The sequence below is a fragment of the Pelobates fuscus genome, chromosome 9, assembly GCF_036172605.1.
Source record: "Pelobates fuscus isolate aPelFus1 chromosome 9, aPelFus1.pri, whole genome shotgun sequence".
Taxonomy (NCBI): Eukaryota; Metazoa; Chordata; class Amphibia; order Anura; family Pelobatidae; genus Pelobates; species Pelobates fuscus.
In genome coordinates, this window is record NC_086325.1 from 48,273,522 (window position 1) to 48,417,700 (window position 144,179).

The 144,179-nt window shown below is 41.6% G+C and overlaps 1 protein-coding gene across 1 annotated transcript; it reads right to left on the bottom strand.

Moving 5' to 3' along the window:
- Positions 1–40,899: 40,899 nt before the first annotated feature.
- Positions 40,900–102,464, bottom strand: IL13RA2 (interleukin 13 receptor subunit alpha 2). Its single transcript, XM_063433357.1, has 10 exons — positions 102,352–102,464; positions 93,999–94,154; positions 92,533–92,684; positions 90,745–90,898; positions 81,985–82,105; positions 79,296–79,480; positions 67,814–67,959; positions 59,138–59,276; positions 42,656–42,764; positions 40,900–41,220 (listed from the first exon to the last, which is right to left on the bottom strand). Exons 2-10 carry the CDS (start codon positions 94,135–94,137, stop codon positions 41,145–41,147), a joined length of 1,221 nt encoding a protein of 406 aa, XP_063289427.1. The 5' UTR covers positions 94,138–94,154; positions 102,352–102,464; the 3' UTR covers positions 40,900–41,144.
- Between the last annotated feature and the right edge of the window lie 41,715 nt (positions 102,465–144,179).

Sequence of the window (144,179 nt, forward strand, 5' to 3'; positions counted from 1 at the left end):
TCCTGAAAGGGCAGTAACGTTTGTTATGAACTTTACTCACCACCGAAATAGGCACTGCTGAAATGTTTTATTTTATTTTATATTCACCGCTAACTATGCATTACTAATCTGTTATAATGTTGCTCCACACAGACACACATTACAGTTGAACAGCCGCTTACGACCCTCGTGCACATAAAGTGCATAATAGACCCACGTGTCTCATGTGCCACATGTGTAGAACACCAGTTTATTTTCACTTTTATAATTCTCATTCACATAATCAACTGTTATATTGCACTATAGGATGTAGATGGCAGTCGCATTCTAGACTCACATATTTACTTAACACTGTCACACATCGCTGTACAGCACAGCCAGTTGTACATAGCCTGACCAGCATGCTTACAGCACATAAAAACTGAGACAGATCATCAGGAATTTAGTTACTGACCACATGTATCCAATCTTAGTATATGCAGTAATTCCTTTACCATTATTCTCATATATAAAATTTGTGCAGAACCCTCCACATGCCGACCAACTGTAAACAAATGCTTATGTATATGCTTGTCAAAGCTGTTGGGGCATGACGAGCCCACTTGTTATGTTTTCATGCACGCAAAAATAAAGAATTAAAAAAAAAAACACAATTTATTTACAAATTAAAAGCAGCTTACTGAGAGTCTTGATGGGTTCCCCAACTGTATCCCAAGCACATCACTTTTCTGGTAGTTAATGCAAATAAATCAGTAAAGTCTATCTATTGCCATTCAGAGGTTCATGAACTATGTTTTGTAAGTACCTGCATCTCTAATGCGAAGTCAGTCCTCCCAACATTCCCAATTTGACGGGACAGTACAGATTTTAGAGTCCTATCTTAACATCCCAACTCCCAAGTATGTCCTGCTTTTAGGAAAACAAGGAAACTATCCCAAAAAATGATGGCATAAGAGTGTCATTAGACTCATGGCACCAGGACCCTGCAGAGAGAAGAAAGCTGAAAACAAATTATTATTTTGTTATAATCACTAATTAACCATTTCTCAATGCAGACCGCACTGGGCTTTTATTAGTCTAATTCAGTGGTAGTCAACCTTTTTCTAACTACCGCCCACTAATGCATCTTTTTGGTTGAAAAAATTTCCTTACCGCCCACCAGTTTTCGCGCAAGTGCGGAATATTTTTTTCGAAAGGAGGGTGTTTTAAAAAAAATAAATGTACGTACATTTATCTTTTTATTTGCAATTAATGCATGTTTATAATGTTTTTAACTTTATAAAAAGTTTAATGAGAAAACAATAAAGTAAATTGAAATTACCTTTACTAGTGATTAATGAGATCCTTGAGGTTGTAAGGAACAAACGAAGGTCTCCTCTTTCGGTGATATTCAGACGACTTCTCTGTTTGCGCATAATATGATTTGTCATCTGTGCGTCAGCTCCCCTCTTCTCCCTCCTCAATTCCCCTCCCCACCATTTTCCCCCCTTTTTTTAACCTTCCTTATAGCAATGCCCAGTAGGAAGGCTGAGCTAGACACATGTATACAGACATACACACACACACAAGACACATACATAAGACACACACAGGACATACATACAAAGACAAGACACACACACACACACACACACACACAAGACACATACATAAGACACATACAGACACACACACAAGACATACATACAAACACAAGACACATGTATACAGACATACACACAAGACACATACATAAGACACACATACAGACACACACAAGACATACATACAAACACAAGACACATGTATACAGACATACACACAAGACACATACATAAGACACACACAAGACATACATACAAAGACAAGACACACATATATACAGACATACACACACACATAAGACACACACAAGACATACATACAAAGACAAGACACATGTATACAGACATACACACACAAGACACTTACATAAGACACACACAAGACATACATACAGACACACACAAGACATACATACAAAGACACATACACAAACAAACACACATTATATTTAAGTCACCCTCCTGTTTCCTACCTTTAAGGTGCAGGAGGGTGACTTTCCCTGGGGTCCAGTGGTGGCTCAGGTGCATGGGAGTCAGAGTTCCCACTCTGACTCCCTCCTCCTCCTTCCTCCCGCGCGGCTCTCTGTATGCTGGGAGGAGTGACCGGGGAATCACTTCCTCCCAGCAGATTTGATGTCATCACAGGGGGCCCGGTCGCGCTGTTAAAGCGCCCAGCGCTGACCGGGCCCCCTCACAATCCACATCCATCGGGTGGCCCTGACAGCATGGGCCACCCGATGGACCCCTCCATATGCGGCCCCGGCGGTTTGCCGCCGGGGCCGCAAGTGGTGATGGCGGTACCCAGTCACAGTGGTACCGCCGGCTCGCGCCCGCCCGCCTGCCCAATTTATAAAAAAAAAATTGAAAATCCCTACCGCCCACCTGGAATCCTGAAACGCCCACTAGTGGGCGGTAGGGACTAGGTTGACGACCCATGGTCTAATTAATGAGAAGAGTGATGCCAAAAACAAATACCCAAATATTGGTGTCCTGAGAAGTGGGGGGGGGGGGGTGTGTTGAGAGAGCAATTGTATTAAAGGGGGCAGACCCTTCCAAAGGTTTTAGGTCCACCCAAATTACTGGAAGGTCAGTCTGGCGTGAATGTATGACAGGCTACCTGCCAATCAAGCAGGCCATCCTACTGAGGGCAGAACATGCATGGTTCAGTGTCCTGAATGTAAAGCGGACACATCTAGTGATGTTCTTGTGCTACATTTTTGGGGGACAGTTGCCAGGTCTCCGCAACAGCATGAAAACACAAAACTCATAATGTATATCCCAGTCTCTACCAACACCCCGGTTAACAAAAAAAAAAAACGTGATATACAGAAAAAACAAGCGAAATGGGTGCGGTGTGCTGTACAAACATGTATTAAAATCACCAACTAAATAGTATACATACTGGTATTGAGTCCCCTGGAAATTGCTGGTATAACAATAATCCCAGTTAGGAACAGAAATTTTCCAGCTTGAATCACTTAAAACACATAAGAAACATAAGATAGCGTAAAAACTTACAGAATAACAATAGAAAAAGGAGGGTATTATTGCACTCACAAACACTCTGCCACTAAAAGTGGCTAAAGTAGATAGGTCCAATTGAAATCCAAAATGGGGCTCCAAGATGTTCCTAGTCTGATTATTCCTTCCACCTCACTCGGGTTCCGGATCCCTAGGAGTGTAGGAAAGGATGTTGCTGCTTTTGGATAGGAGGATGTCCCAACTGGAGTAGATAAAAATGCCACAGAATGCTCTAGAATGTCCAACTGCTTTCGTCCCCAGGACTTTCTCAAGGAAGAGCTCTACAAGAACATGTAGTGAGAATATGGAAGACAACAAAGCATGCTAATACATATATCTATAACATGCCTTCTGAGTGCCACAGGGTGCCACAGATATACCAAGCATAGGTTAACACCAGGTGTGCAACAAGTAATGGAGCAATCCCAACACAGCACAACAAAGAGTTTACATGCATAGGTGAATAATGTAGCAATAGCAAACATAGGGGACATTGTTACACCAAGTGTAGTTACCTCAACAATACCAGGTGTACATCATGTGACATAACAATGTTTTCCTGGCACTATAGTATCCCTCAAAGCTTGGGCAACATTTGACCTTCCAACAAGACTATGATCCCAAGCATATCTCAATTTTCACCAAAGCTTTGTTGCAGAAGAAGTTATGGAAAATTCTACAGTGACCACAATAGTCATCTGACTTGAACCCTATAGAAAATCTTTGGTGGGATTTGAAGAAGGCAGTTGCAGTATGCAAGCCCAAGAATATTACTGAACTGGAGGCCATTGCTTGTGAGCAATAGGCTTAGATGTCTCAGTAGCGCTGATGGAAGCTGGTATCTGGCTATACATCTCATTTGCAGCATGTCATAACAGGAAAAGGATGCTCTACTAAGGACTAAATATGCTTTCCATGAAAGGGTTGAATAATTCTGAGACTGACTACTACTACAACTATAAGTTGCATTTTTAGTTGAATTTAGGGAAACCACTTGAAGCATGTGTTGTGTTGAGCTATTTCAATTGCTTTTGTTTGATTTGTTCATTGCAAACATCTCAAAGTATGTAGATTTTGACAATATACCTTATTTTCAATGGGGGTTGAGTAGTTTTGATTGCAACTGTACACTCTGGGTTAGTGTAACAACCCACTGGGGTCATGTTCCGTCCTGGAGCTCAGATGCAGTAACAGCTCTCCTTTACAAGCACGATCCACAGACATCCTGAGAGTGAGAACAGGATTCTGTTGCGTCGGTGATGGCATGGGGGCTTTAATAAAAATAAGAGAAAAATCCAAGGCAAAGGTATCTGAAGAAGGGTCAGGCAGAAATCAGAGTTAGATGGTCCAGAGGTCAGGGCAGATGGCAATCAGCAAAAATCAGAGAGCAAGCAAACGTCAGGAAACCAGCAAGGACCGGAAACAGGGAAACAAAGGCTAGGAATTCTGAGGCAGTCAACAACCAAGCACTGTCTGAAAGGTGTGCTCTTCTTATCAAGGAGTGGCTCAATCACATAACCTGATCGCACCTGTAGGAGGGGTTACCTGAGGTCAATATGACTAATTGTGGGACTCAGACCCATCTTGGATACATCATCGTCCTGGCTCCATTACTCAACCATGCCACCTCCAAACTCTGACCTGCAGACCAGTCTGCTCATGCAGCGACCGACATTTGGAATACCAGATCAATTGCTGTGAGTCCTCTGGCTGCAAATCGAGGAACAGAGGATGCCGACTGGCGTGCAGAAGGTATAGGTATTATGACTGCTGCAGACTGACCTCCATTCAGGGACACGTGAGTATCGTCAGCAAATGTGACAGTCAAAAATCTCCATATTTTTTTCTATATCATCAGACCGACTAACTGTCAAATTTAAACACCGTCTGACCCCAAGGTGTATGTATATGGCTGAAGGATCCTATATATATTAAAGGTACTAAAGACCAGTTCTTTATTTAACGGAGAATCCATTTCCTTTCAGAATTATTAAAAATGGTTAATTAAGGTGACACTTGTCCATAAACCCTCCCTCCTCCAACTGTTAGAATGTAGAAAATACGTTTTTTATGCAAAATGGTTTGCTTTTGTATTTGTTTGTTTTTGCATGGGAGGAGGGAAGAGGAACATTCAATTTCCACTTTCTCTGCATGCATATACAGATACAAAATGATAAATTTGAGATATAATATTTTCAAGTTATTTCTAACAACTCCTTCATATAAATGTTATCATGGCCTGCTCCCTTTGTGCAATTTTCACTCAACGAAAAACCCAAACAGTGAGAAATTAAGAAAGATTAGCTATAGCTGTTTTTTTCATCCACAATTATAGCTTGGTGGATTCCAATGCAATCACACCTTGTGTTGGCTGCATCATTAACAGGTTAACTGCCAGCAAGGTTATTAGGCAACACTGATACATTCAATCAAGCAATTACTCTGAACCTTAGTCCACAGACATAGAAGACGACGGACTAAAGAAATTGTGTTTTCATATATATCAGCCAAACTATCTATTAATAAACAACCTCAATCTGCAATTATTTTGTGTTTCATGAATTCATTGCTACTCTTTTTCTTCGATTGGCAAAGAAGCTTGCCAAATTCTGAGTTAGCTAATCCAAAAATAATCAAAAGCAATGTTTGTGTCAAAATGGATACTGGGATTATGTATTAAGTAGTACTACTGCTTACGGTCCATTTTAAATAAAGACTTAGAGGTTAAATAGAAGTGTCTGATGCTTGGGTTACCTGCACACATCCTGCTTTGTTTCATTAATCATGCTATTAATTGCTTTTCTTTGGCACTACGGAGGGCTGGAGATGATCCAGATCTCATACTGGTGAAATAAATAATGTTTTTGTTAATCATACCTTTTTTTGCAATGGTATAGCATAACTATTGTTCCTCGAAAAGCTTTGTTCATGTAAGAAATCCATTTATTATTAGATATATGTTTTATGGCCCTGATGTAATATTTTTAGATACACTTTTACAATGACATAATATTTTTGGAAAAACTTTTAAAATTATTTAATTGTATAAACAATATTTTACTATTTAGATTTTTTTTTTAAAGATTGGGTATTTTTTATCAGTCTATTCAATCGAAAAAATATATATATATATTTTTTTTATTTTATATTTCATTAGAGTTTGCACACATACTCTACCAGTATATGAAATATGTAAATAAACACAAATTTTAAATAAAAAAAAAAAAGATTCAGCAATCCTGGGTGCAAAGCAGCAAACATAATACAATATTAGAGAGTAATATGAAAATAATACGTATGAAAAACGTTAAGGTTGAGGTAGTGAGTATATCCTATGGGAGAAAATACTAGGATGGAAGCTGTAAATTTAACCCAGAACCTATTTCAAGGCTCTATTATATAGCTATTCCGATTGCATGTGATGTATGTAATAAGGTGTTATATCTCGAAGTTCAGAGTATAAGTATTAAACTTAAGAGAGAGAAAGAAAAATAAGAGCAACATAAAGTAACAGCAGAGAAAAAGCAGTGTTTACATTGCTCCCTATGGACACCTCTAGTGACAGTCATTCAGACTGCCATTAGATGTGCTTCCTGGGTCAGTGCTGTATAATGTGCAGCTCTGAAGTTCAGCATCCCCACGCTCTGCATAGCATTTAGATTATTCTGCAAATTGTGCTATCTATATACAGTGTAGCATAAGGCAATTTACTAAATAAACACAAAATACAAAAATATACACATTTTCATGCCAGAATGTATAACATAAAATCGGTGTTTTTTTTTATATGCAGTTATACCAGCAAGGCATAATCAGGTATATATAAGGAAATACACTATTGTGTCAGCAATAACATTTCACACAAATAATGTCTCATAGTAATAGCAGTAAAGATTTGCACATGAGGAAATAAAGCACTGGTTAGTGGAAGAGAAGCCACTCTATGGTATTGTATGGTAATTTAAACAGGAGGTAGCTCCACAATGAAGCAAAGCAAAGAACAGAAAGAAAAACATGAATATGAACACAAGTGACATATACTCAAATAACATGGAGCTCATAGGTTAAACAGCTCCAGGACAACTCATAAACCCGTATGCACTGTCTACTGATTCAACCACTCCTGGTGCCCAAATCCGTGTCCCAGAGAACAGACAAGCAAAGCCATGAAAGTATGCATTCCAGCATGGACAAAGATAACCTCCAACAGTCCATGCATGAGGTGGGGGGAGGAGGGGGGGGGGGGTAAGCAAAGTCTTTGTGACAATAGGAACAGATCAAAATAAGAATTGACCACCTTCCCATGGAGATAATGTGTTGGCAACAATCTGAATCTGTTGAAACACCCAATGGCACCGGTGAAGCTCAGTGTAGGGTAAGGTCAGTGTGTTCACTAGACAATAGTCATTGAACATCTGCCCAGAAGTAAATAGCCCCATATAATGGAACAAATAGCACAATTAAGCAGAGGAGCTCCTTTAATTTGTCATTTAAGCTCTGTCCCCAAAACCGGTGCTTCTTACCTAATAGCAGAACACCTAAATTGTACTTGTTTACATTTTTAGCATTTTAGGAAAATCTACAAATCCATGTCATATTTTAGTGGTTGATCATTTAATTTTCAGAACTAAAGTATTGGAAAACAAAAACATTTCTGAAAATCAAGTAGTTTGTGGAAATACGTAAAAATATGCATGTGAGTGTAAAGGGGAGATTATAGTGCAAATGCCTTTAGTGGTGGATATGTATTGCTATTTCACAGTGCAATGTCCAGTTTCATTCAGTATACTAACATAATGTACAATTTTACAGTAAAAAAGTGTGTAGCTTCAAAGAGTTACCCACTCCACGGTATTCTCAGAGCACAGCACGAGGCTTCATTGAGATAGAACCAGTAACACAGAATTTTAAGAAAGAGATGCTATAGATCTGCTCTTACAGAAACTGGACAGCATCCAGGAAAGAAATAACTGGAGCTGGCAAATCAAGGCTTCAAAGACAGGATTTACTGTCAAACTCAGTACATGAGCTTTTCATTCTGTTACTTGGCTTTAACTCCTCTCTGGCTATGCTTCTCAAAGCTATATTAAAAGTTTAGAACTCTCTTTGAAAATCAGGGGAGTATCTGACAACACTAATATTATTCTATATTGATACATGCTTACCTAAAGGTGAAATAACTGTGTTTCCACATAGTTATATATTTAGGGTTAATCACTAAAGTGAGATTTAAGAGTGAATTCTAAGTGAATTTGAAATTTAAAGGGACACTATAGTCACCCAGACCAGGTCCCTCAGGTTTTAACCTTTTAAATGCAAACATAGCAGTTTCAGAGAAACTGCTATGTTTACATTTGGGGTTAAGCCAGCCTCTAGTGGCCGTCTTCCGGATATTATGCCTCCATCGTGCAGAGCGTCCTTAGGAAAGCATTGAGAAATGCTTTCCTATGGACACTTTGAATGCACGTGCGGCACTTGCACCGCATTCGGCTCCTGTGACGTCGGACGGGAGCTGACGTCGGAGTGGGAGGAGAGGTTACCAGCGCTGAGGGAACACGGCGCTGGAATAAGGTAAAAAAAAAAAAATGGTTTAATGGTTTAATGCTAAACGAGAGTCCCCAGCAGCCCTACCATCTCTGTGCTGCTTAATCTAATGAGAAATAATTAGCTTGTACAGTAATGCGCTGCTGTGATTGGCTGAAAGTGTCAGCTGACTTCTTTCAGGCTGTTAAAGCACCCATTAATGGTATGAATTGGTATGACTACAAGGAAGTGTGTAATGTCTACCACTAGGGACCGAGCTGAAGGTGGCCAGGGACCCTTGCTTAGTATTAAACTGCTTGAAAATGGTTTAACACTGAATGGAAGGACAGCACCAGAGAACACCAGCAACTATAACCAACTCGATGAAATGAAATGGTTATAGTGGATTTATTGTCCCTTTAAACATCTTTATCATTATCATTTTATTATTAACAGACTTATTTTTACAAGCATTGCACAACCTGCTTAAACTCAACTGAATATTTTATTTTGAAAGAAACCCAAGCTATAAAGCTTAATTTAAGCTAGACATCATTTATCTGTATTGCCGAAAGCAAGTAATTGAAATCTGTATTATGTACTAGTCACTCAACTCATTAATAGTTCAGTGATTTCTTAGAAATCTATCATTCTAGTACTCTAGGCATTGTACAGTGACTGATCTTTACCTTTCTGCTGAGATTTCTTGTTAATGCCTAAATATTATTCTGAGACTGCTAACATTCTAGAATTATTCTGTTCTTTAAGCATACCTAACCTTCAAAGGAAGAATCTCTGTAACACATGTTAACAACTGGCAAACACATCCTAATTCTAAAGTGTTAGAGAATCTATCAACAAACCTGTGAGACCCCAAGGTGGGAGTCACCATACATAGGTGGAGTTCCTCTGCATTGAAACACTTAGAGAAGACACTGAATATCCCTAGACGGGGATTGTACCGCCCAAGTGCATTCAGATAGAGCTACCTTGGCTCTACAAACTGCAAGTGCCAGTCTATTTGTTATATTCTTACTTTACGCAAGATATACTACACTGTATTCTGTTGTATCTTTCTGTTTGTACATATCCGACTACCTCTGAGACTACACCTTCCTCAAGAAATACATCAAGGCGTTACCCCCTCTACTTATTTTGTGTTAGGAGTGCCTTGTGTACCAGGAGTGCCTTGGTACACTGGTGTCCTCCCAAACTGTTAGCAAATGGTTTGGCAACATACCTGGAGTCAGCTGGGCACTGGTCACAGATTCCAGGAGAGGCAGAAGCTCTGCAGTGTTTATGGTACATGGAAAACTCCTTTAATCTTAGCCACTCCGAGGTCTGTAGTACACTTCTATACTGAGTTTTTAATCTTTAGGTAAGTAGGTTAAACCTAACATATAAATGTAATTGTGACATTATGGCAGGACCTTGGACCCCACAGGATTATGAATAAAGCACTGGCCTATGTTAATAAACTAGGAGAGAGAAATTAATTGGTAGCTTACAACTGTCCCAAGTTCATTACAGCCTTCAAATAGTGTTTTATAGTCCAGGAAGGAATAAATCTATTGTTGACGCTTTAATTAACTTAAAACAAGGTAGAGGCTCACCTGAGCCCTGAACCTAAAATTAAACTCAAATGTAATGGACAGGGCAGTGCCCAAAGCTCAATCCTCTCCAACGTCAAAATCAAGGAATAAAGTAGCTAGCTAAGGTACCTTTTAACCAACATAATGAGAACATATTGCAAGCAAGTATGCTCAAAGTTCCTGTATCATAGAACAGGTAGAAATTCCCATGGCAGTTCATTGGAACATACGATGGTTTTAACATGGTCACAACTCACCAGAAGAGGAAATATTGAATTGGCCAAAGTAGAACCTCAAGCTAAGTTTGCAAACGTCTCTCTGTTCCTCCAGCTTTGGAATGGAGAATGGGTGAATATCCAACATACTCCCAATAGAAACTGTAAGCATGGACAATAACATCTGAATGTTAGTCTCTGATCTGGAAACAGGGGCATTGCTCGGTCCAGAAACACTTGATAACCCCTACAATAACAGAGAGGTGGGGAAATAGCAAGACGTATCCCTTACTTTCTATCCATTAATACAATAAAGATGATGCTCTCCAGGATGTCAATGAGAGCATAATTGAAAATATGCACAGGTATTCAATGTGATCCCAAAATGCACCTAGATAATAAAAGAGGTATGAAGCAAAGTTCTATTCTCCAGCATTCTAACATTCCCCCTAAGTAGCCAGGCAGATCACTATACTATTGATCTTTCTTTTTATAACAGGTATCTGTTTTATATGTTTATACAAAAATACATTTAAAAAAACGCTAATATTCTCTGCACCCACCATTAACTGTAGAAATCCGCATCAGGGGCTTTAGCCCCTGCCCTAGTCCCCAGCAATCCATATATCTGAAAGGATTTATTTGGCAAACAATATTCCTGTTAAAGCGGTTGAGTTATATTATTATCATGGAAATGTAAAATCCACATGTTTCCTGGGTTTTTGTCAAACAGGTCACAAACTTTGTAACAAAAAATGGAGGATAAAAGCCACACACTCCTTGTGGCATCAGCTGTAATTATGTTGCTTAAAATGACCCATTAGCACCAATTTGTTTAACTTATTGCTATATTTCAGTTTCTAAATATTGTTAAAAGAAATGTAGTGTGAAAAGGAGGTAGCACTGGTGGGATGTGACTATTATGTGAATCAGATACAGCACCAGTAGACCTACTGCCTGCCCTAGTACTTTCTTGATCTGCTTCTTCCCTCAGTAACACAGTTACACAGTTCCCTCAGTCTTGTGATGTATTTGCAAATGTTGCTTCACCAACACTAGTGAGATGGCCCTTCATTCATCCACTATTTACTTATGTGCCAAAATATTAACCCTTTGCAAGAAGGCCTTCCGGAAGGCATTCAAAAGAGATCTCCAAGTTTGCTTCAATGGTGCAATACATTATCCTCAAGCCTTCGCCTTGTGCCTGCTAAAGATGCAGTTGGATTTGCAGAATGACAGTGGAAGCAATTGCAACACTAGCCTGTATACTAGCACCTGGTTGATTAATAATTGTGAAATTGTTTATGGTGCCAGTACAGGTGATGTTGATGGCAGTCGTATTGATGATGCTGGTAGTAGTTGTGGTGATAGTGGTGATGAATGAGCTAATTGTGTCACTGTCTCCATTGGATGAGGAGATTTTACAGCAGGTATAGATGGACTTGGAGATAGTGAACAAGATGCAGGAGGAGAGTGTACACTAGCTTCTGGAGAAAATACTGTGCTGCTGCCTGTCCTCTCCACACTCCTCTGGATCACCCAGGGCCAATGTAAGGAATATTGGCTAATCAGGAGAAGATGCATTTTTCTGTCCCCCCACTGCCCTCCAAAATAAAATGTATTATATGTGTGGTGGAGGTGTCAGGAGGTGTTTCGACTTTCAGAGGCCATGGCATGATTGCTGATGGTGAACTGGTGAACCGGACTCCTACCCCTACCTTCCCTCAATTTCGGCTTTGGAGTAGTACATAACATTAATGATGATTGACGGGTTTCTTTTTATTATTAGAATAAATTAGGTAAGGTACATGAATGGTTGTGCATTGTTTAAAGTAACACAACTGTCTGCATAATAAATAGGTGTTTGTGTTCCAAAATGGGTTAGTGATTGGTTAATTTACTACTGTAATGTTATTGTGTTTGATGTTTGATGTTAGGAAACACTACACAGCACTACACTTTCACAGCACATACTGGACTGCTGGACTGATCACACTAAAATAAAATAGTTTTTAAAATAGTTTACAATAAAAAAAGAACTTTTAACAACTGTATACTGGCAAGCTAGTCTCACATGAGTGTCAATGACCCAGGCTGGGAAAAAAGGATTGTTTTTCCTAACAAAATGCAGTCCACAATATTAGAATGTTATTACCCCCCCCCCTCCCCATCCCCCCCAAAAAAGAACTTTTAACAACTGTACATTGGTAAAATAGTCTCACACTAGGATCAATGACAAAATGCCTGCCAACTCAAGTGTCTCCCATTAAAAGTTTTCTCCAGTGCTCCTATCTGTACTATCTGCTAGACAGAGCACAAAGCTGAAGCTTGTCTCAGATTATAATCATTGACCTAGGCCAACGGTGGCACAGCAAGGATAAACACACTGAATTGCTGCTGGTCTGTCTCCCTCAATAACTGAGGTCTTCGGGCAATAGCATCAGGCCTCTAATTGTTTTCCAAATAAGTTTATCTCTACGTTATATGGATGAAGAGGACATCACCTCTCATTGAGATAGGGGTTGAGGACAGGAACCTGCATGAAAGATTTTGACTTCAGTTTGTCCTGGCAGTGGAGTCAGCAACACAATCTCTTAATTTACTGGCTGAAGGTGAGTTTAGTGCTGTCTTCATTGCTGTGATATACTGGTATCCAGGCCCAGACTCGCCATCTGGCAAACCGGGCAAATGCCCGGTGGGCCGCGATTGCCATGGACCAAAGCCGACAGGGGCGATCCTTTCATTTCCCCTCCTGGCCCATGCAAAGCCAGCCTTGCTGTGGGCCCTCTTAGGCCAGTAGGGAGATCAAACATCTCATTCACTTGTCTCATGGCACTTAGTCCCAGCAGGAGGGAACGAAGAGCCGGGAGGCAGATCGTTCCTCCCACAAGCAGACTGTGTGGATCGTTTCCGCATGTTACCATACATACCATGTTACTATACACAAAAACACATACTACATTTCCTAAACACACACTCTCTATAACCCCTACACATACTACATCCCCTATACACACACACATACACTACAGCGCCTATACACACAATCGCTTTATCCCCTATACACACATTATGCTCCCTATACACACACACATACTACAGCACCTATACAGACACACTCAATACGGCCCCAACTGAAACTAGATCACAAAAATACCACACCACAATAACCTCACTTAACGAGTCACCAGAGACAACTCACAAGTAAATGTGCGCATTGATGATAACAAAACACACCCTCTCTGGCCCTGCTCACTTGCCTATGGACCGCTGTGGTTACATTTTTTTTTTCCCAGTCCGGCCCTGTTGGTATCCTTCAGTTTGTTCAGCATAGTAAAATAATAAGTCTTGGGACAGTCATGTTCTAATTACATTTTAAACTGGACAAGCCCCCACTGCTAAAAAACATGTCTCTTGGGGAGAACATTGCATACACAATCTATGTTAAGATCATTTTATTAACTGAATTTAACAAAATATTCATTAAAATGATGATCATAGTCCCGATCACTGCAGCAAATACCAGCCTAATTAAAAGTAACATTATAGAAAAACGGTACTTTGCAAAACTGATGTGTAAGTGCTTTAAAGAATATTACAAGAAATCTTAATGAAAATCGCTGTTCTTTCCTATATATATATAAAAAAAGAAACTAAGCCGAGATTTAATTTGGTTACACATGTAAATTGTTATTGACTGTTCAATGATTTAGAAAAATAAAAGTAAAATAGCAAAACTGGATGACAAAACAAAATCTAATTTGGGTGAATACCAAAGCAAACTTTAACACAATTTTTCTTTTTTTTTATGTTTTGAATCGACTTGCAATTTGTCAGTTTAGGAAATGTAGAAGAAAAATAATCTCACAAAGGGATAATCACTTTGAATGGATAAAGGGCATTAATATGTTCGGCAGACGACTTGCACTTCACAAATTTCACATGATTAGGGATGAGAGAAAGGCCAAGGAATTGGGGTTCAATTCTAAGGAATACCAATGCCTTCAGGACCTGGTGTCCCTACTTGAAAGTAATGACAATGTCTCACTAAAACCCTATACAGATCTTCATCCTAGAAGTAAATTTACTCCAAATTTTCGGGATTTTAGGAAAATGTATCTGTTTGTTTAATCAACCTATAACATTATTCAAAAAATACCTACAGAATCATTACTCTTGAGACCACAAGGTTATCTTACAAAAAGTGAGAGGAGTGGCCTGCAGGACCTGCGTGACAATGAGGACGTCATCATTAAACCCGCCGATAAGGGGGCAATATAGTTCTCATGAATAGGCAACACTATGTCCAAATTGCAGAAACCATACTCAATGACAGACAATCTTATAGTCCACTTACTGGGGATCCAACAGTTAAGTTCCTTAGAGAATTTAAATCTCTCCTTGATAAAGATTATGATGACCGGGTTATCAACAGAGATGAGTATAGTTATATCTACGTGAATAAACCAACGGTATCCACCCTTTACAGCCTTCCGAAGGTCCATAAACAGTATGCCAACGTTACGGTAAGACCAATAGTCTCAGGTTCCAACAATATGACCAATAGAGGCAGTTTCATAATAGAGCTGAGACTGCTCTAAAAAGTGTGAGTGTGCACTTTTTCCCATTTGTACTCCCTTCACAAACATCTACTGTACTGCACCATAACCTGTTTCTTGCTTTATAGATTCATACACTAAGAATATCATCTGTATCGTATGTATATATAATCTTAAGCGCTGATCACCTCCTGTCTGTTATCTTTACTATCCACTTCACAAGGATGAAGAGAACCCCTTGTTGGTGATTTGCTGCTAATTATAGATATTGAGCACTTATACTCAACAGTTTTTCCATATCTTACTATTTTTCTTTATTTGATCACTTGACAGTTATTTTTAGCACAATGGTGATTTTTATGGTGATCTTATGTGGGAATATTAAGAATTCAATACAAATCGACGTGGCTGCTACATATCTCTTTAGTTTGGCTCTTTTTAATGTGTTTATGTTATATATTAGTGCCTCTATGTATTTCAATAAAGTGTATAATAATCAATTAATTTTATATTCATAAGGGATTCTTTTTGTGTCCGCTGGACTTTAAGCTCATTGGACATTTATGTGTTTTTTGTCTAGTTCAGGAAATGTGTTGGAGGATTCAATTTAAGGTCCTGTTTGGGCAGATAAATAATCCCACAATAAATACCTGTATTAACTTACTGGGTAGACAACACTAAAAGAGGAAATAACCTTAAAGTATGTAGAGTGAGCAAGAAGTAGATTCCTACAATTCTTTAAAAATGGTTCCGGGAGTATTTATTATATATTATTATAATTCATATAATGTATTATTATCATTATTATTATTATTATTATTATTAATAATTATACACTGTTAAGGAAATCATGTAAAATATATTCAAGTAATTATCTATATGCAGTGGACTTCTTATACACATATAAAGATTATCTTACAGGCAACACAAAACACTTTAAAAGGGTTATTCAATAAAGTGGTCCGATTGGAAACATTAAAGTCAGCTATGCAGCTAGTTTGACTAATGTATTATTCAACTCAAAATTCACTTTGAATTCCTAATAATTTTAACTTTTGTGAATAACCTTGCAAGTAACTCATACAAATAGTAAATACATTTAGGAAAAACACACAATTTTAAGATTTCAGCACCACGATAGATAAAAGAGGGGACAGGCTAAAAAGGGTTCTGCTTCTCCAAGCATTTTTTTCTTTATTGATCCTCTCATTCTAAATAAAATTTAATTTTAAGTGGACATTTTTTTTACTCTCTTTCTTGGATCTTTACATACATGCCCGATTTCCTATGTGCGGCTGCGATTTACCTGCTAATCCAGGTTAAATCTGGGTGAATTCGAGGATTATTCCAGTCAATTTAGGGTTGATTTTTTTATTTGTTTGTTTTTTTCCTTTAGTTACGTTGTTAGTAAGTATAGTACATTTAAGCTAAATTAATGGAATTAAATTGATCTAAGTTTGTTTAGTTACATTTTCTCTTAGTTAAACATCCAGAAATATTTTTTCTCTTCAAACTATATACTAGGGAAAAAAATACATTATTTTTATTCTTGAAAACATATGTAATTTTTTTTAAAATTATGTGGTATTAATTATACTAATTGTATGCTCTATTAATTGAGGTTTTATATATATATATATATATATATATATATATATATAGATACATTATTTTATTTTTTTATTCATTTGAGGATTTACATCCAATTCCAATCGATAGATAAACTACAGAATATCAATTGTAGAACTTTTCAAGCATTTCATCAACAAGCATATACTGCCATCTCGTGTCTTAAACAAAGTGTTGCAAACAAAACTAATTTTATGGAATAGCTATCGTGTTCATTTATCTTTCTATTTAATAAGATTATCTTTTACTTCATGAAAATTAATGCGCTATTAAAATGTAAATGTATTGCATTAAAATAAAGCTATATTCCCTCTTCAAATATTGAAAGGGATGTCCTATACAATGTCCTATGGGTTTTCACTGCGGTAAAGCCTTGATACAAAGGCCTCATAAATTCTACCCTTTCTAAATTTAAAATAAACAATATCTTGGTCATGCCACTTTACTTGTCCTTTATTCATTTGTAAATTGGCAATATTCACCGACAAGTCAACTCAAGAGCAGCACCAGTCCCATGGAATGCTGTAACTTATTATTATTGTTATTTATATAATGCCACTGTATTTCACCTGACTTGATATTTATACAATGGATATATACAATGTTAGACACAGATCTACATACACCAGTTAAGCCATAAGACTTGCTTTTCCCACAGAAATCTCACATTTGCAGTAATGTTACTACTGCAAGGGATTCTGGGTGGGCATATGCAAATGAGTTCAACAAAGAACCACCTTCTTGCCTCAATATTCCACTTTATATACGTATTAATTAGTTTATGTCTGCTGTATGTAACAGCTTTGAAACACAACTCAGGAATGGGTGCAAAGCCAGTGAACCACTCATGGACAGCTGTTTTGTTGTTAATGCAGCTCATCAGCTCATGCAACTCATGTATTTTTTTCTTCGTCAATTAAGCAAGTAAAAAATCTGTGTTGATTCCAGGTGTGGCATTAGTATTTGGAAGCTGTTGTTGTGCACCCACAATATGCAGTGAAAGGAGCTCTCAATGCATGTAAAAAAAAGGCCATCCTTAGGGTGGAAAAAATAATCTCTCAAAGAGATAGCAGGAACATTAGGAGAGGCCAAATTAAAGTTAGGTGGGTAGAGAACACAAAAGATTAGAAGTGACTCTGTCTCGTGAATAATACAATAATACAATAAAAATGCAAAAAAATAAGAATTAATAAAAAATAAAAATAAAAAGATAAATTATAAAAATATGTGAATATGTAAAAGAATTAGATAATAAGATCCTTACATCCAGCCTTATATATTCACAGCTATTACGCACATTCTTTCACCAATAAGCAAATTTGTAAAAGCACTTTAAAAGAGTTTAAAAGTATGTAAACTTATAACTATAAAGATACTGATCCAATATAGTTAAAAATACAATACTTTATTAGAAAAGATGAAAACAAAAATTGATAAAATTAAATAAAAATACTGCAAATCTTTCCAGTTAAGAAACACAGAAGGAGTACATAGTTACAATATGTATCTAGTACATGATTAGTCTGTTGCTCGTTGAAGAATGATACAAAACATCCTGTGACTCAGACTTGATAAGTATTCTCGATGTCCCGAGTGGTTTTGAAGCTGTTTGATGTCACACGATTGCTCGGAAGATTGATGTGCTGCTGTGTAAAGGTCCTGGATAAGAATGGTAAGGTGTCAGCTTCCAAACGCGTTTCTCCGCCCCTGCGGCTTTATCAATTGATATTGAGCTGACTCGTGGCTTGCTTCTTATAAGGGCTTTCCAGTTTTAATCACCAGCTGTTACGAGAACTTGCTTAACAATTCAAAACTAATTTAGCATTCGATACAGTCAGTATTCATACTCACAACTGTATTAATAAATAATCATATTTTAAAAAGGGATCATTAAACACAAAATAAATTTAAAGAGTACAGAAATGGGTTGCCATGGTTACTCCTGCGGGAAATTCAAAGACAGGCAATGGTTATTATGCAGTTTTTTTCTTGCATGTGATGATTACATCAATAAATACAAATGTACAGTCTTCCATTGCTTCATACCACCTTTCTTTCAATTCAGAATGTTCTATTTTTTTTTAGGAAAAACTCCTAGGGAAATTACATCATGATTTCATCCAGTGACACCGAGCAAAACCAAAAGAAAAGAACACAGCCTAGAAGAAATAGAAGAAGAAGAAGAAACACAAGCAACAAGAGAAAAGAACAATAGGAGAAGCCAATAGGCAATTTTAATCTAGCAGGGATTCCATTATCAAACTATCACATTTCAGCACTTAACAAAAGTCTTAAAAACTTGCCCCAACTACACACATCAACAAATTTAAAGCCAATATTTACATCAAAAGGTTCAGGAGAAAGCTGAGTATCAAGAAACATTTTGACCAAATTCAAGTTCTTCCACAAAGATATGAACAACCAGACCGTTATAAACAGAGTCAACTAAATGTCATAATGTCCCAAGAATACTACTCAAAGGAATCAACAAGGATATTGAGTGACAACGAAACCTATGAAGCACTCAAGCAGGATCCTATTTAGAAAATGAAAATCATATTAGAGAATATGCTTACAAAGGCCAAAGACACAGGAATATTGAAAGAATCAGAAGTTTTTAAACATCACTCTTTCAAAAACCCCGATATTTTATTTCCTGCCAGATTGACAAAAAAAGGTCCCCTATGGGTAGACCAATAATCTCAGGGATTACAGGGACACTCCAGGCACCCAGACCACTTCTGCCCATTGGAGTGGTCTGGGTGCCAACTCCCACTACTCTTAACCCTGCAAGTGTAATTATTGCAGTTTTTTATAAACTGCAATAATTACCTTGCAGGGTTAACTCCACCTCTAGTGGCTGTCTACTAGACAGCCACTAGAGGTCACTTCCTGATCTATAGCACAGGAAACCTGTGCTAGAGCGTCGCTGGACGTCCTCACGCTGTGTGAGGACCTCCAGCGTCGCTCAAATCCCCATAGGAAAGCATTGAAATTATTTTTCAATGCTTTCCTATGGGGAGCGCTAATGCGCATGTGCGACATTGCCGCGCATGCGGATTAGGTCTCCTCGGCCGGTGGGCGGGATCAGTCTCGCCCACCAGCTGACGCAATGGAGAGGAGGAGCGTCACGGAAGAGGAGACAGCGGCGAGGGACATCACCGCTGCCTCAGGTAAGTGACTGAAAGGGTTTTCACCCCTTCAGTACCTGGGGATTGGTGGATGGGAGGGAGAGGGACCATCCAGTGCCAGAAAAACGATGGAGATTCCCTTTAACTCAATCACTTCTAATCTTTACAGTATATCGACTTATTCCTCCAACCATATGTATCCAAAGTGAAATCGCACCTGAAAGACAGCACAAATGATGAAAGAACTGAAATCAGTAATGTGGCAAGATAACTACTCTCTTGTATCCACAGACGTCACATCACTTTACACTATTATAAATCACGAGCAAGGTTGCCACTCAATACTAACATCACTGAAGAACTCCGCAGAACTAGATGACTCCCAAATTTCATTTATAATAGAAGCAATAACCTTCATACTAAAAGATAATTATTTCTGGCATGAAGATAAGTTCTACTTACAAAAGACGGGCACAGCGATGAGGATGAAATTTTCACCTAGCTTTGCTAACATATTCATGGGAGACTGGGAAGACCATCACATCTGGAATGAGCATCTCTGGAATAAGAATATCCACCACTTCAAATGATATATAGATGACATCTTCTTCATTTGGGAAGGTAGCACAAATAATCTACAAAGTTTTCTGGAGTATGTTAATATGAACACCTGGGTAATAAAACTCAACACAACTTAGAGTAACACGTCAATAGAATTTTTAGCTTTTACCATATACGTAGACTCCAATACAATTAAAACCAAGACTCATTTCAAGAATGTAGATGTCAACAGTTTCATACTAAAAGACAGTTGTCATCTACCAACATGGTTAAACAATGTTCCCTGCAATGAATTTAGAAGGATAAGACGGAACTGCACAGACACTACAGTATACGCAGAACAAGCAGATGCTGCTGAAGAAAAATTCTTGGAAAAGTAGTATGAGATCTCAGAACAAAAAGATGCAAGACTAAGAGCAGAACAATTAAGCAGATCAGATCTTCTAAAAGAACAAGACAAAAAGATACTGCGCTGCACACTACTACCTTCCCAACTATTATCCTTGACTATAACAAAGAAAATATACAACTAAAGAAAATCATTAAGCACTGGCACCTTCTCAGTAAAGACACAACACTGGATAATAGTGTACCTAATAAGCCAAAGATAATTTTTAGAGGGGCAAAAATTCTGAGAAGAAAACTAACTCATTCTCATCTCAAATCCCCAAAGAAATCAACCGAAAGCAAGAAAAAAGGCTTCTTCTTTTCTTTATTTTCACACAAGTGCAGGGAACAGCCAACATACGCACCTTCCCTGTCATAAATCAAACGAATACTATGTTACAAAGGATAATCTGATTAAATACAGTGGGAGATTTATACTTTATATTTTACTGTTCTAAACTTTTGGTTAATTCTTTAGATACAATAATCCCTGGCACATCTGATTAGCTTATTCACCCTATATATGTGCGGGCTTTTATGCTATTTGAATGGAATTCACCCTTTTCCTTTCCCTTCCCACTGTTTTTTCATTATAGAATCGTTATACTTGTTTTGGATAAAGTTAAGTGTTACAATAAAAGCTATTTTTTATATCTTAATATTGGGGTGTTATACAAATCTTAATAGTTTATGTATATATATATGATGATGATGATGACTGGAATTATGTTTTAAGAATTTTGGAATAAAGAAGAAATATTTTACCGATACAGACCGTGAGTGCAAGCCTTTCTTCAGTATATTTTGTATTTTTTGGCTATGGCTGTAATGCACCCGGCGTTTTGACAACTCTGGAAAGTGTGTGTGCAGGGTACCAGTGGAACAAACATATATATATATATATATATATATATATATATATATATAGATGTAGATATATATAGGGGCAGTGGCGTACATACCAGGGTCGCAGGGGTCGCGGCTGCGACCGGGCCCGGCCCACCAGGTGTCCCGGCCGCCCCTGCGACCCGGTATGTAGCCACTTGGCCAGCCTCTTCTCCTGGGGGGCCCTAGAGCCGGCCACCTCCGGGCCCCCCGAGGCTGGCCCTGCTGTCACCCCACGGCCGGTCCTGCGGGCGCGCGAGGGAGCACTCTCCCCTAAGTGCTTCCTTTTCAGCTCCCTCGCGCACCGCACTGATACCGGAGCCAGAAGATGACGTCATCTTCCGGCGCCGGTATCAGTACGCGGCGCGCGAGGGAGCTGAAGAGGAAGCACTCAGGGGAGAGTGCTCCCTCGCGCGCGCGCCAGCCTGACTGACTGCCCGCCAGGTGACCGCCCCCCCCAGGAGCCCAGCAGCACCACTGGACCCCAGGGAATCCCCTCAGCACTCCTAAAGGTAAGGAGACTGGGGGGATTAAATAAAAAAAAAACGTGTGTGTGTGTGTGTGTTAGTGTTAGTGTGAGTGTGTGTGTGTAAGTGTTAGTGTGAGTGTGTGTGTGTGTGTGTGTGTGTGTGTGTGTGTGTGAGTGTGTGTGTTAGAGTGTTTGTGACTGCTAGTGAGTGTCAGTGAGTGTGTTACTGTGTGTGTCTGTTACTGAGTGTGTTTGTGTGTGTTAGTGAGTCTGTTTGATGTCTGTTAGTGAGTGTGTGTTTGTCAGTGAGAGTGTATGTTTTGTAAGTGAGTGTGTATGTATGTCTGTCGCTGAGTGTGTCTCTGTCAGTAAATGTGTGTGTCTGTTAGCTAGTGTGTATGCGTCTGTTCGTGAGTGTGTGTGTGTCTTCAGCACTTACCTTTCTCCAGCGCCGGACTCCCTTGGCGCAGGGGATCCCTCCGCCTCTCAGCTCCGAATGCGCATGCGCATCAAGAGCCGCGCACGCATTCAAACCGCCCATAGGAAAGCATTACTCAATGCTTTTCTATGGACGTTCAGTGTCTTAGAATCGCGGAAGCGCCTCTAGCGGCTGTCAGTGAGACAGCCACTAGAGGCTGGATTAACCCTCAGTGAAACATAGCAGTTTCTCTGAAACTGCTATGTTTTCAGCTGCAGGGTTAAAACTAGAGGGACCTGACACCCAGACCACTTAATTGAGCTGATGTGATCTGGGTGTCTGTAGTGGTCCTTTAACCCCTTAAGGACCAAACTTCTGGAATAAAAGGGAATCATGACATGTCACACACGTCATGTGTCCTTAAGGGGTTAAGTGTGTGTGCATCTGCATGCACTGGCGTACATACCGCGGTCGCAGGGGTCGCAGCCCTGCAACCCCTGCGACCAGGTGCCCGCCGCAATGTGTTGCGGCCCTGGCCCGCCAGAGTAAGCGCGGGGGGTTGGGGGGGCCGACGGATCAATTTTCGCACCGGGGCCCCATGGGTCATGTGTACGTCACTGTATAGGGGGAATGTGTGCTACATTTAGATGAATGTGTCTTGTGGTTTCTGACACCAAGCTATTAGTAGAAGATCCTTTAAGTCCTGCTATTGAAGCAAGTCTTGTGGTTTGACTGGTGTATGCAGATCTGTGTTAAAAATTGTATTGACTATCCACTGACTTCAAATAGAAGGGGTTTTTAATCATTTTTCCCCCACCATAACTTTTTCGGTTTGCACTCCACAAGTAACGTCAAATCTCAATAGCAAGTCAGTAACCAATCTCATGCTGATGAGTTGCATTAAGAATGAAATCACTTTCCATGAGTGGTTCACTGGCTTTGCACCTCTTCCAGAGTTGTGCTTCAAAGATGTTGTATACAGTAGACATAGACCAAGGAAAATGTATATAAAGTGTAATATTGAGGCAACAAGGTGGTTCTTTGTTGAACTTATTTGCATATGCCCACCCAGAATCCCTTGCAGTAGCAATAGCACTGCAAATGTGAGATTTCTCTGGGAAAACCAAGTTGTATGGCTTGACTGGTGTATGTAGATCTGTGTCTAGCTGTATATATATATATATCCACCGAAAATATAAAGTCCTGTGGAATAAGTTTTTCTGGACCTAACTAAAAATGAGGCACGGTGCCGCTTGGAAATACATGTTCTGTTTTCCTTCTATAAAATGGCCACTAGATGGCAATATAAGACCATCTTTATCGTCATAGCTACAAGGCTCACAATGGGAAGTGCCAAGATGTTTGACAGATCTAAAAGAAAAATGTTTGTTCTTTGATTCATTATTGACTTAATATATATATAGTGAGTACAGAATAGTTAATGGGAAATATTAATGTTAGGCACGATTGGAAAACAGAGTACTTCAACTAAAAACTATGTGTCAGTGTTTACATATGACAAAACTAGCTATCGCACTATAAACAGGATATTACTTCTCATCAGAAGGATTTGCATACGTTAGGAAACTGACAGACACGTGGCGGATGGGATTCAACTTAGATAAGTGCAAAGTGGTCTAATGCATGGCAGAGACTGCAGGGACAGTCTATTTGAACCACAACCACCACATTAAGCTGTGTTGGTTCTGGTGCTTAGTGTCCATTTAATGAGAAAGACTTGGGGATAATTATAGACAATAGACTGGTGTATTTTAAAGTCTGTAAACATTGCTCAAGGTATAAACTATGAGAAAACCAATAAACTGTTTTATCTTTACTTAGACAGCATTATCAATATTTCTTCTGTTTCATTACCCACACATCGATTATGCAAGTTTAAAAGCCAATGTTCACATAATATTTCAGTCTTTCCTTTATCCAAAGAAGTCTGCATATCATGTTACCAATAATTTGACACCTTAAATTAAATGGGGGGAAAAAAAGGGTGGATAGTCTGCCATTGTGCCATTTTCGTACAAAATAACCACAATTAACACTTTTCGACATGGTTGTGAATCCTATGTCACAATATAAGCACCATTAGGATTTACCAGTCATGATCTAACTGTTTCTGCACACGTTAGGAGCACAACGTTCAGATAGAGTCCAACATCAAATGCTGCTACTTCCCTCATAGTAATAATGTAGATACGATCACTCACAGAGGTTACATCAACCTGTTTCCCCCACACAGGCCATTTTAAACATTATCTGCAGGTAGCAGAGACATGCAGGCCAGATCTATACTGCTGGAAGGTTCTCTCAGTATATGATCAGCTGTGTAAGTAATGTCTACTCTAGACTTTTTCTAGATGCACTGTTACCTACCCACCCTGTAACATCAATCTCCATTGCAACTTGAACCCAATGGTTCTCAAACTGTGATTGTTTCAACATGTAACCATCAATAAGACAGAAATATGTCCTGATCAATAATTGGAATCTATAATTAGAATGGCAGCAAAGTGTTTCAACATTTATTGACAGATAATGTCACTGAAACACCACCTATGTTTTTTCTGAATGCTAAATATTGCATATAGTGCAACAAAGATTCTAATTTAGATTATGTTTCTTAAGATAAAGAGACTAGTCTTTTAACTTATTTAAGAGTTACTTCAACCAAAACGTAGTGTCTTAATAAAATGCTGTTTTTTGGTTAGAGTAACCTTTGCTAGCAAGAACCCCCTCCCACCACCTTTTTCAAAAGGAAAAACAAAGTAAAGGAAAAACTTACCTTTGATCGCACAAAAGGGATACGATACTCTTCCAGTGACATCACTCACCTCACTGGCTGAGGGGAGGACTAAGTCCACATGGAGGGAGAGGCCATACCACTATTGGTTGTCTGTCATCAGCATGGTATATGTGCTGTTGACAGTCTCCCAATATTCACAGATTTAACATTAGCCAACTGAGAACAAGATCAAAGTGATTGGAGAGGGAAACCAACAGACTGTGTTTATGCACTTTTACAGGGTCCTCTCTCACACTAAAGCACAGCCTGTCAGAGTATTGGCATGGCTTGACAACATACTGACACTGCCCAAACCCAGGAAGAGCTTATACCCGCCAGAGGTGGGTCCTCATATTACCACTGGACCACCAGAGGATTTGTAGGGCAGCTTTTACACCATACATTCCATGTCCCTCTCCCTGGACAAAGTTAAGAGGCAGGGAGGGGGAACTAATGTTCAATAAAGTTGAAGTACGATTAAATAAACATCATTGAATAAACATCCTCATTAAATAAAAATTATTAACTACATTACATAGAGCTAAAAAAATTAAAATAATGATGCCCTCAAAAACTGTTATGCAAAAGATAATGTAATGCACACAGCCATGTCCCAAGCGTGCAGCCCAGGTTACCAGCTGAGGATACCTCCGAATCTCTACACGAGTAACACAGGGATCCCCACTTCGGGGAATACCTATAACGCAATAAGACACGGTAGGATTCATCGCAACATTATCCAACAGAAACCTTTGCCAGGACAAACAATAACATCTATGGTAAAATCCAACCATTATTTTTCATTTTTTCATGTTGTCTTTTTTAATTGTTTTGAGTGGACTTTATATTTATTCACATTTTTGTGTGCTGGATTTTTTACTTTACTTTTTATTTTATTTTTTAGTAGCTTTTTTCTTATCACAATAATCTGGCTGTGGGACTATAGACATATTATAGCCATACACACGCAACTATCAGGTGTATCCCGCAGACTATATGGTGGTTATTGCCATAAGTTTGTCTCTTTTCTTTTTCTTTTGTTGAACTTACGTTGTTGATACACATTGTGATTATGTCACATGTATGACATGTAATCTACCATACCATTTGGGAACTTATAACACAGATAGATTTGATGGAACTGTGTTTTGCATATATATATGTGATGCCTATTTCTGCGCCCTTCTAAGTAATAGCATATACAGTTTTCATGGATACTTTTTCTGATTTATTAAATTATCTTTTGCATAGATTTTTTTTGAGTGCGATATTATTAGAAGGATTTTTTTAGCATACCTTGGAGGTTATATATTGGACGGTGATCTCAATACCTTCAGTATCTCAGTGTCTTTTAAAAATTAATAATGAAATATAAAGTTGCTCACCTTATCCCTGAATGATCACAGCCACTGTCCCACCCCACAAATGTGCACACCCAGACACTGCGTCCTCTAAACACACTGCACCCTATACACACACCGTTCCTCCTCCTAACTAAAACTCAAGCTGACCCAAACTCATAGAGATCTAAAAAGGAAGAAAATTTGGCTTTGACTGTTGGTTAAAGGGACACTGTAGGCACCCAGACCACTTCTGCTCATTGGAGTGGTCTGGGTGCCAACTCCCACTACTCCTAACCCTGTAAGTGTAATTATTGCAGTTTTTTATAAACTGCAATAATTACCTTGCAGGGTTAACTCCACCTCTAGTGGCTGTCTACTAGACAGCCACTAGAGGTCCATAGTACATAGCACAGGAAACCTGTGCTAGAGCGTCGCTGGACGTCCTCACGCTGTGTGAGGACCTCCAGCGTCGCTCAAATCCCCATAGGAAAGCATTGAAATTCGTTTTCAATGCTTTCCTATGGGGAGACCTAATGCGCATGCGCGGAATTGCCGCTCATGCGCATTAGGTCTCCTCGGCCGGTGGGTGGGATCAGTCTCGCCGGCCGGCCGACGGAGCCAGTAGGAGGAGCGGCGTGGAGGAGGAGACAGCGGCGAGGGGCATCGCCGCTGCCTCAGGTAAGTCACTGAAGGGGTTTTCACCCCTTCAGTAACTGGGGATTGGTGGGTGGGAGGGAGACGGACCCTCCAGTGCCAGGAAAACGGATCGTTTTCCTGGCACTGGAGTTTCCCTTTAAGAAACACTTTGAAAAATTAATTAACACAGCTTAAACTGGAAAGCAATATTTATATCTTACTTCCATGGAAAAACGCTTAGACAAATCAACACATGGAACATGCACATACTTTTCAAAACCTCTGTAGTTTAAGAGAAAAAACAGGTTATTAACGTTATTTACGAGTACAAAATGTAAATATTCTTCCAGTATTGCTGACATTACTTAAATGAGCAGTATAGGGCCAGGAATACAAACATGTATTCCTGACCCTATAGTGTTAAAACCACTATCTAGTCCCCTTGCCCCCCTTTGCCTCCCTAAAAATTGTTAAATCTTACTTGTATTCAAGTCTGAAGCTGCTGCCTCTGCCTGTGAACTTTCTGAACATCATCAGAAGTGGTGACCTGATCCAATACCAATGCTTCCCCATAGGATTGGCTGAGACTGACAAGGAGGCAAATCAGGGGCAGAGCCAACACAATTCAAACACAGCCCTGGCCAGTCATCATCTCCTCATAGAGATGAATTGAATCAATGAATCTCTATGAGGAAAGTTCAGTGTCTGCATGCAGAGAGAGGAGATACTGAATGTTTGGATGCATTTTAGGCAGCCATGACCCAGGAAGGATCTCTAATAGCCATCTGAGGAGTGGCCAGTGGAGTTATCACTAGGCTGTAATTTAAACACTGCATTTTCTCTGAAAGGACAGTGTTTACAGCAAAAAACCTGAAGGTAGTGATTCTACTCACCAAAACAAATTCATTAAGCTGTAGTTGTTCTGGTGACTATAGTGTCCCTTTAACAGTCTGCATTAAAATGAGTTTCATTTTTTAAATAATATTTGGCTGTAAAAAGGATGAGACACTATCATAGCGTAAGTGGCAGAAATAGCCTTGCTACTGGCTCCAAAGCTCCAAAGCTCCCTGGTGGTGCAGTAACACGAGTCTGGCTTCTACGGTGGTCAACATTAATTGGCTGAGAGACAAATACAATTTGCACAGAACTGATAGAGAGTCAATGTTAGTTGCATAGATTTGATATTTAACAGCCCGGAATTCTATTTCTAAGTTGGCTGATGACACTCTAATAACAATGCACGAGGTGGAGTTACACCTCCTGCAGCTAAAGTGTTTATATGCAGCATTTCAAAGCAAAACGCTGCACATACAAACCCCAGGCACTATGACCACTTCCAATCATTAAAGTGGTCATGATGCATCGAGGAACATTCTGTGTCTAAAGTAGGTGAAAAGGGTCTTCAAGACCCTGCCCCCTTACCCTACCCTAAATGGATTCATACCTACCCAGTACATATTCATTAATAATGATAAGAGGTAACCGGGGAGTGTCTAGGGGGAGGGTCAGCAAGAGAGCCTGAGGTGGTGGCTAGAAGCGGGAGAGCAAGAGAGAGTAGGGAGTGGGCAGGGAGGAGGAGGGTTGGGAAGGGAGAGTGGGGGGGGATGGAGGAGGGACCAGGTTGTGCTGCTCTCAGCTGTTGTAAGGTTCTGTGTCTTTTCGTTTTCTTGCCTAGTTGTTCTGTGATTGTTGTTTTTCTTTAATGTAGGGTTGGTCGTTGTCGCTTTAGCTAGTTTTTCCATTAGCAGTTTGGACGTTACGTTTCTGCCTCTTCTTCTCAGGAGTGTTGTAGGTGGTAGAATGTGTCTTTCGTGGAGCGCCTATGTCATTCCTGGGCATCCCATAGGTTCCAGGTCTTGTGGAATAAGTTGTAAGTGTTGTGTATTTGTGCTGTGAGCTCATCCAAGTCTCTTGTCTCTTTTATTTTGCGTATGACGGTCGTTATTTTTGGGGTGCGTTGATCTGCCCATAGCTCCGCGATCGTCCATCTTGCTGCTAGAGTGATCCTAGCAGTGAGCTTGTTTTCGCTCCTCGTGAAGGAGTCCAGAGGTTTGGTAAGTAGCATGGTCCAGGGGTGTGCTGTGAAAGGTTTGTCGATGATCGTTTCGATAAGTTGGTGTACTTCTGTCCACAAGGGTTTCAGTTTGGGGCAGTGCCACCAACAGTGGAGGTAGGAGCCTGTTTCAACGCATAGTTTCCAGCATTGGAGCCTGTTTCACCGCATAGTTTCCAGCATTGGTTGTTGGGCTTTTTTCCCATTTTGTGGAGTCGGTACGGAGTCAGATACCAACAGAATAAGGTTTTGTATGCTTGCTCCTTATGGGTGACACATACGGTTAGTGAGTTTGTCTCTTCCCATATGTCCGCCCAGTCGCCTGGTTCGTCCGGTGGTTCATGGTTGTGTTCCAATGCTGCTACATATGTGAGGTTGACTTGGGAGGCGTGTGTCGTTAGGGTGATTTAGATGTCGGAGATCTGTCCCGGGTGTAGGGGTGTATCAAAGCACTGTTTCTCAAACGTCGTTGGGGATGATATCCCTGCTTGTTTGATCCTAGGTTGTTGTGCCAGGTCTCTCAGTTGTAGGTATTTGAAGTAGACTGAGTTGAATAGGGTTTCTGCCTCTGGAAGGTTGTTGTAGGAGAACACTTCTCCTTGTTGTTACAGGTGAAGTAGCCTGGATATGTCCCTTCTATCAAAATGGAGAAAGTGTCTTGCTGTCAGTCCTGGGGGGAAGAGTTTGTTGTGGTAGATTGTCATGACTGGGAAGAGGAAGGAGGACAGGTTGTATTTGGGGTTCAGCTTATCCCACAGTGCCAATGTGTGGGTGATTGCTGGTGAGGTGGGCGGAGGGAGCGGTCTGTGTGTTCGGGGCACCCACATGTAGGAGGTTGCCCATATTTGTAGGTCTGTCAGGGCGTTTGTGAGTAGTGGTTTGTAGTTGAGGTCATAGAGGTCCTGTAGTTGGGGGGACAGTCTTATGCCCAAATACGTTATAGATGCTGTTGTTATTTGGAAAGGGAATTGGTTGCGGAGTCTGTTGAGTTGGCTTTGCTCCATCGCCAACTGCATGAAGACTGATTTAGTCAAATTGATCTTGTATCCCGATCAGAGTGAGTGTGGTGTGCAGGGATTGGATGGGGCTTGCTAACGTTAATAGGACATCGTCTGCATCCGCCGCTACCGTATACGTTTCTTGTCTGAGCTGGATGCCCTGGATGTCGGGATGGTTGCATATGGCCTGCAGTAGGGGTTCCAGTGAGATTGCAAAGAGTAGTGGGGAGAGGGGAAGCCCTGCCTGGTGCCGTTGGTAATTGTGAATGTTTGGGGAGTAGTAGTCGTCCTGTGGGGCAGTCGTATAGTGAAAGTTAGTATGTTGAGGAACTTGGTTGGAAAGCCAATGTGTCCGAGTACTTTGAACAGGTAGGGCCAGAGAAGGCAGTCAAATGTATTTTCTGCTTCCAGTGGGAGTTCTACCGACGGGAGGCTCCGGTGTTGGGAGTACTAGATTGTGTCGAAGGCTTTTCTAGTGTTATCCACTGCTTGACATCTGGGGATAAAGCCAACCTGGTCCGGGTGGATTAGTTTAGGGAGGTATGGGTTGATGCAGTTGGCTAGTGTCTTGGTGAGTATTTTCAGGTCGGTATTCAGGAGGGAGATCGGCCTGTAATGTCCTGGGTCCAGGTGTTCCTTACCTGGTTTTGGGAGGAGTCATATGTCTGCCGCTAGCATATCCAGTGGCAGAGGGTGACCTTATAGAAGGGTGTTAAAGGCCTTGCAGAGGTGGGGGATGAGCAGTGTCTGAAAGGTTTTATAGTAGAGGGCCGTAAAAAGCCATCCGGGCCAGGGATTTTCATGGGTTTCAGTGTCTTGAGTACCAATGTGATATCTTCTGCTGTGATGGGTGCCAGGCCGGATTAACATAGGGGCTGATGGATTATGGCCCAGGCCTATGGAATAGACCCATTGATTTACAAAACATTTTTTACACACTACTCTTAGGGTTGCCACCTGGCCGGTATGGGATAGGAAGTTACAGCATATATCTTCATCTCTCTACTCACTGACCAACAAAGGAGCAGCTACACAGCACAGAGAGTCCATACAGCAGTTCACAGCCTGTAGAGACAACCTATGGCTCAGGGAAGTGAGGAATGGGGTAAAGGCTGCAGGGGGATGTGGGGACACTGAGACACTAGGGGACACTGCGAGACATAGGAACACAGGGAGACCTCTGGGGATGCTGAGACACTTTGGGACACTTGGAGACATGGGGACACAGACACACATGGGGACACTGAGACATGGGGACACAGACACAAGGGGACACTGAGACACTAGGGTATGCTAGGGAATGCTGGGAGACATGGGGACACAGACACTTGGGGACACAGGCACACATGGGGACACTGAGACATGGGGACACAGACACACATGGGGACATTGAGACATGGGGACACTGAGACACTTGGGAACTCTGGGAGACATGGGGACACAAGTGTCTCAGTGTCCCCATGTCTCCCAGCCAGTGTCCCTGGTGTCTCAGTGTCCCTATTCCTCCCAGTGTCCCCTAGTGACATGGGAACACTTGGGGACACTGGGAGACATGGGGCACGGAGACAATGTGATACATAGAGAAACTGTGATACATAGTGTCGGTGTCTCCCAGCAGGGCCGCCATCAGGGGCTGACAACCATGACGGTTGTCACGGGCCCGGCGGCCCTGGGGGGCCCAGCCACCCGGGCCCCATGTGTAACCGTGGAACTGACGCTGGTTCAGTTGCACCGGGGCCCGCACGCTGTTGGGGCCACTCGATGGGCCCTATATCTTCAGGGGCACGACCGGGCCCCTTTAAAAAAATCACGGCCGCAAAGTACTGCTGGGAGGAAGTGGCCGACACTTCCTCCCAGCTCTCTCCTCTCCGCGCCGCGCGGGAGTGAAGAAAGCCAGGCCGTGTGAGCCACGCCGACTCCCATCAGCCACAGCCTTCCACCTGCAAAAAAGGTAAGCAAAATTTGCTGTATTTGAGTATGTATGTATGTCAGTATGAAAGTATGTATGTGTGTGTATGTATGTGTATATGTCAATTTGTATCTATGCATGTGTGTGTGTCAGTATGTCAGTATGTATGTGTGTCAGTATGTATGTATGTTAGTATGTGTGTATGTATTTATGTCAGTATGTGTGTCAGTATGTATGTGTGTCAGTATGCATGTATGTCGGTATGTATGTATGTCAGTATGTATGTATGTATGTCAGTATGTATGTATATACGTATGTATGTGTGTATGTTTGTGTGTCAGTATGTCAGTGTGTCTGTGTGTCTGTCAGTATGTATGTCAGCATGTATGTGTGTATGTCAGTATGTATCTATGTATCTATGTATGTGTGTCAGTATGTATGTTAGTATGTGTGTATGTATGTGTGTCAGTATGTCAGTATGTGTGTCAGTATGTATGTGTGTCAGTATGTATGTATGTCGGTATGTATGTATGTCAGTATGTATGTACGTATGTATGTGTGTATGTATGTCAGTATGTATGTTTGTGTGTCAGTATGTCAGTGTGTATGTGTGTCTGTGTGTCTGTCAGTATGTATGTCAGCATGTATGTGTGTGTGTATGTATGTATGTCAGTATGTATGTGTGTATGTATGTGTCAGTATGTATGTATGTCAGTATGTGTATGTATGCATGTCTGTCTGTGTGTATGTATCTGTATGTATTAGTTATGTATTAGATTTTTTTTCCAAGAAAGGTGGCAACCCTAACTACTCTTCACATATTCTTACTTAAGTATGGAAACTTAAGAGGGATATATGGAAACAAAACTTGTGTGGACTAGCTGAAATTAAATTAGTTAAGGTAATGCTAACTTTGGTCTCTCTAACACTGTGGCATGTTCCCTTTCTTCTACACTCACTACATCCCCCTTTTCTATGTCTCATACTGTATAACAGGAGCTTCTGCCTGCTAGTAAGAAGCGAATGAGACAAGTGGACATGTGAGTTCTAGGGGACAGTCCTTAGAAAGCATCGAGCGAGCGCATCATTAGACACATTTAATCCAAGCTCAGGATGCTGTTGGCCAGCATGCATGATTGACAGGCAGTCTGACATGCATTCATGCCAAACTAGCTTTCCAATTCTTTGGGCAGACACCCCTCCTGTTTGGGCATGTTAATCCCTTTCGGAGATTCTGGTTACATGATCCGCGTCAGTGGCCCACCCTTTTACACCGCCCATTGACTTCCTGCTTCACTGGACAGTGAGGTTAGGGGGGTATGGATTTACTTGAAAGATGAAACCATGAATTAGAGAAAGATTAGCATTTAAGAGAATCTGAGTTTTCTTATAGCTGCATCCTATGAGTTTCCCTCCAGCAAAATCTCCACCAGATATGTAACGATTGAGAGGTATGACTGTTTTAGTGTTTTTGGTCGATAAGATTCTGCCAGTTGGTCTCTTGCCTTGGTGGGAAGGGAGGGTAGCTTGAGGGGTTTTAGAAAGGCGGATATACGTGTCATGTGTTCCGCTGCTTCATTTGTAGGTGTTGAGGTGTGATTATATAGATTGGTGTAGTATTGTAGGAATTCTTGTGCTGTTTTGTTGGGTTGGAAGGCTGCATAAATTAGCCTGATCCGCAAATGCTAACCGAAAAGGACGTCAAACACCGAACTGAAAGACGCTGATTTATGCAGTGTATTTAAACAGGATGATTGGACTTTACATGAAGGCCAGTTTTAACTGGCAAAACGTGTTTCAGACACATTTTATATTTGTTTTTTTATAGAATATATAGTACATATGTTTACTTTCTTGATCTAATTAGAAGACATTCTATTTTACCTCTCACTTTTGCTGTGAGTTTTATTCTAAGATGGAGTCCTGCTTTTACCATTGGCAACCTGACCATTGTAATTTACACCACGGCAAAGGTTGATCTCCACACCAGATTATTGCGGCTTCTATTCTGGGAAGAAGTGCTACTCCAATCCTTGGTATCCAGGTTATATTCATATCGTCACTTCTGCAAAGGTCAAAAAAGCATCTAAAAGAGTGTTGTGGGCGCTATAAATGAGCCTAAATCCATCTAAGGCAGTCGTTCCAAACCCAGTCCTCAAGTACTACCTACCAGTCCATGATTTAGGGACTGTGTCTAAGGTGTTTTTTTAAAAAAAAAAAAAAACACCTTAGACACAACAAGGTAATCCCTAAACCCTGGACTGGTAGGGGGTACTTGAGGACTGGGTTGGGAACCACTGATCTAAGGCTCCAACTCTGGTGAGTTATGTAAAACGTTTTGCCAGTTGATTATATACTGCCCTATGAGTGCATAGGCCTCCTTTGTTGAGGATCAATCTATAGAGAAAAATTACTATATTTGGGTCTGAGGAACTATTTATGTTTTATGGAGGATCTGTGACTCCAATAGGAAGAGTAAAGGAATTTAAAAGATAAGTATTTTGTATCTTAGGACCTTGAACACAGGTGTGGTTTTGCATGGAAAAAGAAAATGTTTGCGCCTTTTTTGCTATTTTTCAGAAAGATTAATTGTTTTTTTTCTATCTGCCATAAAAATATGTTTGTTTCTATATTATTAAGAAAGAAAGAAAGAAAGAAAGAAAGAAAGAAAGAAAGAAAGAAAGAAAGAAAGAAAGAAAGAAAGAAAGAAAGAAAGAAAGAAAGAAAGAAAGAAAGAAAGAAAGAAAGAAAGAAAGAAAGAAAGAAAGAAAGAAAGAAAGAAAGAAAGAAAGACCCATGTGCCAGTATGAAAATGTATGAATCATAGATGATTCCAACATTGCTAATTGTTGAATCATGGTTCCGTACCAGTTTATTAAGAACAGCTAACTGAAATAGAATGTAAGATTGGATCTATTCTGTTCTAAATCATTCAATTACCATGCTGTGTAAACCACAAAGCTGGAGGAACATCTGTAGAAGATTAGATAAAACCATATTTCCAGTGGTTGTGAACTTGTAATTTTCTTCATAAAATCCAGGCATAAGTGGATATTTAAATATCCAAATGTAGTACATTTGTTACTTTTCCATGTAAAATAATTAAGTTTATTTAATTTCGTTCATATCAGTTTGTCTTCCAATTTTAGTCATTCAATACTGGGTCATTCTAAATTGACAATCATTATCTACATTTTTTCTATGCTGATCTATGCCAAATAAAATTATTAATATGTGGAGAATGGGGACGTTTTTAAATAGGTTTTTCTACGTATTTCCTAACATTTCTGCTAGCACAATTTATAGAATTGTATTTACTTTTTAATGAGCTAACATGTGTGTACCAAGACTGGCTTGATTTGATTTTATTTTTCAGACTTATTTGCCAAATATAGGGGGATAAGTAAACATAATAGTTATTTGTATTCTTAATCTGAATATTATAGGACAGCATTGCCTTATGAGGCATTCTGGAGTAATTGTGACATCTGAGGGATTGACACACTATCCAAGTTCTCAAATACATAATTGCTCAGATATCAACTAATGGTTATTATTAATATTACTTGAGGCAGCATCCCACAATCCTCAATATTCTAGTGGTCCTGGGAGGGGGCGATATTACCTTGCGGCCCCTTTGTCTGCCCTCTCCTGAATAACACTCAGGTGCTCTGTGGCATTTAAATAATGTCCAGCAGGTGCTTAATTTGTGACAATAAATATTCCCCATCACATTACTCCAGTCCCACCAGCACAAAGAAAGATGAATCTGTTGATTAAAGATATTTACTCAAAATCCTTACATTACCAATCCACACTCTGCAACAGAAAATATTATTCTGTTTTTCCAATCTCCTCTAAAGTGGTGGTGTGCCAGTACCCAGTGTAGCTACAGTTTTCTGTTCATGGATGGCACAAGTGGAGCCCAGTCTGCTGCAGCCTGTCCATTTCAAGATTTGATATGTTATGCTCAGGGGCGTAACTAGAAACCACGGGGCCCTGGTGCGAAACCAGCGGCATAACTAGAAACCACCAGGGCCCCGTGGTTTCTAGTTACACCCCTGAGCATAACATATCAAATCTTGAAATGTCTGACAGTTGCATTTGTGGGCATGTGGCTTGTGGCAAGATTACACAGTACTTTCTGCCTGTTGTGTCCTATTGGCCAGTAGTCTTCGGCCAGTTTACTTTTAGTTTATGATGGTTGTCACATAAAAGCTGTAGCCATTGCCCTTACCCAGAAATATGCTGTTCTTAGGAAACATTTTTGGACTATAAGAATGCTGGTGGAAATGATCACCTAAGCAGTCAACAGCATAGTCTAGCAAAAAGAGCAGACCACCGTAAGAAACACTGGTATACAAAAGCTTGACAGCAGCTGCAATATATTTGATGCTGTACCTAAAACGCAGAACTTATGATACACATGGGGTAGCGAAACATTGACATTAGAAAATGGGCAGCATTGAAATTTCGACGAAATACACACATGTTGCCCCTAGGGCATGTACACGATACTAGCGTAATTGTGTTGCTGTTAGGCATGTGCATGGGGAAAATTTTCGGTTCGGTTCGGCTCGGCATTCTGAAATTCGGGATTTTCGCAATTCGGGACTTCGGCAATTCGGCACTTCAACACTTCGGAACTTCGAACTTCGGCACTGCAGCACTTCGGAACTTCGGCAACTTCGGAACTTTGGAACTTGGGCACTTAGGGACTTCTATTGCAGCCGCTTAGTAGATAACTCCCTAATTCCCACGGTATTAGGGAGTTATCTACCAAAAGGCTGAAAGACCCAAATTGGTCTTTTAGACAAATTTACTAATACTAAGTAAAAATGACTTAGTATTAGTAAATTTTGCCCCTACTCGCTATACCGTGAGTAGGGGCATGTCTAGTAAACAGTGAGCAGCCTGTGGCTGCTCACTGTTTAAAAAAAAAAAAATAGGGTCCCCCCAACCGAGCCCCCACCGCTTTTAAACTAAAGGGGACCTATTGCCCCACCCAGGCCCCCACCCCTGAGCGGCGGGTGGGGACCCTAAAGTAAAATGATGGGGGCACCTATTGTCCTCCCCCCTGGCCCCCACCCCTGAGCGGCGGGTGGGGGCCCTAAATACTAATAAGGGGGGGACCTAATGTCCTCCCCCCTGGCCCCCATCTTTGAACGGCGGGTGGGGGCCCTAAATACTAAAAAGGTGGAGGACCTAAGGTCCTCCCCCCTGGCCCCCACCCCTGAGCAATGGGTGGGGGCCCTACAGTAAAATAAGGGGGGGGACCTAATGTCCTCCCCCCTGAGTGTGGGTGGGGGCCCTAAATACTAAAAAATGGGGGGACCTAATGTCCTCCCCCCTGAGCGGTGGGTGGGGGCCCTAAATACTAAAAAGTGGGGGGACCTAATGTCCACCCCCTTGGCCCCCACCCCTGAGCGGTATAGCGAGTAGGGGCATAATTTACTAATACTAATTAATTTTTAGTATTAGTAAATTTAGCTGAAAGACCAATTCAGGTCTTTCAGCCTTTTAGTAGATAGCTCCCTAATACCGTGGGAATTAGGGAGTTATCTACTTATTCATTCCTGTCATTACATTGACTGGCTAAGTAACTTACATTTTATATGAATGTATGTTACTTGATTGTTGTAAGTGTTGCAAATGTTTACAGGTGAATCCTGGCTATGTTTGTATACTTTTTATTTAAAATTGTATACAATGTAACATTCTTCTTCTTTCACTGGGTAAGTATATTAGTACTTAGGCAATACTGTGCTTCGTAACTTCGGAAATTCTGTAATTTCAGAACTTCGGGACCTGGGCACTTCGGCAATTCGGACATTCGGAAGTACCCGAATGTCCGAATTGCCCGAAATTCGTCCGAATTCATATTCGGACCGAAACGAATTGCACATGTCTAGTTGATGTATCATAATGTATACATTTTGCTACGCCGTGGCCAATTAATACTTAGAGGCAACTGTAATCAGAAAATTACATGTGGTTTTTCCCAACATAGAAAAATGTCATGGAATATGATTAAAGAAATAATAATTCTATTTAAATAGTGAATATGCCATGTACCATGAAAACCATTATGAGAAAAATGCTAACAATGATATTTCCCAATGGCGCGGTGGGCAGTTTAGCTTCAGGTCCCATCTGTTACATTCATAAACACTTGAGGAGCTCAACCAAATATTAATCAACTTTTTAAATATGACTTATGATATCACCACTACTCAAGGGGCAGAAGTCAATGCATCACAGCACTTCAAAATAATCACATAGGGTCATTATGAGAGAAGATTGGCATAGTGCAGTTGAATAGCTATGCCAGAAGACCCTCTCAGGAGGACATGTACAGTATTGACAAATTAAAATCTAGCAAAAACAATGGTACCATTTTCTACAGAACTCTAATGATGCCATATCTGTCCTTAATGGTTTAATGGTAAGAGATTGTTAACTGGTAACAGATTGTTAGAATGGTAACAGATTTGTCTGGATGTTAAAAGCTGTTAAGATTTGTAATAATCAACAATATCTGTCAGTTCAAGCCTATTCTTTGTTAAAGTATCAGAGTGTTTTTTAGGGGGAAAAAAATGACGTCAGTGTAGTTATCCCCTGCCCCTGCTCTGGGAACAATGGAAAATTGTAAAGATAATTGCAAATTTTACAGACAAATGGAAAAACACAGATGATTCTAAGTTTCTACAAATTGGCTGTAAATTTGCAATGCCCTTGTGACCCCTGATTCCTGGCTCTAAATATATGTTGACTTTATAGAACAGATTGGAGTATATTTGCTAAACAGCAAATTGCAGCAAACAAAATACTGAATTATTCATTTTAGGCAAAAATAACTGCCTATAGCAGAGTTGTAATTTTCTTTCCTAATCAGCATTATTCACCTACATTTTGCAATTTGTTTTATAATTCACCACAATTCATGTTCACTGAATAAAACCCTGTTAAATGTATAAACATTATGCTCTTGGTATATAGCTTTCTCATACTCATTGCCCAATATCATTATCTCCCACGTTCATGACTTACCATGTTCACCGAGGGGAAAGCAATCTATTTAGTGCCATGTATCACAAAATACAGAGAATAACTCCCAGCATTTAAAGAGCCATTTCAATTCTAGGCTGCCAGTCTAAATAATAACAAGAACGTATTTAACCAGAAAAGTATTAATACAGATTCCAAGTTTTTCCTGGGGATGTTACATTTGCCCAACTTGCAAGGGTTGTTACCATTACCCAATTTAATGGTACTCATTTAATGTACCTCAGAAGGATGAAGAGCTGAGTCAATCCTGCTGGGATGTGAACCCGTGACCCCCAAGGGTTGAACAGATTCTACTGATAACGGATTAGCCCACTGAGCTATCTCACTGGATCTCAAATCATTAAGGAGTTACAGTTTTACAGCTTGGGCAATAACGTTTTCAAGGAAGGGCAAACACATAACGAATACAGGCACGGTCATGCTAGACCCAATTTAAATCAAAAGAAAGGCGATTTCGGAGGGGTGCTTGCCTCATCTTGTCTCATGCTATGGACACCCATATTAGTTTGTGGTCTGCCATTTGGAAAACACCTATATTACAGCAAACAGATAATGGAAAACTGATCCTTTAATTTCAAAAAAAAAAAAGTATCAGTAATTAGCTGTATTTGAGTAAATTAAATGATATCTGCTTACATGCACGTACGGCTATTTGGCAGCTATGCAAAGGAACGTTATGTGAGTTCGTTGAACGTTATGTGAGCTTGCTGTAATAACATTATGCTCTTTGGCAATGTTATAAAAGAACAAACTAAGCGTTTAGGAAAAAGCATTATATTGGAGGAAAGTTTGTGTCCTGTTTGCCTCGTAATCTGTGTTTATTGTAGCATATAACTAAATCAACATTTAAATCTAGTGGCATTTCTAATTTTTAAAATTATTTATTTTTATTTTGTTTAATATTTTTTCCTGTTCTATTGATTCCATATTTTTTTTGTGTATTAATTAATTGATCCAATATCAGTTAGGTTTCTCTGATATATTGGGCCTTTCAGAGCAAATGTATTGTATTCAAAAAAATGTAAATGTTAATAAAAAATATTTTTCACTTTAGTTTTTCTGCAAAAGTAAATATCCCAGTTCACTGCAAGAAGGATTCTATGTTTTAAGCCTTTTTAGTGGTAAATAGGGGGACCGCAGAAGGTACAATGCATATTATAAATCAACTATCAACTTTCAGGCGAAGGAGAGAAGTATAATTCATGTGGGTAGGATTAGATAAAAAGTTGAAAGCTTATTCAGAAAGAAGTAGAGGCTACTGTGCCTTCAAGACTCTTACCCATAAATTCTACTCTCACACTAAGCAAAAATAGATACCCAGACCGCCCATAATTGATTAAATAAATAAGAGAAAATCAGTCCGTGCTAGGTAGCTATAATGTCAGTTGACGCGGCTAGATAAACGATCATGACATGCTGACATCTCTGGTATGAAGATTTTGCTACCCGAGCCCCTGACGTGCGCGTTTCGCCAGTTAGCTCATCTGATGATGTGCTGATCACACCTATTTGCCCAATAAAAAAAGTTTACAAAAAAGTTTACAAATTTACATGCATGCACACAAACCAGAACACATTCATTTTGTTTGATTTTTTTTCATTTTATTTGTTTCATTTATATCAAAAGAGGACACTGCAAAATTCCAGATATATTACATACAATATTAAATAGTTCTAATGCTAAGATTTCCAGACACATAAAATAATTTCATTCTGTACATTATATTTTGTAAATAGTTTTTCTTTCAAACAACAATTGTACAATAGCATAGTATGCATAAAAAAATAAAATAAAAACGTGGCACAAATCCTTCGACATTCACTATTCTCTGCCACGGCACAGCTTACTAGTAGTCTTTTAAATCGGAAATAAAAGGTTTCTAAGAAATCAATGTAACATATTGGAAGCATCCATTTCATAGACAAAATCCTTTGCCTTTTTCTGTAACTTGCTCGACCAATGTCTGAAATTATAGCAAAGATTTTGTGTTAGAGATTGCATTTAGTTTAAAATGTTCTGATGTATTTTATTATATTACAAGTGATATATGTAAGTAAATCCGATGTTTATCCATACATTTAAATGGGAGGACTTCTATAGTTACCAGAGTTAAGGTTTATTACTTCAACCATGTGTTCCTGAGCAAGCTGCTGTCCTGTGTTACCCTCAGTGTTCCAAGCAAGCTGCTGTCCTGTGTTACCATCAGTGTTCCAAGCAAGCTGCTGTCCTGTGTTACCCTCAGTGTTCCAAGCAAGCTGCTGTCCTGTGTTACCCTCAGTGTTCCAAGCAAGCTGCTGTCCTGTGTTACCCTCAGTGTTCCAAGCAAGCTGCTGTCCCGTGTTACCCTCAGTGTTCCAAGCAAGCTGCTGTCCTGTGTTACCCTCAGTGTTCCAAGCAAGCTGCTGTCCCGTGTTACCCTCAGTGTTCCAAGCAAGCCGCTGTCCCGTGTTACCCTCAGTGTTCCAAGCAAGCTGCTGTCCTGTGTTACCCTCAGTGTTCCAAGCAAGCTGCTGTCCTGTGTTACCCTCAGTGTTCCAAGCAAGCCGCTGTCCCGTGTTACCCTCAGTGTTCCAAGCAAGCTGCTGTCCTGTGTTACCCTCAGTGTTCCAAGCAAGCTGCTGTCCTGTGTTACCCTCAGTGTTCCAAGCAAGCTGCTGTTCTGCGTTACCCTCAGAGTTCCAAGCAAGCCGCTGTCCCGTGTTACCCTCAGTGTTCCAAGCAAGCCGCTGTCCTGTGTTACCCTCAGTGTTCCAAGCAAGCTGCTGTCCTGTGTTACCCTCAGTGTTCCAAGCAAGCTGCTGTCCTGCGTTACCCTCAGTGTTCCAAGCAAGCTGCTGTCCTGCGTTATCCTCATTCAAGGTGAATTCAAAGTGAATTTCATATTTAAAGTCAAAATAGCTGAAACTGAAAAGCTATACTTTCAGTTTGGATACTCTGGACTTAAATTAGAATTTCACTTTTAATTCTCGCCTCAGTAAATAACCCTGCTGGTGTTTAAGTTGACTGCGTTGTGGCGTAAAGCCCATTTTTAGTCCATGTGTCTCCCTGATAAAACGTGATATAATAGCACAGAGCTCTTACGAACACAGAAAAATTACGCCAAAAGCATGCATTGCCTTAGAAATTTTTTTGGGGGGATATCATAAATAAATTTTATGTGCTAAACATCTACTCTAATATAATTGTCAAGGTGATCTTTCTAGGCATTTAATTATTCTTATTATATATTATGCAATTAATCATCAAGTTATCACATTTGGGCTCGAAAAACATTAGTACTTCTGTTTAAAATTTCTTATCTCCAGCAGCTTAAAATATTAGCATGGAGTTTCATAAATTGCTAGCTTTGATATAAAAAAAAAAAAATTCATGCAATGATTATAGAAAAAAAAAAATACCTTTTAGTTCTGATTGCCACATATGCTGCAATGGCACATAGAAAAATCAATATTATAATGCTTCCTGCAACATAGTACATCTGCGAGTTTGGATATTTTGAAGGCGGTTCTAAAAAAAACAAAAAAACAAAACATAATTAAAAGATATTTAAATAATGTAAATTTTTTCCAATGGTATTATTAGCGATTCACAATTACATTTAGATACATAACTGCAAATAGCGGAATCGAAAATATGCCACAACTTTTTTTTATGCTCATTTATTTTCTTCTACATTAGCAATTACCTTGAATAATTTCTGGTGTAGTGAATATCTGCATTTTAAGTCGTGACAAAAAATTGTACATTGTATCAGCATGGAATTCTATTTGCTACTGTAGGGAAGAGCCAATGGTCATTGACACCTGGGTGCTGGAGTTTTCGGTGTCTTATGGAGATGTAGATACATTTCCATTCCCTTTCAATACCTTGTTCCCCTCCCTTTATTTGCCCATACATTCCAACACTTCAAATAGACAAAGAGGGACACTTTAAAGGAACACTAGTCACCTTTAGCTAAATAAAGCAGTTTTAGTGTATAGATCATTCCCCTGCAGTTTCACTGCACAATTCACTGCCATTTAGGAGTTAAATCACTTTGTTTCTGTTTATGCAGCCCTAGCCACACCTCCCCTGGGCATGATTGTCAGAGCCTGCATGAAAAAAAACTGGTTTCACTTTCAAACAGATGTAATTTACCTTAAATAATTGTATCTCAATCTCTAAATTGAACTTTAATCACACACAGGAGGCTCTTGCAGGGTTTAGCAAGCTATTAACATAGCAAGGGATAAGAAAATCTTAATTTAACAGAACTTGCAATAAAGAAAGCCTAAATAGGGCTCTCTTTACAGGAAGTGTTTATGGAAGGCAGTGCAAGTCACATGCAGGGAGGTGTGACTAGGGTTCATAAACAAAGGGATTTAACTCCTAAATGGCAGAGGATTGAGCAGTGAGGCTGCACGGGCATGTTCTATACACCAAAACTGCTTCATTAAGCTAAAGTTGTTAAGGTGACTATAGTGTCCCTTTAATTTTAGGGGTGTGGTGTGGTTAGGGACTAGGCGGTTCTGAGAAATTCTCAGTGACTTATTAATAATTTATTGTCACGACTAGTAATGTGGTCCAGCACGCAGAAACTATGTAAACATATACATAAGTAAGAAAAGGAAAATAATAGGAAAGAGCGTAAACCGGTCCTTAGAATGGCCGGACTAATACGCTAGAGACAGAGAATGGTCAAAGGGAAAGCCGAGGTCAAGGAAGCCAGAAAATACTCAATACCGATTAAACAAGCCAAGTCAGGGAAACCAGAGATCAGAATAACCAGGGAAACGCCAAGGATCAGGATACCAGGAAATCAGAAACACGAGAATAGCACTTTCAGGAAACCAGGAAACTGAAACCACGACATGGCAAAGTAATGGGGAAAGCTAGGGGTTTAAATACCCCTCTCTAGGCTATGATTGGTCAGAGGGCGACCTCTGACCCCAAAACGTGCGTGTGCGTTGACGTCGTGACGTCACGCACACGTTGGTATAATTCTCGGGGGCGGGGCTAGCAATAGACGCGACCACGCGGTCGGCGCCATCTTGGATCTGGGCGCGATGCCCGGAAGAACTATGTGCGCGGTTCCCGGCTCGCCGACGAGCAGGTAAGCTTGTGTAGTCGGAGCGGTCGTGCCGGTCGGGCACGACCGTGAGGCTCGGCGGGCCGGTGACCGCAACAGTACCCCCCACTCGAAGACCGCGCACCGGGCGGGAAGGACCCGGCTTAAGAGGAAAGCGGTTGTGAAACGACCGGATAAGACGGGGCGCATGGACCCGGTCAGCAGGAACCCAACAACGTTCCTCGGGACCATAACCCTTCCAGTCAACGAGATAGGACAAGACACCTCTGGATAATTTGGAGTCCATGATAGAATGGACTTCGTATTCTTCTTGATCACCCACTACCAAGGGCGGAGGAGGAGTGGATACCCTGGTGTAGCGATTGCAAGTAAGGGGCTTGAGCAGAGACACATGGAAAGTATTCGCTATTCTCATATGAGCCGGTAGTGCCAAAGAATAGGTCACTGGATTAATACGTTGGGTAACTCGAAAGGGACCAATGTACCGAGGGGCAAATTTCATGGATGGGACCTTAAGCTTGATATGTCTCGTGGAGAGCCACACCCTGTCACCTGGAAGATAGACAGGATTAGCGCCCCGTTTCTTGTCAGCTTGGACCTTTGCTCGGAATGAGGCTTTTTGCAGAGCTGAATGGACGGAATCCCAGGTATCATGAATCGATTCTAAACGGGTGTCCAAAGCGGGGATTTCTGTGTCTGAGAATGCAGAAGGTAAAACAGCGGGGTGATAACCCTGATTAACAAAGAATGGACTGTGATTAGAAGATTCATGAGTGGCGTTGTTTCTGGCGAACTCAGCCATGGGTAAGAGCTCATACCAGTTAGATTGATTGGCATTTATAAAGCAACGTAAATAGGCTTCTAAAGACTGATTCGCCCTCTCTGCTGCTCCATTTGTTTGAGGGTGATATGCTGATGAAAAGGAGAGTTCGACGCCCAATTGTTTGCAAAAGGAACGCCAAAACCTAGAAACAAACTGGGTACCTCTGTCAGATACTATGTTTTTGGGTACACCGTGCAACCGAAAGATCTCTCTCAAGAATATTTGAACAAGATCTTGAGCAGATGGTAATTTCTTAAGTGGGACGAAATGTGCCATCTTCGTGAATCTATCAATAACCATAAGGACTGTATTAAACCCGTTTGAACTGGGTAGATCCACAATGAAATCCATGGCCAAGTGGGTCCATGGAGCACTAGGTATGGGCAGTGGTTGTAACAGTCCCGGAGGTGACCTAGGAGGAACTTTAGAAACTGCACATATTTGACATGCCCCAACATAATCTTTGATATCGTTTCTAAGAGCAGGCCACCAAAATCTCCTGGAGACGGCTGAGAGAGTTTTATGGACTCCAGGATGGCCCGCTGTGAGGTTGTCATGGAACAAATCTAGTACCTTCTTTCGAAACTGAGGTGACACATACAGTTTGTCCGGAGGTTTTCCCACAGGTGCCTGAGTTTGATCTGCTATTATGGCACATAAGAGTGGAGAAGACACTTCGGAAACAGTAGTGGCAATGAGGCATTCAGGAGGTACAATAGGATATATCTCCTGTTCTGGTACTTCATCTGTCTTAAACTGCCGAGAAAGTGCATCTGCCTTGGTGTTTTTAGTACCAGGCCGGTACGTAATTACGAAATTGAATCGGGAGAGGAACAATGACCACCTAGCCTGACGAGAGGACAGTCTCTTAGCGTCCCCAATATAAGCCAAATTCTTATGATCAGTAAAGATCAAAAGTGGCTCTTTGGAACCTTCTAAGAGATGCCTCCATTCCTTAAGGGCAAGTACAATGGCCAAAAGTTCCCTATTCCCTATGTCGTAATTCCTCTCTGCAGGTGTGAGTTTGCGAGAGTAAAATCCACAGGGATGTAAAGGCGTATCAGGACTTTCTCTTTGAGACAGAATGGCTCCAACTCCTGTTTCTGATGCATCCACCTCTAGGATAAATGGTTTGGATGGATCAGGATGGGTCAGGACAGGTGCTGAGGAAAATAAAAATTTTAATTGTTCAAATGCCTCTCTTGCTTCTTTGGGCCAAGATATACAATTTGTTCCTTTTTTTGTTAAATTGGTTATAGGGGAAATCACGGAGGAAAATCCCCTTATGAATTTGCGGTAGTAATTTGCAAAACCTATAAAGCGTTGAGTAGCTTTAAGGCCCTTGGGTAATGGCCACTGTAAGACTGCCTCCAGTTTACGAGGATCCATCTGGAAACCAGACGGAGATATAACGTATCCAAGGAATTGTATCTCCGTTTGGTCAAACTGGCATTTCTCCAGTTTACAGTAAAGGCCGTTTTGTAACAGGGTTTTCAGTACAATTCTCACATGTTCGTGATGTGTCTCTAGGTCTGGGGAATAGATGAGAATGTCGTCCAAATACACTAGAACGAACATGTGAAGGTACTCTCTTAGGACATCGTTAATAAAATCCTGGAATACCGCTGGAGCGTTACATAATCCAAACGGCATAACCAGGTATTCGTAATGTCCCATTCTGGTGTTAAATGCGGTCTTCCATTCGTGACCGTCCTTAATCCTGACTAGATTGTATGCACTTCGGAGATCGAGCTTGGTAAAGACTCGAGCTCCCTTCAATCTGTCAAATAGCTCTGATATAAGGGGAATAGGGTAGGCGTTTTTAATGGTAATCCTATTCAAACCCCTATAATCAATACAAGGGCGTAGGTCTCCTTCTTTTTTAGAGACAAAGAAGAATCCAGCCCCGGCTGGTGAGGAGGACCTACGGATATGACCCTTTCTGAGAGCCTCCTTAATGTATTCCTCTAAACAAAGATTTTCCTGGGGGGACAAGGCATAGATTCCTCCCTTGGGAGGCATAGTCCCTGGTAATAAATTTATAGTACAGTCATAAGGTCTATGAGGAGGTAACCCTTCTGACTGGACCTTGTTAAATACCTCTTTCAAATCCATATACTGTTGTGGAATTTGTGTGGTCAAGGGAGGTGTAACAGGAACATTAATGGTGCCAATAGGTTGTGGGATTTGTTTAAAGCAGACACCTTTGCATCTCTCACCCCAACTCACAATCTCTCCTTCAATCCAATCCAAACGTGGATTGTGTTTAAGGAGCCAAGGGAAACCGAGTATTATCGGAACTGTAGGTGAAGAGATAATTTGAAAGGTCATTTCTTCAGAATGGAGAACACCCACTGAAACAGTGATTGGCAGAGTTTCGTGTGTGATGAAAGGCTGGGTAAGAGGCCTCCCATCAATGGCCTCGACTGCTATAGGTTTCTCTTTATGTCTTAAGGGCAGGAGATGTTTTGCAGAGAATTCTTTGTCTAGGAAATTCTCCGCTGCCCCAGAGTCAATCATAGCCTCACATTGAACAGTAGTGTTCTCGATAGATAAGGTTACTTTGATAAGGAAACGGTTCTTAGTCAATTTAGGGGACATATACATCACACCTAAGGTCGGTCCCCGTACGTGCCTTAGGTGTGCAAGTTTTCCGGCCGAACCGGGCATGACGACCTTAGATGCCCCTTCTTGCCACAATACATACATAACCCCTCGTTACGTCTGTGTTGTCTCTCTGCCTCAGTGAGTTTAGCACTACCCAATTGCATGGGTTCAGGTTCTGGAAGAGGCGTTTGGCTACTCACCACTGGGTTAGAGAAACGAGGGGCTATGGACAAATTAGAGCGTCTGTTACGTTGTTTGTTTTTCTCTCTCTCTCTGAGCCGGTTGTCAATGTCTATCATGTAGGCAATAAACTCGTTAAGACTAACCGGAAGGTCTCTAGCTGCAGTCTCATCGTGTATATTCTCAGCTAAACCTTCAGAGAAAGCAGCCACCAGACCGCTATTGGTCCAATCAACCTCAGACGCTAATGTCTTGAACTCTATAGCATAATCGGCTACAGAACGACTGCCTTGCTTGATTCGCATAAGGGCTTTGGCAGCGTTCTTCTCCCTGCCTTTAGGTTCAAATGTAGCTTTAAAGGCCGTAAGAAAAGTATTGTAATCACGGGCTACTGCGTCACCACTTTCCCATAAGGGGTTAGCCCAGGTCAAAGCTTTTCCAGTTAATTGGTTCATCAGATAGCCTATTTTTGATCTATCTGTTGGGAATGAACCTGGGGAGGCCTCAAAGTGGTATTCAATTTGGTTTAAAAAACCTCTGAATTCCTTAGAATCACCTCCATAGCGGGGGGGCGGTGACAAGGTTATGGACGGTGGTTTATGTGGTACGGGAACCACTACAGGTGGCGGAACCACAGGTGGTACCGGAGGGACCTCTAAATAGGCAGTCCTCTGGAGCAAGGTCTGAAATGCCTGGGCAAATTGGTCTAACCTGTGGTCCATATCCTCCACCCTACTCTCACATGCGATCATATGCTTGCATAGTTCTGCAGGATCCATGGCCATGTCGTAATGTCACGACTAGTAATGTGGTCCAGCACGCAGAAACTATGTAAACATATACATAAGTAAGAAAAGGAAAATAATAGGAAAGAGCGTAAACCGGTCCTTAGAATGGCCGGACTAATACGCTAGAGACAGAGAATGGTCAAAGGGAAAGCCGAGGTCAAGGAAGCCAGAAAATACTCAATACCGATTAAACAAGCCAAGTCAGGGAAACCAGAGATCAGAATAACCAGGGAAACGCCAAGGATCAGGATACCAGGAAATCAGAAACACGAGAATAGCACTTTCAGGAAACCAGGAAACTGAAACCACGACATGGCAAAGTAATGGGGAAAGCTAGGGGTTTAAATACCCCTCTCTAGGCTATGATTGATCAGAGGGCGACCTCTGACCCCAAAACGTGCGTGTGCGTTGACGTCGTGACGTCACGCACACGTTGGTATAATTCTCGGGGGCGGGGCTAGCAATAGACGCGACCACGCGGTCGGCGCCATCTTGGATCTGGGCGCTATGCCCGGAAGAACTATGTGCGCGGTTCCCGGCTCGCCGACGAGCAGGTAAGCTCGTGTAGTCGGAGCGGTCGTGCCGGTCGGGCACGACCGTGAGGCTCGGCGGGCCGGTGACCGCAACATTTATACAGCTATAATGCGATTTAGAATCATGTATCTTATATACACAGACTGATTGCTAAACACATTTATTTCATCTTAAACACACATTTCTGTGAGCTTTATTGCTGTGGAGTTCTGTTATATATTCAGACATATCAACAATATAGAGTTCTGAGAAAAGAGGGTCATAAGGACATAAAAAGGGACAGAGGGATTTGGCCCAACATAGGAACTGTCCCTCCTAAATAGAGACACCTGGTTGGTAGGTATGTATGCCTGCTGCTTTTATATGCCCATCTCCTTTTATAATAAGGGGCATCATGGGAAACACAGTCCTCAAAAATCTAGGAAAATGTGGTTCCCAATAATGCAGATGCTGTCCCATTCTCAGTATCCTTAACCAGACTAATGGTGCAGATTCATTAAAAATGTGTAGATATGACTGTGTAATATCTGATTGCCTGCATAATTTACAGTATGCAGGAAATAGATGTTGGGTGGGTAGGGGAATTTTGCCTGCTTTGATAGATAAACATTTTTGGGTGCAGGGAGCTCTAACTGGGTGAGTAGGTAGCTGTAGGAGACTTGTTGAATAGGAATATATGAAACGGGAGGTGGTTGAGTAAAATCGATTAGGGTGGATGAGTGTGACTGGGTTGGTACGTGTGACTAGGTAGGTGGCTGTATGTGACTAGCGGTATGTAACAGGGTGGGTAAATATGACTGGGTGACTTTACATAACCGGTTTAGAGTCTGTGGCAGGGTGCATAATCAGTGAATGTCAGTATATGGGAGCTTGAGAGAGACACAGGTGGGTTCATGTTACAACCATGCACACTGTTAAGTCAGTTGAGTAAGGATAATGCACAGGAGTTGCAATAAGTGTAAATGCACATTAAAAGGTGAGTAACCTAGGTGTACTACATTCCATGCACCCATCTCAGACATTGGTTAGTGCTGTAAGTTCTACAGATACTCTGATAGCCCTACATTAAAGGAACAATTTAGAGTTATGAATACAAATATGTACTCCTAACACTATAGTGCTGGAATACCTATTAAGGTCCCTGGTAATTTTCAAAATCGCCGCACTGGTCTCCTTGTGGCTGAGATCTTCATGGCTGAGATCATCCATTTTGAAGATCTCAGCCAATCCAATGCTTTTTTTTTTTTCCATAGGGAAGCATTAGGAGGCTTTTGTGCATTCACAGCAAAATGCCATGCGGCGCCTATCAGCATTTCCTCATAGACGGTCAGCGTGGAGCACTGACCCAGGAAGGACCCACTATACTAAGCTGTAGTTGTTCAGGTGACTGCAGTGTCCATTTTAAGAGGGACAAAGAGGGCACAGAACTGCTGGTCATTCTGATACTGAAACTTGAATGATATGGTGCCTTTCCATATTTTCCTTTTTTGTTTACCCTAACATTCACAAAATGAACATCAGAATTCCAGCTTTCAGTTTCTCATAGTATATAAACACAATTGATACATGGTGTCAAGAGGGTGATAAAATAGAGAGAAAGCAGTGAACTTGTCAGATGTACAAGAAATATTATACTTTTAAACATATTTCTATAAAAACATATGCAGCAATATGGCTTGACTACCCCGCATTATTATGTTTCTAGTTTACTTTTTTATCATTTCATTGGAACAAGTCTGGGGAAATGGTAATAGACCTCTAGCTGAATTGTTTATTGATCTGTGGTAAGAATGCTCTGCAAATCGTGATCTAAGTGTAACAAAATTCTATGATTAATGAGGATTTTACACAGCGGATACATATTTGTCATGAATATTCAATTTTATAACAAGACAGGAGGCTCATATTATACATGAACTTTCTTTACTAAACTCCGGCAGCAAAGAATATTTCAATAAAGTTTAGTGAAACAATATAAGAAAAAATAGTCAAGTAATTGCAATGGAATATCCAATAGTCAATCAGCATCCAACGTAGTTTATATATAGAGAATGAACCCCAATCCTCTTTCTTTGCTGCTCCAGTGAAGATAAGTATAATATACATACACGTTACAGTTATTCTATATTCTATTTAATCTTAATTTTGGCATATATAGATTATAATTTGTATTGGTTTATTTATCCCATATTTGTAAACACATATTTATTTTTGGATATTTTTCCAATTATATTTTTTAATTTTCTGAGGTATATATATTTCAGTTATTGCTACTGGCCAAAGTTAATTCGCTAGGCCGTTCGCAGCAAAACTCGCAAATAGTATTATTATACTCATTATTTTCGTTTGACAACGGTTTGGTCATTTTGTGTATCTTTCGTGCATTTCTAACCGAACACTATTCATGCTTCAATTACTTTCCCTTTCGCGGTTCGAAGCTATTTAGTTTGTTTCAATTCAGCGTTTTTTCCTCTCATTCACAGCGTGAACGGATTTAACAGTTCGGTTGTTTCATGCATTCAATTTACCTCAGATTCAATCTGACGTCATTTCACAGCTAGTTCGTTGACTGCCAGCTCTTTCCCACCCCTTTTTACCCGCCCATTATCTCCTACTTTACCTCAGCAGATTCCTTCAGCTGACATTGTTTCTTCTCTGAGAAAGATTACATTGACACAGTTTGTATCCAGTTCGGTTTATTTTACCAATTAATACTTTCCCTTGGTACCTTGTCCTGGGATTGGGGTGTTATACACAGTCTTTTCAGGCTTTAGAGACACTTCACACGCTGGATGAGGTAAAAGGACTTGCTCTTTTATTGTAGTTCCAAAATAAATGCACAGTAAGGTATAAAAGGTAACAAAATATATAAAACAAAATCTTTGCTCTTCTGAGCACTAACTAAACAAAATTATTAGCTAACTGGATTGAATGGCTTGTCCATTTCCCAACATAAACATAAACATAAACAACCTTACTGTTTCAGGGTTTTCAGCTCTCTGTTTCCACTCACAGAAATCAAACACAGTCTCCCTCCTCCCTTGGCAGGGGAGTACTTAATAGCACCTGCAATTAACAATCCTTTTCAGGTGAGTTAAATTAGGATTCAAACTCTGGAACTGGACTTCTCATCTGTAGGTTACAAGAAACTTCCAAAATGTGGAGTGGAGCACTGGCCCACCCTACTCTCCAAGTGCTCCACCCCAGGGCCCAAATATACACATATTTAAAGGGCAACATTCATTATAACATAACACATTTCCCTGGGGCTAATTACACAAAGTAGGAACCTTGCAAAATCTGGGGAGGTATATAGATTCCCTCCAGCACAATTCCTTGCTTTCAGTCACATATTGTAATTCTATTGCAATATATCTAGCAATATTGACTTTATTGCAGAATACAATAATTTGATTATTATTATGAATTCTAAAGAGTCTAATAAAACTGTTTCACAGTCACCAATTATTAATGCTAATGCTAAGTGTGACATCCTCACTGAGGACTCACTACAGAACATTCAGTATCATATGCAATATTTTCTGCCATATCCTCTATGCAAGAGGCAATTGCAAAATCTGTGGCTCAAGCTATCAGCCAATCTACAAAACCTATGCAACAGACTGAGGTAATTAATACTCCCTCTGACCAATTTTGGTCATCTGTAGAGTCTGAAAGGAATTTGGCGCAATGTTTCAGGAGGTCTGGGAAGGCCACCCAAAAGCTTATACATTGCTTTGACGGTCCTTATGATTCCCCTTCCTGCTCAAAAGCATCTAAAAAAAGGGAAGGATCAAGACCATAATGAAATGCATATATCACGCAAACTTGATGAGAGTATCTTACCCTCTGCTCATGAAGACAAACTAGCTCGGAAGGCCATTCACAAGAGCAAACCTGACTCTTATAAAATCTCCTATGATAATTCATCCTCATCTTCTGAAGATGAAGAATCTGATGTGGATTCTGATTAGTCTGCATAATCTGAGGTACCTGTATCAAAATCTGATCATGAAAACATTATTACGGATACTGCAGGAAATCCTTTACTTAATCCAGATAATATAAAACATCCAACCCCGTGGGTACTGATGGCTCATGTATGCAAATACCTTGAATATTAGCTAAGGAAACCCTTTGACCAGGCAGCTAGGAATAAGCTGCGGGCTGAATATCCTAGACCGACTTTAGCTAAAAAAAAGTTGCACAGACCCCTGACTTAGATCCTACTTTAATACAGTTTCTAACAAAATCAGGGAAGAATCCTAACAAAGGACTTGATAGGTGACTAAAATCCTGTCAGAGCAAGCTAATGGATATTTCTAGTCCGTGGCAAAAATACTTGAAGGCCTAGAACACGCTTCTGCTTCAGGGAGTTCCCCCAGTATTTGACATCCTCAGAGGATGGACACAATGAATTGTATGTTTTCTAGGAAATGCTAATACAGCTCTAACCACAGAAAGACGCAGGCCAATACTCAAAGATTGACCCACAATTAGCTAACCTAGCCACTACAGAACCAGGACCAGTGGCAGAAGGACTCCTGTTTGGAGATTAATTTTTAATGGCATTAATAAATATGTAAACCTATTTAGTTCCTTGGACAAAGTTTAAACTTCACTGAAGATAATTTTCAGTCATAAGGTTTTTGATAGGGCTGGAAGAGGACGGAACCGTTCTTCCAGCCGCTTCTCTCAAAACAGACAGGTTCCAAGAAGCTCAAACAGGCAAACAGATCCTCATTTAACACACAACAGACATCTCCATTTTTCCCACTTTGTTGCAGTCTCGTTTCAAAACATCGTCTGGTGAGTAGGACAATTCCCCTTTCTTCCCCCAAAAAATTGGGAGGCAGGCTCTCTCACTATTTCCATGTTTGGAGTCAGATTACAAACGATGCCTGGATCTAGAGTACAGTTCTGGGATACAAAATAGATTTTATAGAAAATCCCATTTAAAGACAGGTACCTTTCCATATAAAATTTTCAAGTCAAAACCAGACTCTGATATATCAAAAAATAGTAAAGTTGTTTACAAAAAATGCCTTTATCCCATGGACAGTCCACGTTTCATAAGCAATTTATTTCTGGTAAAAAAGAAAGATGCTGGTCACAGACCAGCCATAAATTTAAAATACCTTAACAATTTTGTCAGATACCAACATTTCAAGATGAAGGGTATTTATTATTTCAAAGATTTGTTAATACTCAACGACTGGTTGAAAAAAAAATAGACTTGAAAGATGAGTACCTCACAGTACCTATTTACCACTCTTGTCAGAGTTACTTACAATTCATATGGGAAGGGAAGAAATGGCAATTCAAATCATTGCCATTTAGTTTACTCCTGCACCTTGGTGTTTCACCAAATTGCTCAAACCAATAGTATCCCTTATTCGAAGCAGAGGCGTGAGAATAATAATATATGTAGACGATATTTTAATCATGTCACAGAGTTTACATACTCTTCCGATCCATTCTCAACGGACATTGAATCTATTAGCAAACCTCTGTTTCGTAATAAACTAAAGTCCATTTTAACCACCTTACAAGAGGGGTTTCTAGTCAACTCCAAATTGGCTACTCTGTCTTCCATTGAGGAAATTAAAGACAATACAGATTAATTTTGAACAAGGAATTGATTTCCATCAGATCTCTAGCACGGATTGTAGGCCTATTATCGGCTTCCATTCAAGTGATATTTCTGGAAGTAGATAAATGTCAGCGCTGTGCAATAGCCCCAAATAAGTGTTTGTGGGGAAGCTGGGTATTGAGGTAAATGTGTGTGATTTCCACCTCCACAGTGGTGGTTTAGGAAATTATGAGTATTCTGTGTAAACTTTGTATCCAACAGCAGTGATCACAGTAACGTATCTTCAAAGATACAAACCAAGCAGAAAAAGTGCAACACAGTTTATTAATATCATATAAAAATAAAACTCCAAATCCTTTAAAAAAAACTCATACACAGTAAAAAAGATGGTGTTTAAATCCTACTTTGCATCTAAGGATCCAAATAGAGTCCAGGATATGTAGCAGATAGGCAGTGTGTTGAAAGTATTACCACTCCCTTGGTGCAGTACAAATCCAGAAAATGTCCAAGGATCTAGCCGAAATCCTGCAAGTTCAAATGGAGGGATGACAAAGCACTTAACTGCCAAAGGTGTCTGCCTGGAAAGATACGATGAAAGGCTTCTAACTCATCCACATGTTCCACCCATACTCAGAGGGCTTTTTCAAGATAATGAGTCTGCCTTATCTTGTGATTTATATACCTTGTCAGATGTAGCAGAGAGCATTTTCTCTTAAAGACACAGGATTCCCTTCTGTGGCAGAGCTTTTCATGTCTAAAACATCTTGTTTGCAAACATTGCATTATAGGCTCCTCTTCATTACAGAGCCCTCTAAAGGCTAAAAAGAGAACACTTGCGCAATGGCCTGTGGTATTCGAAAATCGCCTTGACTCCAGATACAAGAACAGATCTGTTCTGGTGGCTAGATCATGTTGAAACATGGAACGGAAAAGACATTTTCACATTGTTCCCGGATCTAATAATAGAATCCGATGAGAGTCAGATGGGTTGGGGGGGGAGGAGAGGGGGGAATCTCTGACACGCATACATATTAATTGCCTGGAACTCATGGTAGAATTCTTCGCCTTACGCAGTTTTGCGGAAAAAAAATCCAATTGTTGCGTCCTTCTCAAGATGGACAATATTTCAGCAGTTTAATATGTTCGATTAGGAGGCACGAAATCCAAACAACTAGCAGACATTACCAAAGAATTTTGTCATTTTTGCATCGATCGCAACGTAGTTTCATGAGCAGAATCTCTTCCCAGCCTGTCCAATACGATAGCAGATTGGAATTCCCGTTTCCTAGTGCATTACAGTGACTGGATGTAGGACCCCAGCATTTTTCAATGCCTTTATTCCCTATGGAGCCCATTGCTCCTTTTTGCGTTATGTCTCAATCGCCAGTTAGAAAATTTTTCAGCTGGCATCCAGACCCAGAAGCATTAGATCAAGATGCGTTTCTTTAATTCTGGAACAACGGAGTCAATTATTCATTCCCTTCATTTGCGATGATATCTCCAAGATCAACTCTAGTGTTAGTGACTCCTCATTGGCCATCACAGCTGTGGTTCCCTCAACTTCTCAGCATGCTGATAGATTATCCGAGACTCGTACAAATGCATCTGGATTCTCTTTGCGATCCGGACGGGAACCTCCATCCCCTTGTGGTGTCAGACCAATTACCACTAAATGCATCATCACTTATCTCGGGTCATACGATCATTCTGATTCAACTAGAAACATTCTCTCAGAAGCATGGTCACCAGGTACCCATGCAAGTTATGGATCAGCCTGGAAAAGTTGGCTTAATTGGTGCATGGAATGGGCTGTGGATCCCATACATTATGATATAGCAAATGTACTTAATTGTTTGTCTTCCACTTTTTACTCAGGGAAAGCATACCGCACCATTAATGTGTATCTTTCAGCTTTATCAGCGTACCATAATCTGATTGAATCCTTTCCAGTGGGCAAACACCCCTTAGTCTGTAGACTTATGAAGGGCATTGGATTCAAACGTCCTCTTGCCCTCGATATAATTCTACATGGGATGTTATCTTGGTTCTCCAGTTACTATAATCTTGGGGTGATAATGACTCATTATCTTTAAAATCCCTGTCATTTAAACTTACCGTTTTACTTTGTCTAATTTCTCTCTTTTTTTTTAATTATATTTCAGACGAGTACCTGCCTTGTATAGTTTTACTAATACTTCTATGTTCCTATGTTTGTCTAATTTCTTTTAAAATAGTTTCTTATGTTAAGACTTTGGACCTCAATAGGCAATACACTCCATATGGGGTTCAATTTTCTATTGTTAGATGTGCTAGAACTAACCTTCACTCAGTTTTCTATCCGTCGTTTTACGATCACCCTCTATAATGTGTTAACTGTCTTCTCCCTGTCACTTCTACATCTTTAGCCAGATGGGTAAGATAAACTATGTCAATGGCAGGTATTGATATTTCTATATTTGGAGCACACTCCTCCAAAGCAGGAGGCTCTTTATCAGATTTATTAAAAGCTGCAGATTGGTCTTCGGAATCTACATTTAAAAAGTTTTACTTTAGACCTAACATGCATGTTTCAAAAGTAATGCTGTAATTTGTTTAGATATATATTATACATTATTAATCCCCCCTCTTATTTTTATTTCAGCTTGAACCAGTTTGGAGTTTTTCACCTGTTCTCTAAAGTTGCAACTGGAAAGAGGAAGAGGATTGGGGGTCTTTCCCTATATATAGACTATGCTGGATGCTGATTGGCTATTGGATATTCCATTGCAATTACTTGACTGTTTTTTAATGAAATCTATATTTTCTGACGTTAAGACTAGGAAAATCTTGAATTAAATAAAACATTCATTGGCTTGTTAGATCAATAAAATATTGTATTATGTGTTACTATAAAAATATGAATACTATAAAAATATGAATACTATAAAAATACTATAAAATATGAATACTATAAATACTATAAAAATATGAATACTTTTAGCCAATTTAAAACACTTGTAAGCATTATCTCAATGATTCTCTTAAAAAAAAATACACTTTCAGAATAATTTTATATTATTTGCATCTATAGAGCAAAATAGACAAGTAGCATAGATCTTAGGTGAATGTTTCAAATCCTGACATGTTCACCTTAAATTTTAAATTCACTTTGAATTTCTTAAAATTCTCACTTTAGTATTTTGCTCCATTTTATCTAATATTAACATTAAAGGGACGCTATAGTCACCAAAACAACTTTTGCATAATGAAGTGGTTTTGGTGAATAGATCATGCCCCTGCAGTCTCACTGCTCAATTCTATGCAATTTAGGAGTTAAATCACTTTGTTTATGCAGTCCTAGGCACACCTCTTCTGGCTGTGACTTACACAGCCTTCCTAAACACTTCCTGTAAAGAGTCATCTAATATTTACACTTCCTTTATTGCAAACTCTGTTTAATTTAAAATGTCTTATCTCCCGCTCTGTTAAAAGCTTGGTAGACCCTGCAGAAGCCTCCTGTGTATGATTAAAATAAAATTTATGGAGCAAGAGATAAAAACTTTTAAAGTAAGTAAGATCTGATTGAAAGTGAAACCAATTTTGTTTTCGTGCAGGCTGTGTCAGTCACAGTATATCTAGGGCTGCATAGACACGAACAAAAGTGATTTAACTCCTAAATGCCAGAGAATTAAGAAGTGAAACTGTAGGGGCATTATCTATACACTAAAGAGACCTCATTAAACTAAAGTTGTTTTCGTGACTATAGTGTTACTTTAACATATTGGTAATTTTCATCAAAATATTTTTTTAAAGATAAGATTAAAAGTATTTGAATGGATTATAAATGACAGCAACTGTGTTACCAGTCTATTTCCTATTGCTTATGAGTGGAAATTTTACCCTACGTAGGTCATTATTGAAGAAATTGTAAAAGTTCCACTACATTTGTTAAACCTGTGTTTAATTACATATGGGTTACCCCAAAATGGCCTTGATAATAATATAATTGTATAAGCTTTCAAATTGATTTGATACTTTCAGATAAACTTTTAAAATTATTTAAGGAAAAAAAATCTAAGACAAAATTCCTTCAATCCCAGAATGCAGTCAGATCTCTCCTTGGATCAAGTTGTTTATCAACTGATAGGGCATTTATGGATTTTTTAAACGAAAAGTTATCATACTCCAAAGTTTGTATTGCAATATTAATTCGCTTTTGGTTGTTTTTTGTAGCTGTATTTTTAAATGAACAAAATGTTCTTCAAAGACTGAGAACTGAAACTGTGCAGTCATCATTGAAATATGTACCTTTCCAGCATGTCTCAGGACTCCACTCACTCCAAAAACCATCATTTGCACAAAACATGTTGACCTTTGCTCTGATTCGAGTGCAAATTTCATTGCTAGAGTTCAATTTGATGATGGTTTCCCTTTGCTCTGTGTTAATCTAGTAAAAAAAAAAAAAAAGTAGTCAAGTTCCTTTTATGAAAAGAATCACATGTTGACAGTATAAAACTATTTATATTTTATAAAGGTTTGCTTGAATTTAATTTGGTTTGTTAGGAGTGCCTCAAATCTGATTTTATATTATCCGATTTACTGCAAAAGTTCTTTTTTTCAGGATAAAAAAAAACAACTGCAGACAGGAAGAAAAACGAAAAAGAAAACATATTGCTTCCTTGAACTTTATAACCAGGAATTACACCAAATATTAGATCCATGCACAGTTCAAGGTCCACTCCAAGGCAGGGACGTTTTAGCCGCGAGGCAAACAAGGCATTTGCCTTGGGCGGCATTTTCCAGGGGGCGGCAAAAAAAGCCGCCCCAAACGCCCAGGGCAAATGTCTTGTTAGCCTTGCGGCTAACTGACATGCCGGCCGGGCTGCTGGGCTGGTTGCAGGGCGGGCGGCACTGGTGGGCAGGCGGCTGGCGAGGGAGCTGTCTGCTCAGTTCCCTCGCGCGCCGCAGAGTGAGACTGGGAGCCGGAATATGACATCATATTCTGGCTCCGCCTCCCAGCCTCACTCTGTGGGCGGCGCGAGGGAGCTGAGCAGAAAGCTCAGGGGGAAGTGCTCCCTCGCCAGCCGCCCGCCAGTGCCGCCCAGCAGCCACTGGACCACCAGGGAATGGGAGAACCCCATTCCCTGGTTACATTTAAATAAAAAAATAAAAAAAAGTGTTAATATGAGTGAGTGTGTGTATGTCTGTTAGTGTGTGTGTGTCTGTTAGTGTGTGTGTCTGTGTGTGTCAGTAAGTGAGTGTGTCTGTTTGTGTGTGTGTGTCTGTTAGTGTGTGTGTGTGTGTCTGACTGTGTGTGTGTGTCTGTTAGTGTGAGTGTGTTTGCCTGTGAGTGTGTGTGTGTGTGTGTAAGTGAGTGTGTCTGTTAGTGTGTGTGTGTGTGTGTGTGTGTCTGTTAGTGTATGTGTGTTTGCCTGTGAGTGAGTGTGTGTGTCTGTTAGTGTGTGTGTGTCTTTGCCTGTGAGTGTGTGTGTCTGTTAGCTAGTGAGTGTGTGTCTGTTAGTGTGTGTCTGTGTGTGTCTGTTAGTGTGTGTGTGTTTTTGTTAGCGAGTGTGTGTTTCTGTTAGCTAGTGTATGCGTATCTGTCAGTGAATGTGTGTGTGTGTATTTAGAAGGTGGGGGGAAGGGTTGGGTGGGGGTGGAGCCTGAGTTTTGTCCAGCTTAGGGCCGCACAAAACCAGGAAACACCACTGCTCCAAGGACAATAGCCAAAGGCAGCTTGCTGGTGTGGTTATGGTACCAGGAGTGCCCTTTCACCCCTCATTGTTAGTAGACAGGAGATCCCTGCTTAGGACTTCATATCTCTCTGTTAGTGATGTACCGAACTGTTCGCCGGCGAATAGTTCCTGGCGAACATAGCATGTTCGCGTCCGCCACCGCGGGCGAACACATGCGGTGTTCGGTCCGCCCCCTATTCGTCATCATTGAGTAAACTTTGACCCTGTACCTCACAGTCAGCAGACACATTACAGCCAATCAGCAGCACACCCTCCCTAGCAGACCCTCCCACCTACTGGACAGCATCCATTTTAGATTAATTCGGAAGCTGCAACCATTTTTTATTTTTTTTTCAATTTTTTTTTTTTTTTAGTGCATATAAATGTTACAAGTAGATACTACCCCCAGACACTCTGTGTTACTGCAGATACTCCCTCCAGACACCCTGTGTTACTGCAGATACTCCCTCCAGACACCCTGTGTTACTGCAGATACTCCCCCCAGACACCCTGTGTTACTGCAGATACTCCCTCCAGACACTGACACAGAGCAGAATAGGGACTGTTCCCCCTACATAGGGTCACTTGGCAGATATGGATTGACACCTATCCTAAGGATCCCTGATAAACACTGACACGGAGCCCTCCATGGGTGAAGATGGATTAATTTTTTTTTGTGCTCGGGTTTTTTATTTTATTTTTAAGTTCGACGGGTATGATGGCTTTTTATTTGGCCTTTTTTGGGGCTAAAAAAAATGAAGATTTTAGAAGAAGAATAGTAAGTTGAATTTTACTTTACAGGGTAGTAATTTTATTCCCCCTTCACTATTTTTTAGGGTGAGGGGGGTAGGTAGGGGCTTTTTGATTTGGTTGTGTGACTAGGGGCTTGGGGACACACACTGCATACACACTATACACACACTGCACACACTATACACACACACTGTACACACTATACACACACTGTACACACTATGCACACACACACTACACACTGCATACACTATACACACTCTACACACACTGCATACACTATACACACACTGCACTAACTATACACACACTGCACTAACTATACACACACTGCACTAACTATACACACACTGCACACACACTATACACACACTGCATACACACTGCACACACACTATACACACACTGCACACACACTGTACACACTATGCACACACACTGTACACACTATGCACACACTGCACACACTATACACACACACTACATACACACTACACACACACAATATACACACACACTGTACACACTATGCACACACTGCACACACTATGCACACACACTACACACACTGCATACACACACTGCACACACTATACACACACACTATACACACTCACTATACACACTCACTATACACACAATATACACACAATATACACACTATACACACACAATATACACACACACTATACACACACTGCAAAAACATACATTTAAAAAAAAATTGCAGCTGTTTTTTACATTTCAAAGTTGGGGAGGGGGGTGCCAAATAAAGGATCCGCCCCGGGTGCCAAATGCTCCAGGTACACCCCTGTATAGAGGGGAGCCATGTTACTCTGTATATAGAGAGGAGCCATGTTTACACTGTATATATAGAGGGGAGCCATGTTACTCTGTATATAGAGGGGAGCCATGTTACTCTGTATATAGAGAGGAGCCATGTTTACACTGTATATAGAGGGGAGCCATGTTACTCTGTATATAGAGGGGAGCCATGTTACACTATATACAGTGGAAACATGGCTCCCTCTATATACAGAGGGGAGCCATGTTTACACGGTATATAGAGGGAAGCCATGTTATTCTGTATATAGAGGGAGCCATGTTTACACGGTATATAGAGGGAAGCCATGTTACTCTGTATATAGAGAGGAGCCATGTTTACACTGTATATAGAGGGAAGCCATGTTATTCTGTATATAGAGGGAACCATGTTTACACTGTATATAGAGGGGAGCCATGTTACTCTGTATATAGAGGGGAGCCATGTTACTCTGTATATAGAGGGGAGCCATGTTTACACTGTATATAGAGGGGAGCCATGTTACTCTGTATATAGAGGGGAGCCATGTTACTCTGTATATAGAGGGGAGCCATGTTACACTATATACAGTGGAAACATGGCTCCCTCTATATACAGAGTAACATGGCTCCCTCTATATACAGAGGGGAGCCATGTTTACACGGTATATAGAGGGAAGCCATGTTATTCTGTATATAGAGGGAGCCATGTTTACACGGTATATAGAGGGAAGCCATGTTACTCTGTATATAGAGAGGAGCCATGTTTACACTGTATATAGAGGGAAGCCATGTTATTCTGTATATAGAGGGAACCATGTTTACTCTGTATATAGAGGGGAGCCATGTTACTCTGTATATAGAGGGGAGCCATGTTACTCTGTATATAGAGGGGAGCCATGTTACTCTGTATATAGAGGGGAGCCATGTTACTCTGTATATAGAGGGGAGCCATGTTACTCTGTATATAGAGGGGAGCCATGTTACACTGTATATAGAGGGGAGCCATGTTTACACTGTATATAGAGGGGAGCCATGTTACTCTGTATACAGAGGGGAGCCATGTTACACTGTATATAGAGGGAGCCATGTTACTCTGTATACAGAGGGAGCCATGTTACTCTGTATATAGAGGGAGCCATGTTTACTCTGTATATAGAGGACTGTTTGCGGTGCGTTAAACGGGGAGTTTGGTCTGTCACTGTGAAGCGGGCGTAACCCTTACACTACCTGATCGATACAACATCATACCCAGGCCCGGACTGGCCATCGGGCATACCGGGCAAATGCCGGTGGGCCGCGATAGCCGTGGGGCCGAGGCCGGCAGGGGAGATCACAGGATCTCCCCTGCCAGCCCCTGCAGGGCCAGCGCTACCCGAGCGCCGGCCCTGCTCTGTGCCTCCATGGGCCGGTGGGGAGATCAAAGATCTCCCTCACCGGCCCACAGGCATTGAGATGCGGCCGCCGGCAGGGGAGGAAGGGAGGCAGGAGAGAGGACCGGCGGAGCTCTGTCCAGCAGCTCTGCCGGGTCCTCTCGCGAGGTCTGAGCGTTGCCGCGGTTACCGGTTACCGCGGCAACGCTCAGATCTCGCGAGAGTGAACTCTAGCCGGCAGGTTAGAGTTCACTCTCACCACTGGACCACCAGGGAAGGATTGCAGCACCCTCCATGGCAGCATGGCACCCCACCCACAAGCAGAATGGATCCCCCCTCCCAGGATTAAGGTAAGAAGGGAGGGGGGGATATAACTTTTTTTTTTTTTAATTATTAATAAAAAAAATATATATTGAAATTTAAATAAAAAATCACACTAACAGCCCCCTCACACACACACACACACACACACACACACATCACCCCCAGACACACACAGCACCCAAACACACACAGCACCCCCAGACACACACAGCACCCCCAGACACACATCACACACAGCACCCCCAGACACACACAGCACCCCCAGACACACACAGCACCCCCAGACACACACAGCACCCCCAGACACACACGGCACCCCCAGACACACACGGCACCCCCAGACACACACGGCACCCAGACACACACAGCACCACCAGACACACACAGCACCCAGACACACACAGCACCCAGACACACACAGCACCCAGACACACACAGCACCCAGACACACACAGCACCCAGACACACACAGCACCCCCAGACACACACAGCACCCACAGACACACACAGCACCCAGACACACAGCACCACCAGACACACACAGCACCCTGACACACACAGCACCCTGACACACACAGCACCCTGACACACACAGCACCCTGACACACACAGCACCCTGACACACACAGCACCCCCAGACACACACAGCGCCCCCAGACACACACAGCGCCCCCAGACACACACAGCGCCCCCAGACACACACAGCGCCCCCAGACACACACAGCGCCCCCAGACACACACAGCGCCCCCAGACACACACAGCACCCAAACACTCACAGCGCCCCCAGACACACACAGCACCCCCAGACACACACAGCACCCAGACACACACAGTACCCAGACACACACAGCACCCAGACACACACAGCACCCCCAGACACACACAGCACCCCCAGACACACATCACACACAGCACCCCCAGACACACACAGCACCCAAACACTCACAGCGCACCCAGACACACAGCGCACCCAGACACACACAGTGTCCCCAGACACACACAGCGCCCCGAGACACACACAGCACCCAAACACTCACAGCGCCCCCAGACACACACAGCACCCCCAGACACACGCAGCACCCAGACACACACAGCACCCAGACACACACAGCACTCAGACACACACAGCACCCCCAGACACACACAGCACCCCCAGACACACATCACACACAGCACCCCCAGACACACACAGCACCCAAACACTCACAGCGCACCCAGACACACAGCGCACCCAGACACACACAGCACCCTCACTCACACACAGCACCCTCAGACAGACAGCACCCTCGCTCACACACACACATATATATATATATATATATATATATATATATATATATAAATATATAAAATAACCCTCAGTGAGTTAACAGACAAAGAAAATTAGAAACCTAGAATGTGACGGCAGATAAAAACACCCTCACACACAGCACCCCTCTTACATACACACACACTGCACCCCTCACACATACAATACGTCCAAACATATATATATATATATATATACATATGGAACATGGGGGGGTGGCTGCACTCACCTGAACATGCTTAAATGGGGTGCTGCTGGGGGCCATATTATACAATAAACAATACACAAGATCCAGCGCACTCTCCTATCTACTAAACAGCAACTTCAATGTTGACAGATTTTATTAGTTTTTAAAAGGTTTTTTTTAAAAACACCTTATCTAGGCAAAAAATAATGGGGATTTAGTTACATTATATGATCATACATTGCATAAGCCTGCCACAACGTCAATGTACCCCATCTTTGGCAGGTCCTACTCTCACAGTCTAATGTCTGCTCTTATGAGATTAACCCACTTACTTGGGAAAAAAATTCCATCTGAGGCTCTGAGGTTTTTCCCAAGTAAGTGGGTTAATCTCATAAGAGCAGACATTAGACTGTGAGAGTAGGACCTGCCAAAGATGGGGTACATTGACGTTGTGGCAGGCTTATGCAATGTATGATCATATAATGTAACTAAATCCCCATTATTTTTTGCCTAGATAAGGTGTTTTTAAAAAAAACCTTTTAAAAACTAATAAAATCTGTCAACATTGAAGTTGCTGTTTAGTAGATAGGAGAGTGCGCTGGATCTTGTGTATTGTTTATTGTATAATATGGCCCCCAGCAGCACCCCATTTAAGCATGTTCAGGTGAGTGCAGCCACCCCCCCATGTTCCATATGTATATATTTGGGAGTCTAGCCAACTCCTTGGTTTTGCACCCCTCCCTGTCACAGGTGCCTCATCTCAGGTCCCTATTTAGCCTTGTACTGCAGAGAGCTTCAGATGGAATTTTTTTCCCAAGTAAGTGGGTTAATCTCATAAGAGCAGACATTAGACTGTGAGAGTAGGACCTGCCAAAGATGGGGTACATTGACGTTGTGGCAGGCTTATGCAATGTATGATCATATAATGTAACTAAATCCCCATTATTTTTTGCCTAGATAAGGTGTTTTTAAAAAAAACCTTTTAAAAACTAATAAAATCTGTCAACATTGAAGTTGCTGTTTAGTAGATAGGAGAGTGCGCTGGATCTTGTGTATTGTTTATTATATATATATATATATATATATATATATATATATATATATATATATATATATATATATACACACACTACAGCACCCCTCACACTGCACCACTACACACATTACGCTCCAGATACACGCTAGATCCCTTACCCTATATGCACTCTTAATCCTCTATACACACACACACACACACACACACACACACACACACACAATCTCCTATACACACTAGATCTCCTACACACCCTCTCTACAACCCCTACACACACTACGTCACCTATACACACACACACTACAGCCCGTAGGCACACACTCGCTACATCCCCTATAACACTATGCCCCCTATACACACACTCTCAACAGCCCCTAGCCACACATATTACATCACAATCACAAATTAAATTGACCTATTTACACAATACCACACCACACTCTACACACACGCAATCCCACAAGCAGGCTCCAAACACATGCACCATACACTTTCCTGGCCCTTTTGTCCTCTGGTATCCCACTTGTGGAGACACCAGAGACAATTTGAAAGCAAACACAGCGCAAGCATGTTATTAAATTTGCTTGCGCTGCGCAGAACAAATACAGGGCCTTTTTCTAATGCCAGACCTCTTCAGCGGGGCTCTGCGCATTGAACCAACTTGCTCACTTTGAGAGGGGGCGTGCTTGTCATTAGTGATGACAAAACACACCCTCTCTGGCCCCGCCCCCTTCTTAGGGGGCCGCTCTGATTGAAAAATGCCCGGGCCTAATTTTGTTCCCAGTCCGGCCCTGATCATACCTGATGTTTTAAAGCACGTTATTCCAAACAATTTAGGAATGTTAGGTGATTTATGCCCTTTATGGATTAAAACCAGACTCTCCATCAACTATGTAATTTTTCCATGGGAGTTTTGCCATGGATCCCCCTCCGGCATGCCACAGTCCAGGTGTTCGTCCCCTTGAAACAACTTTACCATCACTATTGTGGCCAGAAAGAGTCCCTGTGTGTTTTAAAATTCGCCTGTCCATTGAAGTCTATGGCGGTTCGCACGGTTCGCCCGTTCGCGAACATTTGCGGAAGTTCGCGTTCGCCGTTCGCGAACCGAAAATTTCGGGTTCGCGACAACACTACTCTCTGTCATTCAAAACAGGTTTGACTTCTTAGATTGGGGAAAGTGCTAGGGCACTCCTGGAACCATAATCACTACAGTGAGCTGTAGTGAACATGGTGCTCGGAGTATTCCTTTAAGCTACAAAATATGTTGTACATTATTTGTTGGTCCAGAAAAATGTGCTAACAATGGCTTAGTATTAGCTAATCAAGCTAATCAAGTGTATACAAGTGAACTACACAAAAATGTTTGTGTTTAGGTCTATCAACATGTTGGAACTTGCAAGAATCAATTCAATCTGTAGTTTTTGTAATATACAATCCATCTCTGGTGTGAAAAGGTAAAACAAACCTTCCAAATGTCGTCTTTGTCTTTAGAATGGATCTCATATACCAAACATTGTACGGGGACTCTGCCTCTGGGGGGTTCCCATTCCAATATTAATTCATTAGCTTTAATCATACGGATAGTCACTTCTTCTGGAGATCCAGGCTTAACTATTAGGGAAATTAGAAGATAAGAATTCAAAATACTTTAATACAGTGAAGTAGAGTCTCAAACTGTCATTAGGCTATACCTGCAATGTTAGCAAATACATATAATGATTATAACAGAATGTAATAACACTGGTAAGTGATGTACAAACTAGTTTTATTCAAATATTATACATACAGAACCACTGGAACACTTTATTTCTTAAAGGGACACTATAGTCACCAGAACAACTACAGCTTAACGTAGTTGTTCTGGTGTGCATAGTCTTTCCCTGCAGGTATTTTAAAGAAATCACTGCCTTTTCAGTGAAAAGGCAGTGTTTGTATTGCTGCCTAGGAACAACTCTAGGTGGCCAATAGAGGTGCTTCCTGGGTCAGTGCACGTCTCCACACTTTGCATGCAGAAACTGAACTTTTCTCATAGAGATGCACTGATTCAATGCATCTCTATGAGGAGATACGGATTGGTGCAGCATGGCATTTTGCTATGAGAAAGCACTGGATTGCCTAAGATATCCGATTTTGATTATTTCCACCAAGGAGGCCTGGCGCAGTGCTGGAATAACGGTGAGTAAAATCAACTTTCCCTTAGATAACAGGGGGGCTGTGGACCGAAACTGGGTTTTCACAGCTATTGTGACAGGAAAACATATTTGTCAACTGTTACCAACATTACACTAACTTTGTAACACCCTTTACAAAGGAAATATTTAATCAGTTTATCAGACACTATTATGGCTTTAAACCATTTAGTTAGATAGTTACACTGAGGGAAAAAAGTATTTGATCCTCTGCTGATTTCGAACGTTTGCCCACAGACAAAGAAATTATCAGTCTATAATTTTAATGGTAGGTGTATTTTAACAGTGCGAGACAATAACAAAAGAAAAATCCAGAAAAACGCACATCAAAAAAGTTATAAATTGATTTGCATGTCAATGAGTGAAATAAGTATTTGATCCCTTATCAATCAGCAAGATTTCTGGCTCCCAGGTGTCTTTTGTACAGGTAACGGGTTGAGATTAGGAGCACTCTCTTAAAGGGAGTGCTCCTAATCTCAGCTTGTTACCTGTATAAAAGACACTTGTCAACAGAAGCAATCAGTCAATCAGATTCCAAACTCTCCACCATGGCCAAGACCAAAGAGCTGTCCAAGGATATCAGGGACAAGATTGTAGATTTTGTGTAGAAACGAGACCAGACCATCGCCAAGCAGCTTGGTGAGAAGGTGACAACAGTTGGTGTGATTATTTGCAAATGGAAGAAACACAAAATAACTGTCAGTCGCCCTCGGTCTGGTGCTGTCAGGATTACAGTATGACCCAGCACGTAGAATTGTGTAACACAGAGGACTGGTAGGTAACGTATACCTCACCTTAGAATGGCCGGACTAACGTACCAAAGAATAGTCAGAAATAGCCGAGGTCAAGGGACACAGAAAGAGACAGAATGATAAGGAAAAGCCAGGGGTCAGGAATGCCAGAAAACAGGGAAGTCAAAATCAATGCCAAAGTCAAATAACCAGAATAACCAGAATCAATAACGTGCTCTCGGACAACCACAAGAAAACCACGACAGGGCACAGAGCAAGAGTAGAACTGGGCTTAAATACCCCGCCTGTGGATCTGCTTGGTTGTAACCGGCCTTTGACCCCAAAGGCAGTTAGCAGGTTCCTATTTGCATGATTGCTGCTCAGCACAAACCCTCCTGTGGATTGATTGCTGCTCGGCACAACTTTTCCTGTCAGGACAGTAAAGTTGCTCGGCACAAATTTTCCTGTCAGGACAGTAAATGCAATTAATCACATTTTTATGTGCAGATAATATGTGACAGGTGCTCCATCCAAGATCTTATGATCATTGAAACTCCACGAGGTGAGGTGAGAACAGTGAGGATTCAGCCCAGAACTACATGGAAGGATATTGTTAATGATCTCAAGGCAGCTGGGACCATAGTCACCAAGTAAACATTTGGTAACACACTACGCCATGAAGGACTGAAATGCTGCAGCACCCGCAAGGTCCCCCTGCTCAAGAAAGCACGTGTACAGGCCTGTTTGAAGTTTGCCAATGAACAACTTCATAGGCGTGCGCAGCCTATTGCATTAGGGTGTGCACCCTAAAGCACAAGCACACACCGCGTATATATATGTATGTATGTATGTATGTATGTGTATATATACATATACACATATATACACATACACACATACACTGCTGTGTGTGTGTGTGTGTGTGTGTGCGGTTAGTGTGATGTGTGTGTAAGGGTGCTGGTAGTGTACTATGTGGGTGAGGGTGTTTGTGTGTGCGCGCTTGTGAGGGTGCTGTTAATGTACTGTGTGTGAGGGTGCTGTTTGTGTGTGTGTGTGCAGTTGTGAGGGTGCTGTTAATGTACTGTGTGTGAGGGTACTGGTAGTGTGCTGTGTGTTTGTTAGGGTCCTGTTTGTGTTTGTGAGGGTACTGTTTGTGTGCTGTGTGTTAGGGTGCTGTTTGTGTAATGTGTGTAAGGGTGTTGTGTGTTTTTGTGAGGGTGCTGTATGTGTGGGTGCTGTGTATGTCTGTGGGTGCTGTGTATGTCTGTGGGTGCTGTGTATGTCTGTGGGTGCTGTGTATGTCTGTGGGTGCTGTGTATGTCTGTGGGTGCTGTATGTGTGTATGTGCTGTGTATGTCTGTGGGTGCTGTATGTGTGTTGGTGCTGTGTATGTGTGTTGGTGCTGTGTATGTGTGTTGGTGCTGTGTATGTGTGTAGGTGCTGTGTATGTCTGTGGGTGCTGTGTATGTCTGTGGGTGCTGTTTGTGTGTGCTGTGTATGTCTGTGGGTGCTGTGTGTCTGTGGGTGCTGTGTATGTCTGTGGGTGCTGTGTATGTCTGTGGGTGCTGTCTGTGGGTGCTGTGTATGTCTGTGGGTGCTGTGTATGTCTGTGGGTGCTGTGTATGTCTGTGGGTGCTGTGTATGTCTGTGGGTGTTGTATGTGTGTGGGTGCTGTATGTGTGTGTGTGTGTGTGTGCTGTATGTGTGTAGGTGCTTTATGTGTGTGGGTGCTGTGTGTGTGTGGGTGATTGTGGGGGGGTGGAGGTGGGGGTACATTACTCAATATCCCCCCTCCCTTCTTACTTTATGTGGGGAGGGGGGATTCTTGTTCCTTGCTACATTCCCTGGTGGTCCAGTGGAGATGGGGGCAGATCAGTTAATATCCCCCCTCCCTTGTTACCTTATGCCTGGGAGGGGGATCCTTGTTCTGCCATCCTTCCCTGGTGGTCCAGTGGTGAGTGAACTCTAGCCTGCGGGGCTAGAGTTCACTCTCGCGAGATCTGAGCGTTGCCGCGGCAACGCTCAGATCTCGCGAGAGGAACCCGGTGGAGCTGCTGGCAAGAGCTCCGCCGGTCCTCTCCTGCCTCCCTCACTGCCTGTGGGCCGGTGGGGAGGGAGGCTGAGAGCAGAGCCGGCGTTTGGATAGCGCCGGCTCTGCATGAGCCGACAGGGGGGATCCTGAGATCTCCCCTGCCGGTCTCAATACATAGGCGTGCCGCGGGGATTAGGGTGTGCCCAGGCACACCCGGCACACCCCGTGCACACGCCTATGAACATCTTAATGATTCAGAGGAGAACTGGGTGAAAGTGTTGTGGTCAGATGAGACCAAAATCGAGCTCTTTGGCATCAACTCAACGTGTTTGGAGGAGGAGGAACGCTGCCTATGATACCAATAACACCATCCCCACCATCAAACATGGAGGTAGAAACAGGGGTCAAGTCCTGGGGAATAAAGTGTGGGAACTCACTCGAGTTCCACCCTCACCCCACCACCAGAAAAAAAAAACTTGCATGCATATATAAACATGTACACACACTCACAGACACACACACAGACTCACAGACAGACACACACACAGACACACACACACACACAGACAGACACACACACAGACAGACACACACACAGACAGACACACACACTCCCAGACACACACACTCCCAGACACACACACTCCCAGACACACACACTCCCAGACACACACACTCCCAGACACACACACTCCCAGACACACACACTCCCAGACACACACACTCCCAGACACACACACTCCCAGACACACACACTCCCAGACACACACACAGACACTCCCAGACACTCCCAGACACTCCCAGACACTCCCAGACACACACACATCCACTCACACACACACACATCCACTCACACACACACATCCACTCACACACACACATCCACTCACAGACACACACTCACAGACACATACACACACTCACAGACACATACACACACTCACAGACACATACACACGCTCACAGACACATACACACACTCACAGACACATACACACACTCACAGACACACAGACACATACACAGACACACACAAACACTCCCAGACACATACACACACACACTCCCAGACACAAACACACACACACACACACTCACAGCCACACACAAACACACACACACACACACTCACAGCCACACACACACTCACAGACACACACACATACACTCACAGACACACACACATACACTCACAGACACACACACATACACTCACAGACACTCACACATACACTCACAGACACATACACACACACACTCATAGACATACACACACACTCACACAGACACACTCCCAGACACATACACAGACACATACACACACTCACAGACACACACACATACACTCACAGACACACACACATACACTCACAGACACACACACATACACTCACAGACACACACACATACACTCACAGACACACACACTCACACTCACATACACAAAAATTATTTGTATATATTTTTTTTTATTTAAAAATGTCCACCCAGCCTCCCTACCTGGAGAGCTGGCGTGGACCTGTCCCTGGGGTCCAGTGGGGCTTCAGTGCTGCGGCTCTTGTCTCGCTGTCAGACACGGCAAGGGAGCTGTGTTCTCTCTGCTCCCTCTCGCCGCGCGGGCTGTCTGCTGATGCCGGGAGCCAGAAATTACATCATATTCCGGCTCCCAGCATCAGCAAACGGCGCGAAGAGAGGGAGCAGAGAGAACACAGCTCCCTCGCCGCGTCTGACAGCGAGACAAGAGCCGGCCGGGGGGTTCCTTCAGGTGGCCATTAGGCCACCTCTTGGACCCCCCATGACAGGGGGAACACAGGGACATTTGGGGGCGGCATTTTTTGCCGCCCCCCGAGTGCCTGCAGGACCATAAACGGGAACTAAAAAAAAGTGCAGGAACGCCGGTCCCACGTGTTCCTGCAGGACTCGAGACCTGGGTAGAAACATTAATCTTTGGAGGTGTTTTTGGTCAGGGCATTGAAAAAATGGGTCGTAGATGGGTATTCCAGCAAGACAATGGCCCAAAACAGCCAAACCAACAAAGGAGTGGCTCAAGAAGAAGCACATTAAGGTCCTGGAGTGGCCTAGCCAGTCTCCAGACCTTAATCCCAAAGAAAATCTGTGGAGGGAGCTGAAGGTTCGAGTTGTCAAACGTCAGTCTCGAAGCCTTAATGACTTGGAGAGGATCTGCAAAGAGGATTGGGACAAAATCCCAACAAAGGAGTGGCTCAAGAAGAAGCACATTAAGGTCCTGGAGTGGCCTAGCCAGTCTCCAGACCTTAATCCCAAAGAAAATCTGTGGAGGGAGCTGAAGGTTCGAGTTGTCAAACGTCAGTCTCGAAGCCTTAATGACTTGGAGAGGATCTGCAAAGAGGATTGGGACAAAATCCCTTCTGAGATGTGTGCAAACCTGGTGGCCAACTACAAGAAATGTCTGAACTCTGTGATTGCCAACAAGGGTTTTGCCAAGTACTAAGTCGAAGGGGTCAAATACGTATTTCACTCATTGACATGCCAATGAATTTCTAACTTTTCTTACATGCGTTTTTCTGGAATTATTTTTTGTTGTTGTTATTTTGTCTCTCACTGTTAAAATAAACCCACCATTAAAATTATAGACAGAGCATTTCTTTGATAGTGGGCAAACATTCAAAATCAGCAGGGGATCAAATACTTTTTTCCCTCACTGTAGATAGATTTCTTCATTGTTTTTGACTAGATTTGAGGAACCCTCAGTAATTAGTGGTGACTAGAGATGTCGCAAACATCAAATTTTCCGTTCGCGAACGGCAAACGCGAATTTCCGCAAATGTTCGCGAACGGGCGAACCGGGCGAACCGCCATAGACTTCAATGGGCAGGCGAATTTTAAAACCCACAGGGACTCTTTCTGGCCACAATAGTGATTGAAAAGTTGTTTCAAAGGGACTAACACCTGGACTGTGGCATGCCGGAGGGGGATCCATGGCAAAACTCCCATGGAAAAATTACATAGTTGATGGAGAGTCTGGTTTTAATCCATAAAGGGCATAAATCACCTAACATTCCTAAATTGTTTGGAATAACGTGCTTTAAAACATCAGGTATGATGTTGTATCGATCAGGTAGTGTAAGGGTTACGCCCGCTTCACATTGACAGACCAAACTCCCCGTTTAACGCACCGCAAACACCGCAAACTGTTGTCAGAGGCAGACACACCAAAAAAATGCCACACTGCTGAGCTCTGCAATGACGGCATTCTGGTGGTGGCAACAGCATGCGTTGATTGGCGTGCTGTCTGGCTGACCCCGGGTGCCGATGCATGCTGTCTGACTGTGCCACTAGCTCCTTGCGACGACCTCCCCCTGCTTCCAACTCATCTCCTCCTCCTCTCTGTCTCCCCATCTGAACTTTCCCCCTGTTCTTCTTCTCTTCTAGCGGGCACCCACGTGACATCCACAGACGCATCGTCATCATCAACCGCTTCACTTGTATCTGACAACTCAAAGGAAGCAGCAGCGGGTACAACATCATCATCACCACACCGTACGTCCATGTGTGTAATGTTGCCTGACTGAGACATATCCCTGTTATCTACATCCTCTGGCAATAATGGTTGCGCATCACTCATTTCTTCCAACTGATGTGTAAATAACTCCTCTGACAGATCAAGTGAAGCGGCTGTGGTGCTAGTCTTGGTGGTGGGGGCAGGCGCGCGAGTGGTAACTTGAGAGGTGCCCGAAGCTAAGCTGGAGGAGGATGGTGCGTCAAGGTTCCGAGCGGAAGCTGTAGAAGATTGGGTGTCCTGTGTTAGCCAGTCAACTATGTCCTCAGAACTTTTCGAGTTCAGGGTACGTGGCCTCTGAACACTGGGCATTATTCTAGGGCCAAAGGGAATCACAGCACCACGACCACGACGGCCCCTGCGGGGTGGTCTGCCTCTGCCTGTCATTTTTTTTTTTTATTAGTGGTACTATGCGTGCAAGCTACTGTGACAACAGATATGAGTGGCACTGTGCACTGGCAGAAGTTGGCAGAGTAGACGCTGTAGGCCTGACACACACGCTTGCAGACAACTAACTGCTATTCAATCTAGAACAGTCAAAATTGCATTTTTTTTTTTAAATGTACACTACTGTTACACCAGATATGAGTTGCACTGGTGTGACACTGTGCCCTGGGAGGCCCTGAAACGCACATGTGTGAAGGAAACTGACTGCTATTATATTACAGTCAAAAAAGTTTTTTTTTTTTTTAATGCAAGCTATTGTGACACCAGATATGAGTGGTGGCACTGGGCAAGTGGGCACAGTATGCGCTGTGAGCCTGACAGACACGCTGGCAGGCAGGCAACTGCAATTAGATTACACACAAAAAAAAAGCAGACTGATGTTCTAGCCCTAAAAAAGGCTTTTTGGGGTGCTGTCCTTACAGCAGAGATCAGATGAGTCCTTCAGGACTGTAGTGGACACTAAATACACTAGCCTAGCTATCAATTTCCCTATTAAATAAGCAGCAGCTACACTGTCCCTCCTCTCACTAAGAATGCAGCTTCCGGGGGACGGGGCCTAGCTGTCATGGAGGAAAGACGCACTCCGTGTGAGCTCCATCAATATCTCACTTTAAGCAGCTATCAACAAGCGAATTTCACCCCAGAAGGGGATGACCCAGCAGTGTTGCTCCTACCTGACCGACCCGACATGCTTAATAGCGGTCAGCAACTCGACAGAGTCTTACTTACCTCCGCGTGGCAAGATGAGGTGGCCGCTCTCCCGATCCTGGGATGCCCAGGAGCAGCTACTTCCCGGCAGGAGCTCCGTTCCCCCCCCCCCCCCGGACCGGTGGGGGTTATCCCGGTCCCAACAAGCTCCACCACAGCCCCAACAAGCTCCACCACAGCTAAGCGAAGCAGTCCCCATTAAAATCCACCAACGCAAAAGGCGTCGAAGACGGGACCGGAGGCACAAACAGAAAGGCAGAGCCTGCCCCACGTCAAGCACTCGCCTCCACCTTAAGCCACCACAATCCCACACCGGACGTGAAGCACCACCGGGACAGATCCGACCACACGACAAAACAAGCTTCCACCACCTCAAGCCGCAAACCCGGCACTCAGCCAGAGACTTTCCTTTGTTGTTCCAGGTATCAGGGACTCCCAGGGTCTGCACCTGGCGCCCAGAAGGGATCGGATGAGCACAAGCAGTAAAGGAGCAGCCTGCCAATCATGTCCCACTATAGCCGATCCTCCACACCATGCCTTTGATCACATGAACTGCTCTCTGCACATTAACTAATCGTAAAGTAGCAAGCGTTTAAACATGTCATTATTTCACCTCCTAAAGAGTTTATTGTCGTAGTTCCTTACATTCCTTTACCTTAACAGTTCATGTATTATGTTATTCACTAGTCTCATCTCATGGGGCGACTCACACTTGATTTATAACTAGTGGTGGAGCTGCTGATATAAATACACAGTTGATAACGTGCAAGCTACACCCTAAACATGACAGCCAGCTTTCACAACAATGTACTGCTATATACTCATACCCTCAGTGCAACTAGCCATGATATACGCACGTTCAGCCTAGCATGCTCAAATATAACACACTTCTGTCTAAAAAAAATTTTTTTTTTTAAATACAAAAAAAAAAAAAAAAAAAGAATGCAGCTTCCGAATTAATCTAAAATGGATGCTGTCCAGGAGGTGGGAGGATCTGGGAGGGAGGGTCTGGTGCTGATTGGCTGTAATGTGTCTGCTGACTGTGAGGTACAGGGTCAAAGTTTACTCAATGATGACGAATAGGGGGCGGACCGAACATCGCATATGTTCGCCATCCATGGCGAACGCGAACGCGAACAAGCTATGTTCGCCAGGAACTATTCACCAGCGAACTATTCGGGACATCTCTAGTGGTAACTCTACTTTGGATGAGTCTCAGTGGTAGCTAATGATGGCGGAATAAAAAAAAAGATTTTCCATTCCTACCATTGACACCTGAATGAGTCATTCACTTGCATTCACATATATCTGACTCGGATTTATTAAGTGTCTTTAAAATGCCAAGCACAAATGTATAAAATAAACCCTAGATCGTTTGGCATGTTGATTTATGGATCTCAGAGCCTTTATTGTACCTTTGACTGGTACAAGAAGAAGCCATGGTTCTACCCAGTTAATGTTCTGCGACAAGAATCTTGAAGCCTTCTAGAAGACTGCTGAGCCTAGGATTTTATGCCCTCTCCTCATTCATTTTACTTTACTCACCCTAGGTTTTAAAATCCAGTCTATTATTGTTGGACATATTGTACATGCTTTGTTTCCCCATTTATATAATAAATAAAAACATAAAATAAAAAAAACACATAAATAAAAACAATTCAACAGTGCAAATCAAGACCAATAGCATTTAACTAGTATAATGCAAAATATCCAGGGATCAAACTAAAGTCCAGATTTAGCATATTTATGTAATGACCGAAAATGTCCAGTTGCATGCCACTTTTGTTTGGCACATAACTGATCCCTCCTTCGTTTCAGTTACGGGAATTGAGTAAATAATGAAACAAAAATAAAGAGTGCTTTGATTACTGCAGAATCCAACTGAACACTTACGTTGATTACACTCAACCCCCATGGCCTAAATGAATAGATAGATATTGCATATATGTGAATTGTAAACACTTTGTTCATTTTTTGTAATATGGGCAATCCAGGTTATCTTAAAATAATGTGATTATATATATATATATATATATATGTTTAATAATTATTCACATGTAATTATTCAACTAATTAATTGGAAATGTTATATGAAAATATATAAATATATTTTATATATATTTATAAATAAATATATAAATATATTATATTTTCATAGATATAATAGTATTTTATTTTTACTTTCACTAGTATTCTGATTATTTCCAATTATGTCATGATTGGAAAAGATTTAGAATATAGTAAATAGTCAAACTTTAGTTTTTTACTTTTTTTTAACCTCTGTTCTTGTCTATGGGGTATACAAGACAGTCTAGAGTGATATACACACGACTTGATAAAGTCTCTTGAGGAGACAAAACACGTAGACTGTGTGCGTATCATGTTTTCCCTACAATTCTTTGATGGACTTTTGAAATTCACTGCACACGCCATAGATCATGCTGTTCAAGTATAACTGCAGATTCTAAAGACCACACTGTTCTGGTATTTTTATATTGATGGAGTTGATTTTGGTGGATTTTGCAGCTGATTTCTATTTTACAGCAGGGGGTCCATGTTTACTGGTAGTTGCTCACTATATACATAATTTTTATTTATTAAAAATCTTACGTTTTTATTTTTTCATCTTTTGCATTTCTCTCTTTTTTGAAATTTCTCATTGCCCATTTTAGAGTGCTTTATTTTGGAGTGCTTAGTTTGATCCCTGAATAAATTGCCTTATACTAGTTAAATGCTATTGGTCATGAATTGCATTGTTTTAATATTATTATTAATACAATTATTGGTATTTATATAGCACCAATGTATTCCACAGTGCTATAAAAGGGGGGATTTTAACAATAAATGAGACAATTATAAAATGTTATAGGAATAATAGGTCAATGAAGACCCTACTCAAACAAGTTTACAGTCTAGAGGTGACTCGAGTTGTTTTTATTTGGTTATTTAACTGTTACTTTTGCTATATAATTGTATAACTAATCTGTCTGGTATTACTATTGTTTGCATTGTATTGTGGATATTTAGAGGTTACTTTTTATATAATGATATTGCATCCAGGTTATTTAACCAGCTTTACAGTATATTGCGTCTTTGCTCGATATTTACATTTGCAATTTTATATTTATGCTTTGCATATGAGAATTGCCCTAATTGCGTGTGGTTTTTATAAAAAAAAAAAAAAAAAAGAAATTTCAAGTTTATTGTTTTTACTTTTTATGTGTATAAAAAAAAAAAAAAATATATATATATATGTCTCTTTTGGAGCACCGCCCTTTATTTTTAATAAATAGATATATTACCTAGGTCCTGCAGTTGAAGTATAAAATAAGACGATCTGATTGGATTTAAATCTGATGTTCCAGTAACATGTACAAAAAATTCTGTATGAAGTCCCAGTTTATTTTTTTGAAAAACACATCCGAGATTTATTCCATCTACGGCAAGGTACGAATCACAGGACTTCTTCTCAGCCAACCCTTTATACCTATGGAAGCCAAATAAAAATAAATAGAGCCTCATATAACAATTTAGTAAAATTGTCAACAATTGAAAAAAGTCTGCAAAGAAAAACTAGCTTATGGTATGAAATAAATTGCTGGGGCGTTATAATCAGAGGTATAATTTAATGATGCATAGTACAGGATAAGTTATTAGTAGTTTGAAAATATTTTCTTCCTTGCTAACATGCATTATACAGTCTGTAATAACCAACGTCTCAACTATTGTTACATATATTTATTTTTATAAACTTTTAAAATGATCTAATATTTTTTTTTAAAAAAAGCATTATTTAAATATTTTGATATTTTTCTGATATACGGATAATTATTTTTATGTATGATACATTTTTGATAATTTCATAATTTGAACAAAATAATTTTAAAATATTGCCAAAAATATTAAATTAAGGCAGTGGCAGGGGAAAAACATGCATGCATAGCTGGGTAATATGAAAATGGAGACAATATATTTCATAGGTTATTATTTAGCACATTATTGTCAGATACTTTGCATGGTTGGCATAGGCAGGGGTTTTTATTATTTTTATTATTATTTTATTTCAAAATTTCAGAGAATTCACTTGTGAACGTTAAACATGCAAATAATTATTATAACGTGTAGCATGTCATTTTTAGATATATTTATTTTAAATGGATTCCTTTATTTGCATACACTTGTTCCTTAAAACCAACTTGTCGCATGGCATGCGATGAAAGAAAATGAGTCAGAATATCCTTCCTACAAACATCCTGTTTTATGCTCTTAATGCGGTCATATTAATTACACTGCTTTACACTGATCAGTCACAATATTAAAACCACTGACTGGTGACATGAACAACATTTCATGTGTTGGAAGCAGGATAAATTAACAAGCAAAAAAAGATCTGAGTGACTTTGACAATGGGCAAATAGACATGGCTAGGTGATTGGGTCAGCACATTTCCAAAAAAAGCAAGTCTTGTGGGGTGTGCCCTGTATGCAGTGGTTAGTACCAATCAAAAGTGCTGCAAGGAATGGCAACCATTGAACCGGCATCAGGGTTAATGATGAATATAAGGAATGAAGACTAACCCATCTGGTCTAATCACACAGAAGAGTTATTGTAGATCAAATTGCTGAAAAATGGAATGCTGGTCATGATAGAAAGGTGTCAGAACACACAGTGCATTGCAGTTTCCCAAGTATGGGGCTGCATAGCTGGAAACTGGTCAGAGTGCCAATGGTGTGAGCATCAGACATGTACCATGAAGCAATGGAAGGAGGTTGTCTGGTCTGATGAATCACATTTTCTTTTAGATCAGGTTGATGGCTGTGTGTGAGTGTGAATCATATACCTGGGGAAGAGATGGCAACACAATTCACTATGGGAAGAAGGCAGGCTGGCAGAGGCAGTGTTATGCTCTGGGCAATGTTCTGCTGGGAAACTTTGGATTCTGGCATTCATGTGGATGTTACTTTGACATTTACCGCATACCTACAGATGGTTGCAGATCACATACATCCCTTAATGGAAATGTTGTTCCCTGATGAAAAATTCTATATTTGTGCAGTTGAAAAATGGTTTGCTCCACTACCGTGCAAAAAGGCTACGGTACTCCTCACATAACAACTATAGTGGCTGTAGTGGTTCTGATGCTTGTAGTTACCCTTTAATACTACACTACACTTGTTATTTTGTCCAGTTAATGTCCTCTACACGGCATTACATCATTTTTTATCATATAATGAACTTACAATTATCCAATAGTTATATCATTATTTTCATAATCATATTTAAAATGGGAAGTACAAAACAATACTGATGGTTTTTCTTTTCCTTCTAAATATAACTGAGTGATTTTCTTATCTTTAGTGAGTATTGTTCTTTTCTATGCATATCAGTGTTCGATTATTTGACTGTCACTGCATTGTAGGTTCCATGTAACCACTGTGTAGGAGTTTATTTTGTATTTGTTTATCTTGTTTAATGATCAGTTCAGTATGTATGCATAAAGGAAACAAATATGTTAAATTAGTTTTGTTTGACTCCCAGTGTGTGATAATAAATTACAAATAAGCAAATTACAGCTGCTAACATGTAACTACTAGCAACACCATTACTTACATGCAAATAAAGTTGCGTAAACATTAGAAACAAAATTTTTATTGTTTTTAAAAAGGAAATTCTGTGGAATAGAATCCGTAGTTTAAACAAATGTTCTCTCTCGGCTTAAAGGGACACTCTAAGCATTATACCAGCTTGTTATAGTGGTTATAAGGACTTAAGTGTTCTGGGATCATCCCCAATTTTAACATCTTGGTGGCACAGTGCTCACCATTTTCCTTGGCCATATTTATAATGTACAATAAACACTTTAGCAGTTTATGTCCTATGACATTGAATCTGGAAAATTCACTGAATAAAAAGAATTAAAAAAAAAAAATCCCATTACAATATATATACAGAAAAATTTAGGTATGCTCCAGTAAAACTAAGTGTACATACCAATAAAGAAACTCATAAGTCACATCTGGTCGTATTTGTTTTCCATGACGCCAAGTGCAGTTCAAGGTCTCCCAGTCATAATAGATGCATTGGAAATCCTCAATTTTGGAGTCAGGGCTTCCTTTTAAAAAAAAAAAGAGAGAGAAAAAGATTTACACAGGGTCTATTAATGGATCGCCATTATGTGACGTGTTGATTTCTCAATGGTTAATATACTTTGCATCACATAATAAAAATTAAATATCTACCCATCAGGCCTGCAAGAGATTATTGTAATTATTTGAATTATCTATTGGAATAATCTGTAGGTTTATGGTAATTAGCAAGTAGTTTAATTGTTGAGATCAAACTACAAATCCCATGATCAATCATTTATTGCTATAGCCTTTAAGCCTGGGGTAATCAGCAGTAGACTCCCCATCTGTGGTGAAATCCAATGCTACTCAGGAATCACTTTAAAGGTAAAAGCAACACGTGTCTTTGGCTGGCTAAGCATCATGGGAGCTGTAGTTTCAAAACAATTGCAGAGTTGATTGCAATCTATATTGCTGATCTGCAGATTAATCTCCGATTTACAAGACAGTATATCTTGAACAATGAACAAAAAACTCTCTCTCTCTCTCTCTGCAGACCAAGGACTTCTGGAAAAATAATTGCATGGTTCCCAAATGCAAAAAAATAAAAATAAAAGCTCCGTACAGCGTTCTTCAATAGTGATGTCCCGAAATGTTCGCCAGCAAATAGTTCCTGGCGAACATCGCTTGTTCGCGTTCGCCACGGAGGGCGAACACATGCGCTGTTCGGTCTGCCCCCTATTCGTCATCATTGAGTAAACTTTGACCCTGCCTGTACCTCACAGTCAGCAGACACATTCCAGCCAATCAGCAACAGACCCTCCCTCCCAGACCCTCCCACCTCCTGGACAGCATCCCTTTTACATTCATTGTGAAGCTGCATTCTTAGTGAGACTAGGGACGGTGTAGCTGCTGCTGATTTGATAGGGAAATTGATAGCTAGGCTAGTGTATTCAGTGTCCACTACAGTCCTGAAGGACTCATCTGATCTCTGCTGTAAGGACAGCACCCCAAAAAGCCCTTTTTAGGGCTAGAACATCAGTCTGCTTTTTTTTTCTGTGAAATGTAATTGCAGTTGCCTGCCTGCCAGCCTGTGTGTCAGGCTCACAGCATATACTGTGCCCACTTGCCCAGTGCCGCCACTCACTCACTGGTGTCACAATAGCTTGCATTTAAAAAAAAACTGTAATATAATAGCAGTCAGTTTCCTTCACTAGTGTGCGTTTCAGGGCCTGCCAGGGCAAGTGTCACACCAGTGCAACTCATATCTGGTGTAACAGTAGTGTAAATTTTTTTTTAAAAAAATACAATTTTGACTGTAATAGATTGAATAGCAGTTAGTTGTCTGCCAGCGTGTGTGTCAGGCTCACAGCGTATACTGCGCCCACTCGTCCAGTGCCACCACTCATATCTGGTGTCACAATAGCTTGCATTTAACATAAAAAAAACTTTGGACTGTAATATAATAGCAGTCAGTTTCCTTCACGAGTGTGCGTTTCAGGGCCTGCCAGGGCACAGTGTCACACCAGTGCCACTCATATCTGTTGTCACAGTAGCTTGCACGCATAATACCACTAATCGAAAAAAAAATTACAGGCAGAGGCAGGGGCCTTCATGGTCGTGGTGCTGTAATTCCCTTTGGCCCTAGAATAATGCCAAGTGTTCAGAGGCCACGTACCCTGAACTTGAAAAGTTCTGAGGACGTAGTTGACTGGCTAACACAGGACACCCAATCTTCTACAGCTTCCGCTCGGAACCTCGACGCACCATCCTCCTCCAGCTTAGCTTCGGGCACCTCTCAAGTTACCACTCACCCGCCTGCCGCCACCACCAACACTAGCACCACAGCCGCTTCACTTGGTATGTCAGAGGAGTTATTTACACATCAGTTGGAAGAAATGAGTGATGCGCAACCATTATTGCCAGAGGATGTAGATAACAGGGATATGTCTCAGTCAGGCAGCATTACACACGTACGGTGTGATGATGATGATGTTGTACCCACTGCTGCTTCCTTTGCTGAGTTGTCAGATACAAGTGAAGCGGTTGATAATGACGATGCGTCCGTAGATGTCACGTGGGTGCCCGCTAGAAGAGAAGAAGAACAGGGGGAAAGTTCAGATGGGGAGACAGAGAGGAGGAGGAGCAGATGAGTTGGAAGCAGGGGGAGGTCGTCGCAAGGAGCTAGTGGCACAGTCAGACAGCATGCATCGGCACCCGGGGTCAGCCACACAGCACGCCAATCAACGCATGCTGTTGCCACCACCAGAATGCCGTCATTGCAGAGCTCAGCAGTGTGGCATTTTTTTTGTGTGTCTGCCTCTGACAACAGCGATGCCATTTGCAACCTGTGCCAAAAGAAACTGAGTCGTGGGAAGTCCAACACCCACCTAGGTACAACTGCTTTGCGAAGGCACATGATTGCAAATCACAAACACCTATGGGATCAACACATGAGTACAAGCAGCACACAAACTCAAAGCCGCCATCCTCCTCCTGGTCCAGTATCTTCAGCCACGTTAACCACTGCTGTCCTCCTTGCCCCCTCTCAACCATCCGCCCCTCCGTCTCTCGCCTTGAGCAGTTCCTGCTCATCTGCCCACAGTCAGGTGTCTGTCAAGGACATGTTTGAGCGTAAGAAGCCAATGTCACAAAGTCACCCCCTTGCCCGGTGTCTGACAGCTGGCTTGACTGAACTCTTAGCCCTTTACAGCTTTTACCATACAAGCTGGTGGAGTCTGAGGCGTTCCAAATTTTTTTAGCTATTGGGACAACGCAGTGGATGGTACCCGGACGAAATTTCTTTGCACAAAAGGCAATCCCCAACCTGTACTCGATTGTGCAAAAGGAAGAAATGGCATGTCTGGCACACAGTGTTGGGGCAAGGGTCCATCTGACCACTGATACATGGTCTGCAAAGCATGGTCAGGGCAGGTATATCACCTACACTGCGCATTGGGTAAACCTGCTGACGGCTGCCAAGCATGGAATGCGTGGCTCTGCAGAGGAGTTGGTGACACCGCCACGACTTGCAGGCAGGCCTGCTGCCACCTCCTCTACTCCTCCTACTCCATCCTCTTCCATAACCTCCTCGGCTGAATCCTCTTCTGCTGCTGCGTCTTGTTCCACATCAACGGCACCCCCCCAGCTCCCCAGGTACTGTTCCACATCCCGGATACGGCAGTGTCTCGCCGTCTTGGGGTTGACTTGCTGAAAGCAGAGAGTCACATGGGACCAGCACTCCTGTCCGTCCTGAACGCACAGATGGATGAGTGGCTGACTCCGCACCAACTGGAGATTGGCAAAATGGTTTGTGACAACGGAAGAAATTTGTTGGCGGCATTGCATTTGGGCAAGTTGACACATGTGCCGTGCATGGCACATGTGTGTAATCTGATCGTACAACGCTTTGTGCATAAGTACCCGGGCTTACAGGACGTCCTTAAGCAGGCCAGGAAGGTGTGTGGCCATTTCAGGCATTCCTACACGGCCATGGCGCACTTTTCCGATATCCAGCGGCGAAACAACATGCAAGTGAGGTGCTTGATTTGCGACAGCCCGACACGTTGGAATTCAACACTCCTAATGTTCGACCGCCTGCTCCAACAAGAAAAAGCCGTTACCGAGTATTTGTATGACTGGGGTGCTAGGACAGCCTCTGCGAAGCTGCAAATTTTTTTGCCACGTTACTGGACGCTCATGTGCAATGCCTGTAGGCTCATGCGTCCTTTTGAGGAGTTGACAAACCTAGTCAGTCGCACCGAAGCAACCATCAGCGACATCATACCATTTGTTTTCTTCCTGGAGCGTGCCCTGCGAAGAGTGCTGGATCAGGCCGTAGATGAGCGTGAAGAGGAAGAGTTGTGGTCACCATCACCACCAGAAACAGCCTTATCAGCATCGCTTGCTGGACCTGCGGCAACGCTGGAAGAGGATTGTGAGGAAGAGGAGTCAGAGGAGGAATGTGGCTTTGAGGAGGAGGAGGAAGACCAACCACAACAGGCATCCCAGGGTGCTCGTTGTCACCTATCTGGTACCCGTGGTGTTGTACGTGGCTGGGGGGAAGAACATACCTTCAGAGAGACCACTGAGGACGAGGAACAGGACATGAGTAGCTCGTCATCCAACCTTGTGCAAATGGGGTCTTTCATGCTGTCGTGCCTGTTGAGGGACCCTCGTATAAAAAGGCTGAAGGAGAACGACCTGTACTGGGTGTCCACGCTACTAGACCCCCGGTATAAGCAGAAAGTGCCTGAAATGTTACCGAATTACGGCAAGTTGGAAGGGATGCAGCAGTTCCAAAATCAATTAAAAAGTATGCTTTACACAGCGTATAAGGGTGATGTCACAGCACAACGGGAATCTAACAGGGGAAGAGGTGAAAGTAATACTCCTCCGACCACGACCACGCCGGCAAGGACAGGACACTTTACAGACGTGTTGTTGATGGAGGACATGCAGAGCTTTTTAAGTCCTACGCATCGCCACAGCCCTTCGGGGTCCACCCTCAGAGAACGACTCGACCGACTGGTAGCAGACTACCTTGCCTTAACTGCAGATATCGACACTATGAGGAGCGATGAACCCTTGACTACTGGGTGTGCAGGCTTGACCTGTGGCCTGAGCTATCCCAATTTGCGATAGAACTTCTGGCCTGCCCTGCTTCAAGTGTCCTGTCAGAAAGGACCTTCAGTGCAGCAGGAGGTATTGTCACTGAGAAGAGAAGTCGCCTAGGTCAAAAAAGTCTAGATTACCTCACCATTATTAAGATGAATGAGGGATGGATTTCGAAGGGACTGACAGTGGGCGATACATTCGACTAAAAAAGGCCTGATGAGGGAGACTACTTAACACACCACTCCTATCTGGTGGCACATAAGATTGCACGCGCAGTGCCCCAAATTTGAAGTAGGAGGACCGACCAAGCATCTTTTTCCATCTCCCGCTTCCTAAAATCGATGCCTTATATACACGTCCCCTTATAGGGGACGTAACAAGGATTAAACTGATAGGAATAGTACTACTTAGCACACCACTCCTATCTGATGGCACATTAGATTGTACGCGCAGTGCCCAAAATTTGAAGTAGGAGCATAGGCGTGCGCAGCCTATTGCATTAGGGTGTGCACCCTCAAGCACAAGCGGCGTGTATATATATATATATATATATATATATATATATGTATGTATATATATATACACATATATACACACACACACAAAGCTGTGTGTGTGCTGTGTGAGGGTGCTGTTAGTGTGATGTGTGTGTGCTGGTAGTGTACTATGTGGGTGAGGGTGTTTGTGTGTGCGTGCTTGTGAGGGTGCTGTGAATGTACTGTGTGTCAGGGTGCTGTTTGTGTGTGTGTGTGCACTTGTGAGGGTGCTGTAAATGTACTGTGTGTCAGGGTGCTGTTTGTGTGTGAGGGTACTGGTAGTGTTTTGTGTGTGTATGTTAGGGTCCTGTTTGTGTTTGTGAGGGTGCTGTGTGTGTGGGTGCTGTATGTGTGTGTGGGTGCTGTATGTGTGTGTGGGTGCTGTATGTGTGTCTGTGGGTGCTGTGTGTCTGTGGGTGCTGTGTGTCTGTGGGTGCTGTGTGTCTGTCGGTGCTGTGTGTCTGTCGGTGCTGTGTGTCTGTCGGTGCTGTGTGTCTGTCGGTGCTGTATGTGTGTAGGTGCTGTATGTGTGTAGGTGCTGTATGTGTGTGGGTGCTGTATGTCTGTGGGTGCTGTGTATGTCTGTGGGTGCTGTGTATGTCTGTGGGTGCTGTGTATGTCTGTGGGTGCTGTGTATGTGTGTGGGTGTGCTGTGTATGTGTGTGGGTGTGCTGTGTATGTCTGTGGGTGTGCTGTGTATGTCTGTGGGTGTGCTGTGTATGTCTGTGGGTGTGCTGTGTATGTGTGTGGGTGCTGTGTATGTCTGTGGGTGCTGTGTGTGGGTGCTGTGTATGTCTGTGGGTGCTGTGTATGTCTGTGGGTGCTGTGGGTGCTGTGTATGTGTGTGTGTGTGCGCTGTGTATGTGTGTGGGTGATTGTGGGGGGTGGAGGTGGGGGTACATTATTTAATATCCCCCCTCCCTTCTTACTTTATGTGGGGAGGGGGGATTCTTGTTCCTTGTCCCTGGTGGTCCAGTGGAGGTGGGGGCAGATCAGTTATCCCCCCTCCCTTGTTACCTTATGCCTGGGAGGGGGGATCCTGCTGCCATCCTTCCCTGGTGGTCCAGAGGAGAGTGAACTCTAGCCCCGCAGGGCTAGAGTTCACTCACGCGAGATCTGAGCGTTGCCGCGGCAACGCTCAGATCTCGCGAGAGGAACCCGGCGGAGCTGCAGGCAATAGCTCCGCCGGTCCTCTCCTGCCTCCCTCCCTGCATGTGAGCCGGGGAGGGGAGGCTGAGAGCAGAGCCGGCGCTCGGATAGCGCCGGCTCTGCATGAGCCGGCAGGGGGGATCCTGAGATCTCCCCTGCCGGTCTCAATACATAGGCGTGCCGCGGGGATTAGGGTGTGCCCAGGCACACCCGGCACACCCCATGCGCACGCCTATGAGTAGGAGTACCGACCAAGCATCTTTTTCCATCTCCTGCTTCCTGGGTGGAGGAAGAGAGACCTTCAATGACATCAGTGAGGACAAGGAACGGGACATGGCTAGCTTGGTATCCAACCTTGTGCAAATGGGGAGTTTGCGGTTGTGCAAATGGACTGTTTGCGGTTGTTTACGGTGCGTTAAACGGGGAGTTTGGTCTGTCACTGTGAAGCGGGCATAACCCTTACACTACCTGATCGATACAACATCATACCTGATGTTTTAAAGCACGTTATTCCAAACAATTTAGGAATGTTAGGTGATTTATGCCCTTTATGGATTAAAACCAGACTCTGCATCAACTATGTAATTTTCCATGGGAGTTTTGCCATGGATCCCCCTCCGGCATGCCACAGTCCAGGTGTTAGTCCCCTTGAAACAAATTTTCCATCACTATTGTGGCCAGAAAGAGTCCCTGTGGGTTTTAAAATTCGCCTGCCCATTGAAGTCTATGGTGGTTCGCCTGGTTCGCCCGTTCACGAACATTTGCGGAAGTTCGCGTGCGCCGTTCTCGAACCGAAAATTTTATGTTCGCGACATCACCATTCTTCAATTTAAAATGAATGTTTTCCAGACAATTACATTCAATTCACAGTCTTTTTTCTTCTTTATTTACTGCCCTTCTTTCTAAACTCTTTTATTTGAAAGGGGAAACCATCCCCAAGTTGTGTGTTGCCATAATTTATTAAAACAAAAAAATATTTAATAAGCTTATCCTCCTTACAATGTGCTCCGGGAGTTCTTGACAGATTTCTGGAGCAGAATGGGAAGAGATATTTGCGGTGTGACATGGGCACATTAGGCCTTCCTCATGTCCAGCGCCATCTCATGTAGTCAAACTCCACTAGAGGCAGTCTTAGTACTGCAACGTAAACATTGCAGTTTCTCTAAAATTGCAATGTTTTAAATGTCAGGACTAAAGGAGCAGAGACAGTGCACTCAGACCACTTCAATAAGACAAAATGCTCTGGGTGCCTACAGTGTCCCTTTGAGAATGGCCTTTGTACATATAACAACTCCCCTAAGAATCCTGTCATTGGCAATGCTGTTTTCTATTGCCACTGCAGGAGAAGGGACAATGGTTTCTCATGGTGGAGTAATCACTCTCTGACTACAGTGGGAGACTTTAAATGGTGAGGTCACCTCTTGAGAGTTGAGAATTTCTTGAGAATTTGACATGGAAAAGCCATGACAAAACGTGCCATCTTTGGAAGGAGTACTTTGCCTTGTTGCCTCTTGGCTAGCCCGTTCTGCTTCAAGATGATCTTGGGTTTCCTAGATTGGTTAAATACCAAAATTATGAACTATACAACTATTTTACTGTTTGTTATGCTCCAATCCTCATTATCCACTTTCCACACTTTAATTTTCTCCCATTTTCTTCTTACTCAGAAATGTAAGATTTTACTATGAGTCAAGTACTATGGCCAGTAAGAGAGCTCAGCAAGTAGATGACATTTTGATAACTGTTATTTTAAATATAAAAATATCATGTCATGTTCTGTCATGATCTAATTTTTACGTGTTATTTCCAACTATCCTTTGGCAAGTCATAAAGTACATAAATTACACTCATAAACCTCTAATTGGTTCAATTAAAAGGGAGTTACATATTTAATATGGCTAGATCCCAGTCCATTTTTTTTAGATTTGATCTAGCTCTTACAACAGCATTAGATGTCTTAATCGGACATTTAAAAGTAAAAAATAAATTCGGTAAATTTCGACACTGCTTGTTTTATGTTTAAGTTTGCATTTAAATAATTTAACAAATAACTTCACAACTTTGTTCCAGATGCTGTAGTCTAAAATAGTATGAAAACTCTTCCCTAGAGAATTCGGCAGTATATTTTATGCATTATGATAACTTTTTCCTCTTTGGGAATAATTGAGAAGGTGGGCCAAATCGAGATTCAGCAATGTCTCCAAAGTTTAATGATGTTTCGAACAAATCTTAATTGTTTCTGAAACCTAGATTTAAAAAATTTACTTTTTTAAAAAAAAGGCCTATACACTGTGCAATCCTAAAATAAATGCATATTTTAATCATTTCTGTACATTTGAAGGCAGAATTAAAACGTTCGCAATATCATTTTCTATTGTGTCTACCTTTTAGGGGAATGGAAAAATTAGCTTCTATCCATTCACTCCATGCTTGCAAATCATTTACGCATGAGCCTTTCAAATAGGTTCTTATTTTCACAATGATCTCTTTGTTGAAGTTGAACGCTGCTCTGTAGTCTAGTTGTCGTGTTCTAATTGACTGTAAAAAAAAAAGTGTAGAGAAAGAGCAATTACTGAAATTTGAGAAAATGTTTTCTTGAAGAGCTATATATGCATGCATTTTTGTAAATATTATGTACTAAAATAGACAATGTGTTTCTAATAACTGTAGGACTCAGAAGAGCACAACAAAACATAGTCTTCATCTCAAAGTTCCAATTTGTCTCTCTCAACCTGAATTTTACTTAAATAGTTCTAACAATTTTGAGCTTTTTACAAAGGTAAAATCTTTAGAAAAGGCTATTTTTGGCTGTGTTGGAATAGCTTTGAAGTTCCAACGCAATGAAAAGATCTACATGAAGTGATATAAGGCGGACTTAGACTCACGTAACTGCTAATCTTTGGCAAAAGGTAAAGTTGACATTTCCCATCAGTAATTGGTTGTGATGCATATGGCACCAGTTATCACAGAAGATCCTGGGGGATCCACCATAGACCTTGTTGCATGGGAGAGAGATATTTTTATACATAGAAACATACAGTAGAATGTGATGGCAGATAAGAACCATTCAGCCCATCTAGTCTGCACACTTTTCTAAATACTTTCATTAGTCCCTGACCTTATCTTATAGTTAGGATAGCCTTATGCCTATCCCACGCATGCTTAAACTCCTTTACTGTGTTAACCTCTACCACTTCAGCTGGAAGGCTACTCCATGCGTCCACCACCCTCTCAGTAAAGTAATACTTCCTGATATTATTTTTAAACCTTTGTCCCTCTAATTTAAGACTGTCCTCTTGTTGTGGTAGTTTTTCTTCTTTTAAATAGAGTCTCCTCCTTTACTGTGTTGATTCCCTTTATGTATTTAACCCCTTAAGGACACATGACATGTCTGACACGTCATGATTCCCTTTTATTCCAGAAGTTTGGTCCTTAAGGGGTTAAATGTGTCTATCATATCACTGTTGTCTTGTCTTTCCTCCAAGCTATACATGTTAAGATCCTTTAACCTTTCTTTCCTTGTAAAATACAAATTTTGATAATTTATGCACGTGACCTAAAAAATATAGGCCATTCTTCCAGTGCATCCATTGTCTAATCTCTGGTATTCATATTTCAGATGTTTTCTGTAGTCTGTTTGGAGAAACACAGATGTCTTCAATAGTTGGGAAAGGTTTTTTTTTATTATTTATTTGGCATTTCCATATCAGGGGTTCTTCAGTCCCCGGTAATCATTGCAGCAACAATATACCTTAACTGATTAATCAACATAGTAGTGATAAGGGTTTGGAAAAACAAGGTGGATCTGTCCATCCTATGGTTAAGTGTAAACATAACAAGGCACTAACCAAAAGGTCCTGTGCTTCTATTGTAGGACAGTTTGTATGAAAACTTTTTCTTTTGCTTTTAGAACTGATGAAAACTAACACATTTTTTTTTCAATATAGGCCTTTTTCCTGCTTATGTAAAAAAAATAATGTGTACACATGGATTATCAGATTTTAATGATAAGAACTTTGAAGTGCACACACAATAAATCCTTGAGCATGGGTATCAACCAATAACAAATAGGTTAAACTAGACTTTTTTTAAGCATTGTTCATTGACAAGAAACATTTTACTGAATCTCTGAACATGACCAAGCACAGCATAATCAGAATGACTAATCTTACCCTCCATAAACCACCATCGGCGCTTGGAAAATTTAATTCATACAGAACTCTACATTGGCTGTAAAGATTTACTGTAACAGGAGGCTTCCAGTGTATATCCAACATTCCTAAATATCCTGGATCATCAATCTGTATACTAGACGGTGGCTCAACTGAAAAAGAGTAAGAACATCCACTAAAAGATAAAGGCAGACTTCACTGAATTTCTCCAGGAGGTGATAAGTTATCTCTTCCAATTTTTACTTTAGGATGTTAAATTTTATCAATTCCATTCAGAGTGAATACAGAAGTGATTTTTAACTTTGAGCTAAAATATCCTTATATTATCGATATTGTGTGGGTACCAGTTATATAATTATTTATACCATTGTTTCCTCATCCCTGGGTGAAGACCAAAATTATAGTCCCCATTCTATCTCCGTGGGTCCCCAATGGGTGTGGCAAGTACATCATAAACTCATCAGGTGGCGAGAAACTGTAAATGCCCCAAACTAATGCCATATATGTTGTCTGAGGTTACAGGTAAACTGTCACTTGTCTAGAACCTACAACAATTAATAGAAAACTCAATAACTTGTGTTAACTTTTATTATATGATGCTCTGATTTCTTTTACATTCATATATATATTTTCTTTTTAAAATTTATATAAAAAAATTGAACAAATTACATCTAGTTCTGCCCAGGCACCATAAGGGCACACCGTAAAAGAGGTGTAAAAACTGACAGATGGCTTCACATTTCCTTCCATCTCTCCACTGCTGTTTCAATTGTGACTGACTTGTGCAAAGGACAAAACTTAAAGCAGTCATTGCAAGGAGCTAGAATGGTGGCGCCCCGTTGCACGAAAAACAGTGTTGATTTCATTTAAATATTTATTTTTACTACTTACATGCATATAATTGTTAAAGGGATTCTATAGTGTAAAAAATACAAAGCTGTATTCCTTACACTATATTTGCTTCTGTTTCATCCCCTTCCTCGCGCCACTGGCCAATAAAGGGTTAAAACCCCTTTATTTACTTGCTCCGCACTCAGTCTCCTCAGACGTCACCAGAAGGGGAGCTAATGTGCTTTTCTGGCAAGCATTGCAGCAATGATTTCCTATGGGGATTTTACTGGTGCTGGATGTCCAAATGCAGAGCATGAGGACGTCCAGCGTCAGTTGGGTGACCAAAAATCACGATAGCAAGCAGGAAGAGGGACAGGGACACTGCAACCAGACCACTTCAATGAGCTGAAGTGGTGTGAGTGTCTATAGTTTCCCTTTATATGAGGGCAATACAACATACTGTCTCCTCTTTAAAAAACATTAATTTGTGCCAATAAAACTTTTTCACATGTAGAAATCATAGAAATATGCATAATCCTTAAATATATATAAAAAAAGTTATCTATGGTTACAAACATTTAATCTATGCATTATATCTCTGCAAAGAACAATACACAAATGCAAACAATATTTACCCTTTAATTGCTGTGCCGTTGACATGTGTTTAACACATATTGTTGTATAAATAATTAATCTGGACACCCACTGCAATCTAATACATTTTCGGGTGTAAGTTGAATGTATCCAGGATAATTGACTCATTTTTCTATTCATGAAAATAAATGTTTTCCCTAAAAAAAATAAAAAAGGTACAGATCAATACATTTAAAACATATAGAAAAGTGATATATAGGCTCTTATAAATTTGTGAGGTGTAGTAGCTGCTAAACTCTCAATTGGGCACTCCACAAGTCCAATACAATCCATACAATGAAATACACACAGAACAAAACTCAGTGTTTAGGTGATATGCCCACCACCTAAACTAACCAAGTGGGAGTGTAGCGCTATTACATTGAATCGAGGCTTACCCTACAATAGATGCAGGGGGATCGAATAGCATATGAAAAATAAGAGAGGAAAAAAAGACACTAATAGTGTAACTCTGTTGGTGAGGTAACTTGATATAATTAGTGTATAATCCAAACTCTCATTTTTCAGAGTCTTTTCAGATATAGGCTCTAAACATCACACTTTGGTGCACTTACCAGGTGGCAACCAGACCTTAAATCTCTCCGATATTTCAGCACAAGTTTCCAGGTTTTGGTATCTTTTACAGAGCCCGTTACCTGGCTCTGAGTGTAAATGTATTGTTTCTACTTATGGGGTGATACCTCCCCTTTTGACTCCGGGAACCACAGGGAGAAACAAAGAATTCCAAAACCTGGAAACTTGTGCTGAAATATCGGAGAGATTTAATGTCTGGTTTCCACCTGGGAAGTGCACCCAAGTGTGAGGTTTAGAGCCTATATCTGAAAAGGCTCTGAAAAATGTGAGTTTAGATTACACACTAATTATATCAAGTAACCTCACCAACAGAGTTACAATATTAGTGTATTTTTGCTCTCTTATTTGTCATATGCTATTAGATCCCCCTGCATCTATTGTGGGGTAAGCCTCGATTCAATTTAATAGCGCTACACTCCACTTGGTTAGATTAGGTGGTGGGCATATCACCTAAACAAGGAGTTTTGTTCTGTGTGTATTTCACAGCTCAATAACTTGTGTGTACATTGGGTACCATTTCATCATACAATAGTTGCATATTTAAGTGAATTTGTAGGAAACCATAATTAAACACAGTTTCAACAAATTAACTACAACCGAAAAAAAAGTACAAATGAGAAAAAATGCAGAGCTTCACTATTGTTTTTTCTGTGAGTGTGAGATGAGACCTGAAAAACAGAGATGGAGATGGAACATTTGTATGAAGGTATTTACAGCCAGGAGGAGCAAAGGAGAGAGGGGGAGGAGGAGGGTAGAGTAACCATGTGTTGTATACAAATGGAAAGTTTAGCAACCAAATTCTAATCATCCAAAATATTAATAACTGTGTACATGAAATATTGGTCAAAAACATTAAATTACAATGATAAAAACAAACAAACAAAAAAACACATTCTGGGAGACCCACACTTGATATGCCAACCTTAATTAAACTTAGCTCTAGATGGTGAAAGCATAGACAGTTTTGACACCTGCTCATAAATAATAGGGTCCTATTGCTGCACCCTTCTTGGCTGGAAGGTTGCTGCTTAGTTTTTATCTCTCCCCCATACTACCATGAATGGTGATGGCTAATGGACTATAAGCACCAAGTATTATCATGAAGGATCACAGAAACATTTCTCTTTTATTCAAAACATGTAAATCATGCTTGGAGTAAAATAAATAAATAAATAAATAAATAAAAAATATCAAAAACACACACACACATCCTAGCTGCTTTTCGACATATGGGTGACTCTGCATATGATGTCAGTTCTGTGTTTTGACTTATGTACAGTGAATGGCACAAACACGTGTGAATGTAAGGATGCTTGTTAGTATAGAATACAGTATGAGCAAGTGTATAGTGCAAGAACGTGACTGCAAGTGTAAATTAGTATACTGTGTCAGTGTGCATTGCTAGTGTGAATGCAATATCAATTGTATATGCATACTGTGTCAGTGTGCAATAGTAGTGTAAATGCTAAATTATTTATCCATTACAATTTACACCATTAGCCTATCAGACTGGTCCCAACCACAGAAGATGCTCAGAAGCATAGTGGCAATATACAAAGTCAACCTCCGCAGGGACACTGGATCCCCATGCGTTATGTATTTTTTAACTACTTGCCCCTGATAGTTCAATGTTTCCAGCAATTTTTATTGCACCATAATGGCAAGGCATTTAAAGGAATCCTCTGGGTATAATAACTACTATAGCCCACTATAGTGGTATGTTTCCAAGAGTCCTCTGGTGCCCAATGTAATTTGTCAAATATTTTAGAACAATTTGGCAATTTATCTGGGTTGCTTGGGCACCTGCTGCACATCCCCTATAGAAGAAGCTGGATGTCTCTCTGTAGCCTAAGCACGGCTGAAATAGGATCTAAGGGCTTGGGCTAAGATCACTGAGGTGGAGCATGACCCAGCTTTACTGAAAAGATCTATTCCAATTTTCCTGCAGAAGAATCCGGCAGTAGGGGCTGTGGTTGCTTTGACCCCATTAAGCCAGGTAAGTTGTCAAACCCCACTATTTTTTATTTTTTTTTACAAATTATACAAGGATGGTGTCAGGGCACTATTGACACCATAACCACTACAGTGGACAGTAGTGGTTATGGTACTTAGAGTGACCTTTAATATCAATGACTTGCACAACCGTCTTGGCTCAGTTTCAGTAACCAGTTACCATTTGGTTTATAGTGTTTAGTCAACTTTCAATTCCAGTAATAATAAGTTAACAATAGAGATGTCCCGAATAGTTCGCTGGCGAATAGTTACTGGCGAACATAGCTTGTTCGCGTTCACCACGGCAGGCGAACATATGCGATGTTCGGTCCGCCCCCTATTCGTCATCATTGAGTAAACTTTGACCCTGTACCTCACAGTCAGCAGACACATTCCAGCCAATCAGCAGCAGACCCTCCCTCCCAGACCCTCCCACCTCCTGGACAGCATCCATTTTAGATGCATTCTTAGTGAGAAGAAGGACAGTGTAGCTGCTGCTGATTTAATAGGGAAATCAATAGCTAGGCTAGTGTATTCAGTGTCCACTACAGTCCTGAAGGACTCATCTGATCTCTGCTGTAAGGACAGCACCCCAAAAAGCCCTTTTTAGGGCTAGAACATCAGTCTGCTTTTGTTTTTTTTGTGTAATCTAATTGCAGTTGCCTGCCTGCCAGCGTGTGTGTCAGGCTCACAGCGTATATTGTGCCCACTTGCCCAGTGCCACCACTCATACCTGGTGTCACAATAGCTTGCATTTAAAAAAAACAAAAACCTTTTTTGACTGTGAAATAATAGCAGTCAGTTTCCTTCACACGTGTGCGTTTCAGGGTCTGCCAGGGCACAGTGTCACACCAGTGCAACTCGTATCTGGTGTAACAGTAGTGTACATTTAAAAAAAAAAATAGAAATTTGACTGTGAAATAATAGCAGTCAGTTTCCTTCACTAGTGTGTGTTTCAGGGCCTGCCAGGGCACAGTGTCACACCAGTGCAACTCATATCTGGTGTAACAGTAGTGTACATTTAAAAAAAAATAAAAAAAAATTGACTGTAATAGATTGAATAACAGTTAGTTGTCTGCAAGCGTGTGTGTCAGGCCTACAGCGTCTACTCTGCCAACTTCTGCCAGTGCACAGTGCCACTCATATCTGTTGTCACAGTAGCTTGCACGCATAGTACCACTAATCGAAAAAAAAATGACAGGCAGAGGCAGGCCACCCCGCAGGGGCCGTCGTGGTCATGGTGCTGTGATTCCCTTTGGCCCTAGAATAATGCCAGTGTTCAGAGGCCACGTACCCTGAACTCGAAAAGTTCTGAGGACATAGTTGACTGGCTAACACAGGACACCCAATCTTCTACAGCTTCCGCTCGGAACCTTGATGCACCATCCTCCTCCAGCTTAGCTTTGGGCACCTCTCAAGTTAACACTTGCCCACCTGCCGCCACCACCAACACTAGCACCACAGCCGCTTCACTTGATCTGTCAGAGGAGTTATTTACACATCAGTTGGAAGAAATGAGTGATGCACAACCATTATTTCCAGAGGATATAGATAACAGGGATATGTCTCAGTCAGGCAGCATTACACACATGGACGTACGGTGTGATGATGATGATGATGTTGTACCGGCTGCTGCTTCATTTGCTGAGTTGTCAGATACAAGTGAAGCAGTTGATGATGACGATGCGTCCGTGGATGTCACGTGGGTGCCCGCTAGAAGAGAAGAAGAACAGGAGAAAGTTCAGATGGGGAGACAGAGAGGAGGAGGAGACGAGTTGGAAGCAGGGGGAGGTCGTCGCAAGGAGCTAGTGGCACAGTCAGACAGCATGCATCGGCACCCGGGGTCAGCCAGACAGCACGCCAATCAACGCATGCTGTTGCCACCACCAGAATGCCATCATTGCAGAGCTCAGCAGTGTGGCATTTATTTTGTGTGTCTGCCTCTGATAACAGCGATGCCATTTGCAACCTGTGCCAAAAGAAACTGAGTCGTGGGAAGTCCAACACCCACCTAGGTACAACTGCTTTGCGAAGGCACATGATCGCACATCACAAACGCTTATGGGATCAACACATGAGTACAAGCAGCACACAAACTCAAAGCCGCCATCAATGTTGGCGGCATTGAATTTGGGCAAGTTGACACATGTGCCGTGCATGGCACATGTGTGTAATCTGATCGTACAACGCTTTGTGCATAAGTACCCAGGCTTACAGGACGTCCTGAAGCAGGCCAGGAAGGTGTGTGGCTATTTCAGGCGTTCCTACACGGCCATGGCACACTTTTCAGATATCCAGCGGCGAAACAACATGCCAGTGAGGTGCTTGATTTGCGACAGCCCGACACGTTGGAATTCAACACTCCTAATGTTCGACCGCCTGCTTCAACAAGAAAAAGCCGTTAACGACTATTTGTATGACTGGGCTGCTAGGACAGCCTCTGCGGAGCTGGGAATTTTTTTGCCACGTTACTGGACGCTCATGTGCAATGCCTGTAGGCTCATGCGTCCTTTTGTAGAGGTGACAAACCTAGTCAGTCGCACCGAAGGCACCATCAGCGACATCATACCATTTGTTTTCTTCCTGGAGCGTGCCCTGCGAAGAGTGCTGGATCAGGCCATAGATGAGCGTGAAGAGGAAGGGGAAGAGTTGTGGTCACCATCACCACCAGAAACAGCCTTATCAGCATCGCTTGCTGGACCTGCGGCAACGCTGGAAGAGGATTGTGAGGAAGAGGAGTCAGAGGAGGAATGTGGCTTTGAGGAGGAGGAGGAAGACCAACCACAAGAGGCATCCCAGGGTGCTCGTTGTCACCTATCTGGTACCCGTGGTGTTGTATGTGGCTGGGGGGAAGAACATACCTTCAGTGAGATCACTGAGGACGAGGAACGTAACATGAGTAGCTCGGCATCCAACCTTGTGCAAATGGGGTCTTTCATGCTGTCATGCCTGTTGAGGGACCCTTGTATAAAAAGGCTGAAGGAGAACGACCTGTACTGGGTGTCCACGCTACTAGACCCCTGGTCTCATTAGCCAAGTATAAGACACTGCCTCTCCCAGAGGGCCGTGACAGTTCAGTGACTCTGGTTCCCATATTGCTGTTTGTGTTTCAGTGTTCTCTAGTTGGCTCCTTACCTTGGCTTGTTGACTCCATGTATCCTGACTTCTGGTATCCTCTGACCTTGGCTTTCTACCCGTTTATCCTGACCTTTGGCACCCTCTGACCTTTGGCTTACACACGACGATTCTCCTGCCTATGTCCGTATCTTTACTGCGACTTGGAGCATTATCCAGCACAGCCCCCGTGAACAGACTCACAGACCAGGTGAATTCTTACCTGACCACCTTGGCCTGTGTTTAATTGTAAGGGTGAGCACATATCTGCACTACAGACTCCCAACTAAGGTAAGTCGTGACACCACTCACATTAGAAAGCTCTCATCTTTAAAGCTCTCATCTTTAAAGCTTCTGTACCGAAAGACAGTACACTACCTTTTCACCAGACTCCTTGACATGCAATCTCGAGTAAATGAGAGGGGGAAATACACCTACAATAGTGTAATATTTTTACAGCAAATAGATAATATAAATGTAAACGTTGCTTACTTTATTTGGAGCTCCACTTAAAACACAGACATGCCAAAAGGGTGGCATTTCCCTATAGATGTGCAGGCATATAACTTTCTATCATGATAGAGCTGTCTGCACTTCAATTAGTTTATTCTCGCTAAATAAAATAAATGTTTAGATATTTCTAATTTGCAGAAAATGCAATGTTTCCATTGTAGGGTTAGACACTCCTCTAGTAGCTGTCTTCCTAAAAGCCACTAGAGGCTCTTCCACTGTGAGAGCCAAGTCAGACTCAGTTCTCAACCAAATGCTGCTCTTAGAAAGCATTTGATCGGTGCAGCGCTTGTGATTTGCCGCACATGACACTGGCCACTGAATCCTTTTCTATGAGGAAGCATTGAATTGCCTGGGATCATCAATCTTGATGTGGCAGTAAAGGTAGAATAGGTAAGTAAATCTCACCTCTTAAACCCTCACGGGGTGGGGAGGTAGCAGCAACCAAAATAAGTAGGGTAAAAATATAGCATTAGCAATAAAGGAACACTATAGTGTTAGAAATACATGAATTACAATACAGAAGTTAGGGGTTCCTAATGCTATAGCGTTCATTTAGGAGTGTCCAAATCCTGTTTACCAATAAAAAGTATACTCCTATAATTGAGACTTGGGAACAGTGTATATGCTACATCACCTTCTCAAAAGTAAAAGTCACCATGGTGCGTAATCTTTCATATTCTAATAATGTTTATCAAACATCCAGTAATATTATCTGTATAATTACTGCACTGTACTTATTCTCTACAGTGATATAACCTGAGTCTTTAAAGTGCAAAGTATGCCTTTCAGAGCAGTATAATTCAAATATACAGATTAAAAAACAGCCGAGAAATACAAACTTGACATAAACACATTAGCAAAACAAATGCTGATAAATACTATCCAACATACTGGCTCTCCGCCAAAGAGACACTTCACAACTTCTGCAAATTCAACAAGAGAAAAACCAATCCAGGGAAAAAGATACTTCACTATTATAGTTATCTTCATCTACACACACCACCTAAATCCCCCTTCCCCTTCCTTTGTTTTTTGTTTTTTAGGAAACTGAGATGACAGAAAGGAGAGACTGTAAGTAACATTCTTGTTAAAAACTTGCAGTACAAAGTCAAATAGGATTTTGAGCAGTAAAATACATATTGTATAAAACCTGTACAAGTCACGCCGTTCCTGGCTATAGCCCCCCCTTCCGCAATGCGGGGCACTGTGATAGACAAGAATAGGTTAGGCTGGCCAAATGGACTTTATGCACTAAGCACCAAATTAAAGCAAATCAAAACCACATTGAGTTGAAGATTTTTCAAATACAGCTATTTTTGTTTAAATGTTACAATTCCATTTTCAACTCAAATGTTTTTGCCCTGATACATTCCCCACAATGACCTATAAATGAGTGTACGCTCGACTTACAAGTTATTGCTGCCAGAAAGGAGTTAAGAAGCATTTCAGAGGTCTGATTATTCTAGATATGAACATCTGTAACATTAAACATGTGTTCAAAAAGATAATTCCCGAGACCGGAATAAGCTTCAGAAGTTAATTTACTAAACAGAGAATTGTGGCAAACTGACAAGAGGATTGCATAATTGAGGATATAGTTGTTGAAATAGAAAAACCAAAATTAAACTGGAAACATGTTTCTAACAAAGTAATGCCTTCCTTAAAATTGGCAACTCGTTATTGAACTCACTGTAATGAGCAATTAAACCTTTACATATTGACATAAAAAGCACACATATAACTTAATAATAAATAGATGTAGATATCTTTGGTTCAGATATTTCTTAAGCTGTTAAAATTATTTATTATTGCACTTTTAAATATCAAAAAGCATTTTTTTTTTTAATTCATTGAGAGAAGGTAGGAGACGAAGAGAAGAAACGTGTGTGACACAGAAAGAGAAACGGATGAAATAGAAGAGAGGTTTACGTCCAATATAAAATGTTCATCCTATAAACTCTAATATAATGTCAAACAAAACATAAATACATTTGCACCGAATCTCTGTGTTCATTATAAAGTACTCATTGCTAAAATATGTGCCTTTCCAAATTATTAGCTATTTCTCATTTTTTAAAATTTATTTTTCAGTAGTGTAAAAGTTATGCAAAGCATTAGGATGAGTAGCAGAATGTCACATACCTTACTATTGCAGAAACCTGAGTTTATGAATCTAGCAGTGGTCGTGATGGTGCTGACTATAAATGAGAAGAGGAGGGTGTGGCTTTGAAGTCATGCTGCATATTAGCATACATATTCCTAGTAGGTTTAAAAAAATATACACTAGACTAAGTTTACATTTATTAGACGTCATTAGCAATAATGTTCGTATTAACCCCTTCGGGATCAAAGATGAAACAATAAAGAAAAACAAAAAAAATATTGTGAAATTCAACTCCCAGAATTCTTTGAATGCAATAGATGGCTAGGCAGTTGTAGTTAATTATTAGAATTGTAGTTGATAAACATCTGGAGGGGGCGGGGGGGGGGGTTATAATTTGAGATGTCTGCACTAGGGCTACGATATGATGAGGGCACAAATCGTCAAAGATGCTGTGCGCATAGTAAGAACATCTCACAAGGGAACGAGCAATAATTTGTCAATATTCTATGCTTTTTTTTTTGTCACACCAGCAAGTAATTTTAATACTTGTCACACAAGTTATTTTTACTCATTCACTGCTGAGGAAATGATCACCTATACTCCCTCATATCAGTATTCCCTATGACCTCAAAAAGTATTTGCTGCACTCAGTCCCTCGCTAGTGGTTAGTCTAAAATCACTTGGCATCTTTAAAGGGACTGGCAGGGGCTGCCGTGGAGGAAAATAAAAAAATTTGAAGTTCAATCTCCTGACCCTATCATAGCTGCTCCACCACTCTGTCTATCTGCAAGCCCAATTAAAGTGATTCAACCCAGAAGCTACAAAAACCACACTAGTAAATCAAGGAAACCTCTTTGTGTGATCCCCATTAAAAGACACACTGTTTCCAAAGTACAGAGCAAGACCTCAAAATACCAAGACTGTCCTATCAGATCAATCTTGTGCAATGCCAGATCAATAAGGAACAAAACGGCTATTATTGCCGGCCGTATGGAAACATGTGAAGTAGTGTGCATTACAGAATCATGGCTAGATGAAAATGCTGGGCCTATTCTAGAGGCAGCTATTCCAGGCAATAACACGGTGTTCCACCACCCAAGACAAGATCACAAGTGAGGTGGAGTAATGATTTGTGGCAAGTCATCCTTAAATGTCAGACCAATTCCACATACACCAATCTTTTGAATACTTTGCTGCCAGCTTTTCAATAGATAGTGGATTCTGGAATCTGTTAATATACAGCCCCCCAGGAGATGGAAAGAGATTTTTTCAGGAACATTTGACTGGTTTGATCCTTGAACACCCCATATGGCTTATATTGAGAGACTTCAACACTCGGATTGATGACACCCTATCCCTTCTTGGGCAGGACCTCATCAGCTTGATAAGTGCAATCGAATTCACACAAATTGCCGCAACGTTCACCCACAGAAAAGATCATACACTTGATCTAGTGTTCCAGTCTGGACTAGAAGTGTCACCAGTAACTGTAAATCCAGCAGTTTTGTCAGACCACCACTCCATTCACTTCTCCATTGTATCACATTTAGCCAGACCACCAGCCTCAGAACCTGGTCAAACACCGCTCATTAAAAAGGGGGATGCTATTGGATGTAACATCACATATTTATCCAAGTAAACTAACGGGCACCTGTGAAGACCCCAGCTCCTTAGTTCGACTCTACAACAAAACCATGAGAGACACCCTAGAAAGCATTGCACCAACACGCATATGCACTGTCAGAACCCACAACAATGCACCATGGTTTGATAGCACCATCAGAGAAATGAAGAGAACAGGCTGTAAACTCGAGAGAAGGTGGTGAAGGACACATGATCCAGAGGATAAAGCCGCTCTTACGAAACATCTCAATGAATATCAATTGAAGATAACTCAGGAAAAATCTCAGTAGAAAGGCTCTGCAAACCAGCATGCATGCATATCCCCACTAAATTTTCTCAGGATAAGTGTAAAGAATTTGCAATCTCCTTCACAGACAAGATTTCCTCCATCTGAGCCTCTATTACAGCAGGCCAACCAATTACACACCAGAACCACGACAATGGAATGCCAGATTGACCCAGTTTATGGTCCACTTTTACAAAAGTTGATATAGAGGGTGTTAAAAGAACCACACAAAAGTTACATCCTGACTTGGACCCTGCTCCAACTCAGCTTTTATACACATGCATTGAAACAATCGCCCCAGCCCTCACAAAAATAGTGCATTGTTCACTAAAAACTGGCGACTTTTCAGATCCTCTAAGCGAAGCTGTGGCAAAATCCCTCCTAAAAAAACCTTTACTAGATCCAGACGGCCTGGCTTATTAGAGACCAGTATCCAACCTTCCATTTCTGGGGAAAATAATTGAAAACGTAGTGACAACTCAACTGGAGGGCAATCTATCAAGCTTGAGCATCTTTGATCCTTCCAGTCAGGCTTCAGATGCCACCACAGAATGGAAAGTGCTAGTCTAAGTGCTAAATGATCTCCTTATGGCAAGATACAAAGGTGATTACTCCATCCTTATCCTTCTAGATCTCTCAGCTGCATTTGACACCATTGACTATATGATTTTAATAAAGCACTTGCAGCACTTCTATGGTCTAGGAGGCACAGTCCTTAACTGGTTTAAATCTTTCCACACTGGTAGATCAGAGAGTAACATTAGGATCTAGCTCACCGGCCCTAACGGAATTGGCCTGAGGAGTACCACAAGGATATGTCTTGTCTCCCATGCTACTTGCAATTTATTTGCTACCACTGGGAGACATCAGGCAAAATGACCCAAAGTATCATTGGTGCACAACTCTACTTGTCCTTTGCTCCAGATACTACAGATCAAACATGCCACATCATTTGCTCATACCTCATAGAATGGATGAATGCTACTTGGCTAAAAATTAACCTGGACAAAACAGAGTTACTTTGGGTGGGTGGACCCCAGGCAACAAAAATATTCCATGCTCATTCAACTGGCCTGGAGCTTGGAGGCTCTGAACGCATTAGTTCTTTAGAAACCTCAGTGGGGCCGATATATATGGGGAGCTACTTCTACTTTAAATTTTTGTGTAAATCAAAAATAACAGGTGGTTAAAATGTTTTTTTTTGGCATTTGACCCTGATGCAATTATTTAAAATTCACAAAATAACAGTGGACGTAATGCATGGTAACAATGTGGATCTAGGGGTACGTACATCCATCTTTGGTGGCATTGCCCTCAAACAACTATAGAAGGAAGTGGCCAACCTGGTGTCACATATTGTTCAAACACCAGTCTCATTGGGCCAATGGGTTTGGTTTTCTGTCCAAGCCCTTAAGCAACCTCACCAGAGCTCAGAATACAATTTTAGCTAAGATTATCATGGCTACAAGAAGGGTCATAGCAGAAAAGTGGGAAATAGCCCAAATTTCAACTATGGCAGTGGTCAATGGGACGGTGAGGGATGTGTTGGAAATGGACAAACGTACTGCCCTTATTCATGCAACATCCAAACACTTTCACAAAGTGTGGAATCCTTGGTTATCAGATTTGAGCCTAGGTGTAGCGTGAACTACACCTTTTTTCTTTAAAAACTGTTTCACCTTTACACTCCTATATCTATCTTCCTTTGTTTCTTAAACTGTGGATGGTTCTTGTACATCCTATCTCTCTTCCCCCTTCCTTACCCTTTATTTCTTTTATTTTTTTCATTTTTTTCATAAAAATACCAGTTGGCCCATTCCCTGGTTTATCCCATCATGGCAGATTGTATAGCAACTTCTCAGTTTGAGGTGCCAGAGGACTCTACTTAGGTTAAAGGAACACTATAGTCACCTAAATTACTTTAGCTAAATAAAGCAGTTTTAGTGTATAGATCATTCCCCTGCAATTTCACTGCTCAATTCACTGTCATTTAGGAGTTAAATCACTTTGTTTCTGTTTATGCAGCCCTAGCCACACCTCCCCTGGCTATGATTGACAGAGCCTGCATGAAAGAAAAACTGGTTTCACTTTCAAACAGATGTAATTTACCTTAAATAATTGTATCTCAATCTCTAAATTTAACTTTAATCACATACAGGAGGCTCTTGCAGGGTCTAGCACGCTATTAACATAGCAGGAGATAAGAACATCTTAATTAAACAGAACTTGCAATAAAGAAAGCCTAAATAGGGCTCTCTTTACAGGAAGGGTTTATGGAAGGCCGTGCAAGTCTCATTCAGGGAGGTGTGACTAGGGTTCATAAACAAAGGGATTTAACTCCTAAATGGCAGAGGATTGAGCAGTGAGGCTGCAGGGGCATGTTCTATACACCAAAACGGCTTCATTAAGCTAAAGTTGTTCAGGTGACTATAGTGTCCCTTTAATAAGAGCAGAATATTCCATAAAACACACACAGTGTTAATTCAACCAAGTTTAATATATTGCATGTTGACATTTTTGTCTTTTAAATGTGTACCTGATTAAAATGTATTAATGTCTAATCAACCATATGAAACAATGTATACTTATAAACACAAAAAACATACATCTATTACCTCTAACATTGAGCACTTGAATTTAGGAATACCACTGGGTATTATATTCCTATGATTAAAGGACCACTCTAGTGCCAGGAAAACACTCGTTTTCCTGGCACTAGAGTGCCCTGAGGGTGCCCCACCCTCAGGGACCCCCTCCCGCCCGGCTCTGGAAAGGGGAAAAGGGTTAAAACGTACCTTTTTCCAGCGCTGGGCGGGGAGCTCTCCTCCTCCTCTCCGCCTCTTCTCCGCCCCGTCGGCTGAATGCGCACGCGCGGCAAGAGCTGCGCGCGCATTCAGCCGGTCGCATAGGAAAGCATTTACAATGCTTTCCTATGGACGCTTGCGTGCTCTCACTGTGATTTTCACAGTGAGAATCACGCAAGCGCCTCTAGCGGCTGTCAATGAGACAGCCACTAGAGGATTAGGGGGAAGGCTTAACCCATTTCTAAAAATGGGTTAACCCTAGCTGGACCTGGCACCCAGACCACTTCATTAAGCTGAAGTGGTCTGGGTGCCTAGAGTGGTCCTTTAATGGTTTGGTACGGATCTCTTTTATATGAAATATGCCTGAAATTATAGTAACAGCTTATCTAATATACATTCACTTTATATTATGGGTTTTTTTTGTTTCTCCTTTTTTTTCATTACATATATCATTGTAACTGCAGACAAACCATTATCTGATGATATGAAATGTTATAAAATCCATAAATAAAGAATAATTTTTTTTAAAAATAAAATTAAAATAGAGACAGGAAATGAAAACCATTAAAATGAGTAAGACATATTATACAGTATTACCTGAGCAGACACAGCTGATCTCCCAAGATATTTGTAGTAACTGGAAGATTAAATGTAATAAGATGTAGTGATTTAAGTAAATTAAACATACATATAATGACACATGCAAGGTTTTTGAAACTGTGAATTCAGCAATGTTTGCATAAATTTTGCCACTCAGATATAAATCCACTACAATTTCGACTGTAATAAAGGTAAATAACATTTGGGTATTTCTAAATTTTACCCTCCAATTTTATCTAAAACTGCACTGTTTTCAGCTGCTGGGTTAAGGGGACTGTGAAAAAATTAAATAAAGTCGTCTGGCTAGCTATAGTAAAAATGAAAATCCAGCGCACTCCCTTATCTACTAAACAGCTACTTTGGTACTAACCAGTTTTGTACATTTTATTAAAAACACCTAATCTAGGCAAAAAATAATGGGGGTAGCTATAGTGTCCATTTAAATGTGAAGTGGTCTGGGTGCCAGGTCCCTCAGGTTTTAACCCTGCAGATGCAAACATAGCAGTTTCAGAGAAACTGCTATGTTTACTTTTGGGGTTAAGCCAGCCTCTAGTGGCTGTCTTCCGGACAGCCACTAGAGGCGCATCTCAACGCTGGAGGCATATTATGGCTCAATCGCACAGAGCGTCCATGGACACTTTGAATGCACGCGCGGCACTTGCTGCGCATGCGCATTCGTCTCCGCTGATGTCGGCAGAGGGAGCTGACGTCGGCGGGGGAGGAGAGGCCACCAGCACCGAGGGAGCCCGGCTCTGGATTAAGGTAAGTGGCTGAAGGGGTTTTAATCCCTGCAGCGCCACGGGAGGGGGACCCTGAGGGTGGGGCACCCTCAGGGCACTATAGTGTCAGGAAAATCGCTATGTTTTCCTGTTACTCTAGTGATCCTTTAAAGAGAAGGGTGGGTGTAATCTGGGCTCTTGGTATTTCATATAAAATAATAAAAAAAAAAGAAAGATAATGACTTGGATATGGTAATGGTATTTGGAGTGTTTTAAAGGAATACTATTGCATTAAGAACACAGATTAAGGAACAGCATATCTGTATCTGTGAGAACCTCATTCAGGACCTAGTAACGTACCAGAGGACATAGTATCAGTGGAATGGAATGCTCCATATTTATGAACAATAAGGTTGCCATCATCTTCATTATGTCTTGTATTGGGCAGTTCCTTAAAGGCACACTCCACACACATAAATTGTGGATTTATGAAAGTGCCAATTAAAATAGAAATCTTCACTTTTCTAGTTGGGAGCAGGAACACCTACCTGGTTGTAAAACAGAAAGCCAGGGAGGTTTTCCTCCTCTTGTGTTTACCCACAGAGCTCACAGAATTGGCAGGCGCCTTGTGCTAGCACGCACATGCCTTCCCCCTTTGTGAATGAGCTGTAATACAGTTTATTGACAAGTATTGGAAAGGGGCATGCGCACTCGTGGCTCTAGCACACAGGCTTCTCAGTGAGAAGGTTCTGAGAAGGGAACAGCTTGCAAAGGCTCAGACAGTAGGCCTGTAGCTTCCGCAAACTGTTTTCAAATACCCCCAAAGAAAACATACATCATGTTTTCTTTGGTTACTTTATTTTAATGAGATAAATTTAATTTCAGCCTTAATCCCCTCTCTCAGAACCCATCTCCTTACACTTCCCAAACGTACAAACTCTAATTCTGTATATTTGTGGTCTGTATTTCTATGTATTTGCCAATAGAATGAGTGGAAGAGGGTAGTGGAAGTAGCATTGTGATAAGCAGGTTTACTGCGTGAAACCTATCCCTCTAGCTGTTTATGGAATTCCCTTACCTGCAATATCTGCATTTTGCATTTTGTTATCTAGCCATCCCCCTGTGTACTTTTGTGTTCCCTAACTTCTCTTTTGTGTTTCTTTGCTGCACCTATTCCCTATGGTATTCCAACAATCACCCATCTGTGTTTTCTTATGTTATCTGTCCTTCTATTCACCTCATCGCTGCTGAAATTAATTGCCTATTATGTCTCATTTGTGTTCCTCATTTGCTGTGTCCCCCCTGTTCTCTCCCTTTAAAATCAGCCTTCATTTTGTGACCTCTCAGTCAATTGTTTTATTTTCTTCTTCGCTGGACTCATCTTTGACATCTACTCTGGGTTTTCCTCTCATTCACTGCATTTCTCTGGTCGTCCTTTTTACTCCTGAGCATCTTTTCCTTGCCCATGTGTCTCTAAAATAATTGATATCTGTGGCTTTTAGTTGGTCACACATAAACACCTGGAGACAAACGTCCAAACAGGAGATCAATGGAATAGCTCTGTTTACGTGCCATGGTGGAGGGAGAGTATATCTGCTTCCATACTTTATGTGTATGAGGCAACCTTTTAATGGAATAAGAATGGCAATAACATCCTATGTCTGACCCATCTTTTAATAAGACTTTGAGGAGTCAGGCAAGGCCTGGGCAGAACAGGGACATGTGAGTGTGAGGGGGAGTGTATAGATAGAATGATAAGGAGGTCTTTGAATGGTGGGAGGAGTATTAAGTAGCAAAGAGGTGGGTTAGTATAAATAGGTAGGCAGCTTACAAGATAGCATCCATCTTAATTATCAGTTGGTAACAGCTTTCCTGCCCTCCCTCCCCTTGTTTGTTTCTTATTTATGTTTGTTTGCATTGTTTCTTGTCACAGCATGGCGGTATAAGGCCCTTGACAACCATGAGTTGGACCAGCGGTCTGTGGAAAGTGGATGGGTAGGGCTGTCCCTCCCCTAACCTCAGGTACAGTTTTGGATAACGGACGTTCCCACTGAGCCAATAATCGGCTGGTGGTTAGCATTACGAGATTGGAAGACTAGGAAAATGTCCTGTGCTGGTTGGAACGAGGGTGGTGTGCAGCTGCCCTAAGTTATGTTTTTTGGTTGGCAAGGTGGTACTCAGTGACTGATATTTATTTACTGAGTAAATTATATATATATAGAATATTTTATGTTATAAAGTTGAAGTTTAAAGAAAGATTTATATATTTATATTTCAATAAAGCTGTGGCCTATTTTCTCCAAAAGCAAGTTTGTGGTTATTTTTGTGCGGGCAATAAGTGGTTGGGGGTTTATCGGTGGGTGAGGGTTATACACAGGGCCGCCATCAGGGGCTGACATCCATGATCAGCAATAGCACGACCGGGTCCCTTCAGAAAATTGCAGCTGCACCACAAGTGCTGCTGGGAGGAAGTGATGGCCAGTCACTTCCTCCCAGCTCCTTCCATGCAGGAAGGAAGAGAGACAGGCCGCGCGGACAGGAGAGCCAGCCGACTACCATCAGCCACAGCCAACCTACTGCAATGAAAAGGTAAGAATAATTAGCTATGTATGTATGTAGGTCTGTCTGTCAGTATGTCCTTATATGTGTGTGTGTCTGTTTCAGTATGTGTCTGTTAGTATGTTTGTATGTGTGTATCTGTGTCCTTTTTGTGTCAGTGCGTATGTTTGTGTCTGTGGGTCGAGTTTGGAGGTGGGATTTGGGGGCAGGCCCCCAGACCTTGAGCAAAATTCCTGATGGTGGCCCTGCCCATACACATTTACCCTCTACCTACGCACAAGACAGGAGCTTGACATATGTAATCAACACAGGAAGTGGTAACAGAAAAAGGCACAGACAACCACAGTGTTTTCTTACTAATTAATGCAATTTAAAGAAGAAAAAAAATCATCTGATATATGTCTGGTTTTCCTGTTATTGTAAATGCATGTCTATTAATGTAAATAATAAAATGAAATTAGTTTATTTTATTTTCTTTCAGTTATTATTTCTTTGTTTCTACTTAAAAAAATGCAGTTTTAAAAATCAGGTTAGAATCTTTGAAAACAAATATTGCAGTTGCAATAATAAATCAATATAAAAAAGAGCCGTCCTCTCTCTGGAAATGCCAGTTACTCGTTCCGTCAAAACAGGTAAACATATTTGAAGAACGTATTCAGGTAAATAGTGTGATGGTGGGGGTGGAGGGAGGGAGTGCCTCCAAAGAGGGGCACCGGGCTATGCTGGGGGCACCGGCTAGGCTATCAAGCTCCAGGTATGCTTGAGTGTGCTCCAACATCTGCAGAGAAGGCCCATTATTATTTTGATCATAGTTATTGAAGTGTATTAAAAGTGTTTTAAAAACAAAATTATTGCATTCTACATAGTAAATCCCACCAGGTGTCTCAGAAATTTCCATTTCAAAAGACTGCCAAGTTTAGAAAGGTGGAAAAAAATAAGTGAAACAGAACGCTGCCAGAAAAGATGGTGGGAGAATTAAAATCTGTAACGTAAAAAATGGAATATACACTGATCAGCCACAATATTAAAGCCATCTGCCTAATTTCGCATAGCTTCCCCTTCTGTTGCCAAAACAGCTTTCATGTATCGAGGCATGGATTCCACAAGACTTTTGGACAGAAAACATTAAAACATTAAAACATTAAAAAGAAAACTGGGAATCACATTAAAAAAAAAAACTGTTAACACAAATTATAGGTGATTTTCTAAAGTTACAGTTCCCTTTAATGTGTATGGCATAATCTGGTTGTGTCTGGTCAGCCAGACCTGAAATGTAAATTAAAAGATAAAAAACACTGAGAATATTGAAAAAGGACATCATCAGCAGATTGTTTAAGTCCTGCAAATTGCAAGGTGGATCAAATCAGATGTTTTGTTCCAGCACATCCCAGAGATGCTCATCTTGAACTCTTTGTCATCTTTCACTAATCATATCTGAAAAATTCTTGCTGTGTGGCATGGAGCAGTATTCTGTTGAAAGAGGCCACTGCCATCAGAAAACTCCATTGCCTTGAAGGGGTTTAAATGGTCTGCAACAATCTCTATCTAGGTGGTACATGTCAAAGTAACAGCTACATGAATGTCAAGATTTCCTAGCAAAACAATGCCCACAGAGTAACACTTTCTTTGATGGCCTGCCTTCTTCCCATAGTGCACCCTGCTACCATCTCTTCTACAGGTAGATGGCACACATGCACCCGGCCATTTACCTGATGTTAAAGAAAACGTGATTCATCAGATCAGACCTTCAACTGTTGCATGGTCCAGTTGTAATGATCATGTCCTCACTGAAGATGCTTTTGGCAGTGGACCGAGGTCATCAAGGGCATTCTAACTGATCCACAGAAACCTGTTGATGATGCACTGTGTGTTCTGATACCTTTCCATCATGGCCTCCATGAAATTTTTCAGCATTTGAGATGGAAACATAGAAACATAGAATGTGACGGCAGAAAATAACCATTTGTCCCATCTAGTCTGCTCAATTTTCTAAATACTTTCATTAGTCCCTGGCCTTATCTTAGAGCTAAGATAGCCTGATGCCTATCCAATGCATGCTTAAACTCATTTACTGTGTTAACCTCTACCACTTCAGCTACAGTAGCTGTTCTGTGTGATCCGATCAGCATGGCAAGCCTTTGCTCCCCACGTGCATCAATGAGCTTTGTGCGCACATTGCCCTGACGCCAGTTCACTGGTTGTCCTTGCACCACTTTTCGTAGGTACTAAAAACTGCCTATTGGGAACACCCCACAAGACATGCCGTTTTGGAGATACTCTGACTAAGACGTCTAGCCATCATTATGTGGCGCTTGTCAAAATCACTAAAATCTTTTTGCTTACCCATTGTTTTTTGCTTCCAACACATGGAATTCAAGAACACATGCTGCCTTATATATTCCAAACCTTGACAATTACCATTGTAACAGTATAATCAATGTTATTCACCTCACCTGTCAGTGGTTTTAATCTTGTGGCTGATAAGAATATTTTCAAATGACGGTTGGGGTGCAATAGAAGCAGTAGATGAGAAAACTGGTATATTTAATAAAGTGAAAATATCTAGCACAACTTATTTGTTCAGAGATGAAATATAAGATCAGGATTTGGTGGGACATCTTGTGGTTAAAAGAACACTTCAAGCACCATAACCACCTACTGGGTACTGCAGTAGATATGATGCTAAGAGTACCTTGGCATCCCTCAAAGTCAGGCTTCACCAAACTCCAGCCCTCCAGATGTTGCTGAACTACAACTCACATGATTATATGAATGAAATAGATAGGCTGAGAATCATGGGAGTTGTAGTTCGGCAACATCTGATCTGGAGGGCCGGAGTTTAAGGAAGTCTGCTCTAAGTGGTCAAACAATTTACCAACAGTTTGACTTCTTTACTTGAGGTCCACCAGGCATCAGTCACTTCCATCCCAGAGAACTAACAGCTCTTGCATGGTGCTTCTATTGAGCTAAATGGAATGAGCTAAATGGAATGAGTGTCACTCGCAACGAACGAATTAAACACAATACAGAGATCTTCAGGTTCTAACAGAGGCAATGACTTGCACCTAGTGGACCCCAGGTAAGTTGTTGAACTATTAGCAAATTGTTACATTGGGGGATTACCACGGCACTCCTGACATTACAGCGCACTGTAGTGGTTATGTTGGTTGGACATTTAACTTTCCTTTAACATTATTTTGTTCTTATCTCAATCTGGTCCCTAAATACCTTAATCTGCTGCTTTGCTAAATAAATGAGACATTGCATTTTGGAAAATGATCATTAACCCCTTAAGGACCAAACTTCTGGAATAAAAGGGAATCATGACATGTCACACATGTCATGTGTCCTTAAGGGGTTAAAGAACATATATGTATCACTGAGTGATAGAACATAAATGGCATCAGTTTACACATGTAAAACTCCTTAGTAAGAAATTATCCATGTTTACATTATTAAGGCTGTTTGATTTTGTTCAAGAAATCTATTCAGTATTATTTTAAATACCAAGCATTTTATCTATTAAACAATCACTTTCTAAACGAAAACGATTGTTGCGAATGTCAGCAATGTTTCAGCACGTACTGCTTGGTGACATTTTAATGAATTGTTAATAAATACTGTATTCCTTACACTATAGTGTCATTTTCCGTCTAGTGTCCCTTACACGTGGCATGCCTCCCCCAGCAAATAAACGGTTAAAAAAAATTAAACACTTACCCAGTTTCAGCACCTAAATCCATTGCTGCTGGGTCGATCTGCTCCTCCAGCGAATTCACACCAATGGGGCAACTTAATGTGCATGTAGACAGCCACTAGAGGTTGTTTTAACCCTGCAATTCTCTACAACTGCAATGCTTTACATTGCAGGGTTAAGGGGACAGGAACACTGTACTGCACTCATAGTGTCACTTTAATAAATATTAACGTGGTCATATATGATGTTTTTCTTTGTAAACACATACGTACATACATGATTTCTCCATAATTTCAATTGGCTGATCATGTTTTAGATCATACTGTAGAACCCTGCAGTGCACAGGTGGTGACATCATATACAGTCGACCTCTTTCCAGTTTAAAACTCGGAGCAAAATACATGTGCCGGTACACCTGAGAGTAGCGGACATTGCACTAAGTAGCCGCTTCTGCCATTTACAAAAATAGCTGCAGCCACAAATGTATGTCCCAGTGTTACCTTAAAAGGAAAATTGTTAACAAATTACATAAATGTTCACCATTATTAAAAGTAAAATATTACACGTATGATAGTATCAATGTGTGTTATTTTGTAAGGTTCACATATACAGTAAGTAAATATCTCTTACTTACAATGGGCAGCACCAGCACATATATGTGCTTCCCTAAGATTATACACCTCTACTTTTCACTATACTACCCTAACACTAACAACAAGCACAACACACTAATCGCACTTAGAATTAGGGCCGTCTTTAGCGCGGGGCAAACGCGGTAGCTGCCCCGGGCCCAGTTGCTCCTGGGGGGGCCCCAGAGCAGCTGCCCCGTGGGCCCCGCGATTTGAGCAGCCCCTATGTACCCGGCGGTGCGGCTGCACAGAGCCGCACCGGCCCACCAACTAAGGAGGCCCCCCCCGGGTGGCCCATGCACTAAGGGCCACCCGGTAAGCATGTGGGAACAGGTGCCCAGTCGGGCGCTGTGACGCTTAAACAGCGCGACCGGGCCCCTTCCTGTACCGGCTGGGAGGAAGTAAGTGCCACGCGTCACTTCCTCCCACCGGAGATAATAGCCGCACGGGAGGAGAAAGGCAGGAGGAGGGGAGTTCCAGAGGAGAACTCCCATCTGCCTCAGCCTGCCACTGGACCCCAGGGAAACCTCCCTCCATAAAAAGGTAAGAACCTGGAGGGTGGCTAAATGTGTCTGTGTGTGTCAGTAGGTCTATGTGTGTGTGTGTCAGTATGTGTGTGTCAGTATGTCTATGTGTGTGTGTGTCAGTATGTCTATGTGTGTGTGTCAGTGTGTGTGTGTGTGTATGTCAGTATGTCTGTGTGTGTCAGTATGTTTGTGTGTGTGTGTGTATGTCAGTATGTTTGTGTGTGTGTGTGTATGTCAGTATATATGTGTGTGTGTATGTCAGTGTGTGTGCATATGTCAGTATGTCTGTGTGTGTGTCAGTATGTTTGTGCGTGTGTGTGTATGTCAGTATGTCTGTGTGTATGTCAGCGTGTGTGTGTGTGTGTCAGCATGCCTGTCGGTGTGTATGTTAGTATGCCTGTGTGTGTCAGTATGTCTGTGTGTGTCAGTATGTCTGTGTGTGTGTCAGAATGTCTGTGTGTGTCAATACATCTGTCAGTGTATGTGTCTGTGTGTGTTTCAGTATATCTGTCAGTGTATGTGTCTGTGTGTGTTTGTTTGTATGTATGTATGTGTGTGTGTCAGTATGTCTGAATGTATATAAGTATATATTTGTGTGTCAGTGTATGTGTGTCAGTATGTATCTGCGAATGTTTTAATATATCTGTCTGTGTGTGTATGTGTCAGAAGGTCTGTCAGTGTGATTGGGGGTTGGGCGTAATTGGGGGGGGGAATGGCAGGGCCTAGGGGGCCCAAGAAAATGCTTTGCACAGGGTCCTATTCATATTATAGACGGCCCTGCTTAGAATGGGAGGATGGTTGTTTTGAAAATAGGTCATCTCCAACCTAGGAGTCCCAAGTGTCTGTTCTGTCCCGTTAATAGATAGTAGACCTTTAACTTGGGTCTTCAACTCTCTGCAGGACTTGAGATAAAACCAAGTAAATATAATAAGTGCACGTTTTCAAGATAAGCACATGGTTTCAACTGGAAGTCATAGTGTTACTAGAAATTAAAGTAAAATAAAAACAGATTTATTGCCTGGAAGAGATCCTCGGAAATGTTGTGCATTTAACAGTAAAAGCTGGTTTCTGGAGTTGTTGTTTTTTCCCCAAAGTATTTTGTTCCTTTGACATGAATAATACCTTAGGGTCTATTCATGAAACTATGAATTATATAATTTGAAACCAAACTGACAAAATTCAGGCTATAAAACTGTAGTCAGTGCTTGGTTATTTAAGCCTATATTTCACAATTTGGATTTTATTTTGCTACAGTTTTGAGTATATATTATCCATAATACTTTAAGAATGAAGGGAATTGTCTAGGTCCTGGTCGAAAAGAAAACCTTGAAATTATACAGTACATTTGTTCCACTGTAATTTATAGGAACACTATAGGCACTATAACAACTTAATCTTATCATCTTGCTATAATGCCTTTAGTTCTACCCACCAAACTGTAATTTGCTATTAGTGGGAAAGTTTGGAAACATGGCTTCAAGCCACACTTCCAAGCGCTCTCGATAGGAAAGCCAGTATTGTTATTCTCAGTTCTCATACCCAGGCATACGGTGATGTCACGCATGCACACTGCAGTCATGGTATGACGTAGAGAGACTCCATGCATGCAATTATTTAATATGGCAGAATCATAGGCGCATTAGGTCGAATGCTGAGTATGCGCCTTTGGTTGATGTTTCTTGGACAGTCACACCTCCAGGCACACGTTGCATCTTGTGGGGAGGAGCATGTGGCAGCACAAAAAGGGTGTACATTTGGGAGGCCCAAAAACTAACATTAGGAGCAATAATGATTTGTAATGCTATAGTTTCTCTTCAAGTACACTCATACATGTTATCAAGTTGGGTTTTAAAATGACTGAAACAGGTTTCTTTTAGTATCCTGCATGTATACTAGACACAACAGTAAATATAGGTAATTTGTTACAAGCATTTCTGCTTATGATAATCATTGTACATTAAGTGCAATTAAAGGAAAATAATTTAAAATAAATTAATGTGTCATGTTTTTTCTTTAACAAATGCCAAACAAAAAAATAAGAACCACCCACTTTTTATTTTGAGGCAGTTTCAGCACGGCAGACTGATGTGGCAGCAAAGCAGAGAGATAAACTGACAGTCCTTGAAAATAGAAGAAGTTTAGGTGATGTGTACAGGGTTAGACCATAAGCAATGTCCTTTATCCAGTCCAAAGTCGTTCAATAAGAGAGATCAAGCAGTATTGAAGGAAATTCCAAAAGCAGAGTCAAGGCCAGTCCAATGATGGAACACACGGTCTCGCTAGGAGTGATCCAAATGATTAGCAAGGAAGTTGATGCAATCAGTCAGATTAACGCATTAATTGTGCACTGAGGTATTGGAGATTGGAGTTTAAATAACCAAAGGGGTGTGTACTTTCATGCCATCTTAAAGGGCCAGTAATAAACAAATAAAATTCCTGACATAATGTATCAGCCCCGTTTGTTAAATGTCTAGGATCTAAATTAAATTTTGGTAGTTAATGCTAACCCTCTACCAAACTCCCCAACACTATACCAACCCTACCCTTATGCTAACACTAACTCTAACTGTAAACATGCCCCTTACACTAGCACTAACCCTACCCCTTATGGATTTACTCTGCAAATATTAGTACTGATATCAGCAGAGTGATCTCCAAGCTAAAATAGTTGAGAGTGGTCTGTGACTGCTATCTACTGGTTATTTTTAGCATAACATAGAGATATCCCTGTAATGCTGAAGCTCTGGCCTGCTTCCTCTACACAGTGTTGAGTGCAGGACAGCTGGAAAAGCCAAGCCATGATCACAACTGGCAGTGGGCATAAAGGGAGGCCCTGTCAGGGTCTTTTTAGAACCTGGATGTGTCCCTCTGACTGTGGACAAAGTGAGTGTTGCATGCAGCTCATCTGTCACTCTGGGGACACTAAACATGACCCAAGCTGACAGAGGGGTCTCCGTGTCTGGGGGCACTAAATATGACCCAAGCTGACAGAGAGGTCCCTTATTTAACAGACCAAGATCCTTCTGATCTAATTAAAAAATGTATATATGTAAAACCACCCAGCATCGTCCAAAAATTTAGATATTGCCAAATTAAATTTTCTACACACTGTCTCCAGCACCTTTAAAACTTGGTTTACTAATCCTAACAAGCGAGGGACCATCTCTGATCAAACTAAAATGGTTCAAGGAAATAACTCTCAAAGTGAACATTCAAAAATTCTTTCCAACATTCTATGTAATAAATTAACAGATTTATCAACACCTATATCGCCAGTGGTGTAACCTGGTTTTGTGCTGCCCTAGGCAGGACAAAACTCAGGCGCCCCCCCTCCCCCCGCGCCCACCCTCCTCCCGCGCCACCCCCACCCAACCTTTCCCCCCGCCCCGCATACTAAATACACACACACACACATTCACTGACAGATACGCATACACTAGCTAACAGAAACACACACACACACTAACAGACACACTCACACTCAGTAACAGACAAACACACTCACTAACAGACACACACTCACTCACTAGCAGACACACACACTCACTAACATACACACTCACTAACATACACACTCACTAACATACACACACAGTCAGACACAGACACACACACTAACAGACACAGACACAAACACTAACAGACAGAAACACTAACAGACACACACACTAACAGACACACACACTCACTAACAGACACACACAGTCAGACACACACACTAACAGACACAGACTCACACTCACCCACCCACATTAACACATTTTTTTTTAATGTATTTTTAACACTTTTTTTAATGTATTTTTAACACTTTTGTTTTATTTATTTTTAACACATTTTTTTTTAATTTATTTTTAACACATTTTTTTTTTAAATTTATTTTTAACACTTTTTTTTATATTTATTTTTAACACGTTTTTTTTTTATTAACCCCCCCCCCCAGCCTCCTTACCTTTGGGAATGCTGGGGAGGGGGGGTGTCTCTTCGTCCCTGGTGGTCCAGTGGCTGCTGGGCGATCGGGCGGCACTGCATGGCGGCCGGCCGGCTGGCGAGGGAGCACTTCCCCTGAGCTGTCTGCTCAGCTCCCTCGCGCGCCTCAGAGTGAGGCTGGGAGCCGGAATATGACGTCATATTCCGGCTCCGCCTCCCAGCCTCACTCTGCGGCTGGCGAGGGAGCTGAGCAGACAGCTCAGGGGAAGTGCTCCCTCGCCGGCCGGCCGCCCGATCGCCCAGCAGCCCGCCGGCATGTCTGTTAGCCGCAAGGCTAACAAGACATTTGCCTTGGGCATTTGGGGGCGGCTTTTTTTGCCGCCCCCTGGAAAATGCCGCCCAAGGCAAATGCCTTGTTTGCCTCGCGGCTAATACGCCCCTGTATATCGCTACACCCTATGTGAACTATTAAAATAGCTGTTGATGGCCAACTTGATGCCCAATCTAATATGATCTCCATTAACTGAGGAATTTGTAGACCACGAACACCTTTCCAATACATGGAGCTATCATCACGAATGAAGTCCAAATTATATTCTTGCTCCTGCTCTTTGTATGACCCATTTGACAAAGGAAGAATGACCTATAATGTAAACATTTGTTAAGGTACCTGAAGAAAACAAGAAAAACAACATTAGATCATGTCATCATTTAATTTAAAGCAATCTGATTCCCATCTTCCAACTGTATTGATAACATCTGCTTCAAAACCTAATGTACCTACTTCAGTTGCTGCCCCAGTCATAAACGAATGTGACATAAATTTACATCTATAACCAAGTATTTCAAAGAATAACTGCAAAATCCTCTGAAATGTTAGTGGAGAGCCCAAAATATGCACCAACATAGGACCATGTATGGCAGGGAGGACATCTAAATAAGCTTGCAATGTTTCTACTGGGCAAGCTTTACGTTCTTTAATACTTGAAAAATCATTTGTTCGGTTTTTGATATCTACTTGAGAATCTCTAAAGAAAAAAAAAACTTAAACATGATAATCTAAATCTACTAAATGAAAACAACTTGCCGATCCTAAATACTGAAAAGAAGGCTAAAGAAAAAGCTGCTGAAAACAAAAAAATACTTTGAACTGAGAATAACATACAACATTCAAAACATCAAGTAAATCTCCTAATACTTAATAAATAATAGGATGCCTAACATGAGGAACGTCAATTAATACTTTTGAAATAACCTTTCAACAATTGTTTGATTACAAACACATTAAGCATTCCTTTTTTCCTAGCAAAAGTATGCTGCACCCACTAAGCACCTGGAGATAGAACAGAGAGTTCTTACATATACCATTGTTTATACATGTAATAACGATAGAAAAGGCAGCATCTATGTTACCACCTACTGGATCAACCTTGATTCATTTACATAATTTATACCATTTATCCCTTGCTGACACATAAGCACTCCACATGCCCTGTGCAAGTGCTTTCATGAAAATTGGACCTCCAAAGATGAATTGACATTAATTGACAAACTCATTTTGGCAATTCTGTGCTCTGCATCCAGAACTAAACTTCTGAAAGTGTTGAGTTTAAAAATAGCTTCAGCAATCTTATTCTCAAAACTGAGAATATGCACAGCCTCCAACCAAATATTGTGTTTTAAACATAACAATATTTGGTTTTGCAGCAAACTAATAACAAAGAAAATGTTTGAATGCATTGAATTGATGTCATGTACCACAGATTTCTTTGTCACAGTAAAACAAAATCCTTTTAAACTGGACCTTACCCCAGAAAAAAATTACTGATACAATCCATAACAGTTCTAGCAGGGTTAAATTCTTGGTTAATCCATGCTCCACAAAATCATTTGGCCACCAGGCAAAGACCCATTTTCTGTTCCAAAATATGCCCAAACCAACTAACCATGCAGCAACCTCAAAAAATTCTAATGTTTCATTATCCTGAAATTCTGTTTGAAGTAATGATCAGCCATTACAATCTTCTCTTAAATCCTAACAAAGCAGTAACTTGATTTATTTTTTGCACCAGCCAATAGTGATGTCCCGAACGGTTTGCAGGCGAATAGTTCCTGGCGAACATAGCATGTTCGCGTTCGCCACGGATGGCGAACATATGCGATGTTCGATCCGCCCGCTATTCGTCATCATTGAGTAAACTTTGACCCTGTACCTCACAGTCAGCAGACACATTCCAGCCAACCAGCAGCAGACCCTCCCTCCCAGACCCTTCCAGCTCCTAGACAGCATACAGTGTTTATTATACATTATCCCCCCATAGCCAGTAACCTGTGTTTATTATACATTATCCTCCCCATAGCCAGTAACCTGTGTTTATTATACATTATCCTCCCCATAGCCAGTAACCTGTGTTTATTATTCATTATCCCTCCCATAGCCAGTAACCTGTGTTAATTATACATTAAATAAAGATAGGGGGGGGACCTACTGTCCTCCCCCCGGCCCCCACCCCTGAGCAGTGGGTGGGGGCCCTAAATAAAGAGAGGGGGGACCTACCGTCCTCCGCCCGGCCCCCACCCCTGAGCGGTGGGTGGGGGCCCTTAAAAACCAATAAGGGGGGACCTACTGTCCCCCCCGGCCCCCACCCCTGAGCAGTGGGTGGGGGCCCTAAATAAAAAGAGGGGGGACCTACTGTCCTCCCCCCGGCCCCTATCCCTGAGCAGTGGGTGGGTGCCCTAGATAATAATGGTGGGGGGGGACCTACCATCCTCCCCCCGGCCCCCACCCCGAGCGGTGGGTGGGGGCCCTAAAAAAAGAATAAGTGGGACCTGCTGTCCCCCCCGGCCCCCACCTCTGAGCGGTGGGAGAGGGCCCTAAATAAAAAGAGGGGGGACCTACTGTCCTCCCCCTGGCCCCCACCCCTGAGCAGTGGGTGGGGGCCCTAGATAATAATGGTGGGGGGGACCTACCATCCTCCCCCCGGCCCCCACCCCTGAACGGTGGGTGGGGGCCCTAAAAAACAAGAAGGGGGGACCTACTGTCCCCCCTGGCCCCCACCCCTGAGCGGCGGGTGGGTAGCCCTAAATGAACCCCCCCCCACCCAATCAAGGTGACTACGGGTCCCAAGCCCCTAGTCACCCCCCCACCCAAATCAAGCTATCCCCTACCTACCCCCCCTCACCCTAAAAATAGTGAGGGGGGAATCAAATAACTAACCTGTAAAAAAAAATTAAACTTACCATTTGACGTCTTCTTTTTTCTAAAATCTTCTTTTTTCAGCCCCAAAAACGGCCAAATAAAAAGCCATCATATCCGACGAACTTAAAATAAAATAAAAAACCTGAGCGCCCCAAAAAAAACAGACGAAAAAGAAAACACCCGAGCGCCAAAAAATAATCTATCTTCACCCATGGAGGGCTCCGCGCAGACTGAGCTACGCAGGGTGGGGGAAGGCTTATAAAGCCTTGCCCCGCCCTGCAATTAGGCTAAGAACACTCTGATTGGTGGATTTAAGCCAATCAGAGTGCTCTTTGTCATTTTACACAGCGTGGGAATCCAATCACAGTGCTCTATGTCATTTTTCACAGCGTGGGAAAATTCCAAAGAACTTTCCCACGCTGTGTAAAATGACACAGAGCACTGTGATTGGATGGCTTGAAATCCATCCAATCACAGTGCTCATGTCATTTTACACAGCGTGGGAAAATTCCAAAGAACTTTCCCATGCTTGTAAAATGACACAGAGCACTGTGATTGGATGGTTTTCAAGCCATCCAATCACAGTGCTCTGTGTCATTTTACACAGCGTGGGAAAATTCCAAAGAACTTTCCCATGCTGTGTAAAATGACAAAGAGCACTCTGATTGGCTTAAAATCACCAATCAGAGTGTTCTTAGCCTAATTGCAGGGCGGGGCAAGGCTTTATAAGCCTTGCCCCGCCCTGCGCAGCTCAGTCTGCGCGGAGCCCTCCATGGGTGAAGATGGATTATTTTTTTGCGCTCGGGTTTTTTCTTTTTCGTCTGTTTTTTTTTGCGCTCGGGTTTTTTCTTTTATTTTAAGTTAGTCGAGTATGATGGCTTTTTATTTGGCCTTTTTTGGGGCTGAAAAATGAAGATTTTAGTAAAAAGAAGACGTCAAATGGTAAGTTTAATTTTTTTTTACAGGTTAGTTATTTTATTCCCCCTCACTATTTTTAGGGTGAGGGGGGTAGGTAGGGGATAGCTTGATTTGGGTGGGGGTGATTAGGGGCTTGGGACCCCTAGTCACCTTGATGGGGGGGGGATTTTCATTTAGGGCCCCCACCCGCCACTCAGGGGTGGGGGCTGGGGAGGATGTTAGGTCCCCCCACCATTATTAAATAGGGCCCACACCCACTGCTCAGGGGTGGGGGCTGGGGGGAGGACAGTAGGACCCCCCTCTCTTTATTTAGTGCCCCCACCCACCGCTCAGGGGTGGGGGCCGGGGGGAGCATGGTAGGTCCCCCCCACCATTATTATCTAGGGCCCCCACCCAATGCTCAGGGGTGGGGGCCAGGGGGAGGACAGTAGTTCCCCCCCTCTCTTTATTTAGGGCTCCCACCCACCGCTCAGGGGTGGGGGCTGGGGGGGGACAGTAGGTCCCCCCTTATTGTTTTTTTAGGGCCCCCACCCACCGCTCAGGGGTGGGGGCCAGGGGGGGGGACGGTAGGTCCCCCCCACCATTATTATCTAGGGCCCCCACCCACTGCTCAGGGGTGGGGGCCGGGGGGAGGACAGTAAGTCCCCCCTCTTTATTTAGGGCCCCCACCCACCGCTCAGGGGTGGGGGCCGGGGGGGACAGTAGGTCCCCCCTTATTGTTTTTTTAGGGCCCCCACCCACCGCTCAGGGGTGGGGGCCGGGGGGAAGACGGAAGGTCCCCCCCACCATTCTTATCTAGGGCCCCCACCCACCGCTCACGGGTGGGGGCCGGGGGGAGGGCAGTAGGTCCCCCCCCTATCTTTATTTAGGGCCCCCACCCACCGCTCAGGGGTGGGGGCCAGGGGGGAGGACAGTAGGTCCCCCCCTTATTGTTATTTAGTAGGTGTCCCCCCCCCCTTATTTTAAAATTCTCCTGCCTATTGAAGTCTATGGCGGTTCGCCTGGTTCGCCCGTTCTCGAACATTTGCGGAACTTCGCGTTCGCCTTTCGCGAACCAAAAATGTTATGTTCGCGACATCACTACCAGCCAAAGACATCCGTCTACAAACACAAATTCTTCCTATGGGCATAATGCCTGATAACAATTAAAACTGTTTTACTGTTGCTTTTTTTTCTTTCTAAAAATAATTATATATTTTTTCTGAGCTCGTAAATCTTTTCTGCTAGGAGTCTGCATTAAAAAACAACAGAGTCAGGGGATGGCTAAGCAGCTCACCAAGATGGACATGTGAGCTGTCTGCTCCTCATGACGGATCACTGAACAGCGACTTTTCCAGTGATTTTTAGCACACTACTGCTAGATACATGGTTATACACTGTCCCTGCACAACATGGGACAGAACTCCACAAACAAAACTAAGCAGAAATCCACACTGCTGATCTCAGCTCTTGTAGCGTTACTTACCTTATCCGGGGGCCGGCCGCGGTCCTCTCTTCAAGCCGCTCGTCCGACTCTCTTAACAGGAAGACGGGCAGTGACCGCGAGTTGCGGTCACATGTCCCGCCTGCAGCTAAGAGCGCGCCGCGAGTCTCGGGCGCGCTCTTAAAGAGACAGTGGGAGCCTAAATTGCAAAAAGGCTCCCATTGGCTCCTGTCATGCCAATCAACCCATACACTTACCTTTTTGGGGGTGTGGAAGTGACAGGAGCCAATCACATTAGTTTTAAGGCTACTTATACTTACCCTTTTCCCTTAGTTCATTGCCCTATCGTGGTTTCTGCTACAGTTCCCTTTAGTGCTTGTTGTGTTCAGTTGTGTTTCTCTGTATTTGACCTTGGCTTTGTATTCTGACTTCGTTTTCGCTTTCTCCTTGTCTGTACTGTTTGCCGGCTTGCTGATTCCTGTGTACCAGACCCCGGCTAGTTCTCGTTTACGCTGTCTCTTTGTGCCCTTGACCTCGGATCGTTCCTGACTCTGTACTTCTCCTATTACGTCGAGTCAGGCCACTCTAAGGTCCGGTAGACGTATCTCTCCTCTGTGCTGTCTTCTGTTTGGCTGGATGCTGCGTGTAGGGGTATATACTCGTTACATTACGATAGGGCCATGGACCCCGCAGATTTAGCTCAACAGATGGCGTCCCATGAGGCTAGATTTGTAGAGCAGGATCACCGTATGGATCAGATAGCTCAGGCTCTCCAGACGCTCTTAGCTAGAACCATTCCAGCAACCGCACCTAACCCTCCTACACCCCTGCTTCCTGAAGTATCGACGGTGCCTAATGCTACGGCCCATTTAACGCCTCCTCCTAGGTATGGAGGGGATCTTAAGACATGCAGAGGGTTCATTAACCAAATAGAGTTTCATTTTGAGATGTATCCACGTTCATTTCCCACAGAGAGGTCTAAAGTTGGGTTCTTTATGCACCAACTTACCGACAAAGCACTTGAATGGGCAAACCCTATTTGGGAGGCTAATGGACCTATGGTGCATGACTTTCACAGTTTCCTTACAGCTTTTCGCAGAACTTTTGACACTATGAAAAGGTCTAAAAATGCCGCGAGAGCATTAATGAGGGTTAAACAGGGTTCTAGGTCTGTGGCTGATTACGCTATACAGTTTCGTACCCTTGCCTCACAGGTAGATTGGACCAACAATGGGTTAACTACCGCCTTCATGGAAGGCTTATCAGACTCTATATTGGATGAGGTAGCAGCTAAGGAGCTTCCTGTTTCCTTAGAAGACCTTATTGACTACCTCATCGATATAGATAATAGGATTCGTGACAGGCTCTATACCAAGAACAGGAATAGACGTTTTGTTACACCTATTCACCCCAGAGTTAATACACCGGAGAGTGTAAAAGTATCTGAAGAGGAACCCATGCAATTAGGGGTTGCCAAACTCTCTGATAATGAAAAATTACATAGGAGAAGGGAGGGACTCTGCCTATATTGTGGTAGGAGAGACCATATGGTAAAGGAGTGTCCTTTGCTCCCGGAAAACTCTCACACCTAAGACCTTATAGGGGACTGGCCTTGGGTGTGATTTCTAAGTCTCCTACATTGCCTCCTAACAGACTGCTTCTCCCTGTTTCTTTACATATGGGAGAGAGTTGTATAGTTGAAAATATATACGCCCTGGTTGACTCTGGGGCAGCTGAGAATTTTATAGACTCTGGTTTTGTAAAGAAAAACAATATTCCCATCAGGGAGAAGGAGATACCCTTGGCCGTTGAGGCCATAGATGGTAGACCATTGATATCTCCAGTTGTTACTCACGAGACTGCACCGCTACACATGTACACAGGGATTCTACACTATGAAACCATTCGGTTCCAGGTAATCACCTCTCCCTCTTCACAGTTGGTGTTAGGGTATCCATGGTTACGTGCCCACAATCCCATTTTTGACTGGGAGACAGGGCAGATAAAATCATGGAGTGAAGCCTGCCATGAGTCATGTACTATTGAAGTCACGGCTGTGAATTCTATTAACGTTCCTACTGTTCCTCCTTTGTCTACGGCTATACCCTCTCAATATTTATCTTTAAAGACTGTCTTTGATAAAAGAGAGGCTGACAAATTACCGCCTCACAGACCCTACGATTGTGCTATTGACTTGTTGCCTGGCACTATACCTCCCAAGGGCAGGGTGTACCCTCTATCAGTTCAAGAAAACCGTGTCATGGAGGAGTACATTAAAGAATCATTAGATAAGGGATTTATTAGGAGATCCTCTTCTCCGGCTGGAGCGGGGTTCTTCTTTGTATCAAAGAAAGAAGGTGATTTAAGACCTTGCATTGATTATAGAGGTCTTAATAAAATCACCATCAAAAATGCTTACCCTATACCATTAATAACAGAATTGTTTGACAGGCTCAAACATGCTACGGTATTCACCAAATTAGATCTTAGAGGAGCATACAATTTGAAACGTATAAAAAAGGACCACGAATGGAAGACAGCCTTTAACACTAGGTCAGGTCATTATGAGTATACCGTCATGCCATTTGGGCTTTGCAATGCCCCAGCAGTATTCCAAGAATTTATTAATGATGTCTTAGGGACTTTATTCACTCATTTGTTATTGTGTACTTGGATGACATTTTAATATATTCTACAGACTTACACACTCATCACAGACATGTTACGACAGTTCTGAAGACCCTTCTTGCTAATGGCCTTTATTGCAAACTAGAAAAATGTCTATTCGACCAATCCGAGGTCCAGTTTTTAGGGTATTTGATTTCCGCTAAAGGTTTTCGGATGGATCCCCAGAAGCTCGCTGCGGTCATAGAATGGCCTCTGCCGCAAGGTCTGAAAGCCATCCAGCGTTTTCTGGGTTTCTCTAATTATTATAGACGTTTTATCAAAGGTTTTTCATCTATAGTAGCACCTATTACTCGTATGACTAAAAAGGATGGCAATGCACGTGCCTGGTCTACCGAGGCACTTCAGGCTTTTGACTTTCTTAAGACTACGTTCGCCTCTGCACCTATTTTACAGCATCCTGTCCCCTCATTGCCATATATACTTGAGGTTGATGCTTCCGATATAGGGGTAGGTGCTGTCTTATCCCAAAGAGAGTCTCCTGAGAAGCCATTGCATCCTTGTGGCTTCTTTTCTAAACAAATGTCCAAAGCAGAAAGGAATTATGATGTGGGTAATCGCGAACTCCTTGCTATCATTTTAGCACTCAAAGAATGGAGACATTTGTTAGAGGGCACTAAGGATCCTATCCTCATATTTACGGATCATAAGAACCTATCCTACCTTAGCGAAGCTAAAAGATTGTCTTCAAGGCAGGCTAGGTGGTCACTGTTCTTGTCTCATTTTAATTATATAATCACCTATAGGCCAGGTGATCGGAACACTAAAGCGGACGCTCTGTCCAGACAGTTCGAGACTATTGACAAACAGGAGATTGATGTCACTCCTGTCATTCCCCCAGACAGGATAATAGCAACTACTATATTGTCTATTTCCTCGTCCCTCTTGCAGGCCATACAAGCGAAACAAAGCATGGCACCTAGCGAGAGGCCTAATGATAAATTGTTCGTTGACGTTCCCGAGAGACGGGATATTCTGTCACTGTATCATGATACTAAGACCGCTAGACATCCTGGTATTTCCAAAACGGTGTCAGCCGTTTCTCTGTATTTCTGGTGGGATACCTTACGTAAGGATGTTACTGACTATATAAGTGCTTGTACTACTTGTGCATGTATGAAATCCTCTCGTAGAGTTCCTTGTGGGCTGTTGCATCCGTTACCCGTTCCCGAGAGACCTTGGTCTAATCTATCAATGGATTTTATTGTTGAATTACCCCCTTCGAATGGTAACACAGTCATCCTAATGATAGTAGATCGGTTTCCAAAATGGCTCATTTTGTGTCTCTTCGCAAGTTGCCCACTTCCAAGGAACTGGCTCTTATCTTCGCTAGAGAAGTATTTTGGTTACATGGTATTCCCGTATCTATTGTATCCGATAGGGGTAGCCAATTTATTTCCAGGTTCTGGAAAGCCTTTTGTTCGGAAATGGGTATTTCTCTCTCATTTTCTTCCGCTTACCATCCCCAGTCTAATGGAGCTGCTGAACGTGCCAACCAGTCTCTGGAGCAGTACCTTCGTTGTTTTGTGTCTCACCATCAGGACAATTGGTCTGACCTGCTTCCTTGGGCTGAATTTGCTCGGAATAACGCAAAAGCCCTTTTTACGTTGTCTATGGCCAGCATCCCGTTGTTCTTCCGGCTGCATTCTCCTCACAGGGCATGCCTGTTCTGGATGAGCATTTGGCTGGTTTGCGTAATACTTGGGAACAGGTTCAGCGTTCTTTGGTGGACTCTGCTGCTCGCCAGAAGGCTCAGGCTGACAAGCATCGCAGAGCGGCTCCTTCCTATGTTGTGGGGGACAGGGTTTTGCTTTCCACACGGAATATTCGCCTCCGGGTGCCTTCTATGAAATTGGCTCCCCGCTTTATTGGTCCTTATCGCATTATACATAAGGTTAATCCCGTTTCTTATGCCTTGGGTCTGCCTAAGAACCTGCGTATACCTAATGTCTTTCACACCTCGTTGTTGAAGCCTTATGTACGCAACCGCTTTACCCGGCTTACTCCCCCTCCCCCTCCTGTCTCTGTGGAGGGTCATGAGGAGTTCGAAGTGTCTGCTGTTATTGACTCTCGTTTCCTTAGGGGTCGGCTTCAGTACTTGGTACATTGGAAGGGTTATGGGCCAGAGGAGCGCAGTTGGATTTCTGCGGAGGCTGTTCATGCTCCCCACCTTGTGCGCTCTTTCCATTCGCGTTTTCCTGCCAGGCCTGGTCCTCGGGGGGGGGTACTGTAGCGTTACTTACCTTATCCGGGGGCCGGCCGCGGTCCTCTCTTCAAGCCGCGCGCGGTCCTGCGGCTGCACGAGCCGCGCGCGGCTCATCCGACTCTCTTAACAGGAAGACGGGCAGTGACCGCGAGTTGCGGTCACATGTCCCGCCTGCAGCTAAGAGCGCGCCGCGAGTCTCGGGCGCGCTCTTAAAGAGACAGTGGGAGCCTAAATTGCAAAAAGGCTCCCATTGGCTCCTGTCATGCCAATCAACCCATACACTTACCTTTTGGGGGTGTGGAAGTGACAGGAGCCAATCACATTAGTTTTAAGGCTACTTATACTTACCCTTTTCCCTTAGTTCGTTGCCCTATCGTGGTTTCTGCTACAGTTCCCTTTAGTGCTTGTTGTGTTCAGTTGTGTTTCTCCGTATTTGACCTTGGCTTTGTATTCTGACTTCGTTTTCGCTTTCTCCTTGTCTGTACTGTTTGCCGGCTTGCTGATTCCTGTGTACCAGACCCAGGCTAGTTCTCGTTTACGCTGTCTCTTTGTGCCCTTGACCTCGGATCGTTCCTGACTCTGTACTTCTCCTATTACGTCGAGTCCAGCCACTCTAAGGTCCGTTAGACGTATCTCTCCTCTGTGCTGTCTTCTGTTTGGCTGGATCCTGCGTGTAGGGGGTATATACTCGTTACAGGAGGGATCCACGAAGACTGAGCTCTGCAGGGCGGGGGAAGGCTTATAAAGCCTTGCCACGCCCTGCAATTAGGCTAAGAACACTCTGATTGGCTGAGGTCCCCCCCCTTATTGTTAATTTTAGGGCCCCCACCCACCGCTCAGGGGTGGGGGCCGGGGGGGGACAATAGGTCCCCCCCTTATTGTTAATTTTAGGGCCCTCACCCACCGCTCAGGGGTGGGGGCCGGGGGGGGAGGACAATAGGTCCCCCCCCTTATTATTAATTTTAGGGCCCCCACCCACCGCTCAGGGGTGGGGGCCGGGGGGGGGGACAATAGGTCCCCCCCTTATTGTTATTTTTAGGGCCCCCATCCGCCGCTCAGGGGTGGGGGCCAGGGGGGACAATAGGTCCCCCTCTTATTGTGATTTTTAGGACCCCCCCTTTTTTTTTTTTTTTTTTAACAGTGAGCAGGCTGCTCACTGTTTAATAGACATGCCCCTACTCGCGGTATTGCGAGTAGGGGCACAATTTACTAATACTAAGTAATTTTTACTTAGTATTAGTAAATTAATAGGGGGCGGACCGAACATCGCATATGTTTGCCCGCCGTGGCGAACGCGAACACGCTAAGTTCGCCGGGAACTATTCGCCAGCGAACAGTTCGGTACATCACTTATCTGTTTTAATGTCACTGTAACGGAGCTCCCTGTACCCTGACTGGGTACCTCCGCCAAGCACCACTTCCTAGCTGGAACAGGGGCACTTCTGCCCACAGTCACTGTGGCTTGACTGGGACCCTGGAACCGCTCCTTCCTGGAGCCGAATGGGGAATTTTCTCTAGACACCCCCAGGTACGACACTCCCACACACAGCACACAATCCCTCCCCTCTGCCTGGGAGATAATTGAGTCAGATACTGTATTAACCCAATTATTTCCAGGCAGAAAAAACACAAATTTTTATTAAGTTCCAAAAGTATGTCAAAACACATAATATCCCCGCAAATGTTACTTCCCCTGATAGCCCTGATCTGGGTGACCAACATATCCAAAAATCATCCAGATCGGTTCAGGGGTTCAGGAATTCTATGGCAGTCAATGCCCAAAATAGTTCCAGAGAATCAGGGCTTGCGGTCGGTCTAGTTCGGTTTGAAAATGAACAAACTACCGAACAGAGTCAATAGTCTTACCCTGGAGCTTGTTCCCCTCATCCAGACGAATGATTTCACCGAGCAGTGCCCTTCTAAGCTGAATAGAATTGAACGCAGGCGATGATGGAAGTCCAGTGGTGTTCGGGAGTTTCTGTGTCCGATTTTAGTTCCATGAGATTCCTGTCCAAACACCGCTGCCTGCGTTCATGCGAACAAAATGGCCGCCACCTCGTTGTTGTCCATAGGAATTCTAGCCACCCAGACGAACAATTAGAACACTGCAGTGAGAAGTGTTCCAAGTTGTTAATAGGTGTTAACAAGCTCCAGGGTGGTCTCTGGTTCGTGCGGTTGTTCGGTAATTCGAAGTGCCGCTTCGAAAGTTCGCAGTGTGGCCATATAAGTCCAAAAAGGCATGAACAGAGATTTTAACATTATATTTCACCAGGTCCATAGTCTGTGGGCAGGAGGCTGGCAAGCAGGCTCCTCCAGACGTTCGTGGCAAACTCCTGTAAAAAGGGGAGTTTGTCACAATCACATTATTGATAAGTACCTAATGGGCTGTTCACTAGACTTGTGCATTCAATTTAAAAAAAGTTGTGATTCATCTGCATTTTGGGCGATCAGCGGTGTAACGGATCGCCTGGCACCCCGACTGGGTACCTCCGTTGAAGGATGCTCCTAGCGCTTCCTGAGGACTTCAAGCACTGCAGCAGACACCACAACCACCAAATCTGAGAAGCATAGGAATCCTCTCAAGCCTCTGAATGCTGTAGACAGTTGAATAGGAACCATACGAATAGGTTTGCACTCCTAGCAGTCAAACTGAAGCAGCATGCAATAAATCCTCCCCCAAGAATGAGACGACACTTCAGCTTGAGGGTTAAAACAGGAACTCCCTGTACTGGCCCATACAGCCTCTTTTATTCCCAATCCCCAAACACATTACAGCCCACAGGGTTTTGCAGAACAACCAATAAACACATTACAACTCATACAATGCAAGTACAGCAGCCAATCAGACACAATGGGACAATAGAAACACACCCAGCATATTCCTCCCCTCTGCTTAGGAGATAATTGAGTCAATTACTGTATCTACTCAATTATCTCCAAGCTGAAAAGTTACACTTTTTATACATTTTAATAACTCCCTGATCTTACATCACATACTTATATTTCTGTGATCAGCATAACACGGGGAGCAACATATGTAAAAATCACATGAATCCGTCCAGGGGTTAAAAAGTTAGGTGAGGTCCCTTTATTATCCCTTGCCAGCATGGCTTTACCTGGTCTGGCAGTGTCCCTGGGACAACGCCCTGCTGGAGAACAATGGAGCTGGGGGAGGGGAAGAGCCTCACCTTCCCAGAGATTCAAAGGGGAAGAAAAAGTGTCCAAAAAGTTTCCATGTGTCCATACACTGTTTTTTAAAAGGGCCAGCATCAGCAATATAAAATACAACATGCCCAAATATAGTTCTTTAAACGTACCAATTTTCCAGGGGCCATAGTCAGCAGGCAGGAGGGAGGTAGCCAGGCCCCTCCAATGCCCAGTGGCGAGGCGGGTTCCGCCACAAGCGGGTCATCCAAATTCTGTAACTCTGAATCGCAATATGACCAAATGAGGGGGGGAAAAGTTATTCAATAGTTAGGGGATAATCACTAAATGTTAATTTCATTCATAGATCAAGTGAGAAGTGTCCAAAAAAGGAGGAACAGTAAAAAAAAAAAAACATGTATGTAATCCATAAATATATGTTTCTATGTTTCTATATTGTTATGCTTCCTATGGATTTGGAGTGGAACTCAACTGCAGAATAGTGTTTGAGGAAGTGATGAGAGTATAGGTTAATATGGAGGTTTCTGTAGACTTAAGGAACACAATATAGAGATAGTTTGATGAGAAGAGTTCATGTAGCTTTAAGGAACAGGACATGCAGAATAAGGTGATGAGGAGAGTTCCTGTAGCTTTAAGGATTGCAATATGAAGATAGTTCGATGAGACAAGTTCCTGTAGCTTTAAGGAATAATATAAGAAGGTAGTTCATTGAGACGAGTTCCTGTAGCTTTAAGGAATACAATAAGAAGGTAGTTCGTTGAGACGAGTTCCTGTAGCTTTAAGGAATACAATAAGAAGGTAGTTCGTATAGCTTTAAGGATTGCAATATGAAAATAGTTTGATGAGATGAGTTCCTGTAGGTTTAAGGAATACAATAAGAAGGTGGTTCGTTGAGAGGAGTTCCTGTAGCTTTAAGGAATGCAATAAGAAGGTACTTTGTTGAGACGAGTTCCTGTGGCTTTAAGGAATACAATAAGAAGGTGGTTCGTTGAGAGGAGTTCCTGTAGCTTTAAGGAATGCAATAAGAAGGTACTTTTTTGAGACGAGTTCCTGTAGCTTTAAGGAATACAATAAGAAGGTAGTTCGTTGAGACGAATTCCTGTAGCTTTAAGGAATGGAATAAGAAGTAAGCTCATTGAGACGAGTTCATGTAGCATTAGGAATACAATAAGAAGGTAGTTCGTTGAGACGAGTTCCTGAAGCTTTAAGGAACCCGAGTGGAATTAGTGTCTTGTATTATAATACAGTGAGGATGCAGAGAAGTAATCTGCGAGGATAAGTTCATGTATGAATTACAGAGATAGCTTCTCCATTAATCGTACTCAGATGGCACGGAAAGACATTGAGGTGCCAGTAGATAGAGATAGTCCAATATTTACTTGCCGTAAGTTGGCGGTTTAAACAAGAAGAGTATTCCAAAGGTAATCCGTGTCAAGGTAAGGAGAATGGAGGTCAGCGGTTTAAAAAGTCCAGGTTCGGTACACGCACTCAGTAGATTAGCATGATAGTTTGTAGCCGGTCAGAAGACAGGAAGCTTCAAAATAATCAAGCACTTTGAATCTGACGCGGTTCCTCTAAGTAGCGTGAGGAAGCCGCGTCAGAGAAGGGTGTGTGTCATTGGTCTTTGAATCCGGAAGTGTCGGATATCGGCAAGTCCGCTAGTTAAGTTCTGACATATATACTGTATAGATATAGATTTTTTTTTACAGCTCTTGTTTTCCTCTATTGATTACTTCCTCTTACATAATGGAGCCAGTGTACAGCAAAATATAAAAGATCAAACAACAAAATGAAATAATGTGGTCAGATTCAAAGGTAACTTGAAACTAACCACATCTCTGGAAATATCTATAGCGGTAGTGTCTAAAATTACAATCCTGGCTGTAGGTTGTAGGTGTCACTGTGAACCGCTAAAGGTGTCACTATAGACCCATAAACAGAAAAAATCATAATAATGCTGCTAAATACCAAAATAAAGTATATACAAGTGATACTAGAGTTCCATGCCCGTCCATGAAGGGGTACATATAGGTAGGGATAAATTATGCCATATGACATCAACAACTCACCCCTAATTATCAGCTTTAATATAATGCACTATAAGGAGATAAGTATAAATCCATAAGTCCCTACCATAAATACCTCCTAAAAAAGGTTGATAATAGATACATAATAAAAAAAGGCTCCAAATGGAGCTAGTACAGAGGTAAAGGGAGATCAAGGAAGGTATAAAGTGTTAATAGCAGTCAAATTCGGACTGCTAGTTTTAAATTTAAGAAACCTCTCTCCCTGTTAATCTAGCTAGACAGGCATAGAAAAGAAAAATAAATAGAATATAGATTAGGTGATTAACATGGTGCTAAAACCACCAGGAAAAAATTGCCCAACGTACGTTTCGGTGCTAGAGAGGAGCACCTTCGTCAGGGGCCAACATTAGACTAGACTAGATTAGTCTAATGTTGGCCCCTGACGAAGGTGCTCCTCTCTAGCACCGAAACGTACGTTGGGCAATTTTTTCCTGGTGGTTTTAGCACCATGTTAATCACCTAATCTATATTCTATTTCTTTTTCTTTTCTATGCCTGTCTAGCTAGATTAACAGGGAGAGAGGTTTCTTAAATTTAAAACTAGCAGTCCGAATTTGACTGCTATTAACACTTTATACCTTCCTTGATCTCCCTTTACCTCTGTACTAGCTCCATTTGGAGCCTTTTTTTATTATGTATCTATTATCAACCTTTTTTAGGAGGTATTTATGGTAGGGACTTATGGATTTATACTTATCTCCTTATAGTGCATTATATTAAAGCTGATAATTAGGGGTGAGTTGTTGATGTCATATGGCATAATTTATCCCTACCTATATGTACCCCTTCATGGACGGGCATGGAACTCTAGTATCACTTGTATATACTTTATTTTGGTATTTAGCAGCATTATTATGATTTTTTCTGTTTATGGGTCTATAGTGACACCTTTAGCGGTTCACAGTGACACCTACAGCCTACAGCCAGGATTGTAATTTTAGACACTACCGCTATAGATATTTCCAGAGATGTGGTTAGTTTCAAGTTACCTTTGAATCTGACCACATTATTTCATTTTGTTGTTTGATCTTTTGTATATATGGGGTTATGCCCCTTCTTGAGACATCTGGAGTCTCAAATTGGTACACCAGTCTCTGAGTAGGCATCTGGCATTACCCCCTTGGGTCACCTGGGGTTGTCTGTACAGGTGCACACCCAGAGACATTGAACTTTTTGTTCTTCGCTTTTTTACAGCAAAATATAAACATAATATTTAAATTATACTGTATATATTTTTTGCAGTAAATTGATTAGCCCGTTTTCATGCCCTTCTGGTTCATCTGATTTTTTTACCCAAATCATTTGTATAGACGAGCTCGTCTGAACTGAAACGCCATATGAACATATTTCCAACAACTTGAACTACATTTGTTTTTGTTTCAGATGAATTGATTTAGTTGAACCACATTTTCTCACCATGCACATGTTTACAATTAACTAAAACACCAAATATTTCCTGGAGAAAAGGTTAATAAAAGTAACTGAAATTTTACTAATTTGCAATTTTCATATTAACTTATGACAAATCCAGTAAGAATTGAGGCATTTCCACCAAATCAGTACATCTCAGTCTGCAACGAACACAAGGAGCACATCGCCAATTGTCTCCCCCAGGTCCACCCAGGGGTCCTCCTGTCAACTGATGACCCCACTCCCACCTATTGGTCATGGGTGAAGCAGAGGGGAGACAGCTGGCATATTTCCCTTAGCCTTTACATCTTAGCTTCCACACAATACACATTACGGACGCAACCCACATGTCTAAGTGTATGTTATTATGAGATATTGCCAAATGGTCTCAGCTTCTTCCTGAAGCTCCTGCTCTGTCATCCTCCACCAGTGAGAGAATTATGTGCAGCTCGGCACTCAGAAGGTCTCACAAGCACAGCAGCCACTAATTCCATGAATGGTGCCCCAGAGTCTGGTGATATGGCCTTTTGGAACCTACAGTCCACGATTTCTTGTATACTCCTTCTCATTTTCCTTTACCCCATGCTACCATCCAACTCTCTGAAGAGGTTCAAACAAAGTCACAGAGACCAAGTGTCCATAAGTCCAAGACTCAATTAGCACCAATTGAGAGCAGATTTCCATTGGGCAGCTCAAAAACAACAGTCCTAGACTGAGATAATGGTGAGCACACTCATGAAGGTTCGGAGGTAATGGAATTTTCTGTACACAAAAGTATGATGCCATTCACAAGTCCAGTATTTATCATCTCTGCACAGTAACAGTGAAAATGTGTTGTGCAAAACAAATTGGTAGGCAGGCCTTATACCAAGAGCCAAATGACTGTCCCCCTGTACTTCTTTCTCTTCTAGCCATTAACACGGAAAGCATTTTTCGGTTTTGGCAACATTCAATTTCAATAGTAATATTATTTGTAACTTATTTTCAATATTTGCAATTAATGGTTTTGTATAATTTTAAAAGGTTATTTTTTTCCAAAAATGTCACATTGTTAATTCTTCAAAATGGTAACACATTTTCTTCATACTTGATGCGAAAAAAGGGTTTATATCAGATGTTCTTTTTACATAATCTCAACTCTTATTAAAGATGAGCTATTAATTCCAGAGAAATGGGAGTTCATTGTTCATTCACCCCCTTAGTGTTTGCTGGGGTGAAAAACACAGCAGGGGAAAACACAAAAAAAACTTGTTCCTCTGCACTTTTTCATTGTGGCAACTTCACGATCCCATGATGCCTTTTGCATTATTATGCGCGTAGGCATCTTACAGAATGTGCGTTCTCAGCTTTTTTTTCCCATCATAGCCATATACTGGCATGCACTGTACATATGACACCGCGTGAATTAAGTAATCTACGTAGTTTTTTTCCACTATAGTATGTCTATGAAAATAAAAGTAAACAAAGATTTTTTTTAAAGTAGCGGAATCAAGAGAAAACTTTTACTTAGCAACCTTTTGTCTTTTTAATCCCGGTTTCAAATGTTAAAAAACCTAAATGAAGAATTTGGAAAATAAAAATAATGTAAATGTCCATGTTTGTTTTATTAAGTAAAGTGAACAGCAATTTAAACACAAAATGACAATTTTTTCCTAAATGCATATGCTAGCCAGCTACTCATTTCATGTCTCAAATACATGTAACACTGCATTATAGGATTTATTTTTTTTTGTTATAAAGAATTAAATAATGAGGAATTGAAAGCATGTTGGGCTTTGTTATTGTTGTTAAATCAACAGAGGAGAAACTAAGTATTTTATACTATGCATAAAACATTCCAAAGTTGTGCAAGCTGAAGTTCATTTTACGTCACTCGTTGTGGCCAGTTCTTGAAATTGCTCCAACTGAGAATGAAATAAAACAACAAAATATTACTGGTACCTACAAGAACTCTGTAGGCACCATAACTACTTCTAGTAGTTAAAGTAATCATAGTGCCTGGAGTCTGTGGACACAGGGTCCTGCATCACTTCTAAATGGTTTACAAATTGTTTGGGATAGATGATTGATTCCTGGCAGCTTGTTGCCCGGCCCCAATGATTCATGCTATGGATTGGAACAGTGACCAGCTGAGAGACCTCAGCTAAAACGCTCAGCCTATCACTGCCTGATTTATGGAGTTAAATGGAACATAGCTCCAGCACGGCCAGCTTTGTAATTTTTGGGATGCACATCATCAGTTTCAACTGTTTAACTTTTCTGCAATTTTTTTCATTGATATAACTTTTTGTGTGGCAAATCCCATTATTTTTTACATTTTGGGCACCAGCAAAGTATTTTATTTTCTGTCAGTCTCCTATACCATGTTAATTTGGCACAGAAAGCAAGGTTGCTTACAACCTTGCTGATAAATAGCTGATGTAAGCTGTCACTATTATCAACAGCCAGGATCTACAATAAACTACTAATTGCCCACCAATACATTTTATTTTCAAAGGTAGCGACCACTCACAAATGATTTGCTTACTGGTAAAGCATAGAAACACACGTTGTGTAAGCTGTGACCATAACAACCACACACCTTGGCGGTAAAAATAAAAAGACTCACCTTGAGCATGCACACTTCATCCTGTGATTGGCCTTGGCAGGAGACAGCGACAGTGTATACAATGTATTAAATTGTGATTTCGTGCTCTGAGGTTATATATCTTCTATATGAATTGTTCATTTAAATTACACATACACCTTAATAAAGAATAATTTTATTTCTAGATCATGGGTTTGATTTAGTTTGATTGTGATTGTGTTTGATTAATGGTTTGATTTAGGCTTCAGGATTTCAATGCAGTGCCCTATAGCTAACATATTTTTCCTTTAATTTGTAACTTATTTTCTGTAACAAGCGAGAAACAGTTGGTCGTTAAAAAGCAGTGACCCCATTGGAAATGAACCCTTAGTAGAGAATAATTGTGAAGACGTAAAAATATCTCTTTACAAAGTGCTCATAAAACACTTTAACAAATTGGAACTATTTTTAACAACTTGCTCCTCGAAAAAAAAATAAAAAATAATTACTTATTAACTATAAGAAATTACTATCTTTTTAAAGCAGAGAATGTGTAAATCGTTTAAATTGTTGCAAGCCTTCGAGGGATCTTGACAAACAGTCAAATCCAGGGAAATTCCAGCCAAGTTCCGTTTCTGATTTGTACACCGATGTATTGTTCTATTGAATAAAGCATGTACCCATGATTTATATTTATTTTTATTATATTTTATATTATTTTTATTATATTTATGTGTGGAGTGCATGAAGCATTTTAGAAAATATGGGAGAAAATAAAAACAAATAATTATCATCAATTTTCGCTCCACGTGAGCTGATTTTTTTTTTTTTCATTCATCATTCATTTAAAATTGAGATGATTTTACATTGCTTAGGTGTTTTCTTCTTTGGCTTTTTATTAATGTTGACAATATTTCTACAAATTCTATAAATAATAAATCAAACAAAGGCAAAGACATAACCTTTTAAATATTTGTTTGGGATATGTTTTGTTCTTATCTTGTCTGATTTTTTTGTTATGAAGTGGTGAGTGCAAAAGATTGCTGATATATTTTGTTTAACCCCTTAAGGACTGGACTTTTTTTGCGATGTTGTACATTTGCGACCAGGCATCTTTTTGACACTTTTGTGGTGTTTGTGTTTAGCTGTAATTTTCCGCTCTCTCATTTACTGTTCCCATACAAATTATATATTGTTTTTTTCAGGACAAAAGGGGCTTTCTTTACATACCATTATTTATATAATCTCATCTAATTTAATTTTAAAAAAATGAAAAAATATGATGAAAAATTGAAAAAAATACACGTTTTTTGAATTTTATGTGAAAAATCTTTTACTCATCTACAAAAGCGAATGAAAAAAACTGCTAAATAGATTCAAAATGTTGTCCTGAGTTCAAAAATACCCAGTGTTTACATGCTTTTTGCTTTTTTTTTGCATGTTATAGGGCTATAAGTACAAGTAGGATATTGCGGTTTCAAAACATACATTTTTAAAATGTATCAATAGTGACATTGTAACACTGTTATCTGTCATAAATTGCTAAATAACACCCCACATGTACATATTTTTTTAAAAGTAGACAACCCAGGGTATTCAATATGGGGTATGTCCAGACTTTTTTAGTAGCCACTTAGTCGCAAACACTGGCCAAAGTTAGCGTTCATATTTATTTGTGTGTGAAAAAAGTAAAAAACTAAATTGAACGCTAATTTTGGCCAGTGTTTGTGACTAAGTGGTTACTAAAAACGACTGGACTTACCCCATTTGCAATACCTTGGGTTGTCTTCTTTTGCAAATGGTATGCCATCATGGGGGTAATTCTCATTCCTGGGCTACCATACGCTCTCAAAGGCAACGTAACCAACCTGGCCATTTTCAATGTAAAAATATTTGACCTATATATTTGACCCTGTAACTTTCAAAAACGCTATAAAACCTGTACATGGGTCCTGTTCTACTCAGGAGACTTTGCTGAACACAAATATTAGTGTTTCAAAACTGGAAAATGTATCACAACAATTATATCATCAGTAAAAGTGCTGTTTGTGTGTGAAAAATGCAAAAAAAGTCACTTTCACTGACAATATCATCGCTGTGATATGTTTTACTGTTTTGAATCACTAATATTTGTGTTCAGCGAAGTCTCCCGAGTAAAACAGTACCCCCCATGTACATGTTTTAGGGTGTCGTAGAACGTTACAGGGTAAAATACAGTGATAGCAAATTAAATTCTCTGGTCTTTCGGCCTGGGTTGGCAGGCAGGTCCCTTAAATTGCAATCAATAAAATAACTTAATTATGTAAAAATATTACCTAAATACGCACGTAGAATTTAAATATATATGCATATTTATATATTTGAAGTCTACGTGTATATTTATATAATTATTTATGTAATTTTGTATATCGACATATGAATAGTTCGCATTCTTTTTAGTTATTTAAATATACATAGATATATATACAATTTCATTCTAAGTGTATTTTGATATAAATATATATATATTAATATCAAAATACAGTTAGAATAAAATTTCGTATAGATATATAATTTTTTTTCAATTTTTTATTATTATTTTTAATTTTTTTAATTTAATTTAAATTATTTATTATTCGTATTTTATAATAATATATATATACAATATATATAGTTATTATATATATTATATATATACGTGTGCAAATTAATTATAAGTGTATTTTTATATTAATATATGTACATATTAATATAAAAATACACTTAGCATGACATTATATATATGATATATAGACATATATTATATAGGTATAATATATGTCTATATATCATATATATACACATATATAATAATATATTTTTTTTTATTAACTATAACTTTACATTTTTTTATGATTTTACAGTTGCAGGGAGACTGCCTGTCAGCACAGACAGTCCCCCTGCAGGCAGAGTCTAGGACACCTATTGTGACCATGTGGTCGCCCTGTTGGGCGATCACATGGCCCCAGGGGTCCTAATTCCGCCATGGGGAGACTGTCTGGGCTGCAGGCAGTCTCCCCACAACGGGAGCACCGCCGATCGCCGCCGGGGGAACGACGGCGATCGGGTAAGTACATTTTAAATTTAGGACGGTTCAGGACCGTCGTCGGTCGGCAACGCAAAAATGCCGATGACGGTCCTGAACCGTCCTGCGTCCTCAAGGGGTTAAATTGTTTATTTCAATATGATTAGAGAAGTATATATATTCATGAAATATATTTCAATAAAATCCAAGAATGTGTATAATGAATTCTAGCACTAAAAAAGAATGACGTCAGGCAAAAGATAGTAGAAATAGGGCTTAGACGTATCGATAATTAAAGAACAGGGGAGATTTATCAAGGCAAAAACAGGTGCCATTCTGTGGTAAAGAGCTAAATAAGGTGCAATCACTGTCACGGGTTCTGGGAGATAATTTGTTTAAGCAAAGGCAAACTCATTTATCTCCCAGGCACTAGAGGTACAATACATTACAGCAAAACAACCTAAAATACATATAAGACAGATGGGAACCCCCACAAGTATGGTATCCCCGGATAGCCCGGATCTGAGATCCATGTAGTATAGTTGAAACTCTAGTAAAGTTTTGACTGACTGCCCACATGGTTGTTCTCAAAATAGTTCCATAAGAAAATAGGCAGCGGCTGGTAAACTTTTGGGAGTAACCAAAGAATCCCCCCCCTGGCTTGTAGTGGAGGGTCTTTTACCCCAAAAGTGATCTCCTGGCTTGTCTAGGGACGGAGGAGGCAACGGTACGATTTTCCTGGGGTTCGCAAGGCAAAGCATCCAAAATATATTTTGATGCATTTGACAACCAAGAACTGCTGCCTGCGTTCAGGAGACAAAATGGCCGCCATTCACTTTGCGAATGGCGGCCACCCAGAGAGAAACCTTGAGAGTTTCTGTGAAGTTAATGAGCCCGGGGTGAAGGGGCAGGGTGGTCTGTGTTCGTTAGTTGAAAAGTACTGAACTCAAGGGCAACAGGTGGGGTTCGGTAATTTAGGTAAAGTTAAATAGGGGAGCATATACGATAAGTCATGGCTTCCATGACAATCACCATGTAAACCAATATGATGTTTTTCAACATATATTTTGCACCTAAAATAGGACCCTGTGGTGCTTTTGATAATTCTCCCCCCAGTAACTCATAGGATATTGTATAATATAGTATTTAAAAACAACTTTTTTTATATTTAAAAAACTTGTGAACACATACATACACACATGTGAACATATACATACGCACACATGGACACACACATATTTAAATCATTGGGACATTCTGTATCCCCAAATGTATATTGGATATAAACCCAGATATGTGCAAAATGCTTGTCGGCAAGTTTTTAAAACATCAGCACTAATAGTGTGTCCTACGCTGGGCTTTTTGCATATTTAACATTTCTGAACTACTGTGCCCCCCACCCTTCCACACCTATTGCTTAATTTCTAAGGAAAACATTCAGGAACTCTTGGAAGTTAAAAGGAAACGGATAAGGAACTTGCCTACATTTATTCATGCAGTTTTCAAAGAAAAAGCACCAGTCAGTTCCTTTGAATCGACGTGTAAACAGATGTAACTTTAGGTTAGTATTAATTGGAACAGTGAAATATTCATATTTGGAATTACTTAAAAAATATCTTCAGGTCGACTTGTTTAATGAAGAGCATTACCTTTTTCAGTAATTTCCACTTTTATCGATTTAAATGAAACCATTCCAGACTCATGAACCACTCCTATGAGTATAATATATACTATTTTATAAGTTAGATAAAAACACACTGTTCTTTAAAATACAAAGTTTAAATTATTTTTATT

Coding starts and splice junctions, on each gene's coding strand:
- IL13RA2 (XM_063433357.1), bottom strand. CDS start 94,137: ATGAATAGAAAAATGAGTCAATTATCCTGGATACATTCAACTTACACC. Junction 82,106..90,744: donor TTTTTCCATTCCCCTAAAAG/GTAGACACAATA, acceptor TTTTTTTAAAAG/GAAGCCCTGACTCCAAAATT. Junction 41,221..42,655: donor GTGGCAATCAGAACTAAAAG/GTATTTTTTTTT, acceptor CTATAATTTCAG/ACATTGGTCGAGCAAGTTAC.